The sequence below is a fragment of the Odocoileus virginianus genome, chromosome 5 (genome assembly GCF_023699985.2).
Source record: "Odocoileus virginianus isolate 20LAN1187 ecotype Illinois chromosome 5, Ovbor_1.2, whole genome shotgun sequence".
NCBI classification, from domain to species: domain Eukaryota; kingdom Metazoa; phylum Chordata; class Mammalia; order Artiodactyla; family Cervidae; genus Odocoileus; species Odocoileus virginianus.
Window position 1 is genome coordinate 35,893,258 of NC_069678.1, and position 144,179 is coordinate 36,037,436.

At 35.7% G+C, this 144,179-nt stretch overlaps 1 protein-coding gene across 20 annotated transcripts; it reads left to right on the forward strand.

Moving 5' to 3' along the window:
• The first annotated feature begins 6,423 nt into the window (after window positions 1–6,423).
• Window positions 6,424–106,303, forward strand: ZNF644 (zinc finger protein 644). Of its 20 annotated transcripts, none has more exons than XM_020907496.2 (8): window positions 6,621–6,681; window positions 7,469–8,069; window positions 40,944–41,004; window positions 84,152–87,186; window positions 87,368–87,973; window positions 89,845–89,967; window positions 103,706–103,808; window positions 104,605–106,303. In XM_020907496.2, exons 3-8 carry the CDS (start codon window positions 40,961–40,963, stop codon window positions 104,795–104,797), a joined length of 4,104 nt encoding a protein of 1,367 aa, XP_020763155.2. In that variant the 5' UTR covers window positions 6,621–6,681; window positions 7,469–8,069; window positions 40,944–40,960; the 3' UTR covers window positions 104,798–106,303. The 20 variants fall into 20 exon arrangements, with proteins under 20 accessions (XP_020763162.2, XP_070323889.1, XP_070323886.1 ...); XM_070467778.1 differs by lacking the exon at window positions 6,621–6,681 and adding an exon at window positions 6,694–6,982; XM_070467781.1 differs by lacking the exon at window positions 6,621–6,681 and adding an exon at window positions 6,694–6,982 and having other exon boundaries at window positions 7,469–7,525.
• The last annotated feature ends 37,876 nt before the right edge of the window (window positions 106,304–144,179 follow it).

The window sequence follows — 144,179 nt, forward strand, 5'->3', positions numbered from 1 at the left end:
ACTGTTCATGGGGTTCTTAAAGCACTAGGACCTAGTCACCTATAAATTCACTTTGTGTGAAATAGGAAAGAGCAGTTCAACAAAGATCCTGTCTGAGCAAAGAGATTGAAAAAGTTAATGCTCTGTGCAGAAGAATTAGGCATAGGCTGATGCAGGCCCACCTGTGCATGAATTGCTTCACAAGAAAAGGCACTTTGTGGGAAGAAAATGGCATCCTTTCCTGAAGAGCAATTTAGCCCTGTTCTAAGGAACAAGAACTGGTTAGTGGAGAACAGGCTGGAATTTAGCCTCTATGCACCTTGGCTAAGAATTTTTGTGCAGGGAAGAAACTCCACAACCGCACATAGTGTATTTTTTACTACATTCTCAGCAATGGCTAGTAAAGAGCGTGGCACACAACAGGTAAATATTAAAAAGCAGCCCATAAAAACAAACACTTAGATTAGGGCCCCTAATACTGCCTTAGTACCAGTGTATATTCCAGATGTGTATTATCAGCTAATAACTATGGAGGTGCCTGGCAAAAAATGGTTGTGTCACCTGGGAGGCACTCATGTCCAGCAGAAGGCTCACCAGTAGCTACTGAAGATACTTTGTTATATCAAGGAGTAATGAAGTAGCTGGTAGGACCTGTTCCTAGTTTATATGAGAAATTTTCAAGGAAATTTGCAGGGGTTTTAGGGTCCTGCAGCAAAAAGTGTGACAAGGCCAGTGAAGGTTTTTTCTGGGTTACTTAAGAAGGAAAGAATGCAGTTGTGTATAAACTATCCTCCAATGTTCTATATCTCTTGGGAACTTAGCTCAATTATAACAGCCTGTTCAGAGTATGAATTGAGGAGACTAAACTTTGATATAGATTTGAACTTAGACAGTAAGCTAGAATATACTGCAACAACAACTAAATTTGTGAAAGTTGATTTACCAAAACAGACAGGGGAATTTCTAAAAAAAATGTCAGGTACTTATTCTAAGATATCACTCACTGAAAAGTGTGCCATTATTTTATGTACCCCTAAGCAAGGGAAAAAATGCCAATACAAACTATGATTTTTAAAACATATCTTTTTTTTAAAAACATATCTTGATTTCAGAAATGCTACAGTAATTTTTTAAAAAATGTTACAGAGTTGGTGAAATATAGATTATAAAATCACATTTTTGTGCTTCTAATACACTGCTATATATCTTTAAGGAAAACATAAATTATTTCCTTGTGAGAGCAAAGTAACGGTTCAAGTTGCCTTGACAGGTACATCTTCACGGCAGAGTACAGTTTGCTATCAAAGTTTCATAACACCATCTGTTAAGAGCATTTTCATATAATTCCATGCTCATTGAACAAGTAATTTGGTGTTCCTGGAACGCTTCTCTACAGGGGAAAGACTATGTTGACCAATCTGGCAGAGTATTCCATTACACTTGGCAGTCACAACTTTTACTGTAAATTAATATATCACCATGTGATTTATACATTCGTTTTCATAAGTTTCATGCATCTGAGCTCAATCGATTCTATTCTAGCTGATTCTCAACCTGCAAAGCTAAGAGCTAAACTCTAGAGGAAATGACTCCACAGCACTATCACCATGTGAGGAACATGTTGAAGCTCTTTCTTTGTCAACTTTAAAACACAAATAGCACTTTGAGCATGTGACTTTTGATCTATCTGACCAGAAGATATTTGAGAGCTGAGTGTGTTCTGTTTACCTTAACATCTCCCACAGGGCCCAGTATAATGCTCAGAAACTGAAAGTACCACATGGATGTTAGAAGAGAGATGGCTCTACATTTCAGTGCATCTCAGCTGTGGCTGGAGGCCGGCCACAGTCATTCTACATTGACGGTGATGTATGGCACTCAGAAACGAACCTGAATATGAACTTGCAAGAGAGTTTTTAATGTCTTGGAATAAAAAAGTGAAGAAAAAAATGAAGATGACATTATCATGTTTCGGGGACTTTCAGGAGGCTCAGTGATAAAGAATCCACTTGCAATGCAGGAGATACGAGTTTGATCTCTGGGTCGGTAAGATCCCCTGGAGAAGTAAATGGCAACCCACTCCAGTATTCTTGCCTGGGAAATCCCATGGACAGAGGAGCCTGGCAGGCTCCAGTTCATGGGGTCGCAAAAAGTCGGACATGACTGAGCGACTGAGCGTAGCACTATCAAGTTCTATTTTCAGACCTGCATTTCTAATTTGAACTTTGTGCTTTGTAAATCAATTTTTAAAAGGCCCATTCTTTTTCTTCTTACATGTTTAGAAAATTTAAGTAAATGATACATGACAGATATGATAATGTTCATTTTGAAGATATTTAATTTCATTTACAGTTGATTAGAAATATCAAAGCCCAATTTCTATTCATTACTGTGTAGCTAAAGAAACACATTTGTATAATTACATCTCCCAGTTATTGATTACAAAAGAAATCAATACATATAACACAATACTTTGGCTTACTATTTTTTTGTTCATTTTCTTTAATAAAACATACGAGATGCCTGAAATTATGGATACCCTTTTTGCTTGGATGGATCTTAACCAAATATTCTGAAACATCTGGAATCTCTCACTCTAGAAAAAATAAACAATAAAAGCATTTCTCAAGTTTAATGTGTGTGAAAGTTCGATGCAGAGAGAGCCTTCTTAACCCGGAGAACTCTGGCAAGTTAGTTGTCAAGAATCCTTAAGCGGTGGTATCTATAGCTTGAGATTAGTCTAATCACTTCATCTTGTCAGATTTCCAGAGTTGATCAGACCGTTGCTATTTCCCCCTTTTCATTTGTTCCTGAACACACTGCAGTGGACTGAGCCTCTCCATTGACTTTGCTTTTACCAAGGTCACTAATGATCTTGGACACCCAATAAATTCCACTTACTTATGTAACCTCTCTGCTGCATTTACTCAGGATGTGTAGACCCCGCTTTGTGCTCACCAGTCCCGTTTCCTTTTCCTCCAGGGCATACAGCTCAACTATACTTCTCAGCTGCTGCCTGCAGTTAAGTGGGGCCACGTGACTAGATGCTGACTAGTGGAAAGTGAGAAGTGATGTGTGCCACTTCTGGGCTTGGCCCTTCAACTTTCTACACTCATGATTCTCCATGTGTGTTCTCTGTCTTTCCAGGGGATCTGGTAGAAGATGCTAAGACCTTAGGGGAGGGCAAAGCAAGATGACAGAATGAACCTAGGTGTTTAAATAGCTGCTTTGAGGCTTGCCCTCCTCTTCCTAATAACTTCAGTGGAGCGTGATGAGAATAAGAAATGAAACTTAACTATGTTAAGCCATTGAGATTTGAGATTATCATAGTAGTAAGCTGTTACCAACACTTCCTTGGCTTCTGCGATGCTACACTCTTGCCTAAATCTCATATCCCTTTATCCCTTCATTTCTTATTTTCTTGGACTGCTCTACTCATTCCTTAAATAATTTTTTTAATCTGCATTTCCCTAGCCCACTGTTTTCTTCCTCTATATATGTTCTGCAAACAAGTCCACATACTCTCCTGGTTTACTTCTGATATGCTAGTGAGTTAGAGTGGTAAACATGTTCCCAAATATTAGATATGATTTTTACTAAATATGTGTATACTAAATCTATTTTGTATCATTTTATGAAGTTTTGTTTTAGCGATTTTGAAATCTTTATTATCTATTTCCTCATCTCCCCCATTACCTGATAAATTGAGAGTTTATCATATCTTTTTGCTAGTTCTTTTATTGGACTATAAAAGCTCTTCATCTACTCAACTATTATTTATTGAATATGTGCAAGGAGCTGTCTTATTCATTTCTTTGCTGACAGCACCTAGTACAGTGCCTTGCATGGTGCAGGCAATTGGTGAATGTTGATTGAACTGAGTAAAATTATTTATTGCATGGGCTTCCTTGGTGGCTCAGATGGTAAAGAATCTGCCAGCAATGCAGAAGACCTGGGTTTGATCCCTGGGTTGCGAAGATACCCTGGAGAAGGACATGGTAACCCACTCCAGTATTCTTGCCTGGAGAATCCACATTGATTATTGGGGAGCTACAGTTCATGAGGGTCACAAAGAGTTGGACATGACTGAGCAGCTAAGCATGCACACGCATTTATTACATACTTGCTATGTAAAATCTCTTTGCTGGGGCTAGTGTGAGACAAAAATAAATATATGGCTTGATCTGTTTACTCTCTTCATCTCTCTCTATGTCAAACATCCTCCTACTTCCACCCCAATTAGCAAATGTTTCCTAACATTTGCAGTTCCAGAAATGAGACTGCCTTACAATTTTGGTACTAAGAGGTAGGTTCTCTTAGAGTGAGGCCCTAAGATAAATCCCAACTTTGACTTGATTTTATTACTAGGATAGCTTTTTTTTAATATTAAAGTACAGTTGGTTTACAATGTTGTGTTGATTTCTGCTGTAAATAGTAGATTAATTAATGTTTCATTCTTTTTTCTTTCTGCCTACATTTCAGAAGTATTGGAACATGGAGAATTAACTGTTTTTATCCACCATGAAAGTGCATTTTCTTTTTGCTTAGGTCATTTGAGACCATATGTATCTTTACTTTGTATCTTTTATTGGGTAATCCCATTCACTGGAATAACTAATACATTCATATATTGTGCTGATACTGTCAGGTTTTAACACTAATTATCAATAGCCAGTTTTGCTTTTCCTTTCTTCAGGTGTATTCATCTGTGCTTTGTGAATTTTCTCCTGAGATGTTTTCCACATCTTGATTTTCATTCTCAACTGCAATTTTTTTTTAATGTCTTTAAATATTTTGGCTTAGAGCCACACAACTGGTCCTTGGATTTTTTGACTTGCAATTTTCTTTTCTTTTTTGCAATACCTTATTCAAAATGTTTGCCCTTTTCAAGGTTTCTTCCACTAATAGAAAGTTTTTTGACATCTATTTTGTTTATAAAGAATTTCATCAACTATTACTACTTTTACTATTACAATTATTATGATCACTTATACTACTACTATTATTTCTATAGTATTACAGTTTAGTTGTTTAATTCTAGTATAAACAGAAAGTTTCATTAGTGAGACAAGTTTCTCATCATGGTTGAGTTCTAAGTGATTCTATTTGCTGGTTGTGTGATCTGATGCCCATCAGTCAGTCAGGGGTGTATACTCACAACAGAGTTTTATTGTTGTTGGTAACTGCTTTGGTAGTGATAAATGTTATAAGAATTTCCATAGTACATTAAAATTTTATTTATTTTAAGTCCAATAGTAAACTGAGAATGTCCAATTTTAATGGATTCTGCAAATGAAATAACTCACAAGGCAACTCCCCCAAATTGGTCAAAAATATATTTTATTGCTTACCCATTTGTGTAAACAAAGAAGAAAATACTCTTGTATTTTGAAAGAGTCCAGTCCAAGAGCTGTGTGACGCTGAGAAAATTACCTAACATCTCTTTGCCTCATTAGGTTTTAATGAAATTAAATGAGTTAGAACAATGCTTGGTAAATAGTAAGCACTCCAAAGTATTAGCTAACTAACTCAGCAAGTATAAATACCTGTCATTTGGAATCTATGTTTGCTGATAATGATGATGAAGTCACCATCCTATAGGAAAGAGAATGTCTCTCATTCTCATCAAATACCTGCAATTACAGTGTATTCCTCTGAATGCCAATAACATCTAATGAAAGCTTTTTTTTTTTCCAAGTGAGAACCCAGAGATTCAGAACAGCCAAAGAACTCAGTAGGGCAGGACTAGTAGATTCCTCAGGGACTTTTGATTCGTGTCAAACATGTTAGCAACTTTTTGTTGGCTCAGTTTAAAAGCAAAGAGAATAACTCCTCATCAGTATCAAAGTGTGGTCTATGAGGCTGTCCTCAGATTCTGAGGTGGATACTCGTTTAAAGTTTTTTAGAACTCCCTAAGCTACTAATTGTTTGAAGGTAACCAGTATATCAGGTGTTTCTTATAGAACTTTAATTTGGAGACTCACAGCACATTCAGTAAGGCAGGGAGAAAGTATCCTCACAGAATCAAATTCGACCAAAGCCAGGGCACCTTTTAGGGCAGGCCTTCCTACCCTAACTACGTTTGATGCTCTGCTTGTTCATTAAGCATCTCCCAACAGTTGGTCCCCTTAAGATCCAGAAAACTTCTTCTGCCATGCCGGTTGTGACCGGCAATCTTGGGTTCTTTAGCTGTTTTCCCCAAAAGTAGGAAAAGAAAAGGAATTGTGCCACTCTCGTGATCGTGGAACTCAAATATGGGTCTGTTCCACCTTAAAGGGCCTAGGCTTGCCTAAGTGTTTGGGTCTTGCAGAGTTTGGGCACCACCATATTTGGAGCGTGCCTACTTTGGGGCGGGAACCTCCTTGAGAGTGATTAGGTCAGCGCTGGGGGAGGTGACCTTGTTGGGTTTCTGGCACCCGAGAACAGTAGTGCACTGTTTCTGCTGCCCGGGTTGGTGTCATTGGCCCAGACGCTCCACCAGCGCGAGGCCGCCCAGGAGCTCCTCGCTGGCCGCCCCCGCGGCCCGTAGGTCGGTAAGAGGCGGGAAAGCAGCGCGCCTGCGCCTTGGGAACCGGGGCCGCAAGCGAAAAGCGGGGAGCGGAGGGGGGCCGTTGGAGCCGAGTAGCGTACAGAGCGGCGTGTGACGCGGGGACGCCGCGCGCTCCCAACGTCGCCCCGGTTTGACGCACACGGCACCAAACTGTGAGTTTCAGGGGTTATTTGGTCGGAATCGCCAGGACCCGTGTGGGTTTCGGGCCTCTGGGCTGTGGCGGCGGCGGGACTGGGGGTGGCGGAAGAAGTTGGGGGACCCGGCCTTCGGCGCTCGGGCCCGGGGAGCTACGCCCTAGGCTGGGTCCCAACCATCCAAAAGGACGCATTTTGCCGCACAGGCTAAGATGGCGGCGGCGGCCGAGGAGGCGGAGTTGGTGCTACACAAGGAGCCCGGGCCCCGGGTTCGGGGAGGCGGCGGCCGCGGCGGCCGCGGGGGGCGGCGGAACCTGAGGTGAGCGGCGGCCGCCGCCGCGGGGCGGGACTCGGCGGAGGTGGGGAGGGGGGACTTTACCACGGCGGCGTCGGAGGATCCGGTAGCGGACACAAAGGGGTTGAGCTGGGCACTAGACTTGGGGGTTTTGTTTAGTCACATGAAGCCGAGCAGCCAGTGAGCAGTAGGGGGAAGGGGGCCGAGATCAGGCGGCTTGGGGAGCCTGGCGGTCGCCATTGCAATGCACTGAGTAACGGGGCGGTCCGAGAGCAGTCACCAACCCCCTCTCCTCGGGGCTGCTCCGTCTCGGCCAGAAGCGTAGGCTCTGGCGTTACTGTACACACCCCTCCCCTAACGTGGGACCGGGACCGCATAGCCCTCCCCTCCCCGTGTTCTGCAAGATCATATGCCGCTAGGTGCCTGGGAAGTAACAGCAAGAGGTAAATCGCTCAAAGTGGGTTGCCAGGGGCTTGGTGGGTGTCCAGCTAAAGCTTTTTGCTTCTCCAGGTCTGATTCCCTGGCCTTTGTGTCCCTGGGAGCTTAATCTCTGCCAGAGGAAAGCAGGTGTGCTCCACTTCTCCCGTGAACCTGAAGATGAGTTGTCCCAGACCCTTCTCAGTGATTGGAAACTTAGGTGGTGGAACTAACGGTTTCTTGTTACGAGACTTCCACAGACGACTCTCGTGTTGGGATCCATCCATGGTTTAGCAACATTAGTGGAAAACTTTTCTTGAACTGTTTAAGTAATACTGATACAAATTAGTTGTTATAAAACTTTCATGTCTAGAGTTAAGATTTCGTGTGGTCCTTCAGAAGTCCTCAACGAGAGAAACACAGTTTGAGGTCCTTGATGGTCTTGTTTCTTATTCAAGTTAATAATATTGTCCGCAGAAATAACCAAATCACTATCATCTATTCTGGCCAGTCCTAACTAATGCCAGGCTTGTTGCATCCGGATGATAGATTAGATTTGCCTTAATAGTATATTGCCTCTCTGCAGTAGTTTAGTTACATAGTTTTGGTCCCACAAGAAAAAGAGCATTTCAAAAAATAGACAACTCAAATTTCTCAAAGAAAGGAAGCCTGCTGTTTGCCTTCAGTCGTATGTGTAAGTATCCAGGAAACTTGATGGCACCAATATTTACATCCATAGATTTTGTAAGGAAAAATGAGTGTTTATAAAGAAGTTACAGTTTAGTTTAGATATTTTAATAGGTAAAGCATGAAGCCTTGACTAGTATTAATGTACATTGCTAGTATATATTTACATTGCTGTTAAAATTGTGGTGGTGTGAGTTTTAGAATTTCTAACATAATTAAAATTATACGGCACCTACATCTACAGCATACTTTGTATGTTTGTAATCTAAATACAAAATTTGGAAACAACTAATGTTTTGGCCAGGTCACATTAACAAGTTAAATTACTCTACTAAAGGGATAGTTAAACATACTTATATAACTAACTTTAGATCTGTTTGAATTGAAATTTGAACTTTTCAGCATTTCTTAAAACTTTGATTTTACTTGTTTTATGTCGCCTCCTCTTTTAACTTATCCTAATAGAGAACAATCTTGTATTAATGAGGGATACATTATTATCAGCAAAATTATTGTTGAATCATATAGTTTTAGCTTAGAAGGAATCTTAGAGAACAATTGGTATTACCCTCTCTTACAATATTTTGAGGGCCAAAGATGATTTAAGTTAAGGGCATAATGGAAAGTCGTCTCTCAACTTCCATCTCATTGGTATTTTCATTGGTCACATTGCTGGGATAAGGAGGTGACCATCTGCAACTAATCATGGTTATAAAACAAAACAGGGTGTATGTTTGAGAGTACTTGTTATTTAGATACTGTTATACTGATGAGAAATTCTGTGACAGTAATTGAAAACGTGTATTTAACTTGATATGGTGATGTTTTAAAGTGATTTCCAAAGTGAAACAAATTCAGATACAAAATACAGACATATCAGATAATTTCAAAGCAATGTTGCTTTTGAATTTTGAGGTTTTCAAAATAATCTTGACTTAGAAACTTCACAAAACAGGTAGCTGTGAAGTAATTGCAGTTACTACCAGTTATTACATGAGAAATGAGGTAGATGCTACTGCCTTTCATTTTCTAATAGCATTTTAGTTGGATAAATGGACATGCCACTTTGACCACGTTAAAAGCAACTTAAGACTATCTAGTGTACTGTTGAACAGTGAATCTGTAAGATCTGTTAGGAAATTCAACAAGTAGTAAAATCATTTATGATGGGGTCCCACAGTTATCTTTAACATCTTTGGATATGTTTAACAACAACAGGTACATTGTCTTTACGTTTTAAAGCTTTTATGGGTCATTTAAGGCTCATTTAAATTATTGATTGTTCTAGGAAAGTTATTATATTTCTTAATTTGCAACACTATGTGAATGGATTTAAATATACTTTGGTCTTGTGATAATTAGGATTACTTCTGGATTATTTGTAATTATGAAGTGATGATTAAACTTTTTGCAGGTTTAATTTGTCATTTGAGTTATAAGAAAGGGAGCATTTTATTGTAGTTGAGTTGAGACTGTATTGGGTAACAGGAGGGGAAAATACAGACTCAAGGACAGTTACTTGAAGTGGTGGAGTTACTTGTCATTTAAACAGTTTAAAGAAATTGGTTGTTAGAAGAGATCAGGTTCATCTTCCTTTCACCCCAAATGCATTGCTGGTGTATAGGGTTACTTATTTAGGCTCTTAGAATGTGATTCTAAGGGAAAGCAGCGAGTTTCATTCTTGTGGAGATGCTTTTCTCATGACTGCTTTTCAGGCATATATTAAGGCAGCTAGCTGTAGCAAGCTGAATCCAGAAATGAATGTTGAATTACCTAGCCCTAATTTTATAGAACACTAGTTTTAGCAGTTTTTTAAGTTTTTGATTTATAGTTTATAAAACATAATGATAAAGGATGGATAGTATAATATTTTAAATATTCAAATAAGCTCTTTTTTTAAACATTTGTTATTAATCTCTCTAGTATAGTCTGCTTTGTAAATATTAAACAAAATTATGTAGCACTGACTGAAGCAGTTCTAAAAGTAAAGTCTTTTAATTCAGGTTTATTAGGTGGGAATAGCTGCTTTTGATAGTGCCATTTGCACCATTGAATTTTGAGAGAACTGAGAGTAATCAAATTGAGAATAATCAAACTGATTCTAGCACTAGCTCACCCTGCTGGTTGACTAAAGTATTTCTCTTCTTCCCCCTCTTAAAACAAAATGAAACACCAGGATAAAGATCCCTTGAAATCTCAAAGCCAGAACACTAAATTCAATTCGTGGTCTTTCTTCAGATAGATGGAGTCTACATGAAAAAGTGTATTCTTCTTTCTAGGGCCTCACTTGCTGTACTGTTTGATTTTTTTCTTAGATCTGCTGAAGCTAAACTGCTAGCTTTGAATTTACTAGGAACTCGTATGTGATTAGGAGTTAGTGTGTTTTTGTTCTGTTAAGAATAAAAGGTAGACTACTGAGAAATGTTAGCAGTCCTGTGAGATACCTTTCCAGGAGAAAAGTCCAGGAGGAATTTCCAAGAAGATTTCAAGAGGAAGAGAAGAAGAATGCTAGGGCAGCAGCAGCAGTGCTTGCTTCTGTTAGATGAGAGAAAGTGAGACTGTATTGAGATTAGTGTTTCAAAGTGATTGCCCTTGCACTCTTCCTCTACCAGTCTTTTGCCCTACCTGTCTGTAAGCTGTAACCTTCCCATTTCATTTGGAATTCTTGGAACTCTGATTTTATAAGTAACTTTGTGAAAAGTATAGATGAGTGATTTGTTCCTTGAAATTTGTTTCCTATTAGTCTAAATTGTGGTATAAGTGAAGTTGGTTAGAGTAATGAACATAAGGTTTTAGATGTTAGCCTTTTTAGTATGTATGTCATTCATTGAGTTTGAAAATGCAGTTTTATTTATTTTTTTAAATTGAAATGACATTGATGTACCTGTATTACTTTAGTTTCAGGTGTACAACATAGTGGTCAACATTTCACCACAATAAGTCTAATAACTATCAGACCACATACAAAGTTATTATAATATTATTGACCATTTTTCTTATGCTGTATACTACTTCCCCATGACTGACTTATTTTAAAACTAGAAGTTTGTGCCTTTTAATTTCCTTCACCTATTTTGCCCATGACCTTCCTCACTCTGGCAATCACTCTATTCTTTGTATCTATGGGAAAACATAGCTTTTAAAAGACTTTGTACAAAGTCAGGAAACTAAATATGTTATGAGTCAGAAGGGAAATTTAAAAGTGCCTAATAAAGTGTTGTGATTAAAGCACAGTTTTTAAAGTGTATTTACCTGTCTTATATCAATTATTTTTCTAATATTTATAAAAGATGAAAAATTTTATCCTTTTTTCCAGATTATTTACCCTTTTGCTTGAAAGCATAATATTTTTTTCATCAGTTTCTTGAGGAAGATGTTAAACATAACTAGTACTTTCAAAACACCACAATTACTGGGGAGGGGGATGAATCCTTATTATTGTTGATTAGTTTGTGCAGGGGGGGAGGATAAAGGTTTAAAAAGAGGATGTAAAACTGGTGGGGTTAAGATCTAGCTCTAGGCAGGTAGATTGAATAATAATATCTTCATAGAGGTTTCGGTTTATATTACATAATTCATGTAGTAAAGCCCTTAGCTTTCTGGTATGCAATGAATGCTGAATAAATTTTAACTATTAAAATAATAATAATAGTTATTATCACCATTGTTTAATTGTTTTCTCTACAGTAACTTGACTGGAGAAGGAAATGGCAACCCACTCCAGTATTCTTGCCTAGCAAATCCCTTGGACAGAGGAACCTGGCGGGCTACAGTCCCGCTATAGAGTGGTAAAAGAGTTGGACACAGCTTAGCAACTAAACAACAACAGAATCTTGAAATTTTCACCTGTCAGTGATCTGAAGCTGTATACTTTTTTTAGTGTTCCATTTTGAGGCTTATGTCTACAAAAGAATATAGGCACCAAAGTGTGGCACCTTCGGTTCTAGCAGCTAAAACTATAACCAGCGTTAATATTTCAGGAACACTTTTTCTTTTATGACTATCAAGTGACGAAAATAATAATGTATTTGGGAATGAGTGCATTTTAGTTCTTCCCAGCCAGTGTGTTGGTTTACTGTGTTACAACATCCTCAGTTTCTTCACTCCCCTTTAAATTTTGACCGTGAGGATGGCGGTGACCATTAGTAGAGAGAAGGGCGAGAGTGGCTATGTATATTTGTATGTGAAGTACATATAAACCCCAGATGAGAGTGAGGAGTGGCTTCAGCAGAAGCAGGATTGAGGAGAAGAATGTTAGCTTCTCACTGCTTAGTCTGACTTAGTCAGGGGAATTTCCTCAAATAGCATTTTCCTTTTGCTGTTTTCCTTTCCACACTTGTTGTTTTACACATGTCTGCTGGCTTAGTCTTAAACTTATTTCCCACTTTAAGTTTTTCTTCTACCACCTACTTCCCCCACTACGAATACAAATTTTAAACTTTAAAGAAAATTGTAAAAGGCAGGTAGTAAAAGTACTTTTTAAGTTCACATGAGGAGAGATGTGAGTATAAAATATTAGAAATTTAATATTTGTTTAAAAAATACTTTTTAGCAGTTTGGAAAAGGAAGACAGGGGAAGTCACCCATAATCTTGTCACCACTATATAATTTGTATTAAAGGAAAGGAAGATGAGACTGACATTAATTAAGCATCTATTATTATTCCTTATAATGATGCTACTTTATAATATATATATTTATATTATATATTCCCATTTCATATTTGGAGAAACAAACTCAGATTTAGGTCATATAGACAGTAAACAGTAGAGCAGCCCAGTTTGAATGTAGGTATATTTTGACTACAGATGAGACCTTTCTGTTCTGCCTTCCTATCCTTTCATTCTGTATATCTGCCATTTTACCTTATTATACAATTTGTAAGTTTTGTTTCCTGCTTATGAAACTTAACATTATGAAAGCATTTTTCTGCCTACCCTCATTTCAGTTGGTGTCTTATTGCTCACATTGTTTATTCATACCCCCAAATAAAGGTTCTTTGTCTTGGCTGCTAGACGTTGGTACAGTGATATTGGTCAAAATGGAAGCTGCTTTTTTCTTTAGTGAGTGACTAAGATGAAAAATAATCTAGCTTAATTAGAACTAATACTCTGGGATTAGAAATTCTGAGTTTAATAGTACTGTCTGTCTGGTGCGACATTTAACACAAAATGGATATGTATAAAATGTAGGCAACATTTTAGTACATAACTAGTAGTTAGTATATAATATCTAGTATATATATATAATCCTTAGTATATAAAAAGAGAATGGGCTTAATATTGAATTTCTTGCACTCATTGGGTGGATGCCAAATAAATCTATAATCTATAAATAGGTTGTATAGGTCAGTGCTGGCAGGTAGAAATATGTTGAGCCACAGTGTGATTTAAAATTTTTTTATAGCCACATTAAAAGATAAATAAGTAAAATGAACATTTTTGACTCACTTTATTTAACCCCATATATCCAAATACTGTCATTTCAACATGTACACATTATTGAGATACTTTACATTCTTTTTTTCACACCAAGTCTTCAAAATCCAGTGTGTTACCTACTTAAAGGACGTCCCGGTTCAGACCAACCAAACTCAGGCGCTCATTAGTTGTGTTTTGGACAGTGCAGATATAGATAGTAAGTTCTATACAAGTACCGAGAAAGGATAAAGTAGAAATTGAACTGTGTCTTAAGGATAGTTGAGAAAAGAGTATGCTGGGGACAGAACATTCCTGTAAAGAAGTGATGGGAATTAAAAAAGGAGACATTATTAGAAGCCAAATAATAGGGTGGCTTGAATCCAACTTAGGGAATTTGGTTTCTGTGTGTGTGTGTGTGTGTGTGTGTGTGTGTGTGTTAGATAAATGTAGGTTGCCTAATCCTGTGTTTTGCACATGAGCAGTTAGTGAATATTGAATTATTATTTAATTGAATTAAAATGAGGCAGAGTTTAAGAAAAGTGCTGGCAGAATACTAACAAAGCCTTGTGGGTCTTATAGCGGGAAAGAGTTGCATTTAGGGACTATTGATGTTCTGTGACTAGAAATATGATGGAGAATGATGGAAAAGGATGAGAATTGAGAAAAGGTTTTTAGATTTTACCATTATTGGTGACTTGTTCTTAAATGTTTTACTTATATATAATTTACATATGTTTAAGTGCACAAATCTTATGAATACAAGTAAATGAAATTCCACAAATAAATACACCCAGTAACTTCAACCTGGATCAAGGTACAAAACATTTTCTGCACTGAAAAAGGTGCCTTGTGCCCCTTTCTATTAATTCTCCCTCAAAGAAGTAACCACTTTTCTGACCCCCATCATCAGAAATAGGTTTGGCTTGTTTTCAAACTTGGTAATGGCATATTCATCCTTTCCCAGTGTAGTGAGAGTTGATGCCTGAATCTGTCTCTTTACTGTTATTGGCATTGTTGGATGAATTTGGAGATAAATTAGATGATAGGTAGTTTGTGCTGTAGGCCTTTTCCCCCCCAGTGTGATATATATCAACATCAGAGATGTTTTTTAGTTTTCATTAATAGTAACCCTTTAGAGGTTTTATAACCAGAAAATTTGTTTAGAATGCAGAGATTTGAATTGCCTCCATAGGTAACATAGTTGTCTGGCTTGCTTTCATTACAGTATCCTCTAGGCATATAGCCAAGAAGTAGGTAGAAGAGATCTTGGATTGCCTCCTTATATAGCTGCTTTTTGGAACCTCTTTATTAGTAGCTTCTAGGCATTATGTAAGTTAGCTTTCAGGCATTTCAGGTTGCTTAATAAGGTATTGAGTATTTCTGCTTGTGATTGTAGGGGTAGCAATAAATTTTTGTACCTTTGTTTACAGAGAAGTATCCAATCTCAACCAGAAAGATTTTGCCATTGAAGTGTAAAGAATGAGAATGCTACCTTAGGGAGAGTTGTACAAAAGTTTGAATGGTTAAAATCCATGAAGGACACTTTGTAAATTGATCTGCAGTGGAATTATTGATCATGGTTTTTACTTGTGCTTCAATAATTTTTTTGCAAATGGGATTAATGGTTATAGTATTGTTTTTCATGACTGTTGAGCACTGTAAACCTTATTGTAGTGTAACAATTCGTGCTGTTGAGAGAAAGATTTTTTTCTGAAACATGTATTCTTATAATAAAGTTATAAAAAGTACATAACAATGAAAACATGTATCTTCACATTCTAGTATGCTGAGCTTTGAGGAATAGATGTGTTTTGTAAATTGTGCAGATGTGGACATGAAAATGCTTTCTCATTAATGTTTGGATTATGAATGTTTTTGAGCTTATGAATGAAAGTATTTATATGAAGTTTTGTTTTTGGAATTTGTACCAAGTTTGCTTAATAATTTCTTGCTCGAAGAATTTTGTTATCTTGAAAAAATAAAACTCATCTGTGAACTTTTATTATGTAGGTTTTGTATTTGTGAAGTATAGAGGTCAAAATTGATTAGACATTGAAAAATATATTATCTTTAAAATATTAAGAGTTTATATAATAGCTTTTGGGGGCTAGATTTAGAATATTACAAACAAAATAATTAGCATGCTGTTATAGCTTTAAGACCTGACTTTTGTGTGTAGAAAAATAATATTTAAGAGAAAGTTCTTTGTTTGTGTTTTGAAAAAATGAATGTTATATTTGAATTTGGTTTTGGGAGATGTAATTTTTTTGTATTCAGAAAAACCTTTTAACTGTGATTGTATTTCTCCCAGCCTTCTCTTGTTTTAACTGGGTTAATTATTGTAGAAAATTCATTTAGTATCACACTAGGATAAGAATGCAGATATATAAAGCAAATGATGTGGTTCCTGCTCCAAAGAGGTCATTATCTAAGATACAACTTGAAGAGTGCTTAATAATGAAATATTTGAATTACTGGATTTACACAAGATAATATGAACAGTGTGTAGTAAGACTGTGAAAGCTTCCTGGGAAAAGTACTTTTTAACCTAGATTTTGAATAAGTGATATTTATAGATTAGTGGAGAGGGAAGGGAGTATCAGCTAGGGTGAAGGTTTGTTAAAAAGCACAGAGATGGGAATTGTGGAATGCAAGTATTTTCCTTGTTTGAAGTGGAGTCTGTTTTAAATGAATGTGATAAAAATAAAGCTTATAAGGTTGTGGCCTGAGCTGGAGGAATCTAAAAAAGTTTGTGTTAGAAATAAGGAGTTCTACTAAAGGCCATTGAACAGAAATACATGAAGAAAAATGAGAAAGATCAGCAGCCAGATATGATTAGAGAAGAGAAGAGATTAAAGTGAGAACGAGTTAGGGGTTATTATCTTGGTGCATGGTAGAGAGGGTATATTAAGAGTAAGAATGGATAGTTTTAAAATAAAACAGGTGAAAATATGGCTCCTAAGTTTGTAGTATAAAGTTAATATAAGAATGGAACCGTTTTGTTAATACTGTCTTTTGGTGTTGAAAATAAACTTATGTGGAGACACAGTTTACATATAAGTTGTAATACTAATTGAGAAAATCCTATTAAAAAACAGAATTTTTTTTTTTTAATTTATGAGCTTTAAAAATAAACTTTGACAACTAAGACCAAGAAAGTTATGCTATAGTGGTATTTTTTTTAATTGTTAGTACTGTCAATTTAAATATTTGAGATGAATAGTAAGAGATTTTAATTGTATTGTTGAGTTTTGAGTTATAATAGTACGTTTAAGGCATACCTTAAGGGAGATTCTAATTGGAACGGGAGTTGGTGTAAAAACAGAAGATAATAAAAATTAATAATCTGGACTACCAGTGTTTAAATGTTTTAGAAATAGATATTGTTTTAAAACTTGGAAGCAGTTGTGAACGCACTGCTGTTATTGGGGGAATCCCTAAAATGTAGTTCCTGCTGGGCAATAGTAGTTTCTGGTATTTAAGATGTGAGATGTTTGTCTTTACTGGAGTTTGTAAGAGTTTTTAAATTGAGCACATACTGTTGTTTTAGAAGAGGCATCCCCAGTTTCTCGGTGGTAAAGGATCCACCTGCCGGTGCAGGAGATGCAAGAGACGTGGGTTTGATCCCTGGGTCGGAAAGATCCTCTGGAGGAGGACGTGGCCACCCACTCCAGTATTACTGCCTAGAAAATTCCATTGTCAGAGAAGTCTCGTTGGCTACAGTCCAGGGGGTTGCAAAGAGTTGAACACAGTTGAGCATGCATGCATTATCTTACAATGAGTACGGTTATTAGAAAATACAAATTAGAATTACAAAATACAAATTAGAATTAGAAAATATGAAAAACAGAATTATAAAATATGAAAAATTATAGAAATTATATAGTTTTAAAAGTATATTTCTGCCTCTTTTAGGGTTAGTAAATAGAACAGTTTAGGAGTTAATAGAGTCTTGGAGTTTTAAGATAGTATATTAGTCTTATAACAAGTTTATATTTTAACCATTCTCATAGTTAATATAGGCTTAACTTTAGTTAATGAAGAAGTTACTGTGGTTTCTGGCACCATGGTAAAATAGGGAGGTACATTTGACTTCTTCCAATTTACCTGTTGAGACAAATCAGTTAAAGCAAAGGACAGTAGTTTGTCCCCAACTGTCAGTGGGGAAAAAACATTTTTATCTGTATGGCTGAGATGGGAGTTTCTGTGTAGACAGAGTGGTAAAGGATGACAGCAGAACTATCTACTGTTCCATGAATATTGGATGATCTAGTGGTTTGGGAATAGGAAACTTGCCTGAAAACCTTTCTCTGAACCTCATTCTTGAATAGTTCCCTATTTATACTCTTTGTGGCTGCAAATGTACTGGAAATAGACCCATCCTTACCTGTGTTCTCTGCCATAGCCCTCTGCATGCTCATAAGCAGTGAAAAATCACAACATAAACAAGGAGAGCCAGCAGTTTTAATTTAAACAAGATGGAAACTAGGAAACCAAATTGACTATTCCATATAGATTGATCCTGCTGAAACAGTTTACACAGGAGGGAGGCGGAAGAGGAGATAGAGGTATCTCTCTGGCTGTGGTGGACTCACAGTCTTATGCTTTGGCAGTGCGTGTCTTAATGGTGACATTGCCATTAGAGTGATACAGATGGCATCCTAAGTAGATGTCCTTTGGTGTGATATAGCTTGCCTAATTATCTCCTGGCTTATCTCTATCTCCATGCCTTATTTCCCAACTTTCTGTCAAGTTTGGTTGCCTAGTACCCTTCTAACAGCTTTTTCTTAACTTAATTGGAATAGATTTCTTTCCCACTCTACTTCCCTTTATAAATTGAATTAAAAATTTTTGTTATGTGGTTTTATAAGAGTTTTATCTAAGTAAAAACAGCAAATGTTTGAAATGAATGGCAAAATTAATACTAGACATTCATATCAAGCAAAGGCTAAATCTTTTCTAGTCCCAAAACCTTTGAATGAGAAAAAGACAATTTTTTTAATTAATAAAAAATTAGACCACTAAACAATAGTAGGCCTGAGGGTTTGTGTGATAAATTCAAATAGCAATGAAACATATGAAGTAGTGTTTTTAGAGAAACTGGTAACAAGAGTCTTTTTCAGGAGATTTTAATTTACCTCTCAGAATTTAATAGATCAAGTAAACAAAAATTAAGGCTATAAAGATTTGGATAGCAATATGCTTTATCTAACAGATACATGTCAAACTTTGTTCCCAATAAATACACATTTTTCCCAGTTTATGTGAATTAAAAATTTTTAATGTCTTGGGTTTCAAAGAGAATTTGAAATTTTAAATAAGAGAAATTGCATGTCAATACATTTTGACTACATTATAGAAAAACTAGTTTTTAAAGCTAAAATGATTTTAACTATTTGGGTGATTAAAACTGTGTCCTACTCAAACTTGAGCCTAAATTTCATACTATTTAAAAAGGAGCAACAGTGAAGAAGACATGCCACATCAAAACTGGTGAAATGAATATCTTTTTAAACATGGTGGATTAAATAACCATTTATTTTGACATCAACCCCCTCGTAGAATTATAATTTTTTTAAAGCATAGGATATCAAGGAAAAAACTGGAAAGTTGATCACAGAAGTAAAGCTCTGGAAGCTGGAAAGCAGCAGCTTTGTACCAGTAAGAAAACTCAACTTTCCACTTTTGGTAGAAAAGGCCTAGAATGGTCTAGAATTGTGCTGTTGAACCCTGTGATGCTTCAGGAATTAGTGGCTGCAGGTACCTTAAAAGAATTGTCTAAGAGTTAATAAATTAACAACCCTCATGGTGCCAATAAGATGTTTGTTTTATCCAGGTTTCCTCTCTGATACTCTGTTCTTGAACAGTAGGCAAGCTCAGGTTAAGAGTGGCATACTCAGAAACAGAATTGAGAAGAATTTTACATGTTGAATTAGGAATCATAGAGTTTCTTTCCTCCTGGTTCTGAAAATACTAGACATCAAGCTTTCTGCCCCCAGAGGTAAGATTGGAAGGTTCATTCTACTATAGCAAACTGATGAAGAAGAGCCCAACAGATAATAACAGATGGGGATCCACCAGGGAAATCATCAGACTGATCATCTCACATTGACACCACCTATTAACAGAGAATTTCAAGGCAACTTTTTTTTTTTAAATATTTTCCATTATAGTTTACCACAGGATATTGGCTGTAGTTCTGTGTGCTACATAGTATAGGACTCTGTTGATGCACTCCATACATAGCAACCTGCCTCTGCCAACCCCAAACTCAATCTATTCCTCCCTTCCCTGCTGCAAACTGTAAATTTTTTGTTTTTTTATGTTTCTGGGACTTTTTCTATTTTGTAAACGAGTTCATTTGTATCATATTTTAGATTCCACATATAAGTGATGATATCAACCTTTCTGTGTCAGACTTCATTTATAATAGTATGATAATCTCTGGGTTCATTTACTAGACAACTTTAAGGTTTTTCATTTTAAACCTTTTTTATTTTAAAATATGAGATTAAGGATGACTAAATAAGAGGAAGTAAGTAGAAACTTTAATAGTTTTAAAACTTAAGTTTTAAAAGAAAACTTCTTTAAAGAGTTACTGATGTTTTAGGAAATAAGGGGATAATTATCTTTGAAATGAGAAAGGATGTTATAAAGTCAATCCTTAAGAAACAGTCCTCTAAGAAAACAAGCTCTTAGACATTTATGATACGAAATACTTAACAGAAGCATTAAAAATTTAGGATGTTAAATTTCTAGTAGAAGTTTGGAAGGTAAAATTGAGAAAAGCTTTCACAAAGCAGGACCAAAGAGTTGTGAGTTGTAAGAGAAAATAAAGCTAGAGGATCACTCTTGGCACGTTCAACATGTGAAAAATCAGAATTACAGAATGGGAGGAAATGGATGGAGGAAGTTATTTAAGAATAATTCCACAAAAATCTTGAGTTTCCACATTAAAAGGATTCATAGCATCCACAGCACAGTGTCTTAAAAAAAAAACCAACATGATAGAATTTCAGGCATCAGAAACAAAGGGAAGTTCCTAAAAGCTTTTGTTTGTGGAGCATATAAAAGAGATTAGGAATCAGTATCTTTGGAAAATAATCAATAATGAAATGCCTCAGAATCCTAAAGGAAAAGTTATTTCCAAACTACTAACTCCGTACCTTCCCAAAGCTGTCAAATATGGGAGTAAATACACAGAACATATGAGGTTGTTAGAATATTTACTTCAAATGCACCATATCTCTCAGGAATTTACTAGAGAACCCTGGCTCTATCAGAATGATTGGGTGAATCAAAAAGAAGAGGGATCCAGGAAATAAGATTTAGTACAGGAAAATGATGATAGTGCAGGGAGATGCAAGGAAGGTGGCTGTGCAGCAGGTCTGAAGAATAATTAGTTCATCAGGAGGACAAAAGGATCTAGATGATATATCTTCAAGAAACACACACAAGAAAAAAAGATTTTTGTGAGTTTATTTGTAAGGGATATTTATTTGGAATTTTGTTTTCCTGTGTTTGAGAAGGATTGGTGTCAATTCTTTGAATGTTTGGTTTAAAGGTAGCTGTCACCAGAGAAGCCATCTGGTCCTTGCTTTCTTAGTGGGAAGTTTTTTTCATTACTTAATCTCTTGTTATTTGGGGTTTTCCAGTGTCTTCTTGAATCAGTTCTGGCAGTTTGCTTTTTTTACCCCCAGAAATTTGTCCATTTCATGTGGGTTACTTTATTGCTTGCCATTCAGTTGTTTGTACCCTTCCCTTATAATTGTATTTCTTATTATAAAGCCAGTATTAAAACTGGCCTTTCATTCTTGATTGTAATATAGGCATACCTTGAGATAATTAGGTTTGGTTCCAGATCACCACAATAAAGCAAGTAACATGAATTTTTTGGTTTCACATTGCATATACAAGTTATGTTTATAGTATACTGAAGTGAATTAAGTGTGTGACAGCATTATGTCTTAGGAACAGTGTGCTGCTGCTGCTGCTGAGTCGCTTCAGTCATGTCCAACTGTGTGACCCCATAGACGGCAGCCCACCAGGATCCCCCGTCTCCAAGCAGGAACACTGGAGTGGGTTGCCATTTCCTTCTCCAATGCATGAAAGTGAGAAGTGAAAGTGAAGTCGCTCAGTCGTGTCCGACTCTTAGCGACCCCATGGACTGCAGCCTGCCAGGCTCCTCTATCCACGGGATTTTCCAGGCGAGAGTACTGGAGTGGGGTGCCATTTTCTTCTCTGTAGAAACAGTATATATACTTTAAAAAACTTCATTATTACTAAGTGACAACCATTATCATTCAGCAGGTTGCAGCCCTTCTGCTGGTTGAGTGTCTTGCCTCATTGTTGATGGTCTTGCTTCAATTTGATCAGGGAGGTTGGTTGCTGAAGGCTGGAGTGGTTGTAGCAGTTTTTTTTTTTTTTTTAATATTTATTTGGTTGTGCTGGCCCTTAGTTGTGGCATGTGGGAGCTAGTTCCCTGACCAGACATTGAACCCAGGCCCCCTGCATTGGGAGCTCAGAGTCTTAGCCACTGGACCACCAGGGAAGTCCCATGCAGTTCTTAAAATAACTGTGAAGCTTGCCGAGTTGATTGACTGACTCTTCCTTTCACTTGAACACTTAGAGGCCATTGTAGGATTATTAACTGGCCTAATTTCAATATTGTTGTGTCTCAGGGAATGGAGAGACCTGAGAAGAAAGAGAGAGATACAAGAACAGTCAGTGGAGCCACCAGAATACACAAAACTAAGTTCACCATCTTACATGAGCATGGTTTCTGGTGCCCCCAGACAATTATGATAGTAACATCAAAGATGATTGATCAAAGATAGCAAAAAATAATAGTGGAAAAAGTTTGAAATGTTGCAAGAATTAACCAAAGTGTGACACAGAGACACAAAGTAAGCAAATGCTGTTGGAAAAATGGTGCTGACTTGTTTCATGCAGGGTCGCTATGAACCTTCAGCTTGTTTTAAAAGGCAGTGTCTGTGAAGCTCAATAAAATAGGGTGTGGTGGTGATGGGTTCAGTTCAGTCGCTCAGTCATGTCCAACTCTTTGCGACCCCATGAACCACAGCACTCCAGGCCTCCTTGTCCATCACCAACTCCCGGAGTTTACTCAAACTCATGTCCATCGAGTCGGTGATGCCATCCAGTCATCTCATCCTCTGTCGTCCCCTTCTCCTCCTGCCCCCAGTCCCTCCCAGCATCAGGGTCTTTTCCAATGAGTCAACTCTTCGCATGAGGTGGCCAAAGTATTGGAGTTTAAGCTTCAACATCAGTCCTTCCAATGAACACCCAGGACTGATCTCCCTTAGGATGGACTGGTTGGATCTCTTTGCAGTCCAAGGGACTCTCTCAAGAGTCTTCTCCAACACCACAGTTAAAAGCCTCAATTTTTCGTCGCTCAGCTTTCTTCATAGTCCAACTCTCACATCCATACATGACCACTGGAAAAACCATAGCCTTGACTAGATGGACCTTTGTGGACAAAGTAATGTCTCTGCTTTTTAATATGCTGTATAGGTTGGTCATAACTTTCGTTCCAAGGAGTGTCTTTTAATTTCATGGCTGCAGTCACCATCTGCAGTGATTTTGGAAATAAAGTCTGCCACTGTTTCGCCATCTATTTCCCATGAAGTGATGAGACCAGATGCCATGATCTTCATTTTCTGAATGTTGAGCTTTAAGCCAACTTTTTCACTCTCCTTTAGCTTGTTTAAGTTGTCTTTTTTTTTTTTTTTTTGATCAAGCCCTACCTGAAGGTTTGTCAGTTTTGTTGGTATTTTTAAAAATCCAACTTTTGATTTCATTGTTTTTATTTAAAAAAATTCTCTTTCAGTTCTGCTGTAATCTTTATTGTTTCCTTCTGTTTGCTTTGGGTTTAATTTGCTCTTTTTCTGGTTTCTTAAGATGGATGGTTAGATTATTGATATCTCTTTAAAGTAGATGTATATAGCTATAAATCTCCCTTTAATCACTGCTGCTACTTCATCTCATCAGTTTTAGTGTGTTTATTTTTGTTTTCATCTCAACATATTTTATAGTTTCTCATGTGATTTCTTTGACCTAAGGAATATTTAGGAATCTGTTGCTAAATTTCCACATATTTGTTAATTTTCTGAATTTTCTTCTGTTACTGATACCTAGTTTCATTCCATTGTGGTTGGAGAACATACTTTGTATGATCTGATTCCTTTTAAATGTGTTGTTTTATGGCTTAACATATGGTCTGTATACTGGAGAATGTTCCATATACGCTTGAGAAAAAAGTGTTTTCTGCTTTCTTTGAGTATTCTGTAGTTATGTGTTAAATCTGATTAGTTTATAGTGTTTAAGTCCTGTTTTCTTATTGGTCTCCTGTCTGGTTCTTTCTGTTACTGAAAGTGAGGCACAGAAGTCTCCGTCTGTTTTTGTTTTTGTCTGTTGTCTATTTCTCCTTTCAATTCTGTAAGTTTCTTCTTCATATATTTTGTGACTTTGTTAGGAGTATATATATATATTTACAGTTTATCCATAATTTTTGATGAAACTTTTTTCTTATAAAATGTTCTTTGTCTTTAGTAATGACTTTTTTCCTTTCGTGTCTTGTGTCTGAAAAATATAACCGCTAGAGGGGCTGTCTTTCGGTTACTGTTTGCACTGGATATCTTTTTCTGTCCTTTTCACTTTTGTTTCTTTGAATCTGTCTCCTTTTAAAAATTAATTTATTTTTGGCTTTACTGGGCCTTCCTTGCTTTGTGTGGGCTTTCTCTATTTGTGGAGAGTGGGGACTGCTCTTTGTTTTGTTGCAAGGGCTTCTCATTGTGGTGGCTTCTCTTGTGGAACACAGGCCCTAGGCTCATGGGCTTCAGCAGTTGCTGCATATGGGCTCAGCAGTTGTGGTGTGCGGGCTTGGTAGTTGCAGCTGGCGGGCTCTATTGGTTGTGGCACAGTGGGCTTAGTTGCTCCACAACATATGGAGTCTTCCTGGCCCAGGGATTGAACCTGTGCAGTCTGCATTGGCAGGTGGAGTCTTAGCCACTGTACCACCAGGGAAGTTCCTAAAATATGTCTCTTGTAAGCAGCATGTAGTTGGATTGTGTTCTTTTACCCATTCTACCAAATGTGTGCTTTCTGATTGGAATACCCAATTATTTTGCATTTAATTCCAATAATGTAGAATTTATGTCTTATTTTGCTATTTGTTTTCTATATGTCTTAAAATTTTTTCCTGGCTTTCTTCTTCTATTGTTGCTTTTCATTGTGCCATGCAAATTGTTTTCTCATGGCTTTTAAATCCAACAGGAGAAAAAAAGTCACAATTTTTTAAATTAGACTTTTGTATTATCAAGTTACCTTTACCATGCTTTTTTTTAAAAATCTATTTTCATTTGAAGGATAATTGCTTTACAATATTGTGTTGGTTTCTGTCACACATCAACATGAGTCAGCCATAGGTATACATGTGTCCCCTCCCTTATGAACTTCTCTCCCACCTGCCACCCCATCCCACCCCTCTAAGTTGTCACAGAGCCTTGGTTTGAGTTCCCTGTGTCAAATAGCAAGTTCCCACTGTTTATCTATTTTACATATGGTAGTGTATACATTTCCATGCTACTCTCTCCTTTTGTCCCACCCTCTCCTTCCCTGCCCCCCATGTCCATAAGTCTGTTTTCTATGTCTGCATCTCCATTGCTGCCCTGTAAATAGGTTCATCAGTACCATCTTTCTAGGTTCCATATATATGCATTAGTGTATGATATTTGTTTTTCTCTTTCTGACTTACTTCACTCTGTATAATAGGCTCTATCTACCTCATTAGCGCTCACTCAAATGCATTCCTTTTTATGGGTGAGTTATAGTCCATTTTGTGTGTGTGTGTGGGTGTATAAACCAGCTTCTTTATCCATTCATCTGTTGATGGGCATCTAGGTTGCTTCAATGCCCTAGCTATTGTGAATAATGCTGCGATGAACATTGGGTACCATGCTCATTAATTCTTCATGTGTATTCAAGTTACTCACCATTGTCCTTTGATTCCAGCCTGAAGTATACTCTTTAAGTATTTTTTTTTTTTTTTACTCTTTAGTATTTCTTGTACAACAGATTTGCTGCTGAAACCTTGTAGTGAATTTTTCACTTTCATGATTGTATTTTTTGGCTTTTATTTTGTTCTTTTTCATGATTTCTATCTCCTTATTCATATTTTCTGCTTGTGAGACATCCATCTTATATTTTTCTTTAGTTCTTTTGACATAGATTTCCTTTAGTAGTTCTTAGAACATGTTCAAAATGGCTGATTTATAGCTTTATTCACTAAGTCCAATGTTTGAGTTTCCTCAGAGACAGTTTCACTTGCCTTTGTTTCATGTGTATGAGCCATACATTTTTAAAATGTCATTTTTTGGTTGCTGTTGAAAGCTACATTTTAAATAATATGGCAGCTTTGGATGATTAGATACTCTTTCTTTCCCAGCATTTGTTTTTGTTACTGTTTGTTGCTGTTAGCTAGTTTAGTGATTTTTCAGAACTAATTCTGTAAAATATATATTCTTTGCCTTGTGTGACCACTGAAATGTCTCTACTCAGTTAGCTTAGTGGTCAGCCGATAATTGGACAGTGATTTCCTTTAGTGCCTGAGACGAGTAAGTTTCCCAGTTTTGTTTAGAGGCTCTGTGTGTGTGTATGTTGGGGCACAGCTTTAGCACTCAACCAGAAAATTTGTTATTCGCTTTGCCCTTTGTTTCCGGATGGTGCAGAGCGTCCAGGTTAGCCAGAGGTGAGCACTTCGGGCTTTCTCAGGCGCTTTGTGAGCATGTGCACAGCCTGCAGCTTGTGTGTGGCTCTGGGCATACATTTGACCATGTAGGTTGTCAGGAATATTTTAGAGCTTTTCTAAGCCCCATTTTTTCTTTTTAAACTTCTTGGTTAGTCTATTGTTGGTCTCATCTGTTATCCTCTGCCTCAGTCAGCTATAACATGGTACAATTGCTTGCACTTGTTTTTGACAAATGCCTTTGGGGAAAAGGCTTTTTTTTTTAAAAAGGCCTTTTTTTTTTTTTTTTTTTTTTGCACTGAGTACACTCTTAGGATGGTTTTGGGAGTAGGGTCTTCCAAGAAACCACCAGACGTGTCAATAATGAGCAGTCCTCTGAGGACGCAGTGGTAAAGGAGCTCTTGCCCTTTTCTGCGCCTCTTGGGTAACTGCCAGGCTGCTGGTTTTCACCAGGCTTGTGGACTGTTGGTTTTCAAGTCTACTGTGGTGGGAGGACGGGAATAGGGCGGAATCAGTGCCACAGTTTGCTGGCCTTATCAAGATTAGCCATCTTTCTTGAATAGGCTCTCCCCAGATTCCTGCAAGCCTGTGGTTAATTTCTAGTGTTAGAAAAATGTTGACTGTTTTTGTCAGTTTTCTTTCTCGTGTTATGGAGATGATTTTCGAATGTCCTTATTTTGATATTTTTACTGATGTCTTTCTGCTGAATTTTCAAGGTACTTTTATATTTTAGATATGAGTCTTTTGTCAGGTATGTGATTTGTACACATTTTCTCCAAATCTGTCACTAGCTTTTTAATCCTCTTCATAGAATCTCTCACCAACTAAAAGATTTTGTTTTGATGAAGTCCAGTTTATCAGATTTTAATTCTAAGGATCATGCATTTGTTATTTCTAAGAACACTTTTCTCTTTAGAACTCAATGATTTTTTTCTATCTTCTACAAGATTAACACTATGATATTTTACATGTAAACCTATAATCTGCTTTGAAATCAACACTGATATAGAGGGTCAGATTTGAGTCAGTATTTTTTTTTCTGTCCACATATATCCAGTTGTTCCAGCACCATTTGTTGTAAAGACTTTTTTTCTTATTGAATCACTTTTGCAATTTTGTCAAGAAATCAGTTAGCCATCTTCAAGTAGGACTGTGGTATAATTTGTGGGAGGTTACAGAGGGATGGATATAAGAAGATAAAAATCATTTTCTTATATAGGAAAATAATCAGAAAAAATCAAGATATGAATGTTTTTGGGAATTGGGGTGGGATTTAACTGGTTCTGTTTTTCGTAACATGCTTTGTTTGATTTTTAAAATATATATTTGTATATATTTGTTTAAAATAAAGACAAAATACTATAGGATAATGCTAACACCTTACTTAGGGGAACGTCCAAAGCCTTAAATGTCTATATTTTCAGTTTTGAAACATTTTTTACTGTGGAAAGAATGCTCAGAATAGTACATGGAAAAAAGGTCCAACTTTAAGTATTCAGAAATACCTATGTGCTTAATCACCCCTATCAAAAATTAAAACATTGCCAGAACTTCTACTCTCCTTGTCTGCTGGTACTCCTCCTATGTTTTCTGGTACTAACTTTTTTGCCTTACATTTTTGCCATCAAAAAACACATTTTGACATTTTTTTCTGTTAATGAAATTTATACAAATAGATTCTGGCTTTTCCAGCTTTATGAGATTTAGTCCTAATTTATTAATTAATAAATTACTTTTCATTGTTGTAATACTCCATAGTTTATTCTGTTCTTGGTGGAAATTTGACTTGTTTCCATTTTTAGACAGTTGTAAATAATACTGTGCATTTACTTGTACATGTCTCCTAGTACACACATTCACACTTGTTATGTTTAGTAAATACCTAGGAGTTTAATAGCTTGGTTTTAAGAGTGGAGAACCCTGTAGACAAAGGAGCCTGTTGGGCTGTAGTCCGTAGGGTCACGAAGTCAGACCTGACTGAAGTGATTAAGCACACAGAGTATATTTATCTTCTATTTCAGAAGCTGTTCAGCGTTTTTTTTCCTGAAGTGTTTGTAGCAGTTTATAATCATCAGCAGTTCCTTTTGTACTGTATCTTCTGCAGCACTTTATATTGTTAATATTTAATTTTAGCCATACTAGAGGGCATGTTGTACTGTCTCTTAGTGGTTTTACTTTCTATTTCCCTGACTGCAAATGTGATTGAATACCTTTTTAATATGTTTCTGACAAGATTTTGTAATTACTTTGTGTGTATTTCAAAAGAATGTGTAATCTTCAGTTTTTTTGGGTGCAGTATTTATGTGTTTGTTAAGTCACTTTGTTAATCATATTGTTCAAAACTTCTACATCCCTATCAGGTTAATTTCTGCATATTGGGTCTATTAGATGGGTCTGGAGAGATGTTAAAATCTTCTGTTGTGGTTATGGATTTGCTTTGCTCTCCATTTTCGGTTTATATATTGGAATCTTTATGGTTGGGGAACATAAATTTAGAATTGTTTCATGTTTCTGATGAATTAAAACTTTTACCATTGTTGATTCTTGTTATCTTTGGTGATACTTTTGCTTTGAAGTCTACTTTTATTGCTAATAACATAGTTACACAAACCTTCTTATAGTTAGTGTTTGTGTGGTTCGTTTTCTCCCTGCAACCATTTATTTTAAATTTTTCTGCCCCTTTATGTTTTACAACTGTTTTTGTATACACTGTATCATTGTTGTTTTACTTTCAGTCCCATCTAACACTTAGTCTTTTAATTATAAGAAAAATTCATTCATATTTCATAAATTAATGGTTATAGGGACTTGAATTGCCTTATTATGTGCTATTTATTGTGACTGTTGTATTATTTTTCTCACTCAAGAATGCTGTCTTTTTTTTGTTCATTATTTTTATTACTTGTTCCTTTCCCCATTTTTTTTTAAACTATCTTGTCTGCTAGCCACAAATCTAATTTTTGTTTATTGGAAAATACCTGTTTTTCATTTTTGAAGAATAGCATCACTGAACATGAAGATGTTCCACTATCCTTTTTTTTTCTGGTAGTAAGTCAGCCATTAGTTGCATTGTCATTTCTCATATATAACCAGTCACTTTTATCTGGCTGCACTCAAGGTATTTTTTTGGCCTTTAGTAGGTTGACTATGTATGATATATATGTAGAAGTGGTTGTTCATATTCATCATACTTGGGTTTGTTGAGATTCTTGGATCTACAAGTTAATATTTTATGCCAAATTTGAGATGTTTTTGTTCATTATTTCTTTAGGAAAAATTATTCTGTACCTTTTTTACTCTTCTTGCTCTTTTTCTGTTACATCTTATTGTACATACATGTTGAATTGAATTTCATCTATTTTGAACTGACTGATATTGTCCTACTGGTCTCTGAGACTCTAAATTTTTCTTCAGTCGTTTTACTCTGTGTTTTTTGGATTGAATAGTTTTATTGGTCTATCTTCAAGCTCACCAGTTCTTTCTTCTTCCATCTCTAATCACCTCCTTTTGGTGAATTTTTATTTTGGTTCTTTTTTTTAATCAGCTTTTTCTTTCTTATAGTTTCTGTCAACTCTTTGAATGTGTGTTCTTTTAATTCTCATAACATACTTAAAATAGCTATTTGGAGTGCTTTATATGCTAACACTTAGATTCTATATTCTGAGTCCTCAGAATTGTATCTCTTAACACCCCTTTTTTCCTGAATATGGATTGCTGTTTCCTGTTTCTTTGCAAATCATGTAGTTTTTGCCTGATCTGTTTCTTTGTAAATCATGTAGTTTTTGCCTGAAAACTGAACTTTATGTTTTAGTGACTGGACTCTTAATGTTCTGAGAATTCTTGGGTGAAGTTTTTCTAGAGATTCTGCTGATTCCCAACTGTTCTACTGGACTTGGATTCTGTCCTCTGACATTTCAACCTTGTAAGGCTTCAGCTTTTGCTGCCAAAACTGTGCACAGTGGAATGTACCCTGTTGAAAAAACATCACACTCACAATAAAGCTCTGTTCTTCAAGTGTAAGCTTTCTCTCCAGCCTCTGTCAACTTTCCCCCCTCAACTTCTTCAGTTTTCCTCTGTGCATACATAGTTTTATCAGTCATTCAGTGATTTAGGCAAATCCTGAGAATTTATCCTGAGAATTTTTGTTATATTTCTGTTTTGGTTCTCTCACTACCATGCTTTCTCCATTTAAATTTCCAATTGCTTTTCCATGCCTCGGTTCTGAGCCCTGAGATGATGTTATCTTTCTCCAGAGATAATTTTTGTTTGCTCAAGCCACTTCTGGAGTCTCTAACATTCTGGGATTACCTTAATTACATGTTAAGGATTGAGTTTTTTTTTTTTTTTTAATCTGGCTACTTAGATGTCTTCAGGTGGGGTTGCAGTGTATGCAAGAACTTTTTTTTTACTACTGGTTCACTAGAATATAATCGTTTAGGATCTCAAAGAGTAGACGACATTTAGTTTGGTTTTAACCAATTCTGAACTTTGTGATCTCCATTTGATCCCATTAGCTCTAGAGCAGTGTCAGAAATAGTGATCAGTTTTTCTCAACTGCATCATCTGGATTAGCAAATAAGTCCAAAGTAAAAGCATCCTTAGGTGCTAGGTTTGTATCTCTAGGTCTCCATCTTGTCTTGGATCTTGGCCTGATCATTCTTTACTGTTGTATTAGCTTTTTGATGGCACCAAATTGACAGTTTTTAATATTTTGCTGTTTGTTTCTAGTAGGTCTCAGTGAGTCAATTGATAAATATTACCTATTCTGCTGTTATTGCAGCTATTTGAATTGACATGTTTGAATCAATGGATGTAAATGATAGGATAATGTCTCCATCCCTTGGCTTTGATTTTTTTCTGTGGTGACTTCATTCCTAAGTGTGTTATCTCCACGAGGTGGCAAAGATGGGCACTACCTGCTGTGATCTACATCATTATCATAGCCATTATTTCTGCTGAAGAGTGTACCTTTCCCAGTAGTCCTTGCAGGTATCATAAGGATTCCAAATTTCCCATTCTGGCTATGTTGCCATCCATAATATAATAATGGTAGCTAGGAGCAAAAGGTACTCTGATCAGTCTAGGTATCATTTGTTCATCCCTTGATCCAGGGGCTTAAGATTGGTGCAGTTGTAACAGTTACATATTAATACTCTTTCCCAAAGGAAGATACCATTAGCATAAATAGGAAAAAGAATGTTAGGCAAAGAAGCAGATCGTTCTGTAACAGTTTTTATAGATTTACGGCATATCCTGAAAGATTTGATTGTATTGTTGGATCCAGTAAAGTTACCTTGCAACACAATTTCATGAGAGATAGTAGTTGACTGATAACTTGTTAAAATTATTTTGCTCAGTTTGTGTATCTCTGAGACTGACAAACTGACAGATATTTTCTAGAGTCACTGTTAGTAAAAGAATAAAAGAGACTTTTATGCCTCCTTTTCCCATTGTTTTCAGAAGTTGAGAGACCTACATCAGTTGTTAATCTGCAATGACTCCTTCTAGGGATAAGAATAATATGGTATCTTTAAAATAGGGTTGCTGTATCAGTTGGCTATTGCTGTGTAATAAATTACTCTAGAACTTGACATAAAACAAAACACTTATTATTAGAGTAAGTCTGAATCAGGCAGTATTTCTTGTCTTGGTAGAGCTCATTTAAGTCTGCATTCAGAACCAGGTCAGGAGAATGATTCTGCCACTGTTGGATGGGGGTTCTCTAGGATGGACTGCTGTAGGACATCTGGGCTTTCCTCTTGCCCTCTAGCAGATTAGATTGGGTTTATTCTCATGGTAGTGGCAGGATTGCAAGAGAACAGCAACATGCATGGCTTCTTGAAGCCTAGCTCACAACTGGCAAACTGTGACATTTGCTACATTCTATTGATCTTCCTTAAAAGGTCAAGCCTGGAGTAAACAGGTCTGTGGAAAGATCTCTTGGTAGTGTTAGTCACTCAGTCATGTCTGACTCTCTTTGTGACGCCATGGACTGTAGTCCACCAGGCTCCTCCCTCCATAGAATTCTCCAGGCAAGAATATTGGAGTGGGTAGCCATTCCCTTCTGTAGGAATTCTCCTGACCCAGGGATTGAACCCAAGTCTTCTGCACTGCAGACAGATTCTTTATAGGCAGTCTGAATGACCAAGGAAGCCCATCACTTGTTAGGGGAAACTGCAAAGTCTCATTGCCAAGTGCATGAATAATGAATGGGATGGTACAGAATTGTGGTTATTTTTGCAGACAGACTTTTGATTCATGCTGTAGAATTTTTGATGTTATTTTATTCTAGATTGATCCCCATTGTATTTCAGTAGGAATTGTGTTTAAGAATAGAAGTTGTGACAAGTGTAAATTAAATATATTGATCTGTCCAGTAGTCAAGATGACTTATACTTGTTTCATGGAATGTGTCTGATGGGGTTTTGTAAGCATTGTTCATGGACAGAGTTATCAGTTGTAGGTAATTGTAATGCCTATTGTAGTACCAGTTTTAAGTATTAATAGATGATTAGTTTATACTGTTACTCTTGATTATAAATGACAATTTTTTGTGTGTTTATTATTATCATTCTAACCTTCTTAATTTGACTTTATTTTGCCCTGCATATTATTCTTTGCATATTGTGATATTTTAACCAGATTTATTGAAGTACAATTGATATATAATAAATCACACAGGTTTAAAGTGTGCAATTTGAATAGATTTGATATCTGTATATACCCATGAAGTCATCACAAGATAATAAACATATCCTTTATCCTCCAGAGTTTCCTTGTGCCCCTTTGTAATCTTTTCCAATTTATTGCTTCTTCCCTAATGCGCAATAACTGATCTGCTTTCTGTCACTTGATACATTAGTTTGAATTTTCTAGAATTTTATGTGGATGAAGCTGTGCATTGTGAGATCTTTTTGTCTGCTTTTTTCCACTCAGCATGATTGTTTTCAGATACATCTGTGTTGCATGTGTCATTAGTTAAATTCTACTTTGTTCATTGTATATAACTTAAGGCTTTATATGTTGTTGGATATTTTCCCCTCAGCTTTTGGCTGTTATAAATAAAGATGATCATTTTTATATAAGTCTTTGTGTGAACATATGCTTTGTTTCTTTGGGTAAACACCTACTAAGTGTTTGATATTTTAAGATATGGTGATACAGTTTTTACAAAGTGATTGTACCGTTTTATCTTCCTGCATGTGTGTATTAGCATTTCAGTTGTGTAGTGATAACTCGTGGTTTTAACTTGCATTTCCATATTGACAAATGATACTCAACATGTTTTCATGTACTTATTTTTCATTCATGTATCTTTGATGAAGTACTGCTTCAAATCTTCTGCCTGTTTTATAATTGAGTTTCTTTTTGTTATTTTGAGGTTTTAAAAACAGATTTGTTTATTGGTGGATATAATGACACATTTAAAATGTATACTATGATAAGTTTATATATATATACACACACACACATAACATACACTGAGGAAGTCATCACTACAACCAGGATAATGAATATATTTATCACCCCCAAAAGTTTCCTCTTGCCACTTTGTAATTCTTTTTTTTCAGCTGCATCCCCCTTTGGGGTATGATCTAGATCTGTAGAATTTTGTATTTTGTGAAACTGAAACTCTACCATTAAAACACAATTTTTTATCTCCCTCCCCCCCCCCCCCGCCCGCCCCTATCCTTAACCCTTGGCCGCCACCTTTCTGCTCTTTTGTTCTGTTATCTTGACTATGTTAAATACCTCATATAAGTGAAATCATACAATATATATTTTGTAATTGGCTTATTTCACTTAGCATCATGTCCTCAAGTTCATCCATGATGTAGCGTGTAACAGGATTTTCTTCATTTTTAAAGACTACTTAATATTCCATTGTATGTATATGCCGCATTTCCTTTATTCATTCATCTGCTGCTGAGCATTGAGTTTGCTTCTGTCTCTTGAATAATGCTACAAGATATATGAGTATATAAATATATCTTTGAGATCCTGTTGTACTTTGAATTATTTTGGTATATACCCAAAACTAAGATTACTGGGTCATATGCTAATTCTGTTTTTAATTTTTTTGAGATACTGCTTCATTATTTTCTGTAATTGTACCACTTTACATTCCCCCCTACATTACACAAGAGTTCCAATTCTCTGTATCCTTTCCAGCACTTATTATTTTCTGTTCTTTTGGTAGTGGCCATTCTGTTGAGATATGAAATCTCTCATTGTGGTTCTGATTTGCATTTTTCTTATGATTAGCAATGTTGAACATCTTTTCATATATTCTTTGGACATTTGTATATTTGTCTATTCTGATCCTTTACCTGTTTTTAAATAGGATTGTTTTTGTATTTTTGTTGTTGAGTTGTAAATGTTACTTACATATTTTGGATATTTAACCCTTTACCAAAAATACAATTTGTAAAAATTTTTTCTCATTCTGTAGATTGCCTGTTCACTGTATTGATTGGTTCCTTTGATGAAGAAGAATTTTTAATTTTGAAGTAGTCTGCCTTGTCTATTTTTGCTTTTGTTGTCTCTGCTTTTGGTGTCATATTCAAGAAATCAATGCCTAAAACTCAGTGTCATGAAGCTTTTGGCCTTTTTCTTCTCAGGATTTTAGCTGTCATGTTTAGGTCTTTGATCTGTTTTAAGTTTATATTTTAATGTTGAGTTAGGTAAAGATCCAACTTCATTCTTTTGCATGTTTTGATCCAGTTTTCCCAGCATTATTTGTTGAAGAGACATCCTTTCCCTGTTGTGTAGTATTGACATCATTATCAAAAATCATTTGACCACACATGCATGGGTTTATTTCTGGACTCATTCTTCTCTTTTTTTGGTTTCTATGTCTGACTTTATGTCAGTCCTGCACTGTCTTGCTTACTGTTGCTTTGTAATATGTTTTGAAATGAGGAAGTGTGAGACTTAATATGTAGAAACACAACTGGTATTTGTGTGTTGTTTTTATATCCTGCAGAATTGCTGAGATCTTTTACTAGCTTTAACATTTTTAAAGAATCTTCAAGATTTTCTATGTATAAGATCATGTTATCAGTAAACGGGTGACTTTACTTCCTTATTTCTATTGTGTGCCTTTTATTTTAATTTTTTCCTGTCTAATTGCTCTGGTTTGTACTTCCAGTACTGTGTTGAATAGAAGTAGCAAGTGTGGGCATCCTTACCTTCTTTTTGCTCTCAAAGAAAAAGCTTTCAATCTTTGACTAGAGTATGATATTAATGTTGGACTTTTCTCATGTGACTTTTACTGTGTTGAAGTAAAACACAGTTTTACTTCTGTTACTAGTTTATTGCGTGTTTCTACATAAAATGATTTTGAGTTTTGTCAAATTTTTTTTTTCCATCAATTGAGATGGTCACATGGTTTCTGTCCTTCCTTCTATTAATGTGATGCATTTCATCAATTGATTTTTGTCTGTTGAACCATCCTTGCCTTCCCAGGGGTAAATCCCAATTTGGTCATGGTGAATATCATTCAGTTTGCTGGTGTTTTGTTGAGGCATTTTGCAAATACTCATATATGTCTGTAGTTTTCTTGTTGTGTCTTTGTCTTTGGTATCAGCATAATGCTGATCTCATTAACCTTAATGAGAATGAGTTTGCATATGTTCTTTTGTGTTCAGTTTTTGAGAAGAGTTTGAGGAGAATTCTTGCTTAAATAGTTGGTAGAATTACTTAGTGAAATCACCTGGTTTTTCATTGAGAGGGTTTTGATTATTGCATCCGTCTCTTTACCTAGTTATAGATCTGTTCAGATTTTTTAGTGCTTCATGATTTGGTCATCATAGATTGTGTTTTTGTTGGTATATAATTGTTCATAGTAATCTCATAATTCTTTGGCATTCATTGTAATGTCCCCTCTTTTATTTATCATTTTGTTTGAATAATCTTATTTTCTTAATAAGAATTTGATTCTAAATAAGAATTTGTCAGTTTTGTTGATTTAAAAAAAACACCTCATTTTTCCTCCTATTTCTGTTCTTTATCACTGCTTTATTATTATTTCTTTCCTTTTACTAACTTTTGGTTTAGTTCTTATTTAAGTATAAAGTTAAGCTGATGATTTAAGATCTTCTTTTTTTAATGTGAGCATATAAACTTTCCTCTTAGTACTGCTGTCACTGTATCCCATTAGTTTTGGTATGTTGTGTTTTCAAAATATTTTCTAAATTCCCTTGTGATTTCTTCTCCGACCCATTGGTTGTTTAAGAGTTAGTTGTTTTGTTTGCTGTATTTATGGATCTTCTTATTTTCCTTTTGCTGTTGATTTTTAGTTTCATTCCAGTGTGATGAGAGAAGATAGTTGGCATGAATTCAGTCTTAAATTTGGTAAGACTTGTTTTGTGGCCTACCTTACATATATTTTTGCTATTATCTGCATTCGGGGTTTCATTCTGAAGCCGTTTCTAATTTTTCAGTGTTTAATTTTCTAAAATATGTTCATGCCTTTTCTGTACACTGAAAATATTTGAAAAATGAAGACATTACTTATTAGAAATTTTAGATTTATAGAAAATTTGAATAGAAAGTATAGAGTTCCGACTCTACCCTTCCTCCCCTGTGGACACTTTGTTTTCTCTATTATTAACAACTTACTTTAATATGGTACAGTTGTTACAATTAGTGAACCAATATCATTATATCATTATTAACTAAAGATCATAGTTTATTCACATTTTCTTAGTTTTTACCTAATGTTATTTTTCTCTTCCAGGATCCCACTCAGGATACTGCATTACATTTAGTTGTCATTTCTCATTAGACTTTTTAAAACTGTATACTTTGACAGTTTTGAGGAATATTGGTTAGGTATATTATAGGATTTTCCTCTATCAAAATTTGTCTGATGTTTTTCTCATGATTAGAGTGGGATTGTGGGCTTTAGGGAGGATATATTTGACATTTTAGTTTGCAGCTTTCTCTTAAAATGTACTTTATGAGATAAAACCAGCTCTATCAGTTACTTGTTTTTTCTGTATCCCCTTCCAGTATTTGCCTAAAGAATATCCTAATTATATTATACTTTAGGTATGGATTTAAAGGGAAATTTCTGTCTAGTGTTAGTCACTCATCCCTGTCTGACTCTTTGTGACCTCATGGACTATATAGCCCACCGGGCTCCCCTGTCCATGGAATTCTCCAGGCAAGAATACTGGAGTGGGTTGCCATGACCTTGTCTAGGGGATCTTCCCAGCCCAGGGATCATATGCAGGTTTCCTGCATTGCAGGCAGATTCTTTACCATTTGAGCCATCAGGGAAGCCTACTTCCTATCAAACTTCTTTATAAGATACTCCCTTTAAACAAGATAGTGTTTGTAATGGCCTGGTTTGTCTCTTTGAGGAACAAATACAATTAAAAGTGGGTTTTTCCCAGACTGAAATTAAACTGCTAAACTGTTAAAGAATCAGCTTGCCAATGTAAGAGACCTGGGTTCAATCCCTGGGTTGGGAAGATCCCCTTGGAGAAGGGAATGGCTATCCACTCCAGTATTCTTGCCTGGATAATTGCATGGACAGAGGACCCTGGTGGGCTACAGTCCATGGGGTTGCAAAGTGTCAGACACGACTGAGTGACTAGCACACAAATTCAAAAAATTAGTTACTGTGTGTAGTATTTGTATATGCTTTTGTGCAAACATGCATATTTTTTTGTATTAGTTGGCTAGGGCTACTGCAATAAAAGACCACAGACTAGGTGGCTTAAACTACAGAAATTTATTGTCTCACAAGTCTAGAGGCTAAAAGTCCAAGATTTGAATGTTAGGTTTGGTTTCCCCTGAGGCCTCTCTCCTTGCAGATGTCAGTCTTCTCACTATGTCTTCACAGAGCCTTTCCTCTGTGCCTATACCCCTGGTATCTCTCTCTTGTTAATTAATGTAAGAACACCAGTCATGTTGGGTTAGGGCCCCATCCTTATGACCCTGTTTAACCTTTATTACCTCCTTATAGGTCCTGTCTCCAAATATAAATTATATTGGGAGTTAGAGCTTTAACATACAAATTTTATAGGGACACAGTTCAGTTTGTAACAGGTTTTATGTAGTGCTTCTGATTTATCTCCCAGAGAACTTGCCATCTTCAGTATGTTTATTTTCTAGGCTGCTCTCACAGATTACCACAAACTAGATTGCTTGAAATAACAGAAATTTAATTCTGTCAGTTCTGAATGCCAGAAGTCTGAAACCAGTATCACTGGGTAGAAGTCAAGGTGTCATCAGTGATGTTCTCTGCATAGGAGAATCTGTTCCTTTCCTTGTCCCAATTCCCGACTATGGCTGCAGTTTTCAAGGCCAGTGTTTTCTAATCTCTCTGCCCTGACTTCACCTTCTCTGTGTGTCATCAAATTTTTCCATGTCTCCCACTTTGTAAGTGATTGCATTTAGGGCCCCTGTAGATAATCCAGGATAGTCTCTCCATCTCAAAATCTTTAACGTAAATCACACCTGCAAAGACATTTTTTTTCCCTCTTGCCATATAAAATAAACTTCACAGATTTGAGGGAGTAGGATGTGGATATCTTTTACAGGACCATTTTTTAGCCTATCATACTGAGCATTTCATAGTAGACTTCTGATGTTCTCAGTTTGATTTATGATTTAGTTTGTAATGGGTCTCTAGATAGTTTTGGGTAGGTGAAGGCTGGTGGCAGAATATTTTCATCTCTTCTAAACATTATGCGAGAAACTGGAGGTCTGTGTTCTCAGTGGGTGGTCCAAGAAGTATCAGCATTAGCATGACCTTAGGAACTTCAGGAAATCCAAAATGGTCAGCTGGACTTCCCTTGTGGCTCAGCTGGTAAAGAATCTGCCAGCAATGCAGGGTTCAGTTCCTGTGTTGGGAAGATTCCCCTGGAGAAGGGAAAGGCTACCCACTCCAGTATTCTGGCCTGGAGAGTTCCTTGGACTGTATAGAGTCCATGGGGTTGCAAAGAGTTGGTTGGACAGGACTGAGTGACTTTCACTTTCACAATCTTAGACTTGCTAAATCAGAAATTCTGAGGGTAGAGCCTAGCCATATTTACATAATAAGCCTTCTGGGTGATTCCTATGTACATTGAAGTTTGAGAACCACTTTTCTAGACTGTAGACATTATTAATGTTAAAACCATATTCACCTTCCTCTTCAATATTTTTTCTGCTTAATGCTAACACTTAAATTAGTCTAGCATTATTGTCCACAAACTGTTTTCTGTAGAGATAGAAACATGTAGTGCCAAATCTTAGTACTGTTCCTCAGTGAAATTAATTCATTTATTCAATAAAAGGTTGCACTGGGCTCATTCTTGTTAGTTGTATGTTTACTTAGATGTAGTCCTTTTGTAAAGTAACGTTACTGACATCCAGAAATGATAGGAATTTTTTCTCTAGTCTTTAAACATGTGAATTAAATTCATTAGACTGAGTTTTACTTTCATATCTTCTGTATCCTATGTACATGTGGGGATACAATGTAAAATATCTAGTCTTTCATTTTGCCTACCTTACATTGTTAGGCTTTTATTATGTGCTATCCAGTGGAAGTGCTGAAGTGAGATAAATTAATTATTATGCTCAATGTGTCCACAGTGTAGCTCAGAAAACCCACAAGTAAACAGTTTATATAGAGCTATCACTAGTTGCTATTTGAGAAATCACTAGTTGTAATTGAGAAACACAGCTTTACATAGTTGAAGAAATTAAAGAAAGATCTGCCAGGGTGACTAAATATTGAAAAACTAGTATAAAGGTGTTAGCAAGGTTAAGGAGAAGTAAAAAGTAAGTATAGTTCACCATGCGAAAAGGCTGAGAGAGAGCTTAGGGGCTCTTCTGAGAGTTGAAGGGGTTTAGTAGAAACATGAAGTGAGGAAGAGAGTCAAGATTGGAGAGATAGATGAGACTGAGGTCACTGATGAGTACTGTGAAGGACTTGAGGCATAGATGTGATTTTCCAGGGTAGTCATTGGAAAATGATTACAGCGTTTGTGAAGGATAAATTCGGTGGATAGGGAGTCTAGAAACACAAGTTACAGTAATCTAGGTGAGAATAGTAGTAGTTGTGGTGGCGATGTAAGCTGATTTTCAGGAAGGGTGGAAGGCTGAAGTGTAGAATTCAGAGTAGGATATATTAAAGTTTTAGAATTTGTGAAGTGTGATAAAATTAGGGGTAGGTGGATTTTTGACAACTAAATTTTCAGTGGAGTTAGGCTGAAGGTGTCATTATACTGGATTGAAGGTTAAATTGAGGAAGCAAGAGAGTATCAATATTCACTATTCTCTACAGTAAGCTTCCCTGGCATTTAGTAAATATTTAATCAATGTTAGCCATTATTATGGCTACTGTTAATATATACTTTTATGACATCTCTTTTTTTTTAAACTTTTTGGTGTATTTTTGGCATATATGTAATACTAGATAAGCATTGACATAGAAGTGTGTGTTTTATTCAGAAATATTTTAATTTTGCTATTTGCCATACTATTAATATTAATGGAAACAAGAGCACTAAGAAGTTTGTTTCTCGTTTGAATAGATAATTATTCCTCAAGTAAAGGTAGCTGGCAATAGTTTCTTGAAAGTTACTGTAATAATTTAATTTATGGTTTTTAATTTAAAAAATAGTATATCATAGATATATTTATTCATACCTGAAGCAGAAAAACTAAATGATTGCCTTTACATGTATTCTTTCAGGTTTGATTTAATTTCGAATGAGATTGTTCTTGCAGCGAGATGTTAATAAGACAAAATCTAGGTAAGTAGAAGACGACTTTGTTAAATATTACAAATCAAAATAGGAATAATACAAAAATTTATGTTTAAAAAGCATACCTCCAAATCCAAAGCAGTGAGTCTTTAAATAAAATTTTGAAATACAAAGAAAACAACTTTTTGATACACTTGATCCATTTTATTTGATGGAAGTAAAAACATAGCTGTCAAATAGTAGAACTACATTCTTAATTTTCCTCCTTTTATGCTGTGATTAATTTAAGTATGCGGTTTCCAGTGACCCTTAAACATGTTCGAAAATCAAGTTGATATTTGGTTTAGCTGCTTGGAATCCAGCTCAATAAGAGATTTGCTTAGATTTCTTCAGTGTTCCCTTCTTAAAACTTCTTGAGTCATCTTTGCTTTTGTGAAATTTACTTTCTTGTTTCCATTAACAAAACACTTCCACAGTTACTTAAATTTGTCAAATTATGAGTTTTTACAGTAATGTAATGTTCAGAGTTAAAATGATTGTTTTAATATTTTTTGTATTTCTACTGAATGACTTCTGGTTTAGCATTCATATTTATTTTAATTTTTTAAGACTGTTGACTTCAGAAAATTGAATTACGATCAGGTACTTCTGGTCTGATATGTGAAAGATTGCTTTTTTAATAATATAAATTGAGACGTTAAAAGGATACATTTACTAATCTGTTCGTTAGTGAATATGGCTTCAGGATATAAACAGATGAAAAAGAATACTTTGATTACATTAAGATTAACTCCGGTCTTTCTGAATCTAACTAGATGTTTCAGCTGTCAAAGCCGTGCTGACCTCAGTGGTTTAAAAAAGCCTGGGATGAGAAGTACTGTTGAGTAATGTGCAGTGAGATGGTATATTCTCAAGTAGTGGTTTAGTCATAGTTGGAAGGGACGTTTCCATTTTATTGGTATTATGCTGTAATAATAGTGGTGATTTGGAGAATACTTACTATATTAGGTGCTTCTCATGCCTTATTAGTCTTTACAGTACATCTTATAAGGTAGATACTGATGTCTAGAAAATTTTTATCTTTTGGTTAATAGTGAACTATTTCCTTTTTTTTTAAAGAAACTATTTTCACAGCACTTACTATAAGGAACACTTGCTTATATATCTTTCTGAAGCTAGTTGAATACAGTGTCTATTAGGGTGTTTATTCTGATTTCTTGGAGAAGGCAGTGGCACCCCACTCCAGTACTCTTGCCTGGAAAATCCCATGGATGGAGAAGCCTGGTAGGCTGCAATCCATGGGGTTGCTAAGAGTCCAACACAACTGAGTGACTTCACTTTCACTTTTCATTTTCATGCATTGGAGAAGGAAATGGCAACCCACTCTAGTGTTCTTGCCTGGAGAGTCCCAGGGACGAGGGAGCCTGATGGGCTGTCGTCTGTGGGGTCGCACAGAGTCGGACACAACTGAAGTGACTTAGCAGCATCTGCATTCTGATTTCTTTCAAGTTAGATATTGCTCATGGGATGACACTGGTTTTAACTTACTCTGGTTTTGTGTGTGCTCAGTTGCTCAGTCATGGTGACTGTTTGTAGTTCCATAGACGGTAGCCCATCAGGCGCCTCTGTCCATGAAATTTTCCAGCAAGAACATTGGAGTAGGTTGCCATTTTCTCCTCCAGAGGATCTTCCTCACCCAGGGACTGAATCCAAGTCTCCTGTGTCTCCTGCATTGGCAGGCGGATTCTTTACCACTGCACCACCATTTTATTCCAGCACAATTACATATGCATTTTCTTTTTTGTTAAGGTATAATTTACATTTTTATTAGATTAGGTATGGTAAAATGTGGAAAATTTAAAGTGTAGAGCTAAATAAGGTTTTTACATGTATAACCACTGTGTAATTTAAGATGTAGAACACTGTCATTGTCTCAGAAAGTTCCTCATGCTCTTTCCTTTCCAATCCAGTAGCCTTTCCCCCACGGTGAGCATCTTTCTAAATTCTGTCAACATAGCCTAGTTGTGCCTGTTTTTGAACTTTATGTACATAGAATTATATAATATATACTCCTATATCTGGCTGTTTTCATTCAACACAAGTGTTTCTGAGTTTCATCCATGTTGTTGTGTTAGTAGTTTATTATGTTTATTGCTGAGTGATATTCTATTGTGTTAACACAAATTTAGGTTTTCTCTATGATTTTGTTTCTTGGGTTCTCCATGTCTCTGCCCTCACCTGCCGACTTTGTACATGGCTTTCTTTCCTCTAGTTGTCCCCTCCTTTGTCCCCCGTCACCTGCACAGTAAAGTGTGAACTCAGGCATGTTATATCATTACCTCATTGCAGCTGTTCTAGAGTTATCTGAATAAGCATGATGTTTATGTTCTTAGTTTTAGTTCCATGTATATGTTGTCTTTCTTCTCCCACCCTCTTGTCTCCCCAACTGCCAATATATTTTCTCCTGGTTGTCAGCTTATCTCTTGAAATAGTTCATCTCAAGCATCATCTTGTCCTTTGAGCCAGACCTGTCCATTCCACAATAGTCTGTTTTCTTTACTAGACTGTGAATTCTTTGAGGGTATATACCATCTATATCTTATTTATCTTAGTAGCACAGTGTCAGAATGCTATGTGAACTTAGTGATTTGTTACACACAGAACAGCCAGTAGAGTTCGCTCTCTAATAAATAGGGGTTCAGAGTACTGGCTGGAATGGGATGAGGGCATTGCATTTCAGTTGCTCTTACACTGTAAGAAGGAGCCAATGAAGGCAATCCAAAGATAGGCACTTTGGGAAGAGAAGTAAAATATCCTCCTGGTCTTCTTTCAGTCCAGTTGGAATAAAATGGCTAATAGTGTTCTTAGTCCAGATGTTAAGGAATATTGAGTGTCATCATTGATTTTGATTATTGTTTCCAAATAAAAGCATTAATCCATGTTATGGAAATTGGAGTGTTTGCTACAATATTTTCTTTGTGAGTTTCTGCTAGGTAGACTAATACAAATAGAAGATTAGAAATCCTGATCACATCTTTAAGAAGTGAAGAAAACTTTTCCTCATGTTCCTGAGGGTAAAAAACTACTGGAGAGGAGGAAAAAAATTGAATCATAGTCTGGAATTGTAATAACATTATTGATTCCTGTGACTTAGGAAGCTTGTTATTTGCTGAGAAGTATTTTTAAAGATTTTGTCTTATCAATATATTTGGTAATTTATATAAACATTTTACTTAAATAAAACTTAAAAAAAATTTAAAGCATTTTGCATTAGTTTTCTTAATTGAGGTTTGAAGTTGGGCTAGTTGGGTTGGCTATCATAGTCACCTGGGGGGTTATTATGCCTGAAGCTTTATTGCCTTCTAGCAAGTCCAAAGGAAGGAGAGGTTCTCCCCCACTGGGATCAATTTGTTGCCTTCTCTTTCTGCAGCTTCTGCCATTAAGCTTGAACACAGAGTTGGGCATTGACCCCATCTCATGCTGTTCCTTCTGTCTCCTTACCTGTAAGGATTTTTCTTAGACACAGATTCTTATTGAATGTAGAACCTTGGCTGTTTCTTTTATTTCATCCTGGATGTGAAGTATGTTTAGTTCTCTTATTGATAAAAGTTTACTCTTGAGATTGCTTAATTTATGTGTCTCTAGAGGTTTTAGACCAGCTTTTCTTCTCAGAGGCTGATAGGTCTACCTCAATTTCAGACTCTTCCTCTTCATTTTGTACTTCAATATTTGACACAGTCAGATAGTGCTAAGCTTTTTCATTTTGCATAATTCTTGAATCCAGGGATTTAAAGTTCTTTATGAACGTCTCATATTAACTTTATTTCTGTAACTAACCTTTCTGTGCTTCCTTTCTTTAGTAGCACTGTAGATGTGCTTCCCATTGTTTGTACTATGAAAAAGAAAACTTTTTAAGTAATAAAATTGTTCCTCATTCTAAATAAGATTGCACAATATACATTAGACCTTTTCCAGATATATTGTCAAGTAACATTTAGTACTTTCAGAGCTTTATTTTGTACATAAAAGCCACATTTGCTTATGTGTGTGAGCAAATAGTACAGAAATGCTTAAAATAAGAAGTTAAACTCTCCTCTCACTCAGCACCATACTCCCCATACTCAAAATGGCTAGTGTGTATTCTGCATTGTTTTCTGACTGTTTACTGATACATCGTGGACAGTTTTTCATATATGCGTTACCTGAGCTATTTTATTGAGTGTCTTACAGATCACTTTAAGGAATTTGGATTAGCAAACTCCTATTCAAGGAGTTTAAGTATGAGGAAGTGCTTTGGTCAGATCTGGGTTTTTGAAATGTGGAGAATTAAAATGGAGAACAAATTAGTGAAGAAACTAGATTGGAATCAGGATGACCAGTTTGTAGGGGGAGGCTGCTGGCGTGTCTTTAGAGTGGTGGTAATGGAAGAGATGTAATTCGATTTGAGAGAGATTTAGACGAGAGAATAGGTCAACTTTGGTGTTTAGTTGTGATGAAATTTTGGTGGTAGGAGAATAAGGAAAGAGTTGAGAATAATATCCATGTTTCTGGCCTGGCAGTAGTACAGTATTCACAGATAGGAACTGTGGAGAAGAAGCAGGTTTGTAGAGAACAAGAGTGAAATTTTAGCTATATTGAGCTTGAAGAGCATTAAGTAGCTCAAGACATTTGAGTGGAAATGTCATGTGGAAGTTAGTTACAAGTGGCCTGTAACTTAAAGGAGATCTGAGAGTCATCAGCATTAAATCTTCATAATATCTCACAAATTAATTTTTTATTTTGATATCTCTTTGTAAGATAGCTCTGCGAAGTATCTTTGTGAAATAATTCAGTTGACCTAAAATTTTTTGAAAATGACTTGCTCTTTATAAATTTATGAGCTGCTATTTTTATTAGAAATTCTGGTCTGTGCTTATTCTTACTTAAACAAGATTTAATATCATTAATGAACAATTAATCATACTGTTGATTTCCATAGTCTTACCAAAGATACTTGAACAGCCTAAGGATATATTAAACATGTTAAATCTTGGATTTCCATTAATAGTGTCTAATACATAAATGCAAATTCTGATATTTGATGATGTAAGTAGGTATTTTCCTGCCTGTGTAACAGTTTAGGTTAAAATGGTCATGAAGTCTTTAGGTTAATTGTGATTCAGCAAATTGTTAAGAAAAAAGGTATATGTCACAATAGGACTTTGCCTACTTGGTTCACCATTGTATACTCACTGTCTGGAACAGCTCTTAGCACAGAGGAACTCAATAAATGTTTGTCGAATAATCAATTAGTGTTTGTATGTAACATTCTTAGTCCAGACGTTAAGGAAGACTCCCTTTAGCATATCTCATAGGGCAGATCTAACAGTGATGAACTTTCTCAGCTTTTAATCTTGAACTATCTTACCTCCTCTTTCAATTTTGAAGTATAATTTTGCTGGGGATAGAATTCTTGATTGACAAGTATTTTCTTTCAGCACTTCGTAAATATCATGTCATTGTTTTCTGGCCTCCATAGTTTCTGATGAGGAATTACCTAATAATCTTCATATAGACCTCTTGTATATGACCCCTGCCTCTCCATTGCTTCTTTTATGATTCATTCCTTCTCTTTTGATTTTGACAGTATTATATTAATATGACTTTGTCTTGATCTCTGTATTTACCCTATTTGGATTTTGTTGAGTTTCTTGTTTCATTAAATTCATTGCTTCTCAGGTTTTGTATGTTTATGGCCATTAATTTTTGAAATATTCTTTCTGCCTCTTGTTTCATCTACTTCTTTGTCTCTCATTATAAATGTGTTGGTACACTTAGTAGTGTCCATGGGTCTCTTAACCACAGTTCATTCCTCTTTATTCTTTTTTCTACTTCTCAGACTGCATAATTTCAGTTGACCTACTTTCACAGTCACTGAATGTTTCTTCTGCTTGCTCAAATATACTTTTGAAAGCCCACTAGTGAATTTTTCAATTTAATTATTGTTTAGTCCTAGAATTTTGGTTTAGTTTCTTTTCTTTTTTCTTTTTTTTTTTTTGCTGCAAAAATCGTTATTGTTTCCATTTGGTCCAAGGCTTGAGAGAGGGCTTCAGAGTGTTAAAATGTTGCCTAATGGCTGCAGAGAGGGCCTTCAAGCAGCCCTGATATGAGGGAAGCTCCTCAGAGGCCACTGGGCTCTAAAGGCTCCTGGTCATGCTTGAGGGTGAGCCTTTCGAAGAGATATTCATCCAACCCAGCCTGGGGACCAGCCAGCCTGCAGAGGTTGGTCAAGGGGTCGCCCATCTTCTTGATGAGTTTCACCTCCTCATCTAGGAAGTGGTTCTCCAGGAAGTCACCGATGTGGGGGTTTGCGTGGGCAGAAGCCAGGCCACACAGATGCAAAAAGGCCTAGTTCAGGTTCTTTTCTATGAGAGGGGTGGCTTCCATAGCGTCCTAGGTTTTACCCCACTTATCTTGAGACGGCTTCTGCAAGTCCAAAAAGAGGGCGCAACTGCCATGCTGGTTTTACCTTTTCAAGAGATGCTCCATGCACTCCCGCTTCTCCTTGGCCAATTTGTGAAAAATGTGGCCCACACCCTTCAGAGCCATATCCTCGCAGTTGAAATAGAAGACCAGAGAGAGGTTATTTTAGGAGGCTCACAGATGCATGTTGACCAGGCAATTGAAGGCAGACTCCACCTCAGTGAAATAATTCTGATGAATCTGGGAACTCATGGTTGATTGGCAATAAGGAGTTAAGCTCAAAAAATGGTGGCTGGTCATGGTGATCGTGGACAGCTTCTGAAGGTTACGCGTGGATAAAAGGTTGGAGGGTGGTCAGAGGCTGGTGCACAGGAGCATCCCTGGGTTTGTTCTGTCCAAGCACTGTTGAAACAACTGCCAAGTACACTTTCTGTTTAGTTCCTTTTTATAAGTATTTATTTTATTTATTTCTCTTTATTGATACTCTCTATATTGACACACTGTTCTCCTGGTTTCCTTTAGTTCTTTCACCATGATTTCTTTTATCTTTTTGAGCATGTTTACAACTGCCAATTTAAAAACTTTGTCCGATAAGTTCCTTCATAAACAATTTCTATTGATTTTTTTCCCTCTGAATGGGACATACTTTCTTGTTTCTTTAATATGCCTTGTAATTTTTTTCTTGAAAGTTGGACTTTTGAAATAATATAATGTGGTAGCTCTAGAAATCAGGTTCCTTTCTCTCATGGCTTCTTGTCATTACTTAATTTGATTTATATCATTTCTTTAAAATTTTTAACTCTATTTTTGTCATGTGTCTCTGAAGTCTCTGTTCCTTTAGTTTGTGGTCACCTGCTAGCCCAAAAAATTTCCTTAAAACACCTGGAACCAAGAAAAGGGAAGAAAATAAAACAGAGAAAAAAATGTAAGAAGATAAAACTTTTTTCCAGTTATTGCAGATTGACTTTATTTTTAGATTCTTCTCCAATTCTTAGCCACATTACTTATAACTCTGCATTAGCCTTCACTTCCTGCTCCCATTGAGCTTGAAGGTTAGCTAGAGGTGTAAGCTTAGGGTTTTTTCAGGTCTTTTCCGAACTAGCATTCTGCTCTAGGCATTGGCGTGAGTTTCTGGATTCCCAGTTTTATACACAGACTTTTCACAGCCCTCTTCACCAGTGTATTTCTTTTCAGCTTTTCCTTCCAATCTTTCTAACATCCTCTGATTTGCTGCTTTTCTGTTTTGAGGCATTTTTGAGTTAGATGAAACAGATGGACATTTCTTCAGTCTTTATCCAACTTTTAGACTGGCTAAAGCAAATATACATACTTTTTTGGAACAAGGTCTGCTGTGTTCTTTGGAGAACCAGTTCCTCAGAACAGTAATGCTGAGTAATGTCTTTTTTACTTTTGCTGTGCAAGAGGTTGGAAATAAGCTAAGTTAAAATGTCACAAAGCTGTCCTACCATTTTTTTTTTAAGTTTTTAGTCATTTTTATTCTAAATTTTAAATTTATAATTGATTTTAATTTTAAATTAAAATCCTAATTTAAAAATCAATTGAACAGTTGAAACTGACTCACAAGAAATAAATATCATGAGTTTGAGGAGCCATTATTTTATCTTTGTCATCATAAAGATACATATTTGGGAGCATTATTTTTTTAATGTAATAGAATTCTGGATATGTCTCTAAGCTAGATAAGGATGTACTGCAAGTTCATAGAGCTGACCTACAGTATCAGATATGCTCCAACTGTGCTCAGTTGTGTCCAACTCTGCGACCCCATGGACTATAACCCACCAGGCTCCTCTGTCCATGGGATTTTCCAGGCAAGAATACTGGAGTGGGTTGCCATTTCCGTCTTCATCTCCTACCATTTTAAAATTGGTTTTTCTTGATTCAACATTCACTTTGTTGCTTCAATCCATTTACTGTTTTCCAGAGTTTGGAAAAAGTTGTTTCTGACAGTTTGGGCTTTTTATTTTTTATTTTTCCTTCTGATCTTTCTTTAAAAGGACAGGCCCTTGAATTTTTTTTACTGTGTTCATCAGAGTTCTCCAGAGAAGCAGAACAAGTAACAAGTAGAGAGAGAGAGAGAGAGAGAGAGAGAGAGAGAGAGAGTGTGTGTGTGTGTGTGTGTGTGTAAAGAGATTTATTTCAAGAAATTAGCTCATTTGAAAATAAGGCTGGAAGTCCAAAGTCTATAAGGTAGGCTAGCAGGCTGAACACCCAGGGAAGCGCTGATATTACGATTCAAATCTGAAGACTTTCAGGCTAAAGACTTGGGAAAGAGCAGATGTTGGAGCTCAAGTCTAAAGGCCATATGCTGTAGAATTCCCTAGTGCTCAAGGGAGTCAGTTTTTCATTCTGTCCAGGCCTTCACCTGATTAGATGAGACCCACTCACATTATGGAAGATAATCTGTTCAGAGTATAGCAATTTAAATGTGAATTTCGTATATAAAACCTTCACTGAAATTTCCTGGATGATGTTTGACCACATATTTGGATAGTATGGTCCAGCCATGTTGACATAAAATTAGCCATCACTCCATTTTAACTAACACCCTGCAATTGATTTGTGTGTGTCTTGTCTTGTATTCTGTGACCTCACTGTTCTCACTTAGTTCCACAAGTTTTTTTTTGTCTACTTCTTGGAATTTTTTGTGTAGGCATTGAGGTGTTATGTGCAAATAGGGACAGTTTTATTTTTTCCTTTCCAGTGTATATGCTTTTGTTTCCTTTTCTTGCCTTTTTGCAGTGGTTAGAACTCCAGTAGATATGTATAATTAGAGTGGTAAGATTGGACATTCTTGGGTTTAGAAGATTTTAGAAGGAAAGCCTTCAGGTTTTGTACCATTAAATGTATGTTAGCTGTAGGTGTTCGTAGATGCTCTTTTTCAAATTGAAGTAGTTTCCCTTTATTCCACATGCTGAAAATTCTTACCATGAATGAGTGTCAGGTTTTCAATTGATACCCTCATGTTATTTGAAATAAATTTCCAATTTGGAAGTCTCCAGTGAAACCTTCTTGGCCTAGAGGTTTCTTTTTGGGGAGTTTTACAATTTAAATGCACTGCCCTTAATAATTATTGGGCTACTTAAAATTAATTTCATATTGAATGAGTTATGGTATGTTGTGTTTTTCAAGATATTGGACTTATTTCATCAAATTGTTAAAGTTAGTTTTGTAAAGTTCTTCATCAATTTAGTTCAGTCACTCAGTCATGTCTGACTCTTTGCGACCCCATGAACCACAGCACTCCAGGCCTCCCTGTCCATCACCAACTCTCAGAGTCCACCCAAACCCATGTCCATTGAGTCGGTGATGCCATCCAACCATCTCATCCTCTGCATCCCCTTCTCGTCCTGCCTTCAGTCTTTCCCAGCATCAGGGTCTTTTCCAGTGAGTCAACTCTTCGCATGAGGTGGCCAAAGTATTGGAGTTTCAGCTTCAACATCAGTCCCTCCAAAGAACACCCAGGACTGATCTCCTTTAGGATGGACTGGTTGGATCTCCTTGCAGTCCAGGGGACTCTCAAGAGTCTTCTCCAACACCACAGTTCAAAAGCATCAATTCTTCAGCACTCAGCTTTCTTTATAGTCCTACTCTTATATCCGTACATGACCACTGGAAAAACCATAGCCTTGACTAGATGGACCTTTGTTGACAAAGTTATGTCTCTGCTTTTTAATATGCTGGTATGCCCTTATTCATTGTTATAGTGTCTATAGGGTATATGGTGTTATCTCCTGTTTCATTATTGATCATTTTTGTTTTTTTAAAAGTCTTTATCATTCTTGCTGGAAGTTTGTTAATTTTATTGATTTTTTTCATATAACTAGCTTTTTGTTTCAGTGATTTTTCTGTTTTCAGTTTCATTTATTTCTGCTGTTATATTTATTATTTCCTTTTTGCTTGCTTTGGATCTATATTTCTGTCCTTTTTTCTTTTAAGATTTAGCAGTTAATGGTATAAATTTAAATATCTCTGTCAGCATTGCTTTGGCTGCATCTCATATTTTGGCAAGTTCTATTTTCTTTAAGTTCTCTTTTTTAAAAATTTTTTTGAGAATTTTCGAGCCATGGATTATTTAGAAGTATTTAGTTTTCAGTTGTTAGGGATTTTTCTTTTCTTTTTCTCGACCCAGTTTCTGGTTTGGCTGCTGGTCTTTAGATCTGTTCAGGTTCACTTCCTTGCTGAAGGTGCTGTCTGTCCTCACACGTCTCAGCCGCTGGAGGAGGCGCGTCCTTGGCTGCTCGGTGGTGTTTCCAGTGTGTCACTGGGTCCTCCTGGTCGGTTGCGTTCAGAGGTTTTATTCTTGCGGATTTTCCTTACAGTGGTTGTATCAGTTGCAGGAGAAGAGAGTTAAAGTCTCTACAGCAATTATGGATTGTCTCTTTCCTCTCTATCAGTTTTTGTTAAGTGTATTTCAAGATTCTGTTGTTTGGTATATACACATTTAGGGTCATTGTCTTCCTGGTGGGTTTGATCCTTTTACTATTATTTAGTGTTTTCTTGATCACTGGTAATTTTCTTTGTTCTGATACTATTTTACCAGCTATTAATGTTTGCATGGCATATCTTTTTCCATTCTTTTATTTTCAGCCTACTTATGTCATTGAATTTGAAATGAGTTTCTTGTAAGCTGCATATGGTAGGGTTGTTGTTCTTTTAATGTGTCATTTTCTTTCTTTTGACTGATATATTTAGATTATTTACATGTGAAGTAATTTTTGATATGTTTTCTTTTCTTGCCTTATGGTTTACATAAGAACAGTTTTTTAAGGACTCCTTTTTGTTTTCCTGTGTGCAGTACATTTTTGATGTCTCTTTGTGCATCCTAATCTTTCTTTATAAAGACACCACCAGATTAAATTAGGGGCCACCCTTGTTACCTCTTTTAAACTTACTTACCTCTTTAAAGGTCTTGTCTCCACATATGGCTAAATTCTGAGATATTGGGGCTTAAGGCTTCAGTATATGGTGGAGGAAGGTGGGGTGGAGACATAATTTAGTCTATAATAGTAAGTTCCAAATGTTCTCTTTTATAACTGAATTAAAGAGTTAAGTGAAATTACTTGGATTTTTTAAATGAATTTTTAACCATTCTCTTAGAGTGTAATAACAAGATGTAAGTCATCAAGTCAGTTACCTGTGGCAGATAGATATGCATCTGTGTCATCTAAGAGGTATATTAAAGGACTTAGAACAAAGTACTTTAATCTGGGAGAGAGTTGTAGTCTTTTATATCATTTATTATATAAATTTGTTTTAAAAATGCATTGACCTATTACCATTTATGATATTGTAATAAGGAAACAGTATATGTTTGTACTATATGCCAAATTTATACAATTCAATCCAGAGATAGTTACTATTTAGGCACCTGAAAGCTAATAATAGGACAGTATATGTTGTGGAGATTTATGTTATTCATGTTTAGTTGAAATGGTAGAATTGTTAGTAGAAATATTCAGTAAGCTTATAATCTTTTGTGTACACAATGATGGCCAGGGAGAGTCTACCCAGAAACATGCAGTATGACTAGAGAAGACAAGTTAATAAAAGGAAAATTTGCTTTAATTTCCAAAATTGGTTGATTGCTGACTTTATTGTTCACTTACAGTTAGCTTGCTTTGTCTGTATCCCTTTATCAGTATTCACGCACCTTCCCATTGTTTAAAAACACAGCATGTGTAACAGAAGGCGTGATGCACATTCTCTTGCCTCAGTTCAATGGGGGCTATACCATAATCAATAGAATATTTGAAAGACGTTAGTGCTCTGAAAGGATCAGTTCTTCAAAAGCATATGATAATGGAACTTGACATAGAGTGTTTGAGGAAAACTTCCTAGAGTAACTGATATTTAGAGCTTTGATCTGAAAGAAGATTATGAGCTAAGGTTAATTAAATTTATGTGAAAGCATGCTTGGGGGAGGATAGCAGAGAATTCAAGACCAAAGAAACTGCATCTGCAGAGGTCCTGTGATGAGAAGGAAGATATTGGGAAATTTGAGAGGGCCAGTGTGGTTGAATCCCTAAGAACTGTTAGGAGAGTGTGTGACAAAACTGGAAACATAGGCAGGACCCAGTATAGCCATTTTAGCTGTTAGAGATTTGGGACTATGTCCTGGTAGAGGGGAAAATGTCATGTTTGACAGAAGAGTAATAAGCTTGAAAAGATCATTTTGCCTATATGTGTGAAGAATTGGTTAGAAATGAACCAACAAGTCCAATTAGAAGGCACAGATGCATTAATTTTGTAAAATTCTGCTTATGATAGACCACAGAGTAGTCACTTCAAGGACTGTTTTAGATGCCAGGGGTGTATCACGTGAACAAAATATTAGCCTCTGCCCTCAGTGGGGAAGAGGAAACAGTCAAATAACTATATAATCTTTCAGGTATTTGTAAGTATTGTGACGTATGTATGAAGAAGTATGAAGTGAAAGTCACTTAGTTGTGGTTGACTCTGTGACCCCATGGACTGTACAGTCCCTGGAATTCTCCAGGCCAGAATACTAGAGTGGGTAGCCTTCCCCTTCTCCAGGGGATCTTTCCAACCTAGGGGTCTCCTGCACTGCAGGCAGATTCTTTACCAACTGATCTATTGGGAAAGCCCTAAGTATTGTGAAGAAAAGTAAAATTAGAAAAGGGAATAAAGAGTGACTTAAGAGTGTTGTGTTATTAAGGATGATCTAAGAAGAACTGACGGAGAAGGCAATGGCACCCAACTCCAGTACTTTTGCCTGGAAAATCCCATGAACGGAGAAGCCTGGTAGGCTGCAGTCCATGGGGTTGCTGAGTCAGACATGACTGAGCGACTTCACTTTCGCTTTTCACTTTCATGCATTTGAGAAGGAAATGGCAACCCACTCCAGTGTTCTTGCCTGGAGAATCCCAGGGACAGCGGAGCCTGGTGGGCTGCTGTCTATGGGGTTTCACAGAGTTGGACACGACTGACCTAACTTAGCAGCAGCAGCAACAGCAAGAAGAACTGAGAAGGAGATGACTGGAACTGAAGAAATGGATTTACACATATATTTGGAGGAAGAACTTTAGGCAGAGAACATTACGTGCTAAGTGCAAAGTATGTTGGGCCTGGTCAAGGAATATCAAGAAGGCCAGTGTAGGTGAGGTACAGTGAAAAAAGGGAGAGTGTTTAGAAGATGTGGTCTAAGACTAAGTGCATTATTATTGGGTTGGACAAGAACTATGTAACACTTATCACTTTGGTATTAAACATTAACTTTATACTAAAATTTAGTCATTTCTTTTGCTAGTACTAGTTCATGAAATTAAAATAGTATTATTAAAGTTCTGGACTTAATTCCAGTGTGTGGGAAGGGGGTTTTCCCACACCACTAAGCATTTCTCCTGACACTATCTATCCAGAGATAGCATCAGATTCTACAGTAAGGGTTTAGTCCTACAGGACTACTCTCCCTCTGCGTGCGCACACACGCACGCACGCACACACACACTTCAGAGGCCAGGTGCAAGCCGAGGATGTCACTCACACACACACACTTACACACGCACTTCAGAGGCCAGGTGCAAGCCCAGGATGTCATCTGTGTTGCTGACTGGTTACAGATTGGAGGTTATCACGATTCTCTCCCTCTGCCCAGTACACACACACACACTTCAGAGGCCAGGTGCAAGCCAAGGATGTCACACACACACACTTACACACACACACACTTCAGAGGCCAGGTGCAAGCCGAGGATGTCATGTGTGTTGCTGACTGGTTACAGATTGGAGGTTATCACGATTCTGTCCTTAAACTTCAGATGCTAGTTGCACGTCCAGGTTTTTATCTCTTCTGGCCAACTGGCTCTAAATCAGAGCTTCTCATGACCCCCTCCTTGGGTTTCAATTAATTTGTTAGAGTGGCTCACACTAACTAAAAATAGGAAATATATTTACTCTCTAGATTAACAGATTACATTTCAATTTTAAAAAAGACATGGAGAGTGGGGAGGAATTCCCTGGCAGTCCAGTGGTTAAGACCTGGCACTTTCACTGAGAGGGGCTCAGAAACAACCAGATGGAAAGGATGCATAGAGTAAGGTATGTGGGAAAGGGGCACGGAGCTTCCATGCTTTCGGTGCTCTGCTCTCAGCACCTCCATGTGTTCAACAGCCCAGAAGCTCTCTTTACCTCATCCTTTTGGGTATTTATGGAATCTGTATCACATAGGCATGATTGGTTATATCATTCACCGTTATTTTGGATTCATCTTTCAGCCGCGACTCCCTTACCTGGAGGCGAGGGAGTTTGGACTGAAAGTCCAAAATCACAAGGGTAGCAGATTATGAAACCTTCAGGTCTTTTACTGTGTGTGTTTTCATTAGTTTCTAGAGCAATAAAGTCTCTTAAGAAAATATGGAATTAAAAAACAAGCAACATACACCTGAAACTAGCACAACATTGTAAATCAACTCTACTCCAATAAAAATTTTTAAGAAGCAACAACAAGGGAAGTCTGCAGCCCTATATTCATAGTTCCTTACTTTCTGTAAAAAATACATGTTTGAAAGTGTAAGACCATTGCAGTAATACATACAACTTTTTTCTTTAAAAATTGACCTGTTTTGTTTTTGAACTTTCATACTAAGGTGTTTCACAGTCTTATTTACTTTATTAAGACTGATTTTTCCATACCAGTATTTTATTCCAGTATAACATTTTCTATTGCTTCAGAGTGGTGTTTTGAAAAAAGAATTTGCTACCACTTGGTGGCACTACTTGGCTTAAAATTGAATCAAATTGTGTGCTGTATGCAGTTCCACTTAAATGATTAAATTCAGAGGGGCTCTATTTGATACTAAGTAACTTAATATTATAAATGTTTAATTCTTATTTTGTAAACAAAATAATAAGTGGTGTTGTGAATCTACGTTTTATTAAAATGTTGTATGGTATATAAAAACAACCCAAGTCTTACTTTGATGGTAAGGGAATCATGCAAATTTTTGATAGAAACCTTCTTTAGCTCAGGCATTATTTATATTCTGCTTTAAACCTCTATGTGTTATAAATGTTATAAAAATATATTTTTAATATTAGAAAAACAAATACCTTCAACTTTCCTTTAATATTAATATTTTCCAAGACATGTATTTTATTTTGTCATATGTAAAGCTAAGAAATTAGATTTTTTTAGGTCATCAAAATAAATGATACATACAGGAAAACAAATATATTTTGCCTTCCTGCAACATACTAAAAACTCATGCAGTCCTTTTTAATATATTTTGTTTTATTTAATTAGGCAAAGGATCTTGAAGTGTAAGACGTGGAAGGTTATGATGTCTCCAGACATGATTTTTACTCTTAAACAATTGATATGTAGTACTGTAATTGCTAAAATATTTGTGTAATTATTGTTTTGTGGGTTGAATGTACAGCATATAAAAGATAATGCCCCACATCTTTTATTTTTTGGCCACACTGTGCGGCTTGCTAGATCTTAGTTCCCTGACTAGGCATCAGACCCCTGCCCCTCTCAGTGAAAGTGCCAGGTCTTAACCACTGGACTGCCAGGGAATTCCTCCCCACTCTCCACATCTTTTTTAAAATTGAAATGTAATACATAAAGTAAACTGTACCAAGTTTACAGCTGAATGAATCATCATAAAGTAAACACTGTGACCACCATAGAGTCAAGAAATTGAATACTGCCAGCAGCCTCCTATGCTTCCTTTCCCGAGTACTCTCCCTTTCCTATTTCTTGGAGTAACCACTACCTGGCTTCAAAGAATATAACTTTTTTAAAACTTGTTTTTGGAGTTTTATAAAAATAGAATTATATAGTATTATTTTGTTTATGTTATGTCTGGGAGATTCATGTATGTTATCAGATATATATGGCTGTAGCTCCCTCATACTATTCAATCACCATCTTTTTGACTGTTGGACATTTGTATTAGATGGTGCTGTCATGAACATTCTTACAATGTTTCTTTACATGTGCAACATTTATGTGGGGTATGTACCAGTAGTATATACCCAGTAGAATAGCTGGGTCATTTGTGTATATATGTTCAAATTTAGAAGATAATAAAAGGATTGTTTTTCAGAGTCATTATTCCTACCTATCCCATCAACAGAATGTGAGGGTTTCTATTTCTCTGTAGTCTCACCAACCCTTAGCATTAATAGCCTCTTTAATTTTAGTTCTTTTGTAGGATACATTTCTGTGATTCTAAATGAGATTGAGTACTTTTTCTTAAATTTATTGGCTGCTTGGATATCCTTTTTATTATTTTTACTATTGAGTTTTCTACATTACTGATTTATATGAGTTACATATTCTATGAATATGAGTGCCTTTTTTTCCTATTGGAGTTTCTCTTCTTTTCCCTCTGTTTTTAGGAGGTTTTTTTTTTTTTTTTTTTAATATATGCTGGATACAAATCCTTTGTTAGAAAGATATATCCATTTTCCTGATTTTCACCCTCTTAATGTTACCCTTTAATGAAAGGAAGGTCTTAATTTTAATATAGTCCACATTTATCATTGTCTTCATGTATAGTCACTACTCCTTGTGTCTAATTAAGATGACTTTCTCTGCTCCAAGAATATGAAGATATTATCTTACGTTATCTTCTAGAACTGGTTCTCAATAGAGACAATTCTCCCCACCCTCATCCCACACCTTCCATGCCCTGGGTAGGACATTTGGCTGTGTTCAGAGACTTTAGTTTTCACAGCTGGGTGGGTGGAGTACTCCAGGCATCTAGTGGGTTGGCTACTAAACATTCTGCAATTCACAGAATGTTATATATTCTACAGTGCACAGCACAGTTAACTTATCCCCAGTGTCATTAGTCCCGAGGTTGAGGGACATTGTCCTAGAGGCTTTATTATTTTGCTTTCTACTTTCTACCTAGAACTGATTATTGTATATTATTTTGTATATTGTTTATGATGCACTTAGACTTACCTGCTACCTGGAATTTATTCTGGATATTACATGAGGTATAGAGGTCACCTTTTCTTTTTTTTTCTTATGAATATATATTTTATGCAGCACCATTTGTAGAAAAGATTGTTTCCCAGCTCCTCTGCAATACTACATTTCTCATGTATCAAATGACCATATATGTATGAGTCTGTTTCTGGGCTCTTTTTTTATTTTCCATTGGTCCACTTTATCTACCCTTGCACCAAAGCTATGCTGTTTTAAATTACATAGCATTATAACAAGTCTTTATGTTCTGTAAGGCAAGTTTTCCTACCTTGTTCTTCTTGTTCTTCTTTCCTACCTTTGTTCTTCTCTTCTTCTATGGGCTCTTTGCAGCTCCATATACATTTTTGCTGTCACATAATCAGTTTTGCAGAAATTGAATTAAGAGTTGACATCTTTATGTTATTAAATCTTCCAATCCATGAATGTCATATTATCCTTTCATTTATTTAGGTCATTGAGTGTTAAACTCTGTGTTCTTAAGATCCATTTAAACTCTAAAAAAAAATTTTTTTAGTGTGGTTGTATCAGTGTTTCTCAGCTTCAGCACAGTTAACACTTAGGGCCAGGTAATGGTTTGTTTTTGGAGAGCAAGAATGTCCCTTTAAATGCTAACATAAATAATACAATTTTGTGAAAAATATACATTCTAAAATAAAATTTAGTAAGAAAGGTACATTTTTTTAATTTCAAATTGCTTTCCTGTCTAGCTGAATGAAAGGCAGCTGGATTTTCATACCTGCTTCTGCTTTAATCTGTTGGGTTATCACAAGTTTATCATATATAGACTGGAAAACTGTTGTACACCTGTGAGAGAATGAAAGTGAAAAAGTCAAATAAGGTCTTTAGTATTATGAAAACAGTTATGATTTTGAGAATCTCCTGATAGGGATACCCAGGGGTCCATAGAGCTTGCTTTTGGGAGCTGCTGCCTTAGAGATTGCAACATGCATCCTTGACCTATAAGAGTCTAATTAAGTTACCTTATATCTTTCCAGATAATGTGAGGAATTCCATTAATCACCCTGTCACCTCTTGCTCTATTTATTTGCTATGATATTCATCTGTGTTTAACTCCATATATATTTTAAGCACATGAGACCATATCATTTTAGATTTTAGCTTTTAAATCTAGTTTAGATTTACCTGTCTGCAGTCCTTTCCCTTTTTTGAAGAACTCCCTTTAGTATATACTTTGATGTAGATTTGTGCTGGGTAATTCTCGTTTCTGTTTTCTGGTCATGTTCTGTATTTCACTTTCACTTTTTTATGATAAGGGTTTTTTTGACTGGTTAGAATGCTAGGTTCAGAGAAGGCAATGGCACCCCACTCCAGTACACTTGCCTGGAAAATCCCATGTTCGGAGGACCTTGGTAGGCTGTTGTCCATGGGGTCACTAAGAGTTGGACACGACTGAGCGACTTGACTTTCACTTTTCACTTTCATGCATTGGAGAAGGAAATGGCAACCCACTCCAGTGTTCTTGCCTGGAGAATCCCAGGGACAGTGGAGCCTGGTAGGCCGCCATCTATGGGGTCGCACAAAGTTGGACACGACTGACGCGACTTAGCAGCAGCAGCAGAGTGCTAGGTTGGTCATTATTTTCTTTTAACTAGGCTGTTATCCCTTTTGTGTTCTGGCTTCTGTTATTTCTGTTGAGAAATTAGTTGCTAGTCTCATCAATACCTTCCAACCAAAAGAACCAGCAAAGAAAACCTATAGTTGAACATGGTTTTTGTTTGCTGAAGTGAGACATTCCTCATACTAACGGGAATTTTGGGCTGTCTTTTTAAGAGGGTATTAGAAACTATTATAGGATTGGACTTTGGTTGGGTAATTTTAGAGAAGATCTAAGGAAATAGAAGTTTGCTCTAAATTAGATCTTGTCAGAACATGGGCACATATGATTGCTATCTTTTTTTAAATTGAGGTTAAATTTACATAACATACAATTAATCATTTTAAGTGGACAATTCAGTGATATTTAGTATATTCACAGTGTTATGCAATCACCAGTTATCTCATTTTAAAGGTGTTTCAACACCCTGTACCCGTTAAGTAATCATTTCCAATTCCCTCATTCCAGTATCACTACGTACTCTTTACTTTCTGTCTCGATGGATTTGCCTATTCTCACTATTTCAAGTGAAGGGAATCATAGAATGATTCTTGATGTCTGGCTTATTTCACTTAGCATATTTTCAGGGTTCATCAAAGTTGTAGCATGCCCTTTGTTTCTTTTTTCAACTGTTATGAATATGATGCTATAAACGAGCATGTACAATTTTCTGTATGTATGTAAATTTCATTTCTCCTGGATATATATCTTGAAGTTGAATAGCTGGATTATGCTGTAATTCTGTGTTACCTTTTTTAAGAACCCGGATGGTTTTCTACAACAGGTGCGCTGTTTCATTTCTCAGTGTATTTCATTTCTCATTTTTCATACCAGCAGTGTATGAGGTCTCTGTTTCTCCACATTCACATCACCACTTGTTTTCTAGTTTTGTTTTTTTTTTTTTTACTTAAGCTGTCTATTCTAATGGGTGTGTCTCTCAGTCATGTCCGACTCTTTGCAACCCCATGGTCTGTCCAGGGGATTCTTCAGGCAAGAATACTGGCGTGGGTTGCCATTCCCTTTTCCAGGGGATCTTCCCAACCCAGTGATTGGACTTGGGTCTCCTGCATTGCAGGCAGATTCTTTACCATCTGAGCTACAAGGAAAGCCCTATGGGTGTGAAGTGGTATCTTATTGTGGTTTTCATTTGTGTTCATGACCAAGATGGTGAACATAGTCTTGTTAGCCATTTGTTTATCTTCATTTGATGAATGTCTATATAAAGTCCTGTGCCCATTTTAAAAATTGTTTTTTTTCTTTTTGTTGTTGAGCTGTTTATATACTCTGGACATTAAACCCTTATCAGATATATCTTGATAATATCCATTGCACAAAAAAAGTTTTGGTGAAGTCCAGATTACCTATTTTTTTTTTCATGTGTTCATCATGCTTTTGGTGTCACATCTAAGAATCCATTGCCAAATACAACATCATAAAAATCCATACCTTATGCCTTATTCTAAGAACATAATAGTTTTAGTTCTTATGTTTATAGTTATGTTTTGATTTAGTTTTTGTTCACAAAATGAGGCAACAGTTCAGCTTCATTTTTTCTTTTTTACATGTGATCATCCAGTTTTCCCAAGACTAAATGTTGAAAGACTGTTCTTTCTCCCTGAATGGTCTTGCCACCTTTGTTAAGAATCGATTGGCCACAGAAGTTTGGGCTTATTTCTGGATTCTCAAATGTATTCCATTGGTCTGTTATGTCTACCCTTATTCCGGTACCATGCTGGTTACCTTAGCTATGTTAATAAATTTTAAAATCATTGTGAGTCCCCTTACTTTATTTCTTTTTCAATATTGTTTTTGCTCTTTAGGGCCCTTCACAGTTTAATACGAATTTTAAGATCAGCTTATCTACTTCTATTTTGAAAAGCCATTAGAATTTTTATAGAGGTTATATTAAATCTATAGATCACTTTGAAAAGTATTGCCATGTTAAAAATATTTTGTTTCCTAATCCATGAACATAGGATGGCTTTCCATTTATTTAGGCCTTCTTTAAATTTCTTTCAGCAGTACTTTGCAATTTTTCAATGTATTAAGACTTTCACCTTCTTGGTTACATTTATTCCTAGATATTTTACTTTGAATGCTTTTGTAAATAGTATTGTTTTCTTAAGTTCCTCTTTGGATCATACATTGCTGGCATAGGGAAACACAGTTGAATTATATTTATCTTATACCTGCAAGTTTGCTGAATTTCTGTAATATGTTAACTCTGGTAAGTTTGTGTGTGTGCATGTGTAATCTGAACTTTCTATACAGATATAACTCGTTTTATTACATTTTGCATTATTGTATTTACAGATACTGTGCTTTTTTATGAATTGAAGGTTTGTGGCAACCTTGTGTGAGCAAGTCTGTTGGCACCAATTTACCAAGAGCATTTGCTCATTTGATGTTTCTGTTACATTTTGGTAATTTTTGGAATATTTCAAACTATCTAATAGCGTTTGCATGCTATAGGTAAGTTGTTCATGAAAGGAAGAAATGGTTCATGAAAGGCTGAAGCTACCTCAGCCTTTAGCAGCCACCTCTCTGATCAGTCAGCTCCCATCAACACTGAGACAAGACCATCTACCAGCAAAAAGGTTACAGTTTGCTGAAGGCTGAGATGATGGTTACCTTTCTTTTTTTTAGCAATAGTGTTTTTTAATTAAGGTATATTCATTGCTTTCTTTGAGACATAATGCTGTGTTATATTTAATCGACTGTAATTAACCCTTGAAAAGCCAGGGGATTGGTGTGCTGATCATCTGCACAGTTGAAAATCAAAGTATAACTTGTGGTTGGACCTCCATAGCTGAGGTTCCTCTTCTACAGATTCAGCCAACCTTGAATTATGTAGTACTGTCGTATTTACTAGTAAATAGTAGTATTTACTATTGAAAAAAATTTGCCTGCAGGTGAATCTGGGCAGTTCAAACCCATGTTGTTTAAGGGTCAACTATATAGTGTAATGGTAACTTTTATATTTACTGGGAAACCAAAAATTTGTCTCTCTCTGTTACAACATTCCCTTTTAAGCAGTGGTCTGGAACTGAACACCAAACTTCTCCAGGGCATTTCTTTGTGTGAAATCATGTCATCTGCAGATAGGTGGTTTTACTTCTTTCCAATTAGGATGCCTTTTACTTGTTTTACTTGCACAATTGCTATGCCTAGAACTTCTAGTACAATGTTGAATAGCCATGGTAAAAGCAGGCAGCCTTGTCTTAGGAGGAAAACTTTGTCTTTCACCATTGATGAGTATGTTAGCTGTGAGTTTTTCATGGATACCTTTTACCATTTTAAGGAAATTCACTTCTAGTCTAGTTTGCTGAGTGTTTTTAATCATGAAACAGTGTTGGATTTTGTCAGGTGATCTTTCTGCATCTGTTGAGCTGATTGTTTTGTTTTATTATTTTCTTCTATTAATATATAATATTGATCACTTCACTTATATTAAACCACCTTTGCATTCATGGCATAATTCCACTCAATTATGATATACAATCATCTTCATGGTTTTTCTGGGATTTTATCTTATTCCTTCTGAGATATAATCCTCTGCCTTTGCATTCTGATTAATTTTCTATGATTGTGGTATTTGTTCTGGAGACTGCAGGATTGTAATTCTTGTTTCTTCTGTCTGCACTCTAGTGGCTAAGGCTTGTGCAAGCTTCCTGATTGGAGGTACTGGCATGGGAAAAACTGGGTCTTGCTCTTGTGGGTAGGGCCATGCTTAGTAAGACTTTAATCCAGTTGTCTGCTGAGGAGAAGGACTCCAGTTCAGTTCAGTCACTCAGTCGTGTCCAACTCTTGCGACCCCATGGACTGCAGCATGCCAGGCTTCCTTGTCCATCACCAGTTACTGGAGCCTACACAAACTCAAGTCCATCACGTTGGTGATGCCATCCAACCATCTCATCCTCCGTTGTCCCCTTCTTCTCCTGCCTTCAATCTTTCCCAGCATCAGAGTCTTTGCCAGTGAGTCACTTCTTTGCATTAGGTGGCCAGAGTATTGGAGTTTCAGCTTCAGTATCAGTCCTCCCAATGAATATTCAGGGCTAATTTCCTTTAGGATTGACTGATTTGACCTCCTTGCTGTCTAAGAGACTCTCAAGTCTTTTCCAACACCACAGTTCAAAAGCATCAATTCATCAGCACTCAGCCTTCTTTATGGTCTGACTCACATATCCATACAAGACTACTGGAAAAACCATAGCTTTGACTAGACAGACCTTTATTGGCAAAGTAATGTCTCTGCTTTTTAATACGCTCTCTAGGTTGGTCATAACTTTCCTTCCAAGGAGCAAGGATCTTTTAATTTCATGGCTGCAGTCACCATCTGCAGTGATTTTGGAGCCCAAGAAAATAAAGTCTCTCACTGTTTCCATTGTTTCCCCATCTGTTTGCCTTGAACTGATGGGACTAGATGCCATGATCTTAGTTTTCTGAATGTTGAGTTTTATGCCACTTTTTCACTCTCCTCTTTCACTTTCATCAAGAGACTCTTCAGTTCTCTTCACTTTCTGCCATAAAGGTGGTGTCATCTGCATATCTGAGGTTATTGATATTCCTCCCAGCAATCTTAATTCCAGCTTGTGCTTCATTCAGCCCAGCATTTCTTTCATGACATACTCTGCATGAGTTAACATAAGTTAAATAAGCCAGGTGACATTATACAGCCTTGGCGTACTCCTTCCCAATTTGGAACGAGTCTGTTGTTCCATGTTCAGTCAGGAGGCAGGTAAGGTAGTCTGGTATTCCCATCTCTTTAAAAATGCTCCACAGTGTGTTGTGATCCACACAGTCAAAGGCTTTAGCATAGTCAAGGAAGCAGAAGTAGATGTTTTCCTGGAATTCTCTTGTTTTTTCTATGATCCAATGAATGTTGGCAATTTGATCCCTGGTTCCTCTGCCTTTTCTAAATCCAGCTTGAACATCTGGAAGTTCTCAGTTCACCTACTGTTGAAGTCTAGCTTGGAGAATTTTGAGAATTATTTAGCTAGTGTGTGAACTGAGTACAATTGTGTGGTAGTTTGAACATTCTTTGGCATTGCCTTTCTTTGGGATTGGAGTGAAAACTGACATTTTCCAGTCCTGTGGCTATTGCTGAGTTTTCCAGATTTGCTGGCATATTGAGTACAGCAGTTTCACAGCATCATCATTTAGTATTTGAAATAGCTCAGCTAGAATTCCATCCCCTCCACTAGCTTTGTTCATAGTGATGTTTCCTAAGGCCTGCTTGACTTCACACTCCAGGATGTCTGGCTCTAGCTGAGTGATCACACCATCGTGGTTACCTGGATCATTAGGGGCTTTTTTGTATAGTTCTTCTGTTTATTCTTGCCATCTCTTCTTTTTTTTTAATTAATTAATTTTTTTATTGAAGGATAATTGCTTTACAGAATTTTGTTATTTTCTGTCAAACCTCAATGTGAATCAGCCATAGGTATACATAAATCCCTCCCCATCCCTCCCCTCTAGGTTGATACAGAGCCCCTCTTTGAGTTTCCTGAGCCATACAGCAAATTCCCATTGGCTGTCTATTTTACATATGGCAATGTAAGTTTCCAGGTTACTCTTTCCATACATCTCGCCCTCTCCTCCCCTCTCCCCATGTCCATAAATCTGTTATCTATGTCTGTTTCTCCATTGCTGCCCTGTAAATAAATTCTTCAGTACCATTTTTCTAGATTCCATATATATGTGTTTAGAATACGATATTTATCTTTCTCTTTCTGACTCACTTCACTCCATATAATAGGTTCTAGGTTCATCCACCTCATTAGAACTGGCTCAAAAGTGTTCCTTTATATAGCTGAGTAATATTCTATTGTGTCTATGTACCACAGCTTCTTTATTCATCATCTGTTGATGGACATTTAGGTTGCTTCCATGTTCTAGCTATTGTAAATAGTGCTGCAGTGGGATACATGGGTCATTTTCAATTTTTGTTTCCTTGCGGTATATGCCTAGGAGTGGGATTGCTGGGTCATATGGTGGTTTTACTCCTGGTTTTTTAAGGAATCTCCATACTGTCTTCCATAGTGGCTGTATCAGTTAACATTCCCACCAACATTGTAAGAGCATTCTCTTTTCTCTACATCCTCTCCAGCATTTATTGTTTGTAGACTTTTTGATGATGGTCATTTTGACCAGTGTGAGGTGACATCTCATTGTAGTTTTGATTTGCATTTCTCTAATAATGAACAATGTTGAGCATCATTTCATGCATTTGTTAGCCATCTGTATGTCTTTTTGAAGAAATGTCTTTTTAGGTCTTTTTCCCACTTTTTCATTCGGTTGTTTGTTTTGTGGTATTGAGTTGTATGAGCTGCTTGTATATTTTGGAAATTAATCCTATATCAGTTATTTCATTTGCTATTATTTTCTCCCATTCTGAGGGTTGTCTTTTTACCTTTCTTATGGTTCCTTTGTTGTGCAAAAGCTTTTAAGTTTAATCCAGTCCCACTAATTTACTTTTGTTTTTATTTCCGTTACTCTTGGAGGTGGTTTAATAGAGTATCTTGGTTTGATTTATGTCAAGTGTTCTGCCTGTTATTTTCCTCTAAGAGTTTTATAGTTTCTGGTCTTAAATTTAGATCTTTAATCCATTTTGAGTTTATCTTTGTGTATGGTTTTAGGAGGTGTTCTAATTTCATTCTTTTGCATGTAGCTGTCCAGTTTTCCCAGCACCATTTATTGAAGAGGCTGTCTTTGCCTCATTGTATATTCTTGCCTTCTTTTGTCAATAATAAGGTACCCATAGGTGTATGGGTTTATTTCTGGGCTTGCTACCTCTTCTTAGTATTTTCTGCTTCTGTTAGGTCCATACCATTTCTGTCCTTTATTGTGCCTGTCTTTGCATGAAATGTTCCCTTGATATCTCTAATTATATGCAGGACAGCGAAGGAGACACAGATGTATAGAACAGTCTATTGGACTCTGTGGGAGAGGGTGAGGGTGGGAAGATCTGAGAGAATAGCGTTGAAACATGTATATTATCATATGTGAAACAGACCTCCAGTTCAGATTCGATGAATGAGACAGGGTGCTCAGGGCTGGTGCGCTGGGATGACGCAGAGGTATCAGATGGAGAGGGAGGTGGGAGGGGAGTTCAGGATGGGGAAAACATGTACACCCATATTAAAAAAAAAAAAAAAAAAAAGGAAGAAAAAAAGAAATAATTTTCTTGAAGAGAGCTCTAATCTTTCCCATTCTGTTGTTTTCCTCTATTTCTTTGCATTGATCACTTAGGAAGGCTTTCTTATCTCTCCTTGCTATTCTTTGGATCTCTTCATTCAGATGGATATATCTTTTCTTTTCTCCTTTGCCTTTAGCTTCTGTTCTTTTCTCAGCTATTTGTAAGGCGTCCCCTGACAACCATTTTGCCTTTTGCATTTCTTCCCAACCCAGTGAACAAACCCAGGTCTCCTGCATTGCAGGCGGATTCTTCACGTCTGAGCCACCAGGTGTTTTTAGCCCAGTACCCTTCTAAATCTACGAAATATTCAGCTGACAAGACAAAGATCTGTGCCCTTGAAACTTAGTTCTATGGGAATGATGCACAAATAATGACCATAATTAATAAATATATTACATAGTATGTTAAAGGAGATAAATTCTGTGGGAGGAAAAATGGATGAACTAGTATAAGTGTGTTTAAGAATGTCAGGAGTAGGGAAATCAGTGAGTTTTGGATATCATGTTCACCAGAGTGGTCCACATAGGCATTATTCAAAAGAAAATAGTTTAGCAAAGACAAATTAGATGAGAAAGTTTACCATAAGAATACCTGGGATATAGAGCATTCCAACTGAGAAATAGTCAGAGCTAAGGCCTTAAGGTGAGAGAGAATGTTTTCAAGGAATAATAACAAAGCCAGTATGTCTGTAACTGGTGAGTGAGTTGGGGAGAGGAGCTAAAAATGAGGTCAAAGAGTTACTGGGAGGGTTCTTCATAAGACCTTTTACAAAGTGTTATAAAGATGTTGGGTATTTTCCTTAGAGGGGAAAACAGGGAGCAACTGACAGGTTCGAGATAACGCCCTAGATTTTAACATGGTACGTTTTGTTGCAGTGTTAAAAGTAGATGGTAGGTGGGCAAGAGTAGATTCACTAAGACCAGATTAGGAAGCTTTGGAAATAATATAGGGGAGAGATAATAGTGGACCTGGGTGTAGCAGTGGTGAGAAGTGATTGCATTCTGGATGTAATTTGAAGATGATGGATGTGAAAAATCAGGATGTGAAATGTGAATAAAAGAGAATAGGGAAGCTTACTCAAGGGCTGTAGATCTGTATGACTGACGGAGATGGAGAAGGTTGCTTATTCGTGTTTGGGAATCTTTATTTCAATAAAGTAAAAGAAAGGTGATCTTGGAAGGAGGCAATGGGTAAGGAAAACTAGAATATTCTCTTTGACCATTTGACTTCTGGGGAGAAGTTTTAAAGTGTCCATTTGTGACTGTCTGTTTATCAGTTTCTCCTAATTCTTGTAAGCTTATGATTTATATATTTTAGAGCAATTTTGTTGTGTTCATAGAAGTTCATGAGTAATATATTTTCCTGGTGGATTATACATCAATACTTTATTAATAAATAATATTCATTTTTAGGAGGTCTAGTGCTTTTGCCTTAAATTCCATTTGATTTTTCCAGTGGTAGAAACATCTATTTTCTTTTCATTAACATTTGCCTAGTTTATCTTTTCATCATCTTATCTTTCTTTTTGTAAACAACATATAGCATCCTTAAAAGAACAAAACAAATATGAATGCCTTTTTCTTAATATATGAACTTTTCACATCTGTTGTGAATGCTGTTATGTTTGGACTTCTGTTTTCTTTTTTTTATTTTTTCTTTGTTCCATTGTTTTTACTTTTTATATTGGACCAATCAAATTTTTCCATTTTTTAATTCTATAGATTTGAAATTATATACCTTAATTCACTATTTTAATTGGTTAGCCTTAACATTTTAACACATTTTGAAAGATTTTCTTTTTATCATTTTCCAGTAGGCAAAACTCCCATGTTGGAATCTTTTGGGAATCTTAATTCCTCTGTTTTTAAATAATCATGATTCTCATTTCACAGGAATCCTTTTTGAACAGTTGTCAGCAGTTGTTAGATTTAGTTGCATGCTTTTGTAGTTTAATTGCATATTAACATTTATTGAATTTTTTCTACATATTCTTTTCTATCTATGCCTGAGTATTTCTATGAGTAATTCTTTCATCTGTGGGTGGTAGACATTTGGAATCCTTGTTTGCCCAATAATGTGTATATTTTGTTATTATACTTGAATGCCAGTTTAGCTAGTTATAAAATTCTGGGTTGAAAAGTATTTTTACATTTTTTTTTTTTTTACCATGATACTGGCAAAAATTGTAAGAATATGAGGAAACAGACATTTTTATACCTGAAGGTAGATCTGTGCATTGATAAAGATTTTGGGAAATGACTTGAAAATGTGTATTAAAGTAAAATACACATGCAACTTGAAGGGATCTACATTATCAAAATAAAAACACTACCATAGAGCTTTCTATATAAGGATATTTTTTATAGCATTCTATAATATAATACATTTCTGTGAAGATAAGTGCAAAAACAAATATCTCCCATCAGTTAGTGGCAAATAAAAGGGGAAAAACTGGAAGCAGTGACAGATTTTATTTTCCTGGGTTCCAAAATCACTGTAGGTAGTGACTGCAGCCATGAAATTAAAAGACTTGCTCCTTGGAATGAAAGCTGTGATAAATCTAGATAGCATATTAGAAAGCAGAGACATCACTTTACTGACAGAGCTTTGTATAGTCAAAACTGTGGTTTTTCCAGTTGTCATTTATGGATACGAGAGTTGAACCATGAAGAAGGTTGAGTATCAAAGAATTGATGTTTTCAAATTGTGGTGCTAGAGATAACTCTTGGGAATCCCTGGTACTACAGGGAGATCAAATCAGTTAATCCTAAAGAAAATCAACCCTGAATATTCATTGAAAGGACTGTTGCTGAAGCTGAAGCTCCAATCCTTTGGCCACGTAATACGAAGAGCCAACTCACTGGAAAAGGCTGATGCTGGGAAAGATTGAAGGCAAAAGGAGAAGTGAGCAGCAGAGAATGAGGTAGTTAAATAGCATCATCAACTCAATGGATACGAATCGGAGCAAACTCTGGGAGATAGTGGAGGACAGAGGAGCCTGGTGTGCTGCAGTCCATAGGATCACAAAGAGTCAGACATGACTTAGCGGCTGAACAACAACAACAAGTGTGTGTGTGTGTGTGTGTGTGTGTGTGTGTATGAATAAGTAATACCAGACTGTTTTATTGGTAGTTGAAGTTAAGATAGAGTAGAAAAGGATGGGGGATTGCAACAGCTATGTTTTATGATACTTATATGATTTCTTCCAGTAAACTTGAGTTTTAAAAATGTTTCCTTAAAAGTCTAATGACTCTACTGATGATGTATTATGTATTCTTTTTCCCTTACAGATGGTCTTGTTAATGTTTTATTTTCTTGAAATGAGTAGAATTCTTCCTTTTATTCTTACTCGAATTCTGAAATTTCCTCCAGGACTTCTCAAGTGACATGTCTTTTTTTTTTTTAAATCCTGCTGAGCACTCATTAAATGATATTAATCTGAAGATTTCTGTGTTTCTTGAGTTTAGAAATAATTTTTTCTATTGTGTCCTTTTCCCTGTTCCCCTAGTTTGCTTTTATAGTTTATATTCATTATAAATTGTGGGCCTAGACTTTGTGTCTCTTAACTTTTCTGTTATTTTTTTCAATGCTCTTCCCACTCCCTCGTTAAAGAATAAATCTTATTTATCCTCACCTGTTGAGAGTTATTTTTATTTTGTGGGATTTTTAAAAGTAATGTATCATTTCAGAGTTCTTTGTCAGCCACCTGCTCGGAGCACATTGTGCTTCTGTATTCAGAACACAGTCGCTGCGCTTCCCCAGTGGCTCCTCCGCAAAGAATTTGCTTGCCAGTGCAGCAGACAGGAGTTTAGTCCCTGGTCGGGGAAGACCTCACACGCCACTGGGCCACTGAGCTCATGTGCCACAAGTACTGAGCCTGTGCCCTCGAGCCCAGGAGTCACAGCTACTGAGCCCAGGTGCCACAACTGCCGAAGCCTGAGCTCCCTAGCACCCAGGCCCATGCTCCACAACAAGAGAAGCCACCACAGTGAGAAGCCCTCACACTGTAACTGGAGAGTAGCCCCTGCCTGCCACAACTGGAGAAAGTCCATGTAGCAACAGAGACCCAGCGTAGATAAAAATAGATATCCAGAATAAATAAAACAGTTATTCATAGGATCTGATATTGTTGAAAGTATTTACTTTCTCTTTATTCTTCCAGTGGTTAACCTTGTAATTTTAACAAACATTTAAATTTATGTTTCAATCACTATTAACAGGTATCCATAATGCTGTTTTGTAAAATATACTTAACACATGAATTTCAGCTACTTTCAGATCCCTTCACATACATAACCTTCTGGAAAATTTTTCTGAAATGATAGATGAGTTGGGGAGGTGATGGAATTGCAGCTGATCTATTTCAAATCCTAAAAGATGATGCTGTGAAAGTGCTGCACTCGGTACACCAGCAAATTTGGAAAACAACAGTGACCACAGGACTGAAAAAGGTCAGTTTTCATTCCAACCTGAAAGAAAGGCAATGCCAAAGAACGTTCAAACTACCACACAGTTGCACTCAGTTCACACACTCAAAATTCTCCAAGCTAGGCTTCAACAGAAAGTAAACCGAGAACTTCCAGATGTTCAAACTGGATTTAGAAGAGGCAGAGGAACCAGAAATCAACTTGCCAACATTTGTTGGATCATAGGAAAAACAAGAGAATTCCAGGAAGACATCTACTTCTGCTTCAATGACTATGCTAAAACCTTTGACTGTTTGGATCACAGCAAACTGGGGCATTCTTTTGGATCACAGCAAACTGGGGCATTCTTAAGGAGATGGGAATACCAGATCACCTTACCTGCCTCCTGAGAAACCTGTATACAGGTCAAGAAGCAATGGTTAGAACCAGGCATGGATCAATGGACTGGTTCCAAATAGGGAAAGGAGTACGTCAAGGCTGTATATTGTCACCCTGCTTATTTTACTTATATGCAGAGTACATCATGCAAAATGCTGGGCTGGATGTAGCACAAGCTGGAATCAAGATTGCCGGGAGAAATATCAATAACCTCAGATTTGCAAATGACACCACCCTTATGGCAGAAACCTAAGAGGAACTAAAGAGCCTCTTGGTGAAGGTGAAAGAGGAGAGTGAAAAAAACTGGCTTAAAACTCAACATTCAGAAAACTAAGATCATGGCATCCAGTCCCATCAGTTCAAGGCAAACAGATGGGGAAACAATGGAAACAGTGAGAGACTTTATTTTCTTGGGCTCCAAAATCACTGCAGATGGTGACTGCAGCCATGAAATTAAAAGACCCTTGCTCCTTGGAAGAAAAGCTATGACCAACCTAGACAGCATATTATAAAGCGGAGAAATTGCTTTGCCAACAAAGGTCCATATAGTGCAAGCTGTGGTTTTTCCAGTAGTCTTGTATGGATATGAGAGTCAGACCATAAAGAAGGCTGAGTGCTGATGAATTGATGCTTTTGAACTGTGGTATTGGAGAAGACTCTTGAGAGTCTCTTGGACAGCAAGGTCAAATCAGTCAATCCTAAAGGAAATTAGCCCTGAATATTCATTGGAAGGACTGACACTGAAGCTGAAACTCCAATACTTTGGCCACCTGATGCAGAGAAGTGACTCACTGGAAAAGACTCTGTTGCTGGGTAAGACTGAAGGCAGGAGGAGAAGGAGATGACAGAGGATGAGATGGTTGGATGGCATCACCAACTCAATGGACATGAGTTTGAGCAAGTTCCAGGAGATGGTGAAGGACAGAGAAGACTGGCTGCTTCTGTCCATGGGGTCGCAAAGAGTCAGACATGACTGAGTGACTGAGCAACAACAAAAGTTAAACACTGTATACCCTCACCCTGAATGTTGTTTAATTTGTCTTTGAGGAGGATTGTACAGTTAAAATAATTTTCACCCAAAACTTTGAAGTTGTTACTCCTTTGATGTAATATTTAAGTCTTGATAGTGAAAAGTCTGATGATATTCATAATCTTTTGTATAAAATCTGGTTTTAGTTCTTTTGTTTATTAATATTTGTTTCTTTTCAGTTTGAGATTGTTGTCTCCATGTTTTCCAGAGTCCTTGTCTGTGACAGTTGTAGTTATAGTTTTATTTGTCTAGATATATCTCTTTCTCCTAATCTTTCTACTTTCATTTCCTTGGCATTTTATAGGAGAGGAGAGATAAATTCATGTCCTGGGTATTCTCTAAGATATCGGGAACTCTTACAAACTCTGAGATCCTTTGTGGCTACTTCACATCCTTTTTCCTTAGAGTACTGGGTCAGGCAGTGTACTTATCCTTTTTATTGCTTATTTCAAGGAATACTGAAGCCTTGCTTTATACCCCCAAAGAATGGATTTGTTTTAGCCTCAACGACTCTTAAAATATGCTTCTTCCTATCACTTTAGCTTCTGCTCATTTATCCTATTTCTTATACCGTGAAAGTGCTGTAAGGTCCCAGGTCTCTCCTCTCTCACACAAGAGTCAATTTCTGCTTGTAAGGGAGAGTTTTCATTATCGTTAGGAGCATGTATAGAAATGCAGTGTCATCGTTTCTTAAATGAAGCAGGTTAATGGCCAGGCTCATGGGGAATGAATACTTAATGAGTGGTTACTAAATACCAGGCCTTTTGCCACATGTTTTATGTACATCAGTTCAGTTCAGTTGCTCAGTCATGTCTAACTCTTTGCAACCCCATGAACGGCAGCACTCCAGGCCTCCCTGTCCATCACCAACTCTCAGAGTCCATCCAAACCTATGTCCATTGAGTCGGTGATGCCATCCAACCATCTCATCTCCTCTGTCATCCCCTTCTCCTGCCTTCAGTCTTTCCCAGCATCAGGGTCTTTTCCAATGAGTCAATTCTTCACATCAGATGGCCAAAGTATTGGAGTTTCAGCTTCAACATCAGTCCTTCCAATGAACACCCAGGACTGATTTCCTTTAGGATGGACTGGTTGGATCTCCTTGCAGTCCAAGGGACTCTCAAGAGTCCTCCAATACCACAGTTCAAAAGCATCAATTCTCGGTGCTCAACTTTCTTCACAGTCCAACTCTCACATCCATACATGACTACTGGAAAAACCATAGCCTTGACTAGACGGACCTTTGTTGACAAAGTAATGTCTCTGCTTTTTAATATGCTGTCTAGGTTGGTCATAAGTTTCCTTCCAAGGAGTAAGCATCTTTTAATTTCATGGCTGCAGTCACCATCCGCAATGATTTTGGAGCCCCAAAAAATAAAGTCAGCCACTGTTTCCACTATTTCCCCATCTGTTTGCCATGAAGTGATAGGACTGGATACCATGATCTTAGTTTTCTGAATGTTGAGCTTTAAGCCAACTTTTTCACTCTCCTTTTTCACTTTCGTCAAGAGGCTCTTTGGTTCTTCATTTTCTGCCATAATTTATATACATGGTCTTACTTAATCCTCACAATCCTACAGAAGGTTTCTTATTTTATTGATAAATCAACATGAAATTGAAGGAAAGTGGAGTAATTTTGTCTGAAGCTAAACATTGTGGAGCCGTTTCTCAAACTGAGGCACGTCTGCCTCAAAAGAGTGATTGTCTCAGCACTGCAGTATAAAATTTAGCTAAGACCCTCTCTTTTCTGTGAGGTTTTTCTTAGCCATGCTGTTTTTTTAGAACCTTCTACTTCCTTTGAACTGTAGACTGTATAATTCAAATTATGCACTGGGGAAATAATGTGTTGCTGTTTATTGTTAGCAGTTTTTTATATGTATGTGTTCCATGTAATCTTCCTCAGATAACAGTGCAGTTTAAAAAAAAAAACTATCAGCAATACTGATAGTTTTGATTAGTTAGTGTTAAGAATAATTAGAATTTTCCCTGAAATACCTCAAAATCTGTTTAAGTCACCTTTCATGAAACAGTAGTGTACTATTGATAATATTTTGGTTTAATGGTTTGGATAAATTGGAAATTATGCATTCTGTCTCTGATGGTTCAAAGTTACTACCTTGACCATGACTTAAGTCTTTTTCCATATGAGTAAACCTGATTCAGTCTTCACTAGGAACTGAATCTGGCCATGGCAGTGAAGATGCCAAATCCTAACCACTAGACCACCAGGAAATTCCCAGGAATTTCTTTTAAATCATAATTGTTTGAAAATAGTTCTGTGTTTGATCATTAATAAGTCTTACATTTTCTAAATAAGTCTTACATTTTCTAAAATGTGTTTTCTATAACATTTTGGTGAAATTTTGTGCTTGCTTAAATTCAAAGTAAATAAATGCTGCTGGTTTTATAATGAAAACTCCAGAATTGAATATGTAATAAGCAAGAACTTGTTAGCAACTCAGACACAGAATCAGAAAAAAAAACACTGGCTGGTTTGTGATTTACCTTCACAAAAATACATTCTTTTCTTTTCTTTTTTAAAGATAATGATATAAGAGAGAGAGACCAGGGCAAGTTTAAGGCATGAAGCTGGGCACTCAAAGCTGGTGCTTTGGGACAAGACAGCTCAGAGGGATAGGATGGGGGCGGGTGGGAGGGCGTTCAGGATGGGGGGGGACACATGTCTGCCTGTAGCCGATTCATGTTGATGTATGGCAAAAACCATCACAATATTGTGAGTAATTGTCCTCCAATTAAAATAATTAATTTTTTTAAATATTTGAAAAAAATAGAGGTGCATACCTTGTTTTAAGGAAAGCAAATTTTTTTTTTCCATTTATTTTTATTAGTTGGAGGCTAATTACTTTACAATATTGTAGTGGTTTTTGTCATGCATTGACATGAATCAGCCATGGATTTACATGTATTCCCCATCCCGATCCCCTCTCCCACATCCTTCTCTACCTGATCCCTCTGGGCCTAGAAGTTTTCTTATATTTGGATTTTTTACCATCCTGAATGAAGATAATTATAGAGTAGTAGTTACCTTGAAACCTTTTTCTGAGAAGATATTTGGAATCTTGAAGGCTGATTTTATTTTCTTTATTTGCCTTTGTCTGTACTGGGTCTTGCTGTGTGTAGGCTTTCTCTAGTTGTGGTGAGGGAGGGCTGCTCTCTAGATGCTTTGTATGAGCTTCTTGTTGCGGTGGCTTCTCTTGCTGCAGAGCATGGGCTCTAGGGCGCTTGGGCTTCAGTAGTTACGGCGCACTGACCTAGTTGCCCTGTGGCGTGTGGAGTCTTCCTGGATCAGGGATCAAACCTGTGTCCCCTGCATTGAAAGGCAGAACTACTGGACCACCAGAGAAGTCCCTTGAGGCTGATTTCAGAGAAAAGAAAAATGATAAGTTGATTAAATGGTAATATCAGTAATTCATGTCTAATAAAAATATTATTTTATAGAAAATAAAACTTAAAAAAAATAAAACTTCTAGTTTTGTTTCATTTTTCTAGTTCTCAATGAAAGTGTGACACTTTCCCATCTAAATATATGTAAATTTAAATTTATTTAATAGAGTTTAAATGTATTATACTATAGGTGAAAGGTTAAGTGCTTATTACATAATTATTTTATGATCTGAACTCCCCTTTCAATAAAATTAAATTGTAACTCAGGGAAATAATTTATTCTCCAAGTGTGCAAATGCTCCTGTTTACTTCCCACTAGACCTTAAATAATTTTGTGCTTCTTAAATATGATTAATTTATTATTGCCAAATGGATTAATGGAACTTTTATAATGAGAGTTTTACTTTAACCATTAAAATCCACAAATTTTTTTATATACATACATGAGTATGTGAAGCTTTGAATTTGAAAGAGTTATCAAAATTGTTTGAGTATTGCTAAGTTGCTTCAGTCACGTCTGACTCTTTGCGATCCTATGGACTGTAGCCCACCAGGCTCCTCTGTCTAAAGGATTCTCCAGGCAGGAATACTGGAGTGGGTTGCCATGCCCTTCTCCAGTTTGAGCATTAGAAATAAACTAACATAACATTTCTTGTGTTTCAGGCAGTATTTTGAGGTACAGATTATTTCTTCAACTGTTGTAAGGAATTCTTTCAAAGCCACAGTTGTTTGCATTTGCAGTCATGTCACTAACTTTAATGTGCTTACTTCAGTGGACATGAATCCTGTAGAATTGTATGTGGCTGAAGCAGAAGTTTCAACAGCAGCCCTTAGAACATTCTTTATTTATGTCTTTATTATTATTATTTTTTTTTTGGTTGCACTGGGTCTTCGTTGCTGCATGCAGACTTTCCTCTAGCAGCAGTGAGTGGGGCTACTCTTAGTTGCAGTGTTCAGGGTTCTCATTGCAGTGGCTTCTCACTGCAGAGCACAGGCTCTAGGCTCAGGAGTTTGGTAGTTGCAGCACACAGGCTCAGTAGTTGTGGAGCACTCGAGTGCACAGACTTCAGTAGTTTTGGCATGCAGGCTCAGTAGGTTGTGGGTTTTGGGCTCTAGAGCACAGCCTAAGTAGTTGTGGCACACAGGCCTACTTGTTCTGCATCATGTGGGATCTTCTTGAACCAGGGATTGAACCCATGTCCCCTGCACTGGTGGGTGGATTCTTATCCACTGTATCACCATGGAAGTCCAGAATATTCTTAATTTTTGAGTTTTTGAACAAATTCCTAGCCTTTTCTAATAATCACTAAACAAAAAGACATCTGACATTGATTATGATTCTGTCCTCAAAAATTTTCTTATATTCCTTGTCTCTTGCTGATTGTTGTCAAATGTGTAGGCACAGTAATTTTTTAATGGTAAATTTCTCTTTGCCCTTGAAGAATTCTTTTCTGAAGCATTCCATATGCATCTATAATACTAATCTTACCCTTTGGTAAGATTTTATATTTTCACTTCTTATAATTGTATGTCTGTCTTCCTAGGATTTCTAACACTTGTATTTCTTTTACACTTATTGGATATGGTAGGTTTATAAAATATCTCAAAATTAAGCAGAAATAGGAAGCTCATCATAGACTGAAGAATACTGAAATACGCAAAGAAAAATGATTTATGGCAGTTTAACACTCTTGGTGGAGGACAGAGTTGACACATTACCTAGTAGTGTGGCATTGATGCATTTTTGACTCCTGTTAACTATTAATATAAAACTGTGGTCAGAAGTTTGATTGGTTTGAAAGTCATATGAAGGAACTTATCATTCATTTTAATTTTTAAAAAGACATGACTTGTTCTTGTTGGAGCTATGTGCATGTCTGTGTCCTTTACCCTGTCAAAGCTGAGATGATCACTTACCTTGTTCTGACTATATATGAAAGCTGAAACAACATGACAGTCAGTCATTCTGTACTGAATATGACTTAATGCTCTCCTTTGGTTGCAGCTACAGTTTATTACCTTGCCTCTTCCAGTTGCAGAATTCTTCATTACAGGATTAATCTTTTATTAGTGAATGTGCATTTTTTTTCTACTACTGTTGCTTCTCATTATTATATGATTTCACCAGGTTGTTAAAGTTACACCTTTGTGGGCCCTCTTCTTTTATCCTCCTTGCATAAACCTGCTTCAATTTGCCATATAGCAGCTTCTTGAGATGTGTCAAACTATGTGTAATATTTAGTGTACTTTGCAGTAAGAATTGCTTTGTATTATTACATGTTTATGGCTTAGTATCTTACTATTTATAACATCTTCCTATTAAATAATGAGGATAATACATGGTATCAGGAACATAACTCTTCAACAAGTTCATTGTAATTTTGTGTTAGGTGGTAGAATGAGATCATTAATTTGTCATGGAAGTGCCACATAGTGCTGGCGAGAAAGCATTATGTACCCAATGATTTTTGTTTTTGGTGGTGTCAATAGAAAATACCTCTCTGAGTGGAGTTTTCATGATGTATATAGCTCTGTGACCTCAGTGTGCTAGTTATTTAATGCCATAATTCATTGTTGAAGAATCAGCTTATCAACATATTGCAAGTTAACTAAAGGATTATTTCAGGTAATTTTGAATTTAGAGAATATTTTTAAAGTTCAATAGAATATATTTAACTTTTGTTTTTAGCTCATTATTTCAAATAATGTAAAGTGTTAATAGTGTAATAACCAAACATTAAACATGCATAGTACATATAAGAAAGGAACTTAGAAAACATCTTGTCCAATCTCCAATGCCATATTTCCTTCTACAGTGTTCTGACAAATAGTCCAGGCTGCTCAGTCATTCAATTCACTCTTGTGTCAGACAGCCCCTTGAAATGCTGAATGGTTCCTGTTTCTACTTCTTCATCTTGAGATAAAACCACATCTTTATGATTCAAGCATATTGATTATATATTATTCCTTCTATATGCCAAACCTTCAAACATTTGAAGATTGTTAATTGTGTTGGCAAATTGGTTAAACATGCCAAGTTTTCTCTTCATTCATTGTTATATGCTGGATACCCTTATGAATGTTCACTATTTTTTTAAGAGTTCCCTCTCAATGTGACATCCCGCTTAGGATACCACCTGGATGATATGGTTATATACAGTACACTCTGTCTTCACTTGATTGTACACTAGGTGAGACAGGTGTGTGTGTGTGCGTATATATATAGATATTTGTATATTGTGTATAGTATATCTAGGCTTAAATATTGAAGTAATTTTAGATCTAATGTTTCAGTTAATTGAAATTTTCTTTGCAGTTAAAATGACAGTTGATCCAACCTCATGTATGTCTAACTGAAGTTGTCATGTGTTCTCAAGGATAATTTCAATGAACATGGGGTTTGTAAAAATCTGACAGATCCTAACTGTAACTCAGCTAATGGGCAGCATTGTAGTTTATTTATAGCTATGCAATATAGTTATTAATAAACTAATTAGAAATGAGGGCAAATTGTACTATATTTTGTGAGAAATCATACTTCAGGACAAAGGTTGGCATTATATAATAAGTACCCACAAAATATTAACCTACTTACAATAAATACAATTAATAATGTACATAAAAGAATGAAATTAAGCTAATTTTCTATCAAAAAAAGAATTATTCATGAACAGAAAGTGGACAGCATAGATTTGATGACAGGAAGGTTGTATCTAATCTGAATTACTGAGTGACCTAGGACGCTTGCTCAGAGGGATTACAGAATAATTATGTTAATATGCAATTATCACCTCATTTCTTCTGTAGTAACCTCAAGATGTAGTGTAGTGAGGGTGTTATAGCAAGTGCTGATAGTTTGCAAAAATACTGATGTTTGAGATTTCTGAGACAATAAGTCTAGCTTGAGGCATATAAGTGATGATCTGTCATCTTGAAGACAGATCTGACCTTTGTACTTTTTTTTTAATGCTCTTAGTAGTATATAACTACAGGCAGTTATAGCTGTAGAACTCATTATGATTTCCTAGAACCTGAAATATGTTTTATGTAGATTTAAAATTCCATTTGCAGCTTTTCATTAAGTGTGTGAATTCTTAAAATAACAGTTTACAATTCAGTTAAAAGAAAAATTCTGTAGTTATATGATTACATGGAGGAGGAAACAGTGATAGTATTTAAACATTTAATAAAAAGATTCTAATTGATACAGCAATTTCATTGAAATTTAGAGAGGTCAAACAATATAATGTTAATTTGTTTATTTTAATTTAGTAGTTTCTCTTTTTTAAACTTAATGAATAATAGCTACCTTCAGATACGTCCCTTCCTTTGTTATGTTAACATAAGCTGGTATTTATAACTCTGTTATACTTATTTAACTACATAGAGATTGTTGAAAAATCTGTTTGAGAGTGTGTAAAATTAGTTTATAGGTCAAAAAATGCTTTCTTGCCTGGGTTCTCCTCCATAAACGTCCTGAATGTAGGGAAATAATTTATGATGTCAAAATTCTGGATCAGTGCAACACATATTAATGATCCATTGTTGTTTATTGTATCTTAATGTGATAGCTTTGAGTCTTAAATGCTGTTAAGAAAAAATGTATCTTGAATGTATCTTTTCATTTATAGAAATATATTCTGAAAATTAAGCCAGGAAAATTTTTTATGGTTGCCAAAATACTAGCTTACTTATTCAGTTTCTTAACAGCATATTTTTAGACTGATGTGATAGATTTTTAATATTAATATACTAATAAAATTTTTTTCTGAGAAAGAATAACTCCTCTGTTTTTGAGTGGAGATAGTCTATTGGAGACAAAGTGCATTTCACTATGTAGATGTAAAGGAAAACTTTGATTGTTAAAGACCTCATTTTATATTTTCACAATATTTAATTTTGTCTTTTCTTTTACTACATGTCTTTTGTATGTTAAAAATTTGTTATACATATATACTCTGTTTTTGAGCAAAACACTGTGTATCTTCCAATTGATGGAAGGTCTCATAAAGCCATTCTGGTAATGAGAGTGCCTTCTCCAGGCCTACACGATGTTCTCATAGTTGTCACCCTGCTGTTCAGGGGGCACCAGTGAAGTTGCTTTAAATGGGAAGCGTCTGTTCCATCTCTGAGCCTCTAACACCAGAACAGATGGGGGAACATGGAACATGGAAGGTCTTACCTCTGAGGTGGTAACAGTGAAGCCACTCATTAACACTGAATTTACCACTTCGTTAGCAACGTTGCTTCCTGTTGAGAAAAGCTAATATAGGCTTTCAGATTGACTGAGCATATATTTGTCTACCTCTGTGATTATAATAAGTTGGGATAGAAAGTAAGTGTCTTACAGGCTAATTTTTTAAAAAAAGATGTGTTGTCCATTTCTGATTTATGTGGTTGTTCCTATTTGGGCGTTTTACTTTTTCTACTTAACTTAATAAGAAACATCATTAATGAGTAGTAGTATGGCATCATGATTTGCTTTCCTTTTCATTGACATTTGCACACTCCTTCCTAACACATGTTTATGTGCTGCCCATTTTTAACTTCTGTGTATGTGATGTAGAAACTCCTGCTGGGTGCTGCATTAGCACCATTTTGGAGTGATATCATTGAATATGATCTTATTTGAAGTCTGTTTTTATTACTGTGGAAATTTGCCAATCTCAAAACAGAATTCTAAGACCTATGAAGGTCAGAAAAATAATTGTTGGTATAAGTTATAATGCCAAAGAAAGATATTTGTAGTATTTGTTGTATTAAAGAACATATCTTGTGGAAAGTATAAGGTCATATTTATAAGAGCTGCTTTAGTTGTGAAATAAGAAAATACGTAGAAGCAGTTCTTTTATTCTTTTAACTAGATTTAATGTTTTACAAAATATATACTTGGTACCATAAAATAAATTAGAAATTATGAACTTCATTGAAAATATTTTCATTTCTAAATAGCAATTAAAGTTCCTGCTGTTCTAAATAAAATTACTTATTATACAAATAAGAATACTATAAAAGAAAAATGATAGACTTTCTTCTTTATCTGAGAGCAGGAACTTTGTTTGACATGTTTGCTCCTGAACCCCTATTACTAGAGCAGTGTGTGGCACATAGTAGGGGCTCAATAAATATTTGTAGCATTAATAAATTATACTTAATACTAGGTGCAAAAGGAAAAGAAATACAGAATATTATGCCAGCACTTCAAATAATTAAATATATGGGGTTGCCAAATAGCAGGTTTGTAAATTGCACTTGATGATGATTAGATATTTTGAAAGCCTTGCTATAACTGCTGAGTTAAGAAATCAGAAACTTGATGGAATTTCCAGTATTTGAATGAGATACCCAAATTTCATAGGAAGAAAACTAGTTTTCAGAAACTTTTGAATTGATTTTGCAGTTGTGTTTTTATTCATTCACCACATTAGTGCTTTTTATTCAACAAATATTCCTGAGCACCTATGCCAAGAATCTTGTTAGGTTCTAAGAGTTCACTATCCCTACCCTCAAAGAGCTTACATTCTTCCAAGGTAATGCCTATATAGTGTGTCCATTTCTAAGAGCAAAATAAGAACAGGGTACAAGGAAATTCTTAATAGTAGGAGCCGTATTTATAGCCATGGAATGTATGTCTTCCAAATTTTCAGAAGTCTTCTTTTAAAATATTCTGCTGTCCCCTCATAACAGTTAAATATATTATCAAAAATGTTTAGTACCTATGGCTGATTCTTGTTGATGTATGACAGAAAACCACAAAATTCTGTGAAGCAATTATCCTTAAATTAAAATTTTTTTTAAATGCCTAGAAAATATTATCTATATTTTATATGAAATAAACTGAAGAATTTACCATACATTTATGATGCTTTCAGATTAGAGTAAAAATTTTAGATCATTGCAGTAGATTGTCAGATCATAAAATGGGATAACTTCCTGTTAGGGAATGCCTTGAATTTGGGGACTCAAGTTATGAAAGTTTAAAGAAACATAAAACTTCCTTGATTTTAACTTCACAAATTTAAAATGAAGGATAATTTACCTAAGGATAGAATGAAACCCAATGAATGAAGTGTTTTTTAAATTAGTAGAATTTTAGGAGAATGTGAAATACTGAGAGCAGAACAGTCTTATTTTAAATAAAAAAATACAGTTTTATACATTAGTCATTGTTGTTGATAGCACATAAGTACATTCAAATAAAGTTCTTTACTGATTGGTGTTTTGTTACCTTCCTCTGGAAATGGAGTTTTAAGTGACAAAAGTTTTACTTTTCTTTAATATGTAACACTTGACATTATTCTCTAGTGTAGAATGTCCACAGTAAGTTTACTTAGGTAGGATAATTTTCTTTTTATTAACAATCTCACATATTAGATTTTAGATTTTTTTCAGTCTGTAGCATATTCATTTATATTGTGTGTGTCTGTGTGTGTGTTTATGTTGCTTTGCTCTACACATTTTGTATATATATAGTTTGGGGGATGTTATTGCCTAACACAAAGTAAAAATTAACCTCTACAACACTAAAAATCTTTCAGTTTTTCAAAGTGTTTCTTCATTCTTGGAAAATTATTAGGGTCTTAATACAATGAGTAGAATTAAGCTACTAAAAATGTGTACTTTCAACTCTCCATGCGTTCTAAGGAAAATCTTTCTTTCATGCAAATCTAAAATTTTTTTTTCCATTTTCTAGACTAAATGTGTTAAATGGGCTTACCAACAATATGGATGATTTGAAGATAAACACCGATGTTACTGGTGCTAAAGAAGAACTCCTAGATGATAACAGTTTTATATCAGACGAAGAGAGTGGAGTTCATAAACCAAAAGATTGTCAAGCATCATTTCAGAAAAACAATACATTCACTTTGCCTGAAGAACTGTCAAAGGACAAATCTGAAAAAGCCTTAAGTGGAGGCCAGTCTACTCTGTTTATACATGCTGGTGCTCCTACTGTTTCTAGTGAAAACTTTATCTTGCCTAAGGGAGCTGCTGTTAATGGACCAGTTTCACACTCCTCCTTAACTAAGACTTCCAGTATGAATAAAGGCAGTGTTTCATTAACCACTGGACAGCCTGTGGATCAGCCAACAACAGAATCTTGTTCAGGTTTGAATGTGGCAGCCGATCTTCAGCTCTCTACACCACAGAAAGCAAGTCAACACCAAGTTTTATTTTTATTATCAGATGTAGCACATGCTAAGAATCCAACCCATTCCATTAAAAAACTACCTACCTCTGCTTCAATTGGTTGTGACATTCAGAATTCAGTAGGGAGTGGTATAAAGTCAGATAGCACTTTAATAAATCAAGTAGAGGTGGGTGAGGATAGTGGAGATTTATTGGTAAAAAATGATTGTGTCAGTACATTAACAGGAATTTCCTCAGGTACAGATGAATTTAGATCAGACAATGATACAAACTGGGATCCCCAAAAAGAGTTCATTCAGTTTCTTATAACTAATGATGACACAGTAGATAAAGCTCCAGTTCACTCTAAAATAGGTCTGGAAAAAAAGAGAAAGCGAAAAATGGATGTAAGCAAGATAACGCGTTATACTGAAGATTGTTTTAGTGATTCTAACTGTGTACCTAATAAGTCAAAAATGCTAGAAGTAGACTTTATGGAACAGAATGAAGACGTGCAAGCAATAGACTCGCGGACATATGCATTATCACAAGTGAAACCTGAATCAGCTGATGAAGACTTGGAATCTGTGGATACTTTTCAACATCTAATTTTTAACTCAGAGAAGTGTGGAGAAGACAGTTCACCTGTTCATACTAGCACTTTTCTTTCAAATACCTTAAAAAAGAAATGTGAAGAAAGTGATTCTGAGTCACCTGCTACTTTCAGCACTGAAGAGCCATCATTCTACCCCTGTACAAAGTGCAATGTGAATTTTAGGGAGAAAAAGCATCTCCACAGGCATATGATGTATCATTTAGATGGGAATAGTCACTTTCGTCATCTTAATGTCCCAAGGCCATATGCTTGTAGAGAATGTGGACGGACATTTCGAGATCGTAACTCACTGCTAAAGCATATGATTATTCACCAAGAAAGAAGACAGAAATTGATGGAGGAAATACGTGAGTTGAAAGAACTTCAGGATGAAGGACGAAGTGCACGACTACAATGCCCTCAGTGTGTATTTGGTACCAATTGCCCTAAAACATTTGTGCAGCATGCTAAAACTCATGAAAAAGATAAAAGGTACTACTGCTGTGAAGAGTGTAACTTTATGGCAGTGACAGAAAATGAGCTGGAATGCCATAGAGGAATTGCCCATGGAGCAGTGGTAAAATGCCCTATTGTCAGTTCTGATGTAGCCCAGAGAAAGACACAAAAAAAAACATTCATGAAAGACCCCATTATAGGATCATCCAAAAAATCAGCTACCTATATATGTAAGATGTGTCCTTTTACTACTTCAGTCAGGAGTATTTTTAAAAAACACATGGAGTACTTGCATTCATCATCATGCATTGATTCATTTGGCAGTTCTCTTGGACTTGATAAAAGAAAAAGTGACATAATTGAAGAACCTATAGATACTGATAGTCCTAAACCATTAGCTAAACAACAGTCAACATTTCCAAAGAACTCTGCTTTAAAACAAGATGTAAAGCGAACATTTGGATCATCCTCACAATCAGGTAATTTTTCAAAATTCCATAAACGGCCACACAGAATACAAAAGGCTCGGAAAAGCATTGCCCAGTCAAGTGTAAATGTGTGCAATCAAAACAGTTCTCCTCACAAGCCTGTTATGATTAAAAGCAGCATTGACCAAAAACCTAAGTATTTCCATCAGACAGCAAAAGAAAAATCTAATGCCAAGGCAAATAGCAACTATTTATATAGACATAAATATGAAAACTACAGAATGATCAAAAAATCAGGTGAATCATATCCTCTACATTTCAAAAAAGAGGAAGCTAGTTCATTAAATTCTTTACATCTGTTTTCATCAAGTAATTCTCACAACAATAGTTTTATTTCAGACCCTCATAACTCTGACACCAAAAGGTCAGAGAGCTTCAAAGACCACAGACGTGTAGCTGTAAAGAGAGTAGTTAAGGAATCTAAGAAGGAAAGTTCTGTTGGAGGAGAAGACTTGGATAGCTATCCAGATTTCTTGCATAAGATGACCGTTGTTGTTTTGCAAAAACTTAATTCTGCCGAAAAGAAAGATAGCTATGAAACAGAAGATGAAAGTTCCTGGGACAATGTTGAGCTAAGTGACTACACTACACAGACTATAGAAGATGAAACCTATCATGATATTAATCAAGAACATGTAGACTTATTCCCTCTATTTAAAAGCAAGGTGGAAGGTCAACAGTCCGGAGAAAATGCTACACTTAGTTATGATCAGAATGATGGCTTTTATTTTGAATATTATGAAGATGGTGGAACTAATAACTTTTTGCATGAGATTCATGATCCTCAGCATTTAGAAAATGCAGAAAGTGCATTGTCCAAGCATAGTTCTGTTTTTCACTGGACTGATCTGTCTCTTGAGAAGAAATCGTGTCCTTACTGCCCAGCAACATTTGAAACAGGTGTTGGGTTGTCAAATCATGTCAGGGGACATCTTCACAGAGCAGGATTAAGCTATGAAGCCCGCCATGTTGTATCACCAGAACAAATAGCCACGAGTGACAAAATGCAACATTTCAAAAGAACTGGCACAGGAACACCTGTTAAGCGAGTTAGAAAAGGTAAGTTTTCACGTGGATAATTTGGGCTAGTATGTCCATATTAGAATTCAAAGGATTTGAAGGTTTTGCTCAAATTTGGCCTTCATTAGAATCACATAATTTCATATTTCGGAGTTAATTTGTTTTGAGGAGTTCAATTTATAAAAAAAATCTGATGTTACTCTTAAAAAATTTTTTTTAGCTATAGAGAAGTCTGAAAACACTTCTGAACACACTTGTCAGCTGTGTGGTGGTTGGTTTGATACTAAAATTGGATTATCAAATCATGTTAGAGGCCACCTGAAAAGACTTGGAAAGACCAAGTGGGATGCTCACAAATCTCCAATCTGTGTTCTGAATGAGATGATGCAAAATGAAGAAAAATACGAAAAAATCTTAAAGGCATTGAACAGTCGTCGTATTATTCCTCGACCATTTGTAGCTCAAAAACTTGCATCAAGTGATGACTTTCTATCTCAAAATGTTATACCTCTTGAAGCATACCGTAATGGCCTAAAGACTGAAGCTTTATCAGTGTCTGCATCAGAGGAAGAAGGGCTGAGTTTCTTAAATGAATATGATGAAACTAAGCCAGAACTGCCCAGTGGAAAAAAGAATCAGTCTCTTACACTGATAGAACTGCTTAAAAATAAAAGGATGGGAGAAGAAAAGAATTCCTCTCTTTCTCCTCAAAAGATCCATAATCAAACTGCAAGAAAGAGGTTTGTTCAGAAATGTGTTCTTCCACTAAATGAAGATAGTCCATTGATGTATCAACCACAAAAAATGGACTTCACTATGCACTCAGGTAAGAGGACATTTATGACTATCTTACATAATTTAAACACAATTATGTTTACCTTAGTGGAATATGTATAGAAAATACTTTTTCAGAATCCTTTATTTAAGCTGCTTTTTTGCAGAACAGAGATTGGTTACACTGTTATTTCTATATAAGTCATCAGTTGATGTTCATCAGCATTGAAGTCTCTGTGCCTCATTTCTTGGTCACAGTGCAAGGTGAGAACAAAAGCAAAAACAAACAACTTATCTATAAAAATAAAATTTGTCCTGGACGGGTGATGGTTCTTTGGATGGGAGGTTGACATTGTTCAGAAGCACAGTGTTACTGAAAAGGCTGTCATATTTTTGCCAGTGCTCCAGAGTGATTTTGTTTTCAAGATTTTAGTTGTCCAGGTTTTCGTCCTGTGTAGGTCAAACAAACAGAATGAATTGGTGTTTGTCGTGTGTTGCCAGTAACCCAAAGAAACTTCTTCCCTCTCTAATTCCTCATTGTATTGTGAGATAGTTTGGTTTTGGAGGACTGTTGTGGACTGTTTGGGATTTTAGATTTTACAACATGTTCTATTTGAACAGAAGAGATGGTTTAACCTAGTGGTTGTGCACCCATAGTTTTTCCTTTTCAAAGGAATATTTTGTATGAGTTGGCAAGTGATGTAGCAGATAAAATTGCCAAGCTTTATTTAGTATTGCTAAGTCTGGTTTTAGACTAGAGAAACGTTGTGTCTGTATAGGTTTCTTTTGGATGTTAAGAATGCTGAAGATTAGTTTAGATGATAACCATAATTTTAGCCCTAGGTTAAAGGTAAAAGTGACTCGTCAGTGAATTAATAATGAATAAAATTACTATAATGTTGGTTTGTTTACTTTGGGCAGACATTGGGATATTCTAAATATTTGTAATGCAGATTTGATTTGAGGAAAGATTGTTTTGTATCGTAAGTGGTCTGAAAAACAATTTATCTTGTGTGCGCTTCTGGTTAATAGGGGTCTTTCTTTTGTACAAAGAGAGTTTCAGAGCTAATATTTCAACATTTTTCAGAGGGATAAAATATAAGCAAGATGTGGCAGTTATGTTGGCCAAGGTATAGTGCACTTCAGAGAGGGGAAAGTGTGTCTGTGGCTATCACAATAATGTTGAAAAAACCAGTTGAAATGTGTTGGGGGCATGAGGGCTGTCTGAGAAGATAGGAGTTACTTATTGTTTCAACATGTTTTCTTTACTGTGATGACTGAGATGTTAGCTTGTTGATCATTTATTTAGCACAAAGATTTTAGGAAAAAACTTCAGATCATTAACTTTCATTATTGATTGCGCATTCAGAGTAATGAACATAAAATGCCATGAATAAAATGTTGTGTCTAACAGCTGTTCAGTGGTGTGTTTTACCACCTTTTCTCCCAGCCTTCATCAGAAAGCCTAATTTAGTATTGAGCCTTTTACGGTTTTGTGGGTAAAACACTTTAATTACCACTTTGTCAACTAGACTTTTTAATTTTTTTTTTTATTGATAATGTTGTAAACTTTGAAACTTCTCAACAGAACTGTGCAATTCAAATCACAGGATTGTATTTTAGGTTTAGGAAATGATCTGCGTAACACAGAAATCTGCAAGAAAGTGATAATAGGTATTAAATCCAGAGATACTCAGGGGTTCAAGACACTCCTCTTCTCCCTTTCCAAAAGAGCATGGGTTGCCTCTAAATACTAACTACAAACTAATAATAGTTAACTTAATTTCCCCTCCATATCTTAAGCTAATTCAATGAACGTTTTTTAAAACCATCTTTATTGTGGTACTTTTCTTCACGCTTTTACCTAAGAAAATTTCACTTTTTGAAGTGAGAACTGGATTATAGTTTTCTTTTGAATGATAGGTATGCCTGTGAAGCTTAGAACATGTGTGCATTGCAATACGACGTTTACAAGTGCTGTTAGCCTGTCCAACCACTTACGCGCTTATGCACGAAAGAAGAGTGCTGGACTTTTGACTGGTACAGGTATGTTTGAACAGATAACACAGCAAGTCTGTTTGATACAATACACTTTTTTTTTCCTCACCAGACTGGTGCTAGTTCAGGTGATATTTATAGCTTTCTTTTGTAAGCAGCAGTTGAGTCTGAACACACATGAAATTTCAGCAACTTGTAAACTATTGGATATAATTTTAATTAAGTTATTCTTTTTCATTTAGCTCTTATTGGCTTGATTTGAGGAAAAAAGTAACCCAATAGAGGTGTGGAAACTTTTGAGTCTACATTATTATTATTGATTTTTAAATTATACTATTTTTACATTTATTTTTGTTAGTAGATTCTAGTAAGACACCTCTCTTTGGTAAAAAAGAATTCTAGTTTAGGGAAATGCTTTATTTGGCAAGGAAATTATAGTGAAATTCCAGATACATAGCTAGATTAGAAAAATAAGCAAACCAACAAGTCTTCATTAGTCTATAGATCAACTTTTTGAAGGGGCTAGCCTTAATAATGGCCTGTGTTTATGACTAATAGATTTTTCATTTAATGCCCCTAAGCTATATTTAACATTAATAAATATAGCTATGCACATAAATGTTACCATGCACATTTCTGTGTTATTTTTGGTTGGTTAGCCCAACCTTGCAGATACCTTTTCATATGGCTAGCTTGTGAAAATTTTATGAGCTTACTCATATGTAATACTGCTTCTTAAATCCTATAGAATGCCTTGCTCATTTTGTTTGTAGCCTTTCAAGCAGCCTTGCTTTAGCAAACTCCATCTCTCTGACATCTTAAAATACTCTCTTTTCTAAATAGATTTACATAAATCCTTTTGCCTAAAAATCTCTTTCCAGTCTTTTTATTTCTCTTGCTCTTTTAGATCACTGCCTTCTGCTTTCTTCTAGTTGTTTATCCACCTTTTTTATTCTTCCTCATGTCTTCCTATGGCTTACATTCAGTATGTTCTTGCCACCAAAGAAACACTTGTAGTCGCACTAGTGTCTTCTGCTTCTTTGCTTTATCCTGACTTAATATATCACTAACTTGGGGTGACTACTGACCATTCATATTAAAAGGAGGGAAGTAGAGTGAGCTTTACTTTACTGGATTAGTCCTCCTACTGTGACATTTTAGTTACTTCTAGCTTCATCAGTCTTGAAAGGTGATTGCAGACATTAGAGGCAGGGGATAGTGAAAATAAGAGGCCGTAGAAGCAGGAAATCATTATTGTTATCATAGCCACTAACTTGTATTGAACACTTCTATGCATTAGGCACTATGCTGCATGCAACTTACATGAATAACATTTAATCTTCACAACCACCATTTTAGTTGTACATATTATAATGATCTTTATGTTATAGGAAACTAGAGCTTTAGCGAACTTAAGCAAGTTGTGCAAAACTTACTCAGCTAATAGCAGACTTGAAATTTCAATCAAGGCTGTGTTATCCCGAGGCCTTTGTTTTTAATCACTGTTACTTACCACATACAGAGTGACAGCAGTGAAAAATCCTAAAAGTGAAGTTGGGTTCAAGGTGAGGAGCATTCTGGTGGAGAGTCTAAAATTAGAAAGAGCAGGGAGAGTAGTTCCCTGACTACTAGTAGAACCCATGACTCAGGTTCAGTTCTTAGTTGAAGAACTGAGATCCTGCAAGCTGCATGGTGTGATCAAGAAAGAAAGGGAAAAAAGAAAGAAAGAGAACATGCAGTCTAATACAGGCCTAGCCCAAGAAATGGATTGGGCCTGCATTAGATTTCAGAAGACTTTAAAAAATGTTCCATTCTGACTATTTGGGCACATTACATAAATATTCACTGGGGAGGATCTCTCCAGTCTAGATTTTGTAGTCCATTAAAAAATACTTTTATCTCATCTGAAAATCCTTCAGAACATAGTATTAATTGCTAATAAATAACTGATCATAACCTTCCATTGACCGAGGGTGCATTCTCATGAATATTTTATCTCCTAAAAAATTTCATTAGTTGAGAAAAAAGTAATACAGGATGAATGGGGATACATTTTTGTGGGCATCAAGAAAGGGGATGCTATGTTTAAACGTTATTAAATACTAACCAAAATATCTATCAGAAGTGTTAAAAATATAAAAGTGTATATTAGGCAGTCCTAGGGCAAAGAGAAGGGAAATGAAAAGATGAAGAAAGGTGGTATTTTCCACAGCCCCTATCCACTTTTAAGAAATATAAAAATTGCATAGTCCCTTGGAAATTCTGAAACATTTCCCCTGCTTTTAAAAATCTTGACCAATAGAGCTACACAGAAGATATTTTTTGCTGCTTATTCATGCCAATAAGTTTTTATCAGCTTTATTAATGTTTTTTGTTTTCCAAGTGGAGAATTCTGTATTACATTTATAAACTCCACATACCTATTCTCTTCTTCCATATCAGTTTCACTGGTAAAGCAATGGCCCCAGCCTATTATCCTGGAGGGTTCCACTGAGTTATTGTAAGGGATTCATCAATTTATATGAGTAAAAGGCATTAATTTTCAAGAATACATGGATGCTGTTTTGAGGAGCAAACTACAGAATCACTTTTTTTTTTTTAATTTATCTTAATCCAGGTATATCACAAAACTGGAACAATGCAAAGGGGAAATAAGTAGAACTGAAACCTCTGTTCTCCTAGTCCAAGCAGATTTGATTGATGTGTATTTTTAATTATGTGGCCTGCTTTGGAAGAAAAACCATAGATCCTTGATGAAATGATCAAAGCATGCTTTGATTCCTGTGGTAGAATAAACTCCCGAGCCTTCTTAGAAGCCACCAGCTCCTGGCCTTGTCTCTGGGAACTGGTGACTTTTTGAGATAGAGAAATATTCCATCTATCCTGAAGAGAATGAAAAGGATGCTCCTCCGTTTCTCAAATATTTATTTACTCAAATTTATTTATTTATTTACTTTATTTACAATTCATTTATTTACTCAGATACTTCTAATGTGATAGTTCTTGGTTCTTTTGGAGGTGGTTATTGACATTTTTGAGACTTCACTATGACCCCCATCCCAGAAACATGTACTTTATCATCATCCACAGATAAAATATTTTCCATATGTAGGCTTTATATATAGATGTTAACCATTGAAGGTTCTCATCTGTGGGCCCTTTAAACTAAGAAAGAGGAGATGCCAACTAAAAATGAAGTGGAAAGAATACAGAACTGGAAATCTGGAGCCCTAAGAAATCTTTGTGTGTGTATGTGTTTGTGTGTGTGTGTAACAGTTACAAGATGCCAGAATTATGTAACATCAAACTCATTTCAGTGATCACAAATTAAAAAAATGATCACAGATATAAATCCTAATTTAAGTAAAAGGAAATAATGAAGAAGGTAGGAAAGTTTGAAAATTAAGGACATGGAAGAGGTAGGCATACTTGGAACAGAGTTCAGTTGTCAAAAAAGAGTAAACTTCACAGATTTAAGTTTTGCCTAGAACTGACCTAGTTTATCATCCATTGGGCAGGTTCAAATAAATTGTTAATGATTTCCATGTGCCTTCAGTTGTGGATAATCATCGATGAAGCTGTTTTTTAGTGGATTTTTGTCTAAAGAGGCTATTTCTAAAGGGTTAATTTATATCCTACATTACTTTAAATTCAAGATATACTTCTTATTCAAGAATTTTTTTCCAGTTAATATAGACTGTGCTATTATTGGTAGACTTCTTTTTCAGATTTTGTTCTCTATAGATTGTTTTACATGTCCATACAAATATTTTTCCTGGTTGATTCTTTATATAGTCTAATAAGAACATTATTAATTTTCATTAAAAATTAGAAATTTCATGCAATTTATTTTAATGGTTTTGGACTTTTTACTTTATGGACTTTTGTGTTTAATAATCTTTTAATTAGTTAAATGATACCTTTTTTTATACTGGCAGTATTTGAAACAGTACGTTTACTAAGCTACTAACAGAGCAACTAAGAGTGCCTCTTCCACTCTCATAAGTGTACTGGATTGCACAGTAAATTATAGGGTCACTCTGGTTATTAAAACTTTTTAATATTTGAAATTATTCAAGATAAAGTGAATTCTGTCAACTTAATCTGCATTTGGAAATAAAAAGTTTTGAGGTCAAAGTAAAAGTGAATTTTTGACAGATAAAGAAAGGAAAATAATTGGAGTTCAGGTAGAGAGAATGTTGTGAAAGGAAATATATCTAAGATGAATGCATGTTTGTGATGCTTTTCTGTGGTAACAGCAATCTGTCATCTCCTGAAAAGAAAACATAACAGTGGTATTCAGTATTTTTATTGGAATTCCATTTTACATATTGACCCTGTATATTCATACATATATACATTCATACATATATGCACTTGTTCACTTATTCACTCACCTGAATTGAGTATGATATACTCTGTTGTATTCTTTCTCATTAAAAATGAATACTGGTCATGACCCAGTGAATTGATTTCTACCCAGTGAGAAGCCACTACCCACAGATTGGAGACACTTCTTTTAAGTGTCTCATTTAGAAACTAATCCTGATTAGAATCAACAATAATAATAGTTTGGAAACCATAACACTCCTCTGTGGCAGCAAGTGAATTTTCTTTACTCATACTCAAATGTTTATCTGTAGATCATATTTTTTAATCAACTGCTCATCTTTAGCATTTAAAGTATTAATAAATTGGGAATTTCTAGATACTTAAAATTAATGCAAGAAAAATAGTTTTACATATGCAGATATTTAGGAGGAAAGCTTCATTTCATTATCTTCAGAATACTTTCCATGATAACATTTTGAAAATAAAGCGTGATCATTGTTCTACAACAACAGACTCATCATTATAATTAAAGAATCACTTTTCCAATGAGAATAAAATAACTTGAATTTACACTCAGTCCTTTCAGTCAATACCACTAATGTAATGTATCTGCATTCTTTTTTAGTAAAGTCACTGTTTTATTTTTCATACCATCCACTTTTAAGCAAACCAGTGAATCAATATGTTACTTTATGTTCTCTAGGAGTTCAAGTTCTTTAGTCTAGGCCTCCTTTCAAGGGGAGCTGGGAATTAAATTGGGTTTGTTTTTCCTTGCTGCCTTATTTGTTTCATTGTTAGATAGAGCCTCAAAAAGAAAGAAAAAGAAGAAAAGAAAAGATAGCTCATGCCGGTATATTTCTTATAATGTTTAATATGGGTAAGAAAAATAAAAACACAGTCATATTCATTCAAAAAAATTTTTAATTATTAACTGTTGTACCAGGACTGTGCTAGCTCTGAAGCTGTAAAGAACTTGCACTCCAACTGCATAAACTTAATGATGGTGATCTGGTAGGACAAGGACAAATAACACTGTTACAGAAGGCTTTGTAAGGTTTCAGCTAGACCCTGAGTATGAAGGCTGAGTATCTTGAGGAAGAAGAGATGAAGTGTAGGACATTCCAGGTAGAGAGAACAACATAGTATGGGATAAAGGGATGGAATTTGGAGTTCAGGAGTTTTCCTGTTGGGAGAATTAGTTATAGGTGTTGGGGAAGATGATAGTTCCAGAAAGGTGGGGTTTGATACTTTGAGTGCTTGCTAAAAATGTTAAGAAGTCACTAAAGACTATTTTAAATAAGGAAATGACATATTCTAATTTGTGTTTTTAAAAGGTGTTCTTCATGACACTGAAAGATGGGTTTCTGTAATTTCTTGGCTATAATTTATCTCTGTGGTACTGCTCTTCATTAAGGGTGTATATCTATATATTTGTCTGCACGGTAATGTGTGATTTCTTCAGGATTAGCCACATAGTGAATTGTTCAAGTTGAGTAATTTTCTAGGTAATGGAAGACTAGTTGATTTCATCCTAACCACTTTGCGACGGTAGTGTTTCTAAACTGTTATCCTTATTTCCGCCTGAGTATAATTTAATTATTTGAGTATTTAGAGTCACCTTAACAGATGCTAATTGTCCCATTATACCAGCAAAAATTGGGCTGTTTGCCCACAATATGAAAAAGTAATTGGCTGATTCATTCACTAATTCAATTAACATTTTCTTCAAGGTGGTTTGTGTATTATGCTAAGTACTACAGAGATAAATTGGATGTTACAGTATGGTATAAGCAAAACACATGTTAAGTGCCAAATTATAAGTGTACATGAAATACTTGAGGAAGTTCAAATGAAGAAGTTCCTTTCAACTAGACTAGGGCCAAGCAAGGCTTTTGGAAATAGCATCTGATTTGGACCTTGAAAGATTGTTAGTTGAAATGGAAATGGGAGTCGGGGAAGGGAAGGAGCATACCTCTGAAGAAGCAACTTGAAACTGGGTGAGACGTTTATTGAAAATACTAAGAAGCAGGAGAAAAGGGAATAGAGTTGGACAGGTAAAGGACATAGAATGCTATTATAGAATGCTAACCCTTGGTGTTGGAATTAGTTTTGTTGAGCAGCCAGTAAAGACTTTTTTAAGTGAATTTGTGTGAAACTTTTAAAACTCCTTTTTAAATAAAAATTAAAGGATTTGGTGGGGAAGTGGAGAAATTGTAGGTAAGTTCATTTTAAGAGTCCTGATTCAGGGTCATGGCAGTTGGAATGTAAAGGAGGAATAAAAATGCATGGATAAGATTGTGGAAGTTAATTAAGTAGAACTTGGCAGATTAAGGTAGAAGAATAAGAGGAAAGATGGAGATGGCTCAGAGTTTTAAGCTTTGTTATTGAGAAGATGGTTATACCAGTACAGTTAATGAATCTACTACTGGGGTGTTTGGTAAGAGAAGGATAGCCTTCATTACTCCTCTGGCCGTCATTTACATAGCAACACATCGTTATCTAGCTGTCTACTGTTAACAAAGCAAACAGTCACACTTAACTGAATCAGTACATTTGTTTTTAGGAGAATGGAGCCTAAGAGTTTTGTACTGTTATAGCATAAAATATTTCTATTTTATGATGCCTGCTTTTTTACTGGTCATAGGTTATATATTTTAGGAATTCTATTTGATAATCTTTTTTGATCAATATCTTGTTTTTCATAAAAGTCCTAACTAGTCTCCTAGCATTCCTATTGGTTCTGTGGCTTACTCATTTTCTGAGTTTTGATTTTTTTTAACAGTTGACTTAATCTGAATCTGACAGTTTTTATGTTTGAATTTTTTAACTTGTCTGGTATCTTTATAACCTCAGTTCTCATGTTGTGTTTGCTATGATTTCTGTTCTAACATGAATCTCTTGAATACTGTTTATGAATATGAATTAAAATGTAGTAGATTTTATAATAATACAGTATGTTCCTGGCCAGACCTAAACTGTAGATAAAATCTACTTTAAGTGGCTTTATGGAAATAGTAAAATAATACACAGATTTTCTCTTTTGGAGGTTAGAACAAGAGGATGGCTTGATGAGACTGGTGGTCCCTCACTAAAGTAAGAAGTGGAAAAGTGAGATTTACTGTATCTTTGTTGTGTCTATAGAGTTTGAGGAATAAGGTTTGATTCTTGCTGTCCAGCACTTGAAGTGTGTTTAATTGTGGCCTTATCTATAAGTTAGCTAAACCAGAAATTACCTAGTCAACACTGTGTTTGATAATTGTTCAGATTTTGGCTGGAGTGTAAAAAATACTTCAAAATGATAAAAAGCTAAAAGATCTATTGAGATTGTGGATTTGTGACATTTAGATGTACTATTATAATTATTCTGAGCTCTATGGTGAACATGATTATATTAAAGATAATTTAACAAAATTTTAAATAAGGTCATTTCCTTACTTAACTAATTTTTACAGGAACAATCACTTAATTACTTCCAATAAATATGAAATGATAATTTGGAAATACTGACACTTTTAGAGACCAGGGAATGGGATTGTATTCACGTGATTCTAAACGTGATTTAGAACAGATTTGTCATTATGTGTTTTAATGTTTATTCCAATTTTAGGTATGTCTTAGTCTTAGATTAGAAATTGATATTAATAGTTCACAATACTGAACTATTGTGTTCAGTAAAACAGCATGCAAATCCAACCTAACTTAAGGAGAAATTTTAAGGTTTTTTTCTCATCTTTTACCACAGAGAGTTAATATATTTGCTTTCCTGTTTACTCTTAACTAAACAATAAGCAGTTTGTACCTGGGGTATTATTAGCTTTTAGCTTTTTGCAACCTAGAAAGACTAGTCTGCCTCCCATTTCTGTCTATAAAAATGTGTGATAAAGTTTCATATTTATGTTTAGCTTTCCCCTTTGCACTGATAATACTCAAATATTATTTTACTAGTCATTCCCTCTACTTTGAAATAGCAGAGGTTTCTAGATACTGAATATATGTACTTTTTCTTGTCCCAAGTAGATAACTTCTCTGAACCAAGCACATAAGGCTGTTGCTGCCATTAGTATTTATACAGCCTCGTACTTTGTAGGGCAAATTCAGGCCACTTGAGTCCTCTAGACTGATACTAAGCCATACGCTTGAAGCAAAGGAAATCTATTTTTCAAATATTTTTCACTTCATCCTCTTCCATGTAAACTGTTATATCATGTAGTACTTAATTAACTTTGCCATAATTGCTCTGTGATTCTAGGTTAGTTACTGTTTTTCATTATTGAGAATAGAAACTATAAAACTTAATGGAAGTAACTTAGGGCACTAAAAATAAATCCAGTTTTAGAGTGAAAATATCAAGGGAAAATGATGGTGAAAATATACTTCTGAGGTTGCTAGTTGTGAATTATATATGTTTAATTCCAATTGAAAGGGGAACATTGCTTTCATAACAATGAACTACTTAAGCTGCTTTATATGTACATTTTGGGAATAATGACTGATTTGTTTATGGCACTGGTTTGTTTATGGTTTGTTTTTGGTAGGTAGGACCAAAGAGTTGGTGTTGGGAGTAGGGAGGTCCTTTCCATTTTTAATGGGCTACAGAGAGTGGTATTTAACAGTTTTTCTCTTAATAGGGTTTTTTTTTTTTTTTTTTTAATGGGCCAAGAGATTGAGAGGTGGAACTGAGGTCAGCCTTTCTCATTTGGGGTAGTTGCTATTCATGATCTAGAACTGGCTACATAATTTGCAAGATATAGTGCAAAATGAAATTATAGTACCTCATGTTCAGAAATTATTAGGAACATCCAGACTAACAGCAGAGCGTTGAACCATGTTTGGGATGCTGTGGGACTGCACAAGTTGTACACCCACGAAGTCTATCTTTTATAAGTACTTCTTGCAAAGAGAAAAGTATACACTGAAGAAGAAAGAATTTAGGTTCTCAACAAATGATTTCCCCAAACCCACATCCCTATTTTATACAAGCTAACATGTTTCTCTTCACCCCCTTAGTTGGGGCTGAGGGAAGGAAAATGCCGTTTGCACAGTCTTTTGTGTGCTTGGAGCTTACGGGCCTTGAAGGATAATGGCAGCAACTAGAATTGAGTTTGTTTATCCATTTCACACTTCTGCACCTCTTGGAACGTATGTATCTTCTTCCCACATCACCACTGGCATTACCTCCGTCATCAGCTTGTTAATGGTGCTAGGAATGGAATGTGGACTCATCTGTTCATGTCATTTTTACCCCTGCTGTTTTCCTGAATGAGCTCATGACTACCGTTGGCCTGCCCACCTTATGCCGGTCAACTAGATGGAGAAGAAATTTTCTCTAGAAGGGATGTGTGTGTGTGTGTGTGTGTGTATACACACACACTCTAGAATGCCTCTTATTCTGGATGTGTGTAACATGGCCCTTGTATTAGGTTTGACTTTACCCTAAATATGCCACCAATCAGGTAGGAACAAAACAGATGAAATAGGGCTTTTGACTAAATGGGTAGGGAATGATGATAGCAGATAACAATATTTTGGTGATGAATGTTAATTTAGTTACAATGTTAGTTCTTTACCGTAGAGGCTTCAGATGTTTTTAAGAAAAAAAACTTCATTCTTTGAGGTCATTTGTGTAGTGAATTAAAAAGAAAATGAAATTCACCGAAGCAATTATGTATATACTGGGCAGAAAGGTGGAAGTGGCAAAAGGACTTAGGTTAGAACCCAAAGTAAATTACTTTTCTTCTGTATATAAAGCTAATGTCTCAGAAAGGAGGCTTGAATTTATCATATTATTTATTGATTTGCTTTTCACTGGTCCAGTTTAGTTCTTTAGACACAGCTGTTGTATTTTGTAGTATAGCAGTTGAATGTTCTTTTTGAGGGCTCATAGTCTGTTGTATTTCTGTCTCATTCCTATTTATAAAAACAGTTAGCTGTTTTACTGAAAGGTGTATTCTAAAAAATATTTATATGACCTTACAGCTCAACTTAATTCATTCTTCTTACCAGTAAAATATTACTACCAGTAGCAATGTGGATCCTTTATAAGTCAGATAACTGCAAAGTTTTTTTTTTATAGTCTAATGGTTAAAATTGATCACTTCAAACATTATCTGCCACCCTAAATAGGAAGATTTGAGTGATTGGGTTTATTCATTTCTGAAGAAGCAGTTATACTCAAGGAGGAAAAAATTAAGAATTTCCAAAAGTAATTTAGTATTTTTTATAAATTTCAAGTATACAAACAATGCTAGATTTAAAATACTTTGAAACAGAAAAACGGTATATGTCTGGTTTGGTTTTTGACAGTAACAAATGAGGGCAAATAAAATTGTATTGTAAAGGAAGCCTTTGTATTAATATAACATTATCTATTGGGCAGATTATTCATATAAATAACTTCAATAAACTTTTAGTTTGTTGTCAGAAATATTGATGAGCCCCATTATACTAAAACTGACTTCTGTTAGTGATGTTGTTTTTAATGTTCTGATGATTTCTGGTACAGTCCAGAATGAAATGGCTTTTCCCTTGAGATGTAATAAAATCTGTTTTGAGAACATTTGTGTAATTGTCTTGTTTATACATCATCTTTTTCATTTAGTGCAACATTTTGTGTTAATCATCTTTTTAATGTAGAGATTACCATATATATGTCCCTTTTGTGTGCATGTTAATAATATGTTAAATATTCTTACACATTTTTCTAAAATTTTGGGTAGTATTGTAGGGGTGACAGTTGGATGTTGTTATTAGAAAAAACTATTCCTGTTAAATGTATTCATATTTTATGTTCTAACATAAATGACATTTCAGGGGATAAGAAATTTAAAAGTGATGACGGAGATATTAAGATAATAGAGATATTTAGGTGTAATTACCAGAGGCCCCTGGTTTTTAATATTTTAACTTTATGGACAAGTTTCCAAGGATTCTCAATACTTGTTATTCCCTAAACTTGCTTAGAACTCTTAAGTACTAGAGATTCTCAATCATATGCTGACAGAGTTGTCCTACTTTCCAAAGTCATAATACCTTCAAATATTAGTTACAACAAAAACTATGGTATTCTCATTTAAAATTTAGATCTGATCATTCATAAGACAGCTTAAACTTCAGAGTTTCTAGAATTCACATAACATCAAAAGTCAGAAAAATTCTTGTTTCCCTCTGTTAAAGTCAAAAACATTTCTACACCTCTGAGTAAATATTTCCAGTTCCATTTTTTTAAAGTATCACAGCATCTAAATGTAACTTAAATGTTTTATAACTGACTGGTAAATCATTCTTTTGCATACTTCCCCATCACCCTCTGTCCCTTTCCCTCAATTTGCTTTACATACCTAACATTATAGCACTCTGTGAACAAATATTTAAAGAATTGTTACAGTATATGTTATTTGTATCCTACAGTAATTTATTTACATTTTAGAAGAAATTTGAATACAATGTGGCAATTTTGACAACCCAGCAAGCTCATCAAAGATTCTATCTGTAATCTCATGATATACCAAATGGTTCCCCTGTTCCATGTAACAGAGACAGGGATTGTGTGCGGTTTACCTTATAGAGGAGCTGACGTCTAGTAGCACTTAGCCCTTTTTGAGTTCCTTAAACTCTTGTAGTGTATGAATTTCTTTGAAATTCACCTAAATTCAAATTGCTCACCAAAGCAACTGAGAAGAAGAATGTGCTGATTAGAGAGTATGTGTTACCTCATTCTTTCTACTGGTTGTGAAGAACCTAGTTTCTACATACAAGCTAGACCGGCAAGTGAAGAAAAGTGTGACTGCTAGCAACATGTTCATTTAAATAAATGATGCAGAAGTGTTCTACAGGAACTGTAGTGTATATTACACAGCAGTAGAACAAATTTCTGTTCATATGCTGTTTAAATGTCAAAGGTTAAATTACTGGGTTTTTCTTTATTTTCCATTGCAGAAGTATTCATTGAGTTCCTACCATGTGCCAGGCTCTTGAATGAGCTAACTAATGAGAACCTTGTAAGATTTTTCTGTTCCAGATTTTGGTTGTTTAGCTTTGAAGCAGCCATTCTTAAATACTTAACTTGAATTCCTGTAGTTCTTTACTTATTAGATTCTTCTTCTGAGGATAAACAGAGAAAGACTGTGAGACCTAGATTTTTCTTTTAAAGAGGCAAGTGACAGGAAGCAAAAGACAGTGGCTTGAATGAGATTTAGGTTTCTCATGGTTTTTAATTTTCTATATGACATTTCTGTTAGCATTGCCACTTGACTACTGTAAGAAACAGTAGTCTGTTTACTGGTTTTGTAATAGTAGCATCTGTTCTTTTGGAACCTGGACTTTGAAAACTCATTTCACACAGTCATTGAATAGCCAATTCCTATTCTCTCTTCCCTAGAATTTTTCCAGGGCATTTCACATGACAGGTTAACAGAAGAAAATTCATTTGGACAACTCTTCTGTTACATTTGTTTCCCTTCCCCCTTGGGCCCCTAGAGATAAATTCTTACCATCTCTTCCTGCTAATTGACCAGCAGCACCCTGGAATACTATCATCACTTTGTCCAAAGGAATGGTGTAGTTGTATTTAAAGAATAAAATGTTATGTCCCGTCTGTTCCTACCTATAAAAAAAATCTTTTTTCTTTATTAAATTAGATTTTTAAAAATAGGAGAAGTCAAGTAACAGAAATTTCAAGAACAGTTAGCACTAGAATTTTGATGCACTTTAACATAAAAATCTTTTTTTTCCCCTTTTTAATCACATTTTTTAAATAGAAAATATAAAATGAAAATGTAACAAATAGTCATCACTTAACTTGTGGTCCATTTGTTAACTTACGTGAGATAATCTGGATCTATATTTTTCTAGTAAAATAGAACATATGCTTGTGTATACAATACAGATTGAGTTTAAAAATGAAAGGTGAGCATTCTTTGTCCTTTCAAATGTAGGGCTAGCTTATAATTTTAGGAGCTATTTATTATAAAATTCAAAATAAATTGCATTGAACTTTTTACTAAGTTTTCAAAGTATGTGAAATCTGATTAATGGAGAAGTAATCAAATACAAACTTGATGATCTTATATAAGACGTTATAGTTTTCCTGGAAGTAAGATTTAACCAGATGTTAAAATAATGCATATATGATTGTAAGAGAAAAGATTGCCATTGCTGTGGTAATTGACCACTTTAGTAATTTCAAATTATTTTAGTTTTATCTTCTCAGTTCTGATTTGGTATGGTAAAGCATTATTTGAAAAATGAGTACAAGAAGAGTATATGCTGAAAATATTACTGCTGTTAGAGAACCAGCTGCAAGTTAGTGCATGCTTCAGGGAATATAAATGAATGCAGACATTTTCTAACTTGATTTAGATGGTCTGACCTCCCAAGAAGTATCTGTATGTATGTATGTATGTATGTATACTTAGAATATATAAGAAATGTTAAGTCTTTTTCTTCCCCTTTTTAGCCTTAGATTGTAAGCAAAAGAAATCAAGGTCAAGATCCGGAAGCAAGAAGAAACTTCTAACATTACCTCATGGTGCTGACGAGGTTTACATTCTCCGATGCAGGTATATGCCTATATTACCAAATCTGCTCAGTTTCTTCAGATTTTGCTTTGAGACGTACTAGTTATTTTATTTTAGATTTTTAATTTGTGACTGAAGGTGCATTCTCAAAAATCAAGTTACAAATGAACTTTCAGAGACAGACTTAAAATCTTAACATGGCTCATAATATGCTGTACTTCAACAACTAATCAAGTTTTTTATATTAGCAAAGGGCCTCTATGATACTGTGATTTGTAAAAGTGGCTTTTTTTGTTGTGTTTTATTCGTGTTCTTTGTTTGCTTTAATTTGATGTTTTTCAAATTATCTTGAATTCCTGCTTATTGGAAATATATTTTCTCTCCACTCGTACTTCTGAGTGTAGATATACAGACTCATTCACACTTCCTTCCATACTCATCCTCACGCAATTTAAGGAATTCTAAATTGAGGAGTGCATTTTTTTCTTTTGAAAAAAAAAAAAGTGCATTTTGGAATTAAGATGTGTAGGTATTGAGACCTTTTAATTAATTTTCATAGTAATGTTCCCATCTCTGCAGGTATTACTGGAGTTAGTATGAATTGGCAGTTTTGATATTACATGTTATCATTTTGACCTCACAGGTATTTAGAAACTGTTGTCAAGAACTATCTTCAGTATAAAGTTTGCCGTTTGTGTTTATGAATTTTATGGGAATTGGGTTTTTTGGGAAGGGAGAATTGGTTTTAAGTAAAGGGAATTGGTTACGTTAAGTAAGAGAACTGTTAAATAAAGGGAATTGGTCATGTTAAGAGAACTGTTATCAACTTCCTCTGTAGGTTTTGTGGCCTAGTCTTTCGTGGACCGTTGTCTGTTCAGGAAGACTGGATTAAGCACTTACAGCGACACATTGTAAACGCTAACCTTCCACGGACTGGAGCTGGCATGGTGGAAGTCACATCACTACTCAAAAAGCCTGCCTCCATTACAGAAACTTCATTTTCTCTACTAATGGCAGAAGCAGCTTCATAGAACAAGAAAACCTTTTAAATAGCAAATCTGAATTGGATGTAAATTTGAAATTCTTTGTCTTTTTTTTTCAAAGCCACATTAAATTATCCATTTATAAATACTAAAGCAGGAAAACGGGGAAAAGTGAATGACAGTGACATCAGAGCAAATTGAGTACTTCAAACAGTAAGTAGTCTCTATATTTTATATAGGATGAAAAAGGTGTTTCTAAGGTTTACTACATTTAGTCAGTTAACTGTTCACTCAATGAAAGATCAGTACATGTAAGCAGTCATTAATAAACTGTTAGACATGGATACTTAAAGATAGACTTATTGGAAAATTATGTTTTCTGCAGTGTTACCAGAATCAAGGTTCTGTTTATTCCCCACAAGACTTGCGTTGAAAAATATTATATTTTGTTTGTATATATTTAGTGTTTTGTATAATACCAGGAACTGCTAACTAAATTTACTCAACTTAGGGCATTAAATATCATGTACTTCATAGTTTGAGACTGTTCACTCAAATAGGGCAGAGTACTATTCTATCTAGACGTGTAAGTGTTTTTTTAAAATCACATGGAACGGTTTTTTTTTTTTATACTAAAAAGTGGAGGGAGATTTGTTTAAACAAGTATTTCTAAAAGAAATATGTACATAGTCCTGGAAATTATTTGTGGTAAGGAAATATTCTTTACTCCAGTTGCATTTCTCAGACAATAAAGTGGTGCATCCATGCTACCTCCTACTTTGTCAACAAAGATGCTATTTACCCTTTACATTTTTGTATCATAATAGATTTTAAAAAATCTAATATTCTTTATTGCAAGACATCCTTTTGTTAACAGATTTGTTTCTTTTTAATGTTTTACCTAAAATTTGACATGCTTACAGGACAGGTTTGCCTCTTTATTTAACATTGTAGAAATGTAATTAATAAACAATGCTCACTACACGGTTTAGAATAGGCTTTCTCATTTATAGTCTCTTCCAAATTTGATCAGTTAACAAAACTTAATACACCAATTGAAATATTTCTATATATGATGAGAATGTTTACAATTTAAATTTTAGAACTTGTTTTGGATGTGATTATATGTACGAAAATCATGTAACACTATGCTCATGCTAAGAACCGACATAATGGAATTACTGAAATAAATGTGCTGTGAGGAATGGAAAATATGGTGCAGATGTCTTGGTCATGATAAATTGTGATTCTCCTTTTAAATTCCTTCCAAAAACAGATTAGTTCTTTTAATCTGAAATCAGATTCCTTTACAAATAACAGTTTTTGTATGCAAGCACCATTTCATTTTATTTCATGTAGTATGGCTAATACTATAGTTGAAACAAGGATATGCATTGATACTTTTCTTCGTATGTAAATAAAGTTAAAAGCAGTTAAAATGAGTATTTTGGTAGAGTATATATACATACCTCACTGCCAGTGAAATTGCTTTCCTATGATATATCTCCTTACCAGAAAAATCTCTAAATAAAAAAAGACTTAAGAAAATTATAATGTCTATAGTGTGAAACATTCTTATTTTTATCACTGGTGGAAAGTGTCCACTTGAGGTTGTGTTTCATTTGATTTATGTTGTTTATGCATAGCTGGTTACTTAGTCACTCACTTGATATGTAAAATTAGGAAATTGAATTAAATGAATCATTCACAACCAATGGTCTCCTGATCTCTGGAGTATATACTAGATAGGAAAAAGTATTTGTACTTGTATAAAGTTATTTTCATTTTTCCAAAGATGTAATACAAACTGTGTATGTCTCTATAATGATGAGTCAGTCTAGCCAAAACATCAAATTTCTTAACTTCTGACTGAAAATACACCAAGTCTGGGTTTACCAGTATTCTCATGTTAGGTTTCATTGATATAAGTATATTCTATATTCAAATAGAATATAGTTTTTAAATTGGAAGTCGTACTACTGCATAGCAAATAGTGTTCAGAAATTAAGTGGTAAAAAAAAGAATCCTGGCAGGAAGACTAGCAATCACCAGAGCCCCTTTCAACTCTAATTTTTATAGTTCTTTGTTTAATTTTATTAAACCAGCTGTCAAGCTGTAAGAATACAAGTAGAATAGGTAGTTTGACCACAGATTTCATAAGCAAACTTAGATTAAATTTTTTACATTAAACTATTTTTAAAACAATGTTTCTTCAGGATGTAAGAAAGAATTAAATTATCAAATAAAGTAATTCAAATTGGAAACAGTAAGCCAGAGGGATTCCTGAAAAGTAAATTAAACAAAGAACATTTCTCATAATAAAGATACTTGGGTTACAAAAATTTTTTAATTTCTTGGGGAGCACAGTTCATCTTTCATTTGGCAACTAGAAAGTTAATGATATATTTTCATTTGCCTTCCACTAAAAAATTATAAATTGTTGTTTTAAGTTATATGGTAGACTTTCATGTTAAAACATGTGCTACTTCAGTATTCAGTATTGTCAAATTGTCTTTTACAGTTATTTTATCATTGATAGATATTTGAGCTTCTTTTTCTTTTTTTAAATAGTATTGATTTATTTAACAGCATCAAGACAAAAAAAGTTAACCTCTTCGAATTAGTATTTTCCACTATGCTTCTTTAGAATAGATTAGAACCATGGCATAGCTAATACCTCTATTTTAGATTTCAATTTAATTAAACAAGTTTTTTTATGGACATACATATAACCTCTCAGGGACTGTACAGTTGAAACATACTGATCCAAAATATAGCTTTGATTTTTTTTTTCTTCACTAGGAAAGTGTAATACCTGCTCATTTTAGAAATATTTAGAAAATGAAAAAATTAAAAATGGGTAAAATCACTTGTGGTAGTACTACTCAAACACATTTATTGGGTTGACCAAAAAGTTCATTTGGATTATTCCGTAAGATCTTACAGAAAGCCAGAACAAACTTTTTGGCCGATCTGATACTTTTAACAGCTTGTTATGTTTCTTTCTCTTGTCTTATTGTTTCAATGTAGTTATAAATGTAATTATTATAATGTATCCATCCCACTATCCCATTTTCCCAAGTTTATTTGAAATATGAGTGCTGCATTGTATAGACTAATCTTTGATACTTGAGCATTTTCTACCAACAGCAACCAGTTCTTTGATTCTCCAGACAATAGTTGGGTGTCCAACAGTTTAAGTCAATTCTGACATTAATTACATGGAGTTAATGTCAGACTCCATGGGTTAAAGGGGTCAGTCCCAGAAGACTACCCATACTTCAGATGCCAGTCACAAATATCGGGTCACCCATACTTGAGACAACTGGCTATAGATCAAAGGTTTCCATGACTGACTCTTCAGGTTTGATAATTTGCTAAAATGGCTCACAGAACTCAGAAAAGTACTTGACATTACCAGTTTATTAAAAAGAACATAACCCAGGAACAGTGAAATGGAAGAGCTGCATAGGGCAAGGTATGCTAGGAAGGAAGATGGCATGGAGCTTCTATGCACTTTCTGGGTGTTCCACCCTTCCAGCACCTTGATGTGTTCACCAACCCAGTAGCTCATCCCATAGGGGGTTATTATGGAGGTTTCATGGTATAGGCATTATTGATTCAATAATTGGCCTTTGGTGATTAACTTACTCTCCAGCTCCTTTCCTCTCCCTGGTAGTTTCGGGAGGTGGTGGGACAGAAAACTCCAGCCCTCTAATCATCATGCCTTGGTCTTTCTGGTGACCCACTCCTGTTCTGAAGCTATCTGGGGGCCTGCAGCCACCTCTGGTGTCATTACCACTTAAAAGACACTTTGATCACCCTGGAGATCTTGAGAGTTTTAGGCAATATGTGCCAGGAACCAGGGACAAAGACCAAATATTTATTTTTATGTCACACTAGATATAACACTTCTATGAGACAAAAACTAGTCAACATCAATAATATTTCAAACCATGAACTATAATTAGCATTCACCTCTGGTATGAAAGGTAGCTATCCAGTTTATTTCAACAATGGGAATTTGGTGGGGGTTTTTTTTTGAGGGCCAGTTACTGATGTTTAGTCAATAGCTCATAACTGATTTCTTGGTTCTTTAGCCTATGTTATAGACATAGGTACAACATTGTTCTTTCTTGATTACTTTGATGACAAATAATTAAAAATTTTTAATTGCTTAGGTAGACAACAATAATAAGTGAAACTTAGCTGATACCTCATTCTTAAATTAAGTCAGAAGTCAAGATAAACAGAGTAGTTATAATCTAATGTTACAGTTTTTCTTTGTTATTAAAGTTTTAGACAAAGTTTTATACATTCTCCACATTAAAAATTTGTCATATTTCTATTATAGTCTTGTTATTCTGTTTTATAGACTATTCCTTTAAAAAAAAAAACACAAGATCATGCTGTGTAGAAATTAACCATTTATTCTCTTAGCTATAGATCCATAAGCATTTTCATACCACTAAGTATTATTCTTAAGTATGCTTTAATTTTTTGCATAATGTACCATCATACCACATATTGCACCTCCATTGTTGATCATTTTATGTTGTCTCTAGGATTTTGGTATTATAAAGAATGCTTCTGATCAACATTCCTATAGTGCATTGTACACTATACACATCCAAAATTATTTTTAGGATGAACTTCTAGTAGTAGAATTGATAGATTAAAGAGTTGGATATGGCTCACACATTTGAGGTTTTATATATGAATGTTCCAAATTGTTGTACAGAAGGGCCATATAACTTGATGCTCCTGCCTGCAGCTTAAGAGTATGGCCTACAATTCCTCTTGTCCTTGCCATTGTAGTCTTTAAAAATTACTTCAACTCAGATTTTATAATAGACCAGTGGTATAATAGGGAGCATAAGCGCCCTTATACTCCATAGTCTTTCAAGAGATCTTTGATTATTATTTATTCCAAAAGCTTGTTTGTGTATCAATATGCATTCTTCTATAAGTTCCACAGCACTTCTCAGATACTCAAATTGGGCCATGACCACCACAACCACCACCACCACCACCCCCTCGTCCCACCTCCAGAAGTAAAGAATAGCTACTTTGAAAGTATTATGTGTTGCCATGTCAACTTTCAAGTGGTTTATATTTTTATTATAATTTAGGCGAATTCCCAAAAATCTTCTGACATAGGTTTTTTTAATATGGTAGAAAGAAGAGATAGTGTGAAGTTGTGCCTCTTGTGAACAAATTGGTAAAACAGATGATTATTTGTTTTTTAAAACTAGTATTTGATTTCTTAAAGATAAAACCTAGAGAATTAGTTCTTTCTTAAACTATTAAGGTCATCCTCTGAAATTTTACTTTTCTACTGATGAGTTTGGCAGATTTCAACACATACTTTAAGTAAGGAGCTTTTAGATAATGTTTAGTCCCATTTATAACTTAAAACTTAAAAAATTTTTAAATTTCATTTATGAAGTCAATATATTGGTTCTGTTTTGAGAATCTTAGTACCCTAATTTAAAACCTTCTCAAGTATATAAATATATAAATACAATAAACTTAATAAATATGCAGAACCTTAAATTCTCTTGAATATTTCAATGCCTCGTATAACTTGCAAGTCAAAGTTGACTATGCAACTACACATTTTAAGTAGAATTTGGAGAGTTGAACTATAAATCTAATAGGCCAGGTTTTCTTTTTTTTATTATAAATTTATTTATTTTAATTGGAGGCTAATTACTTTACAGTATTGTAGTGGTATTGCCATACATTGATATGTCTTGCCAGATTACTATTTGATCTAAAGTTCTAAGCATATGACCATTTAAAGAAATACAGATTCTTTACCACAGAGCCACCTGGAAAGCCATTTTAATCACTACAAGAACAGAATATAAAACATTGCCAGCACTTCCAGTTCTCCACCCCAATTAAATTCACCCCTTCCCATTCCTGTTATTCTGACTTTTCTAATATACAATTTGATCTTCTAAGAATGCAGTTTAGTTTTGCATGTTTTTTCTTTTACAGAAATGGAATTAATACCATATGTATTCTTTTGTGACTCGTTCCCTTTGGTTAATGTTATCTTTGGATTTCATCTCTATTTTTCCCATAGCTGTAGTTTATTCATTTGTTGTTGTATATTATTACATATCTATATATGACACCATTTAATTATTCATTTTATTATTGATAAACATTAAGGTTGTCTTTGCATGTTTTTTGACTTTTAAGAGCTGTGAAGCTATGAACATTCTTGTCTGTCTTTTAAACATCTGCAGGTTTCTCTAGGGTGGTATATGCCAAAGAGTAGTTTTTTGATCATAGAGTATATGCCTCTTAGACAAAGCCAGACTGTTTTCCAAGATGATTGTACACATTTATACTCTCATGTGGAATTCATAAGAGTTCTTGTTCCTCCCTGTCTTCAATGATACAGTTGTCAGACTTAAATTTTTACCAGTTGGTGAGTGTTAATAATATTTCATTGTGAATTTAATTTACATTCCCCTAATTTCTATCATATTGAATAATAACCTTTTTTATGTTTGTTTATTTTTCCTCTTTTGAGAAATAAATTGACAAATTGCCCATTTTTTTCTGTTGGAGTATCTGTATTATTTCATATTGATACTTAGGAATTCCATTCATTCTTAGATTATTATGTGTTGTAGATATCTTCTACTTTGTCAGTCTATTTTTACACTTGTAAGTATAGTGACTGTTGATGAACAGTTCTTATAATTAGATACATCCTTTTGAATTTCTCAAATGTTCCTATTTATCTAAAGATGCCTGTGTTATCTTAATTCTTGAAGGATATTTTTATTGGCTATAGCATTCTATCTAAAGTGGCAGTTATTTTCCCCCTGCATATTGAAGTTACCATCCACTATTTTCTGCCTCAGTCTTGGAAGTTCATCTGTTACTCATTTTAAAATAACCTGTCCTATATTTTTGTAGCTGCTTTCAAGATCTTTATCTTTAGCTTTCTAAAGTTTTTATTATGAAATGTCCTGTTGGGAATGCCTTTTGTTATTGTCAAGTTTGGGAACTCCGCTGGGCATCTGGAAATTTCCTAGACCTTGTCTATAAACTTATTTTTTTCTGCCTCACTTTCTTGCTCCCTGATTCTTCTGGAACTCCAGCTAATGTGTGTTAAATCCTTCTCACTGCATCCTTTGGATTTTTTTCTTCTCTTCCCTATTTTCTATCTTTATCTTTTGATGTTATATTGTAGATCTCTTCTTTTAACTTATCTTCCAGCTTACTGATTTTCTCAGTTACTGTTAAATCTCATCCACTGAGATCTTAATTTTGGTTATGATTTTTTTTCAGATGTAGAATTTCTGTCGGTTTTTTTCAGATGTGCTTTTTTATTGTTTCTAGTATCCTACTTGGATATTTTATCTTTGAATATGGTCTACATGATTGCTTTTATATTCTGCCTCTGATAATTCCAGAATATAAAATAATTATGGATCCAAGTTTATTGACAGTTGCCTTTTCTATTCCTTGTTCATGGTGTCTTGTTTTCTTGTGTGCCTTTGTGTTTAACAACATGGTGAACATTATATTTGGAAACTGTTATAGAATTATGTTGAAGTCTAGTATTGTCCCTCACAGGGTTTTCATTTACTTCTATCAGCTGCCTCAAGATACTGCCAGTTTAGAACACCTTAGTCCAGGTTCAAGGTTTGCATTTCTCTGGCCTATCCAGATGACCCAAAGTCAGATTGTAAGAGCTGTGTCATGGGAAGGTTATGGAGAGGTTTGCATACTGCTGGTTTCACCTTTTACCCTGTGAATATCGTTTAATTTTCCTAGCCCAGGGCTATTGAATGTGTGACTTAGTTTCATAACTATCTCTTCCATATAGAATGTATCTTCAGGGCAGGAATAAAAAGTTTCATTACTGGGTAATACTCTTGAGTTTCTTGTCTTCTCTTCGAGTTTGGCTTGGTAATTCTTTGTTATCTCTTCACTTCTCTAATGTTTATATGATTTTTTTTTTCAATTCATCTTTCTTAGTTGACCCCAGTGAGAGAGAATTTATCCCGATTATTTAGTCCACCATTATCAGAATCAGAATATAAGTAAGTTTTTGAGTGCAGGTATTTTATAGGTTTTGTTCACTTCTGCTTTCCTAGAAGAGTCCTAATATATATTATGCATCCAGTCAATATTCATTGAATGAATAAGTGAGTAAGCTATTATTTTAAAGAAAATTTAAATTTCTTAAGGGGTACTTTTCCCCTTTTTTCCTCTTAAAAATAAAATTTGGCTATTCTGAAGAGTTTTTCTTTTCCAGATGTATTTTAGAATTAGCTCATCAAATTCTATTTGAACCCTGAGATTTCACCTAGAGCTGCACTGAGTTTATTTTTAATTTTTATTAGAGTACAGTTGATTTACAATGTTGTGTTAGTTTCTGCTGTACAACAAAATGAATCAATTATACATATACGTGTATCTACTCATTTTTAGATTCTGTTCACATATAGGTCATTACAGAGTACTGAGTAGAGTTCAGAGTAGGTTTTTATTAGTTATCTGTTTTATATATAGTAGGGTATATATGTTAATCTCAGTCTCTCAATTTATCCTTTCTCCCCTCCTTTCCCCCTTGTAGAAAGAATTTGTGGAAATGGGAAAATATGAGACTTCCTTTTTAAGAACATGGTATACTTCTTTCATTTCATTTTCATTTCATTTTTCATTTAAAAAAAATTATCTTCATTTTTTTATGTTTTACAGTACTCTTACCATTTCTTTGTAAAGAATTGTATGTTAAAGATTTTATTTCTATATATTTGTTTTTGTTGCTACTGTGAATGGATTTTTCTTACTGAAATTGCTGATGTAAAGGGAAATTATTGATTCTGCGTACGGCAGTCTTATTCATATCTTTCCACATTGCCCAACTCTGTTATAGATCTGTAATATTTTTGTAATTAATTCTCTTGAAATTTCTAAGTTGCCAGTTGTAATATCTGCAAATTGTGACATTTATCTCTTGCTTTCAAATATTTATCCTTTGTCAAGGATTTCCAGTACAAAATGATGAACATTGATGGTGATAGCTGGCATTCCTCTCATATTCCTGATTGTAACTGGAATACTTTTTTTTATCATTAAATATAATTTTCTTGAAGTTTCTTGTAGACACAGTTTATTGAGTTAAAAACAATTTGTTTCTTACTGGATAAGAGTTTTTATGTGGTTTTGTTTATTTGTGTTTTTGACTGTGCCACATGACTTGAGGAATCTTAGTTCCCTGACCAGGATTCAACCCAGGCCAAAGCAATGAAAGCAACTGGGTCATATTTACTGGACCACCAGGGAATTCTTATGTGTGTGTTTTTTTATTTTATTTTAGAAAAAATGGACATTTGTTCTTAACAAATTGTTGCTTCTGTCTTTATTGAGATGCAGAAAATCATGTGACTTTATTTTTAATTTATTGATGTCAGTAAAATTTATTAATAGGCTTTTAAACATTGGACCATCCTTAAATTTCTCCTTAGTCATGACATGTTGCTTAATACTAGGAACTTGATTTGCTTTTATGTCACTGAAGAATTTTTTCATGTGTATTAGTGATGTTGGCCTTTACTTTTCTTCCACTGTATTTTTCTGGATTTGGTATCCAAGTTATGTTAACCTCATAAAATGAGTTGGGAAGTTTAAATTTACCTATACTCTGAAAGAGTTTTCATAACAGACAATATTGGTTTCTTAAGAATTTGATAGTACCTATTCATAAACTCATATGAGCTGTTAACTTTTGAGAGAGATTTTGACTCCTTTTATTGTTTTGTTTATAATCAAAAGTTGTTAGGTTTTTTCTCTCCCTTTGAGCCAATTTTAGTTATATTTTTCTTAGAGGTGTATACATTTCTTATAGATTTTCTAAAAATTTGGAATAGTTTGTACATAGTATATTTCTTGCAGTGCTTCCCTGGTGGCTCAGCAGTAAAGAATCTGTCTGCCAATGCAGGAAAAGCAAGTTCGATCCTTGCATCAGGAAAATACACTACAGAAGGAAATAGCCATCCACTCCAGTATTGTTTTCTAGAAAATCTCATAGACAGAGGAGCCTGGTGGGCTATATAGTTCATGGGGTCGTGAAGAGTCGGACACAACTTAGCAACTAAACAACAACAACAACAGTATTTCTTACAAGTTATTTAGTCCCCATATTTGTCATTGTTTACTCATATTCCTAACACTTACTCTTCTTTTTTGCTATGTAGTACAGCTTGTGAGCTCTTAGTTCCCTGACTAGTAAATGAAACAAGGTCACAGCAGTGAAAGCACCAAGTCCTAACACTGGACCTCCAGGGAATTTCCAATGTTTACTTCTACTTTATTGTTTTTCCTTAATTAAACTTGCTGAAGGTTTTTTATCTATCTACCTATCTCTGTATTTCTCTGTATATAAAGTTATCCCTGTTGTTTATTATTGTACATTTAAACTTTGATTTTCTTTTTAACCAATTTCTCTTGTGTCTGAAAATAATGTATAATACCTGGCTTTTGGGGTACAGAATTTTTTACATATATTATATATTTTTATCATGATTTAACTTCTTTAGGGCAGATATTACAACTTCAAAATCTGTCTTCTGTGTTTCTTCCTTTTTCTTTTGCATTATTCATCCCCTTATTTTTTACACTGTGCCCTGGGAGAATTCCTTAGTTCCTTCTTCCAACACACTGACTATAAAGCTATGTTCATTCTGCTACTTGGCCTATCTATTGAGTTGTTTTAAGGTTTGGTGTCTTGGTGTGTTTGTTTTTATACTTATTTTTTCTTTCTAGGATCTTTATTTGTTCTCAAAGGCCTATTTGTCTCATGGTTGTGATTTCCTCTTTGCCTTCTAAGCATATTAATTGTACACGTTTTTAAGACTCTTTTTGCCCTGCTGATTGTTTTCTTAGGGATTTAATTCTGTCTGTTGAGTTTGATGCCCATTTGTGGTATTGGTTTCCTTCAAATATTTGGTAATTCTTTGCTTGTTTGCTCACTTACATTTCATGTTTCTTGTTGGTCTTTCAGCTAATGTTCTATAAATTCAGCCTGTTTCTAGTGATTATAGAGAAAGACTGTGACCAGTATCAAGTCTTCTAGAAGTGTAAACTTTGTTTCTTTTTTGGTATTATAAAGCAATATCATGCCTCTCCCTTAAAAGGAGCCTAACATCTGGAGTCCTTGCCACCTTTTATAACTGTCTTCCCAGGCAGAGTCTGGTTTAAGATTTCCTGCTTCAGATTCCATTTACCTTCTGGTATTTTTTCCAGGAATTACACATCATTTATGATTAATCAAAATATACTTTCTTCTTTTCCAGTACTTAAAATTTTTTCATTATGTCAGTTTTTAGGAAATAGAGGATCCTGTAATACATATTTGATCCAAACTACAGAAGTTAATCCATAAATTATTGCATATATAACTTTCTTGATTCCCTTAGATCTCTTCCCCAGTAATTTTTTGTCACTGGTAAACTTTTCAGTATAATACAGTTTGTAAGAGAGAGTTCTACATGAAAGTCTCTTTTTGATTAATAGAACAGTTCATGTAAATTGGACTGAAATGTTACTTCCCTAAACCTTTATGAAATCATATTACAAGACATGGTACTTCTGCTTCAGAAAACTGTTCTCTTTAGCTCCCTCAAATCTTTCTCTTCTGTGTATAATGAATAAGTCCGTTCTTCCAGAATAGGGGAACAGTGCTTTCTATTCACTGCAGTCACTAGATACATATATACTTCATGAAGATAAATGGAAATAGATATGGAATGAAAACATTTTTTAGAAGTTAATGTAAGGCATAGATGATTAAAATGAGTAAATTTTTTATGTGTGATTAACATTTTGTATTCTGCTTTTTAATTTTTTATTTGATTGTTATAAGGGGGTGACATTTATTGTTATTCGTTTCTCTTTGCTCAAAGTGATCAATCTGCTAATTTGAAATACCTGTTGGGGCCATTTCAGAACTGGATCATTATTTACCAAAGGTGAAAAATATTATGTGAACATGGTTTTTCAAGACCTGTGCTATTATTTTATATAGTATTTCCAAGACCTTTGGAAGATCCATAGATCATGAGACCACTTCTCACCCAGAGGCCAATACAAAAAGGAGTTAGGGCTGTTCACTGAGAAGATGGGAAAAACTTAGGTTCTCGCATATATAATTCTGAGCATAAGTTTTCTCTATTAGACATCAGGTACTATTATATTTCCTCTTCTCACACAACAGGTGATGCTTTCTCCATGGGACTAAAGCCAGTATGGCTGTGTGAATTGGTTATTAGGAGCTCTAGCAGAGTGTACAGTCTGCTATGTGACATAGAGTACACAAATCAGTGCCTCCATCATTACTGGTAAAATCAAAGGGTTCTAAATGGTAATATTGGCACAATGGTAAGTTTTATTTTATCCTCATGACCCATTTTCTGGATGGTCTACTAAATTAAAAAACATAAACAAAATGCAGTATATACTGAAGAAGTGAATAGATTCAGTCAGGGCTCACCTTATAAAAGATCTTCCAATAAATTTCATATTTTATCTAACTCTTCAGAGGAAAGAAAGGTCTGATACTCTTTATTCTTCATTGCTACTTCTAGACTTTTCTCCCTCTCTCTCACACTCCCTAGCTGTGGAGCTCATGCTGTCAGACTGCACTACCCCCTCCTCCTCCCTGTTGCAGTCACCAGTCCCCCAGCATGCCATAGTCTTGAAGGTGTTTAGCTGCAGGTCAGTCTCTGCAACACTCATTGTCTATGAGAAGGTGACATTAGAGCAAATTGCTGAAGAAGATGAAGGAGGCAGGGAAAGTGTGTGGGCTGAGGGAGAAACAGGCGCAAAGACTGACTGAGAGCACGTCCAGTGTGCTGCAGGAACGCAGCGAGGCCAGTGATGCTTGGACAAGAGCAAGTATAAGGAGGTAACGTTAGAGAAGTAATGGCGATCTGGGGTCATGTAGGACCCTTCTGTGCCACGATTAGGCACGTAAGATCATAAGATCTCTGTAACGAGTTATCCCTTGCTATTTCAGTCTCACACTTACATGATCATGCCCTAAACTTTTCTGTGTCCATAACTGCAGCCCTATTTTTTTTTTTTTTTCTGTTTCAGTATTCCTGAAAGTGAAGAGAGTCTCTCAATTGTGTCTGACTCTTTGCAACCCCATGAGCTACACAGTCCATGGAATTCTCCAGGCCAGAATACTGGAGTGGGTAGCCTTTCCCTTCTCCAGGGGATCTTCCCAACCCAAGGATTGAACCCAGGTCTCCCACATTGCCGGCAGATTCTTTACCACCTGAGCCACAGGGGAAGCCCAAGAATATTGGAGTGGATAGCCTATCCCTTCTCCAGCATATCTTCCCAACCCAGGAATCCAATGGAGGTCTCCTACATTGCAGGTGGATTCTTTACCAACTGCCTGCAATTGGTATCAATATTCCTACTCTCTGAATTACCATTTCTTGCCTTCCAATTTATTCTCTCATGAACTCTGACTCTGTAATACCTCAACCGCACCAGGGCCTAAAATCTGCTGATTTTACCACCTTTTTATTTGATTCTCAGTCTCTCCATCTACTACCCCTCTTGTTACCCTTACTGCTTACCCAGATTTTATTCCTCAGTCCTTTATCAAGATCACTCTTGTAATCATTCATCCCTTATCCCTCTCTCACTTTGTATATTCTTTTGGCAAAATCCCAAGCCTAATTAAACCAACTTTCCACACTTCATGTTTTCTTCTCCCTATCTTTAAAAAAACCCTCTTTTGGCTACTAGCCATTTCTACTTTTCCTTTTAAAGCAAAACTCCTTGTCAGAGCCAGATATAATAAGCATGATAACATTTATAATAATAGATAACATTTATCATGCATTTGCTATGTGCCAGGCACTGTTCCAAATATTTTACATATATTAATCTTATTTTATTGTCATAGCAAGTAGAAAATGAAGTAGAGAATATCATCTTTTACAATGAAAAGAAAGCAGAAGAGCTCAGTCTCCCAACAGCTGGCAAGTAGTGAAGCTAGAATTGAGTTCCAGGCAGTCTGGCATCAGAGAGAGCCTGTGCTCTTTAACTATTAAGACCAAACCAAAGTATATTCAAAATCCCAGTTATCAGACACGTTAGCATCATACTCCACAGTTTCCAAGAATGACCACAACCTACCTTAGTCCTCATTCTTCTTCAGTGGTGGTGGTAATAGGTTGAGGCTGCCGGGCTGTGGTGTTTTAAGGTAGAGTTTTTCATGTAACCTTAAGTTTTAAAGTTAATTGTTTTTAAGCTGAGGATTCTCACTCTCTTGTGATCTTGAGGCTTTAACCCTTTTTAAAATTTCTTTTTGCTTTGCATTTCTCTTTTATACTGCACTCGAGTTTGTTGATAAAGGGTTCAAGGCTGCCTCTCTCTGGTAGAAGTTCATAGTATGCCAAACAGGAACCAGAGTTGGGTTCAGGGAAAGGGAGTTGTAGAAAAGACTTTCTGATCCTGATTTCTTTGAGTTGTCCTCTCTACAGAACTTCATGCTCAGATAATCGCTTGTAATCCATTATTTGTTAAGTCTTATGTCATCTTTGAGAGGGAAGAATTTAGGTAAGTATTTACGGATATTTTGTAAATAACTACTGATTTAGAAATTTTTAAATACTAAAGCCTCAAGAGCAGTTAAGTTTTTAAGTTAAGAGCAAAGGAACATCAGAAACACTCTATCTGACTAACCTCATTCTCCTTGACAGAAATGGCCGAGGTCACATGCCCTTTGCTAAACAGTTACTGGCAAGGGGAAGCCATTCTTATGATTGACTTTTCCCTTTTTTCCTGAGTGACACAGGTTGCGGAGTCAGCCACAGACCCTAGGGAGAAAATGCAATCATTTCCCAAGTGATGTCTATTCACTGTGGAAGTTTTATTTCTTAGAAAACATGGAGCTGAATAGTTTTGCCACACTGGCCTAAACCTGATGAACAAACCTCATTGATCCTTTAGGGATAGTATCTGAAACATTTACTTCTATAGTTCTAAAGAAAATGTATAACTTGATAGAGATGTGACTTAAAAGTTTTAAATACTGTATACTTTGGGGTGAGTTGATCTTTTATACTAGACATCTGTCTTAGAGCTTTGTCCTAATCACTTTTAGTAAAGTATTTTGGCCCAAGCTTTGACTTGATACAGCTTGATCATAGATACAACTGTGATGACTCCAGTTCTATCTATGTTGGCTGCTGCCACTTCTTAATATAAGAAAGGTCTTTCTATGTGTGTTAGATGTAAATACTAATCCTTATAACAGGTCTTTCATGTTGATGCCAATACTGTGTAGGAGGACAAAATCATATTTATACTAAGAAATACTCCAAATGAATTATGGATTGAGTAGAATCCATAGAAAAAATAATAAGAGGTTTGAGAGGCTGAACAAGCAGGTCAAAGAGTCTAATTGCTGAAAGTGAAAATCAGAGAGTAAAACTAGCATTAGGGAGTGTAACGAAGGAGACTTTGTTTAGAGCAGTTTCAAACTCAGTCCAATGGATATGCTTGAAGAGCCAACAAGAAAAAAAAACACAAACTTTGCTTCCTTACAGACTGAGGGAAAGGGAGGCATTCTGGGGCAGGATTGTTAAAACTGATGCAAGAAGAAAGAGAACTAAAGTTTTAAGAGTAACTCTGTTTCTCCACATTTCCACTAATTTTCACATAATTCTCTGATTCTGTAACACTATTAGAAACAGATGACAAATATAACTTCAGTTAATGTTTATTTTTACTGAATAAATACAGTTTTCCCCTGACCATAAAAAAGAACAATGCTGTGAAGACAGAGGACCTTTCTCCATGGCCTAAATAAAAGAAAATGGATGGTATTTTCCACTGTGGTCAGTTGATGATGGTGAAATGACGATGATGACAATGTCAAAGGCATATTTGAAGTTAGTGTGGTTGATAGGGGAAGGAAGTTGGGAGTAGTGAAAAAGTACAAATCAAGTATTGTAACTTGATTTTTAGACCTGTTTCCCTACTTTAGCAAACACAAGACCCTGAATTCATATTGTTTTTAGTCACTAGATTGGACTATATGATCTCTTGTCCTACCTCTAAAATTTTGTAGTTAAAACAGAAAGTATCCATGCTAACACTAATAAAATAGCCTGAACAGTATCAAGAATATGAAAAACAGCTTATAGAGTGTAGTGTCCTTTTAACTAACTTTATGCTGAACTGTAATAGGTTTATGTAATGGTTTTTTTCCCCTGGAACCTCTGTACCTCAGAAAGGTTTGCAGAGTTCATTTTGGCAAAGATAAAAGGCAGAACTGATAATGTATCATATCGCCACATGGAGGCTAGCAATTAGACATAAAGCCAGACAAAAATCACAAGGAGAGCCATAAATAAAAGAGAATCTTAATGTGATTTAAATACCGTGACTGAGTTGCATTCAGTGTCAGCCTGGTCACCAAGTCCAATGTGACATCATCTTCTATAGAGATGTAGTCTAGCAAAAGACTTCTGCATCCACCATCTGGCCCCTGACTCAGCGAGCACGTTTCACTGAATGACACGTAATCCAGTGGGATGCACCAAATTTACTTAAACATGAGCACATCCTCTTCTCATAACAAAGGCTGGACATGACCCTCATTTTGTATTCTGTAAACAATGTGGAAATTATTAAAACAAGTCTTCTGGGTAGGCCTATAAACATATACTGATTTTGCTTACTTTGTCAAAGCCACAATTTCATGAAATATAAATTTCAGTTTAAATAGAGAAGCCAATTAGATGTGTCTTTAAAATTCATTCTCTGTATGGTAAGATTTCAAGTGAAACTTGATTCTTATCAGTTTGTGACTAGGTAATCTGATCTTCCAATACAAGAGTTTGAGCAGAAAGTTCCAAAAATTTGAGTTTCTGTTCTCTGTCACAAGCTTCTAGGAAGTGTGCCAAATGAGTACCACTCAAGAAAAATTGCTCAAAATTTTTGACTTTTTAGTTTATATTTTCCACTTCAGTTTCAGGCATGTTCCAGAATAAAGGTAATCAGATCCAGTTTTTTCAGTTTCTGAGAGTTTACTGGGCTTCTTTTATTCTGTATTACTTTGGAAATATTTCACATTTCAGGAGAAACAGTATGATTTGCCTACAGAAAGTATTTTTCCTTTAAGTACATCTTTGGCATTCCTCAGACTGCTAAATTTTTTTTTTTTTTTTTTACTGACTGTTGGGAGGGAAGGAGACTATATTATAGCCTCTTCTATTATTTAAAAAGCACGCCAACTCTACAGATCCCTAGTTAATACTCAAGACTTTTTGATGGTCTGTGGTGTCCTCTCTGACAAAATAAATGCTAAAGCAAGAGCATTATGGGGAAATTGGAACTAAAAATAACTAAAAGTAACCATTTTTTCCTCACAAAGTTATATAAATCTATAGAGTTGGCCAAAAAGTTCACTCAAATATTTCTGTAACATCTTACAGAAAAACCCAAATACAACCCTTTGTTGGAATAATATGAGAAAACTTTACTTAGGAACTGAGATGCAATTAATAGATATAACAAGAAATAAAATAGCATTATTTAGACACAGGAAATTCAAAGAAGAAGGAAAAGCATATCTTTATAAATGAGGGGCAAAAATTTTAAATGATGTGAGAAAGAAGAAACATTAATATTAATGCAAAGTTCATGTAAACTGTTAATTAGAAACTACAGTGGAAATAGAGCATGTGACTAATAAGGTAAGAAATAATGTAAAATCCTGGGAAAGCCTACTTAAGCTAGACCTCTTCAGGGCTACAGCACTGATATTGTTTCAAGAATTGACCTGAAGGGCAGTGAGATGTTGAAGGTGGCAGAAAAGCCTCATAATGTTACATTTCAAATATCTATAGTCACTTAGACGTCCTAGTCTGGTAAACACTGAACTTAGGCTAGGGGAGAAAATCCTTAATACATAAACTCATTTAAAAGAACACCAGGCTGGGTAATAGCAGTGTTAACATTTTTAAAGAATGAAACCTATTCAGACAGTCTTAATACTGGACTGTAAGCTTCTGTCTTGAATGTAAACCACATCTGAATATTAAAGGTCACTCTAGGGAAGATAGTGATGAGCTGACTGCTCTTTTTCTCCCCTGAGTTCCAAATAATAAGAGAGGGGCATAAGCTTCAGCGTGAAGGATTTGGGCAGAGAATAAGAAAGAATATTGATCATTGAAGGTGGGGTACTGAAGGAATCTTATTCTGTGTAAGTCTATTCAAAAGTTACTAGTTGGCTTTAAAAAAAAAATGTTATTACTATATACTGTCTATCCCCAAACACTGTTTATGATGTAAGTAACCCGGTGGAAAGAGATGTGATGAATTAATGCAAGAAGTAGGAAGTCTCCGAACTGGAGACTTTCTCAATGCAAACACCAAATAACATAAGATAAAAGCATAAAAATACAAAGCCACACAAATGAGACATAGACTCCCAGGTAGTCCTAGTGGTAAAGAACCCACTTGACAATGCAGGAGATACAAGAAATGTGTTTTCGATCTCCAGGTCGGGAAGATCCCGTGGAAAAGAGAATGGCAACCCACTCCAGTATTCTTGCCTGGAGAATTTCATGGAAAGAAACCTGGCAGGCTACAGTCCATGAGGTCACAGAGTCGGACACAACTGAGCAACTAACACTTTCATAGATCTACATAATATTACAGCATTTAGCTAATTAAGCTCTCTGGAAACATTCTGCTTTTGGATAGCATAGAAGTTTGCATTTTTAGCTTTGTCATTTAACACAATTTTGAACTGAGTCAGAGTCTCATTAGCAGCTATGATCTGTATACAGTTTGTGGAACAGCCTTCTAGAGAAAGTTTTCAAACATTTGGCATCAAGAGAATATTTTTAATCAAACTGTCAGTGTTGTTCATAGTACAGCCTTTGACTTCCAAAAGATTGTCTATCTTAGAGACTCTGAGAATCCTAGGGCAGTAGACCAATGCCAGGTGAATTACACTGAGGGCTTGTGTCCTGGGCAACTAGAATCCTGAGAACTAGATTGCCTTGACTGAGATTGAACTGTTTCTGCTGGTATGCATACAGGAAGATATCTGTGGTATTTTAGATTAGAATTTTGGAACTTCATTCAAACAACTCATTAAAAATCGTATACCCCCTCTGCCTATAGAATCACAGATTCAACATAAGAATAACGTGTTCAAAAAGTTTTTAGCCTTGTGCAGTGGTGTGCTAGTTAAAATATCTGGTTTTCCTCACAAGGAGTGTGTGTGTTGCTGGGAAGGCAGGAGTACACAGGTGTCTGATTTGTAGCATTTGCCAGTTTCTATAATGTAAACGTCCCACCATAGCCAGTTGCCAGCTACCAGATTGATATCAGTGTCAGCAAAGTTGGGGAAAGATGTGCAGAATCGTTGCTCACTGCTCCTTCAGACCAATGCATGCAGAGCACAGTTCAGAAGCGTCAGTTTGTGTCCTTTAATGACAGCCATCATTGTCATGATCAAGTAGAACTTCTCCCTTCCACCTTGTGACAAATGCTTTCAAAGCAGACCTAGCATATGGCTTCTCCTCCATCTGAGAGCTGTGACTTGAGTCCTAAAGACTTTAATATTTAACAGATTTCCTCATAATACTCTTTGTAGTATATTACCCAGTTCCTTCTATGTTCTGGCTTTTATAATCAGAAAATGTTTACAAGTCAACAAAACTAATGCTTAGGAGCAGTAAGCACAACCTTCATTTCAGAAAAATAGTTTTGAGGCATGTTTTATTTTGGATTTTACTATTTTGGATGTTAAAAAGGCTGATAACACACTGAGAAACACTGCTTACCATTTGATAGAAAAACTTGACTGGAAACAAACATTTGACAGCAGTTCCACAGTGTCTCCCTTTGCTTATTTTTGAAACAGTAGAACTATATTACATCAAAGTATCAGTTCATGGCCCACCTCCTATCTTTATTCCCAGACCTGTGCATATCTTTGTAACCCCAGGATACATGTATCTCTTATCTTCAATCTCTCTGTAAAAGATTTCTTGTAAAGCAAAAGGGCATTAGCTTCCCCAGTGCCAAAATGCCCAAATGGCTTGGGTTCCTACCCATAAAATAGATTCACACTTATAAATTCTGCTCTGTGTATTTAAAAAGCAGAAACCATTTGGCAACTTGCCAAAAACTTCCCCTGAATATTAGGGGAGAAAGCAGATGGATTCTTAGGACACAGTCATTCCAATCATGATATGGTTAATATTCCTTCTAAATTAGTGATGATGTTCATAATAACACATTGCCACTTACAGTGAATGAACTTTTTGCATGTATGTACCTCCCGCTACATAATGCTGAATAACATTAGTAACACAAAATGTCATTGTCCAGTCTTAAGGCCTCTACCAGTGATTAACATGTATGTATTCAGTAAGTAGGCGATAGGTACTTTCAGTGGTGAGGCATTATGGAGTCTGTTAAAATGAATTAAGATTATTATTCTTGACTCAAGGTGGCCAAGATTTGGAAATGCTCACATATTTGGACTATATGAAATTCTTAGTTCCTCTCGTTTATCACTGGGAGAGAATTTAAGTTTAAATAAGTCATTACCATGGTCCTAATAAGACTTCTTAGGTTTGGTTGATTTGTTGTTTTTCGTTTTTGGCTGGTTGTTTTTTTAGTTTATATAATAACTCAATCCCAGTTAATCAACACATCCCTAAGTCAACAAATTTTATATACTACATGTCTAAGGTCATACTCAGGGTTTATTTCTTCACTGAATTTTTCCCCAGCAGTAACAGTTAATGACAGTATGATGCAGTCATCTTAACTGCTATGAGTTAGCACAGCTCTCCTCCATTGCTGTGGGTTAATAATGAATTAGATTCGTTGGCTGATTCTGATATAGCTGACATCACATGTCACTGACAGTGTGACATTGTAGAAAAGGGTAGGAAAAGGAGAGAGAAGAAGCTAAAGAAAAGCAAACTTCAGTCAACACATTAAGACATTCTAATGCAGTATTTCAGTCTGTGCCCAAGGAAAACGGGCCAAATGAAAAAACATAGAGCACCTCCTGATCATTAGATATTTTTTCTCCTCTGATATTAAAAAAAAATCAACGGTAGAAGTGAGTCATGAGTTACATTATTTTGAAGCTTCACAGTAAAGCTTTCTGTAAATCTTACAGTCAGACTTCCTGCTCAGTCCACTCTGGGGTACTCAAAAATAGCTAAGGTACCTTTGACATCCAGAGTTGTAAGTGCCACATGAATGAAAAGTTACTGAGGAAACCATACTACTCCTTAATCATCTTATTGGGGCTGGTGATGGAGCTCCCCGACTCAAGTGACACTGTTACCAGTGAACTTTGAAACATGATGAAGCAGTGACTCTCCTTGGTGACAAGGGATGTACTGACAACCTAGGTGTTCTTCTGGGATATCTGTACCCTCCAGATCTTCAGAGGATGTTGTTAGGAAGTGAAAAGCCCTTTAAAGGAATAAGATGTACCCAGAAATCTGCTCTGCGTCATGGTCTCACAGCCCAAAATATCCTCACTAGAGTTTTTCCAAGAAAAATCCTTTCCCTTATTTCTGGGGTACATGGTCAGGCTTGGGCCTCTGCCGGGATGTGTAGGTGTAGATACATGATTTTCAAACACGTGTTTAGTTGCTAAGTCGTATCTATCTCCATCACGACCCCATGGACTGTAGCCCCCCAGGCTCTCTCTGGCTAAATGCAGACCAGGGTAGCCCAGTCTCTAGGGAGAGCCAAGTCGAGCCCCAGTGGTGAATTTCTCCTGTGTTACAAACCGAAGCCAGAGCGAATGGCATGGTTTTATATAGAACCACCAGGTGGCAGTGTGTGGAGAATGAAAGCATTTATATCCTCTGCACGATGGATGCTAGTTTAAGTCGTCCTAGTTTCTTAAGGACTTTCTTAAACATCTCAGCCCAGTGGTCAAGAAGGAAAAGGAAAAATAACTGCTTTCAGTGGTGGAAATTACCTTTGTAAGTTTGTAGCGCTGTGGTTTGATGACATTTCTGAAACTACCAGAAACCCATTTATAATTAAATTACATGGGGTAAGGAAGAGGAAGAGACAGAGAGATCCTAATAAAAATTAAATACTAAATTGGGGTGAACCAGAAGGAAGCATCAGAAGGTAGAAATATGGAAGAAAATTGTTTCTACCAAATACTAAATGTAACTCATTTATCTAAGAAGAGAAGATCACTTCTTATTCATGGTGTAATCAGGTGGAGCCATACAAAATTATGGTACTCAGGATCTGTGACCTGCAAAAATGATCATGGTGTGTGGTTCAACTTAAAATGAAAAACTATTGGAAACAGGGTAAATTTGTAAAATATGTCAAAAACCCACTAAAATATTCCATGACTTACTAGTAGTAGGATGCTAGAAAAACAATAATCCAAAATAAATTTTTTAAAAGCACTATAGTCAGTTCCTTAATTTAAAAAAATTTTAATCCAAAATGCTATGCCCAGGGATGATTTAAGAAAACTAAAAGTTTGCGAGGACTTTTTTTTTTTTTTTTTTTCTGAGAGAGAGAGAAGACAAGTCTAGTTAGGCAAGTATTTTTTATTAACCCCAAAGAAATATAACACCAAGCAGTGTTTTTCATTTTTAAGAACATGGAGGAAGCTAGCTATAGAATAGATCAAGAATGGTCACGTGCTGGTGGGTATTAGTCTTTTTGCACTGATGGTGCAAAACCTCCTTAGCTGTGGACTTTCCCACCGACAATGTGGCCTTGACGTGTGATGCCATCCACAGGTCCTCTGCCACCTGGCAGTTCCATGGATGTCTGCAAGCATCAAGGGTTGGGCTTGGCTGTGCCAGCCTTGCCCTGGTCCATCCCTGGGTACAAGTGGCATGTGGACTCCTGTCATTTTTCATCCATGATTTCTGGGTCATTTAGACTAGCTTTTGTGTTTGCTAACAGATCATAAAAGACCACAGAAAATAATGAAGAGTACTTTTTGGTTGTAAACATAGGAAAGTAGGCTTACCATTTTAAAGGAATATTGAATAGAAGTACATAATTTTTCTCTATAAAATTTAAGGATAATCTGATGATAAAGGGAGAGGCAAAATGGTATCTTGATGGCATTTTTATGGGGTAAAAAGGAAAAAACTATATTTTTCAAAAATATGAGAAAATACTATGAAAACACACTAATTCCGTAGAACAATTCTGTTAAAGATATGTATTTATAAAGTACTTGGCAGTTTACATAACCTTCCTCATAGTGCTCCTATGACATGGAGTCATTCTCCTAATTTTATAGAGTAACAAATAGAGGTATATTCCTAGGGCTTTAGTAACTTCTCCAGTGTCATAAACAGTATGCCAAACAAACAAGTTTCAAATCCAGGTTTTGCTGAAGTTTAGTATGTGATGGAAAGCAAAAAATCTGTGCTTTGGTAATCAAACACACCTCAGTACTGTTTGTTAACTTCATTTCTTATCTTCAGATTAACTACTTCAGTTTCATCATCTGAAAAGTGGTAATTAATGATAACTCCTCCTTTAGAAAGTCATTGTGAAGATTAAAAAGAATATGTAGGAGAGTGCCTAGATCACTGTAGGTACTCAAAAAATGGTAACTACTTTTCTTGGCATCTCACTCATAGGAGTACAGAATTCTGCCAACTATTCCTTTGTAGAGCTTCCAAACTAATAAAGTGAGTGAAGGAAGTCTAACATCACAAACCTGTTAATAACAGCAGTATCAAAATATTTTAAAAACTATAGTATTTTTGGACCCAGAAAAAAAAATTGTATAATGCTGCAGTATCCAATATAATGGCCACCAGCCACATATGACAGTTGAAGCTTAAATTAGTTAAAATTAAATAAAATTTAAATCAGTTCTTCAGTCACACTAATAAAAGAAAATATAATGTTAACCCTTCATTTCCAGGTAAAGAAATTGAGTTTTACTTAATATGTCCAGTTCAATATTCTTGTCTTCTCTTACCCTCAGTCACCACCAGTTTACTTTCTATTAATATCTTTGCTACAGTGTCTTCATTAATGGTAGAAACCGTTAAATACCTGTAAGTTATCTATCATTTGTCTGGCAGTTGATAATAGGTATCAGCTGGAACCATTGCTAACCCTGTTGACCAAATACTTGGCATAAGGCCTCACCCTATAACCTGTGATTTCTTAAAATATGGCTACATTTCAAGAGCAAGCATTCCAAAAGAGAAACAGGTAGATACTGTATCATTTTCTCTAACCTAGCCTCAGAAGTGGAAGCCACACATCAGCATTTTGTCTTACTGTGTTTAGAAATGAGTCACTGAAGATGGCCCATATTCAAGGGGAGAGGATTTACACAGTGTTTCACAAGTTACTTCATTCCTACTGCTTGTAAAATATCTTCATCATTCCTTAGAACTCCCCAAAGCCTTTCATCTTATTACAATGTCAGGATGAGGTTCAGGTTCAGGATTTTATCACCTAAGTCAGATCCAGAGGTAGACAAGGCTCTGGATGTGGTTCCCTAAGTACAGCTCTGAAAACTTGTGAGCTGAAAAGTGATCTTTCCCATTCCCATCGACATTACAATGATGGGACAGGATAACTGTAGACCCTCCCATTCAAAAAGAGAAAACAGGAGGAACACAGACATTATTGTTCTGTTGTTGCTGTTCAGCTGCTAAGTTGTGTCTGACTTTGCGACCCATGGACTGCAGCACTCCAGGCTTCCCTGTCCTTCACTATCTTCAGAGTTCACTCAAACTCTTGTCCTTTGAGTCTATGATGCCATCTAATCATCTCATCCTCTGTCGTCCCCTTCTCTTGCTCTCAATCTTTCCAAGCATGAGGGTCTTTTCCAGTGAGTTGGCTCTTCACATCAGGTTGGCAAAGTGTTTGGAGCTTCAGCATCAGTCCTTCCAATGAATATTCAAGGTTGATTTCCTTTAGGATTGACTGGTTTGATCTCCCTGCTTGTCCAGCGGACTCTCAGGAGTCTTCTCTAGCACCACAGTTTGAAAGCATTAATTCTTCAGCACTCACCCTTCTTTATGGTCCAACTCTCAGATCCATACATGACTGCTGGAAAAATCATAGCTTTGACTATATACACCTTTGTCAGCAAAGTGATATCTCTGCTTTTTAATATGTTGTCTAGGTTTGCCATAGCTTTACTTCCACGGAGCAAACATTTTTATTTCATGGCTGCAGTCATGGTCCATGGTGATTTTCGAGCCCAAGAAGATAAAATCTGCCATCTTTTTCCCCATCTACTTGCCACGAAGTGATGGGACCAGATGCCATGATCTTATCTTTTGAATGTTGAGCTTTAGGCCAGCTTTTTAACCTCTCCTCTTTCACCCTCATCAAGAGGCTCTTTAGTTCCTCTTCACTTTCTGCCATTAGAGAGGTGGTATCTGCATATCTGAGGTGGTTGATATTTCTCCAGCAATCTTGATTCCAGCCTGTGATACATCCAGCCCAGCATTTCACATGGTATACTCTGCATATAAGTGAAATAAGCAGGGTGACAATGTATAGTCTTGATGAACTCCTTTCCCAATTTGGAACCAATCCCTTGTTCCATATCTGGTTCTGACTGTTGCTTCTTGACCTGCATACAGGTTTCTCAGGAGACAAGTAATGTGGTCTGGTATTCCCGTCTCTACGAATTTTCCACAGTTTGTAGTGATCCACATAGTCAAAGGCGTTAGCATAGTTGATGAAGCAGAAGTAGATGTTTTCCTGGAATTCCCTTGCTTTTTATATAATCCAACAGATGTTGGCAGTTTGATCTTTGGTTCTAAATCCAACTTGTACATCTGGAATTTTTCGGTTTATGTACTGAGGAAGCCTAGGTTGAAGGATTTTGAGAATTACCTTCTAGCATGTGAAATGAGCGCAATTGTATGGTAGTTTACACGTTCTTTGGCATTACCTTTCTTTGGAATTAGAATGAAAACTGACCTTTTCCAGTCCTTTGGCCACTGCTGAGTTTTCCAAATTTGCTGGCATATTGAGTGCAGCACTTTAACAGCATCATCTTTTAGGATTTGAAATCATTCAGCTGGAATTCCATCACCTTCACTAGCTTTGTTCATAGTAATACTTCCCAAGGTTCACTTAACTTCACACTCCAGGATATCTGGCTCTAGGTGAGTGATAACACCATCGTGGTTATGAGTCATAAGACCTTTTTTGTACAGTTCTGTGTATTCTTGCCACCTCTTCTTAATCTCTTCTGCTTCTGTTAGGTACTTACCGTCTTTATCCTTTATTGTGCTCATCTTTGCATGAAATGTTCTCATGACATCTCCAATTTTCTTGAAGAGATCCTTCCCATTCTGTTGTTTTCTTCTGTTTCTTTGCAGTGTTCACTTAAGAAGGCTTTCTTATCTCTCCTTGCTATTCTCTAGAACTATGCATTCAGTTGGGTGTATGTTTCCCTTCCTCTTTTGCCTTTTACCTCTCTTCTTTTCTCAACTATTTGTCAGGCCTCCTCAGACAACCATTTTATCTTCTTGCATTTCTTTCTTTGGGATTTGGTCACTGCATCCTGTACAATGTTAGAAACCTCCTTTCATAGTTCTTCAGGCACTGCATTTACCAGACCTAGTCCCTTGAATCTGTTGATCACCCCCAGTGTATAATTGTAAGGGATTAGATTTGGGTCATACCTGAATGGTCTGGTGATTTTCCCTACTTCCTTCAATTTAAGTCTGAATTTTGCAATAAGGAGTTCATTATCTGAGCCACAGTCAGTATCAGGCCTTGTTTTTGCTGACTATATAGAACTCCGTTTTTGGCTGCTAAGAATATAGTCAGTCTGATTTTGGTATTGACCATCTGGTGATATCCATGTGTAGAGTCATCTAGTGCTGTTGGAAAAGGATGTTTGCTATGACAAAGTTTGTTCTCTTGATAAAACTCTGTTAGCTTTTGCCCTGCTTCATTCTATACTCCAAGGCCTAACTTGCCTGTTACTCCAGGTATCTCTTGACTTCCTACTTTTGAATTCCAATCCTCTATGATGAAAAAGACATCCTTTTTTGGTGTTAGTTCTTGAAAGTCTTGCAGGTTTTCATAGAACCATTCAGCTGCTTTGGCATTAGTGATTGGGACATAGGCTTGGGTTACTGTAATGTTGAACGGTTTGCCTTGGAAACAAACCGAGATTATTCTGCCATTACTGAGATTTCCCCCATGTACCGTGTTTCGGATTCTTTTGTTGACTGTGAGGGTTTCTCCAGTTCTTCTAAGGGATTCTTGCCCACAATAATAGATATAATGGACATCTGAATTTAATTTGCCCATTCCAGTCCATTTTAGTTCACTGATTCCTAAAATGTCGATATTCACTCTTGCCATCTCCTGCTTGACCACGTCCAGTTTACCTTGATTCATGGACCTGATATTCCAGGTTCCTATGCAATATTAATCTTTACAGCATCAGACTTTACTTTTGCCACTAGACACATCCACAACTGAGCATTGTTTGTGCTCTGGCCCAGACTCTTCATTCTTTCTGGAGCTATTTCTCTGCACTTCCCCAGTAGTATATTGGACATCTGCTGATCTGGGGGGCTCATCGTCTGGTGTCATATCTTTTGCCTTTTCATACTGTTCATGGGGTTCTCAAGGCAAGAATACTGAAGTGGTTTGCCATTCTCTTCTCCAATGTATCACATTTTGTCAGAATCCACCATGACACATCCATCTTGGATGGCCCTGCACGGCATGGTTCATAGCTTCATTGAGTTACACAAGGCTGTGATCCATGTGATCATTTTGGTTAGCTTTCTGTGATTGCAGCCTCCAACCATTGCTTGGTAGCCATTCTGAAATCCAGCAGGGCACGTGTTGTTCTTTCTTGATTAGAGCTTAGGCATACTACATGGGAAAGATTCTACACAGTTCTTGAGTTGTTCCCACTGGACTTTTTTTGTGTGTGTGTATCTTCTTGAACTTAAGAGTAATCCTTCCTTGCACATAAGAAGTGATTTATAATGCAACTGGGTAGATTTCCTACCCCGCTTCCTGCTCTTAGTAGTTCAGGGGTCCACACATTTTCTTTCAAATTGTAAGGAGTCAATCCATTATACAAAAGCACCACTCACAAATCTTGTCACAAGAAGCTATTTTCTACCTTGGACTTCTTAAAAGTCTCCCATGGAACAATGACTATAAGATCCTTTAAAGACTTATTTTTTAACAGAGAGGGTCTGTGATTATGGTACATTCTTACTTGAAAGATTTTTGTTGTCTGTTTGAAACATCATTTAAGCCTTTCTGTGGTTTTATCAAAAGTCTTATAGTCATATGCTGAGCTGCATTTCTATATCATGTTTTCCTGACAGCACCCCAGGTTTAAATTCTACCCGGAAGTCACTTCTTAATTTTAGCAATATTTACATCTGGAAATTCTGAAAATGATAAGCAGATTTATTTTTTAGCAACAAGCCCTTGTTATTGTATTCAGTTCAGTTCAGTCACTCAGTCATGTCCGACTCTTTGCAACCTCATGAACTGCAGAACGCCAGGCCTCCCTGTCCATCACCAACTCCCGAAGTCTACCCAAACTCATGTCTATCGAGTCGGTGATGCCATCCAACCATCTCATCCTCTGTTGTCCCCTTCTCCTCCTGCCCTCAATCTTTCCCAGCATCAGGGTCTTTTCCAATGAGTCAGCTCTTCACATCAGGTGACCGAAGTATTGGAGTTTCAGCTTCAACATCAGTCCCTCCAATGAACACCCAGGACTGATCTCCTTTAGGATGGAATGGTTGTATCTCCTTGTAGTCCAAGGGACTCTCCGAGAGTCTTCTCCAACACCACAGTTCAAAAGCATCAATTCTTCAGCATTCAGCTTTCTTCATAGTCCACCTCTCACATCCATACATGACTACTGGAAAAACCATAGCCCTGACTAGATGGACCTTTGTTGACAGAGTAATGTCTCTGCTTTTTAATATGCTGTCTAGGCTGGTCATAACTTTCCTTCCAAGGAGTAAGTGTCTTTTAGTTTCATGGCTGCAATCACCATCTGCAGTGAATTTGGAGTCCCAAAAAATAAAGTCTGCCACTGTTTCCACTATTTCCCCATCTATTTGCCATGAAGTGATGGGACCAGATGCCATGATCTTAGTTTTCTGAATGTTGAGCTTTAAGCCAACTTTTTCACTCTCCTCTTTCACTTTCATCAAGAGGCTCTTTAGTTCTTCTCTTTCTGCCATAAGGGTGGTGTCATCTGCATATCTGAGGTTATTGATATTTTTCCTGGCAATCTTGATTCCATCTTGTGCTTCATCCAGCCCAGCGTTTCTCATGATGTACTCTGCATAGAAGTTAAATAAGCAGGGTGACAATATACAGCCTTTCCCAATTTGGAACCAGTCTGTTGTTCCATGTCCTGTTCTAACTGTTGCTTCCTGACCTGAATACAGGTTTCTCAAGAGGCAGGTCAGGTGGTCTGGTATTCCCATCTCTTTCAGAATTTTCCACAGTTTATTGTGATCCACACAGTCAAAGGCTTTGGCATAGTCAATAAAGCAGAAATAGATGTTTTTCCAGGACTCTCTTGCTTTTTCAGTGATCCAGCGGATGTTGGCAATTTGACCTCTGGTTCCTCTGCCTTAGAAATTTCTAAAACCAGCTTGAACATCTGAAAGTTCACAGTTCACGTATTGCTGAAGACTGGCTTGGAGAATTTTGAGTGTTACTTGACTAGCGTGTGAGATGAGTGCAGTTGTGCAGTAGTTTGAGCATTCTTTGGCATTTCCTTACTTAGGGATTGGAATGAAAACTGACCTTTTCCAGTCCTTTGGCCACTGCTGAGTTTTCCAAATTTGCTGACATATTGAGTGCAGCACTTTGACAGCATCATCTTTAAGGATTTGAAGTAGCTCAACTGGAATTCCATCACCTCCACTAGCTTTGTTCGTAGTGATGCTTCCTAAGGCCCACTTGATTTGGCATTCCAGGATGTCTGGCTCTAGGTGAGTGATCACAACATCATGATTAACTGGGTCATGAAGATCTGTTTTGTACAGTTCTTCTGTGTATTCTTGCCACCTCTTCATAATATCTTCTGCTTCTTTTAGGTCCATACCATTCTGTCCTTTATTGAGCCCATCTTTGTTACTGTATAGTTAAGATTGTTCTTTAGCTTTTTCCTCTCCTCTTGTATTTTACTGGAAGCAGCCAAAGAACCCAAGCAGCAACTTGAACACTTTACCTTGAAATCTTCATAGCTAGGACATCCAGTTTATTATGTGTGTTTCCTAGTTTCTGTGTTACTGAGAGGAAACTTTTAGCACTATACAGCAAATATCCCCTTTTTTTTAGTTTCCAATAACATTTTTCACTTTGTTTTAGTTCCTCACTACAGCATCCTTGAGGGTCATCAGGTTTCCACTAGGACTATCTTTGAAGCCATTTTGTCTTTTATTAACACTCCCACCCAAAGCCACTACCAAAATTTAGGTTTTTGGTTATAGCAGCATACGTCCTTTAGGTGCCTGGGTGGATCCCAAATATCTATAGTTGTATTAGCCACTAAAAGATTTAATGGTTTAAAACAAGAACACTGGTTATATATATCAATGGCAACAAACGACCTGATTAAAATGGGCAAAGAATATGAATAGATATTTCTCTAAAGAAGACATACAAATGGCCAAAAGGTACATGAAAAGGTGCTTACCATACTTATCATCAGGAAAATGCAAATAAAAACCACAATGAGATATCTGTCACCTCACACCTGATAGGATGGCTATTATCAACAGGAGTGTTGGTAAGGATGTAAAGAAAAGGGATCCTTGTACACTGTTGGTTAGAATGTAAATAGGTACAGCCATTAAAGAAAGCAATATCAGTTCATTTCAGTTCAGTTGCTCAGTCGTGTCCGACTCTTTGTGACCCCATGGAGTGCAGCACGCCAGGCTTTACTGTCCATCACCAACTCCTGAGCTTGCTCAAACTCATGTCCATCGAGTCGGCGATGCCATTGGAAAACAATATAGAGGTTCCTTTAAAAATTAACAGTAGAACTACCATATGATTTAGCAATACATCTTCTGGGCAGTATATCAAAAGGAAATAAAATCAGTGTCATAAAGAGATATCTGCACTTCCATCTTGATCACAGCATTATTCACAACAGCCAAGATATGGAAACAAAACATGAGTGTTCCTTGATGGGTGAATGGATAAAGAAGTTGTGATATATAAATGTTATTGTGATACAAAAATGTTACCATTTGCAACAGCATGGATGAAAGGAGAACATTATACTAACTGAAATAAGTCAGACACAGAAAGAAAAATGCCACATGATATCACTATGTGTAGAACCTAAAAAAGTTTTAATTCATGGAAGTGGAGTGAAGAACAGTGGTAGAGGTGGGGGAAATGGGGAGATGTTGGCCAAAGATTACAAAGTTGCAGTGATGTAGGGTGAATGAGTCTGGAGAGCTAATGTACCATATAATGACTATAGTTATTACTGTATTGAATATGTAAATTTGCCACATAAGTTGATTTCAGGTGCTCTGACCACAAAAAAAAAGTAACTATATGAAGAGATGGACATGTTAATTAGCTTGACTGTAGTAATCATTTCATTATGTATATGTATTTCAAGACACCAAATTGTACACCTTAAACATATATCATTTTTATTAAATAAATACGTAATAAAGCATTGTTTTTAGCCTTGAAATGTCACTTTGAGCAGGGCTTGGTCAGGGAACACTCCCCCCTTCTCCAGTTAGTGTTAACTGGGGCTCCTCAATGGCAAATCTACTGAAGTCTCAATTCACTCACGTGTCTGTTGGTTAATACTGGCTGGCAGCTTGGACTTTGGCTGGGGTTGCCTTGAACACCATCATGTAGTCTTTCCATATATTCTGGACGTTCTTCCAAAATGTTGGCTATCACCATTTATCACTCAGTCCAAGAATTTGTGTCTCAAGAAGGAGCCTGGTGGAAAATGCATCACTGTATCTCCCCATTCTTCAGCTCAGCAGTAGCCTTGAAAACAACAGCCCACATTCCAGGTAACTCAAGAAGAAAAACAGACTCCATTCACAAAGAACTGTCATTATTTGAACTGTCTGGTGACTTAGTGGAATAACAGATACAAGCTTCTAACTTGACTCAGAACTTGAGCAGTGCTAGATCTGCTACACAGGTGATGTTTGTTGAAATATTTATAGGCAACGGTTTTAGTTGATTCAGACAATGGTGATAACAGTTGAGACAAACAATGTGTTAATGAAAAAGCTTGGAAGAAAAGGCTGGGGAATGCCATGTCCAGAAGGGTTTTTTAAAACTCTTGACATATTTCTGGAAATCTAGAAGGCCACACATGCATAGGGCTGTGTGCATGCTCAGGAAGACCCAAGAACACCCTAGGCTATCACCTCCAGCTGATCTGGGCACTGCACAAGCAGAAAGTGAAGGCTAAGGCAGAGTTGTAAACTGCTTGATTGAGTGCTGAAGCTATCCTCAACACACAGAGCCTCTCAGCAAAGACCAATACTTTGTGGTTGCAGGCATTTAAGGAAATCTGAGTGCAATTATCATCTGATCACTAAACCAATGAAGCAGAACATAAGCGGCATCACACAACAGAGTGTACAGCTTTACTAGATTAGTTCAGACAAGTCACTAAGCAAATAACAGACCCTAAGGAGAGAGAGAGAATCTGATTACCAGACTTGCCACATTATAATATTCAACACTGCCAGTTTTCAAAAAACAAATGATGAGGCATGTTAGGAAATGAAAAAGTATAACTAACTGCCCAGGAAGAACAGTAATCAATAGAAAGTGTCCAGAAGAAGCCCAGATATTGAACTTTCTCAACAGAAACTTCAAATCAGCTTTTGAAAATGTGTTCAAAGGAAACTAAAGAACTAAAGAAAAGTATGAAAATGATGTCTCACAAATGAAGGGCATTAATGGAAATTATAAAAAAGTAACTGCAGTTGAAGGTGCAATAACAAAATTTTAGTGGAATGACTCAACAACATTCAGCTAGAAGAATGAATTGGATTCAATAGAAATCAGTGATAGGAAGAAACCTAAGAAGTTTACAAATATATGAAAATTAACATACTTCTAAGCTGCTCTGGGGGCACAGTGGCAAAGAATTCACATGCCAACACAGGAGACACAAGAGACATGGGTTCAATCCCTAGGTTGGGAAGATTCCCTGGAGTAGGAAATGGCAACCCACTCTAGTATTCTTGTCTGAAAAATTCAATGGACAGAGGACCCTGGTGAGCTACAGTCCATGGGTTTGCAAAGACTCAGACACGAGTAACTGAGCACACACACACACAAAGAACCAATGGGTCAAAGACAAAAATCATGGGGAAATTATAAAATACTTTGAGACATACAGAAATGAAACCACAAAATACAAGTGTCATGGAATGCAACAAAAGCATAAGTAGTAAAAAGTAAAGTATAGCTATTATAGCTATACATGTCTACATTAAACAATGAAGAAGGATCTCGAATCAATAACCTAACCTTCTATCTTAAGGAACTAGAAAAAGAAAACCCAAAGTAGGCATACAGAAGGAAATAATGGAAATTAGAGGGAGAATTAATGAAATAAATAATAGAAATAAAGTAGGTAAAATCAGCGTAACTAAAAGTTGTTTCTTCAAAGGAAACCAACAAAATTGACAAAACTCCAGATAAGAAAAACAAGACATATTACTAAAGTCAAAATGAAAAAGAAAGCATTACTACATACCTTATAGAAATAAAGAGGATATAGGGGAATACTATGGGCATGCCAACAAATTAGGTAACTAGATGAAATGGATAAGTTCCTAGCAACCAAAACTGATTCTGGAAGAAATAGAAATCCTGAATAGAACTGTAAAAGGTAAAGAGTCTGTAATCAAAAATTGCAACAAAGAAAAGTCCAAGACTAGATGGCCTTCTCTGTTGGATTCTTCTACATGTCTACAGAAGAATTTGCATCTATTTTAAAACTCTTCCAAAAAAAGAAAAAGGAAATACTTCATAACACATTCTATGAGGCCAGAAGTATCCCAATAGCAAGGCCAAATACATGATAAGAAAAAATTAAAAAACAAATTTCTTATAGATGTGAAAATCCTCAACAAAATACTTCCTAACCTCATCCAGCAGCATATAAAAGGATTATACATCATGACTAAGTGGCATTCCTGCTAGGAATGGAAAGTTGATTCAAAATATGAAAATTATATATTGCACAATATTAATAGAATAAAGGGGGAAAAACACATGTTCATCTTAATGGATGCAGAAAGAGCATTTGGCAAAATCCTTCTACATAAGGTAAATAGGTGTAAGATGTGATATCGAGAGCATACAGTGCAGAGAGAAAAGAAAGGCAAAAATGTAGGGGTTTGGCATGCAATTGAAGTTATCAGCTTAAAATAGACTGTATATTTTATGTAAACCCCATGGTAACCACAAAGAAAATACCTATAGACGTTAAAAGAAAAAGGAATCAAAGCCTATGAAATGCAAAACACACAAAATGAAATACAAAAGAACACAGCGAGAGAAAAAATGATAAAAATAATTACAAGACAAGAAATGTCAAAAAGTAAGTCCTTTCCTATCTATAATTACTTTAAATGTAAATGGGTTAAACTCCCCAATCAAAAGAAATAGAGTGGCTGAATGGATTTTTAAAAAAAACTAGATCCAACCATATGTTGTTTACAAGAAATTTACTTTGAGGGCACAAATAAGTGAAAGTGAAGAGATGGAAAAAGGCATTCCATGCAAGTGGTAACCAAAAGAAAGCATAAGTGACTGTGCTTGTATCAGACAGAATAAGACTTTTAAGTCAAAATCTGTCTCTAGAGACAAAGAATGTCATTATATAATGATAAAAGGGTCAATTCAAATGAAGATACAACAATTATAAGTATATCAGGGCACCCAAATAAATATTGACAGATATAAATGGAGAAATTGAGAGCAATACAATAGTTGTAAGAGACTTCAGTACCCCACTTTCTATAATGGATAGAACATCCAGACAAAATCAATTAAAAACCAGAGAAACTGAACAATACTGTAGAAAAAAATAACAGGATGTATATACATAACTTTTCTGACAATGGTAGAAGAATATGTTTTTCTCAAGTACACATGGAACATTCTCCTAGATAGATGACCCAAAAAGATCACAAAAAAGTTTTAACAAACTTAATCATACCAAGTATCATTTCCAAGCACAATGGAATAAAACTACAAGAAAATTTAGAAGTACATGGAAACTAAACAGTACATTCTTGAAGAACCTATGGTGAGATGCAGTCAAAAGGGAATTTTTAAAAATATCCATAATAAACAAAAATGAAAACATACCGAAACTTACAAAGTGCAAAAAAGCAGCACTTAGATGTTTACAGCAATGAACACTTACATTAAATAAGAAAAATCTCGACCCAAGTTTATGCCTCCAAGAACTTGAAAAAGAAGAACAAATTAAGCCCAACATTAGCAGAAAATAAGAAAGAAAAGAAGTTACAGCAGAAATTTTTAAAAAAGAATAGGAAAAAAATCAACAAAACTAAGAATTACTTTTTGAAAAGGCAAAACTGACAAACCCTTAGGTAGACTAAGAGAAAAGACTACTCAAAATCAGAAATGAAAGAGAGACATTATAATGGATGTCTCAAAAATCAAGAGATTGTTATGAGCCATCATATGTCAATAAATTGGGTAACCTAGGGAAAATGGATAAATTCCTAGAAACATAAACCTATCAAGACTGAACCAATAACAAATATGAAGATTGAATCAGTCATCAAACAAAACCACAGGTGAATTTTGCCAGCATTCAAAGAATTAATAACCAATCCTTCCTAAACTCTTCCAAAAATTAGAGAAGAGGAAACACTACCAAACTCATTTTATGAAGCCACCATCACAGTGATACCAAAGCCAGACAAAAATGTCACAAGAAAATTATACGCCAATATCCCTGATGAATATAGACGCGAAAATCTTTGACAACATACTAGAAAATAGAATTCAACATCACATTAGAAGGATTATACACCACGATCAAGTAGGATTTATCCCTGGAATATAAGGATGTTTCCACTTAGTGAAAATCAATGCTGCTGCTGCTAAGTCGCTTCAGTCATGTCCGACTCTGTGCGACCCGTAGACGGCAGCCCACCAGGCTCCCTGGGATTCTCCAGGCAAGAACACTGGAGTGGGTTGCCATTTCCCTCTCCAATGTGTGAAAGTGAAGTCGCTCAGTCGTGTCCAACTCTTAGTGGCTCCATGGACTGTAGCCTACCAGGCTCCTCCGTCCATGGGATTTTCCAGGCAAGAGTACTGGAGTGGGGTGCCATTGCCTTCTTCAAGTGAAAATCAATAAATGTGATAAAACACATTAATAGAATAAAAGGTGAAAACCACACTATCATCTCAATAGATACAGAAGAAGCAAGAAGAAAAAAGCCAGAGGTATCACATTCCTTGATATAAAAATATATTATGAAACTACAGTAATCAAAACAGTGTTGGCATAAAAACAGACATGTAAACCAACAGAAAAGGATAAAGAGCCCAGAAATAAGTGCACACATTTATGGTCAATTAATCTTCAACAAATGTGCCTAGTATACACAATGCAGAAATGACAGTCTCTTTAGTAAGTGGTGTGGAGAATAATGAATATCAACATGCAGAAGAATGAAATTGGACATCTCACATCAAATACAAAAATCAATTCAAAATGGGTTAAATACTTTAAGACCTGAAATTGTGAAACTGTTAGAAGAGGACATAGGCAAAAATGCTTCTTGACATTGATCTTGGCTACAAAATACCAAAAGTACTGGCCACAGAAACAAAAATAGACAAGTGAGATTGCATCAAACTAAAAAGCTGCTGTGGAGCAAAGGAAACAACAGAGTGAAAAAGCAACCTATGGAATAGAAAATATTTGCAACCCATGTATCTGACAAGGGGTTAATATCTAAAATATATATGGAAATTATACATCTCAATGGCAAATGAACAGCAATTTTTTTTAAGTAGGCAAAGGGCCCAAATAGACATTTCTCAAAAGAAAACATACAAATATACCAATGGCCAAAAGTACATGAAAATGTACTCATCATCACTAATCATCAAGAAATGCATACCTGTTAGAATGGGCTATTACCAAAAAACAAGAGATAACAAGTGTTAAGAAGGCTGTGAGGAGAAGGGAAGGAAACCTTGTGTACTGTTGGTACAAATGTAAGTTGGTACAGCCATTATGGAAAATAGTACTATTTTAATTTTTAAAAATTAAAAATGGAACTACTGTATGATCCAGCTTCTTCTGGATCCCTCTTCTAGGTATATGGCCAATGAAAATGAAATTGCTATCACAAAAGAGATACCTGTTACTTTCCTGTTTATTGTAGCTTTATTCACTGTATCTAAGATATGGAAACATAAATGTCTTTGAGATGAATGCATAAAGAAAATGTCACACACACCACAGTAATATTATTCAGCCTTTAAAAAGGAGGAAAACCTTCCATTTGCAGTAGCATGGATGAAGGTGGAGGGCATTATGCTATGTGAAATAAGCCAGACAGGGAAAGAAATATAGCATGATCTCACTCGTGTGGAATCTTCTAAAACTGTCAAAGTCATAGAAGAGATTAGAATCATGGTTACCAGAGGGTAGAACAGTAGTGCAGGTGGGGGAAATGGGAAATACTGGTCAAAGGGTGACAAATTTCAGTTCTGCAAGATGAATGAGTTCGAGAGTTCTAATGTACAGCATGGTGACTATAGTTACTCCAGTTAGCAATACTGTGTTGTATACTTGAAATTTGCCAAGAGGGTAAATCTTGTGCTTTCGTTCCCCACACCCACACACAAATGGCAAACATATGAGGTAATGGATACATTCATTAGCTTGATTGTGGTATCATTTTTCAAATATATACATTTCCATTGTGCTGACTGTACCTCAATAAAGGTGAAAAAATACATAACATTCTTTCATGAGTGAACACTCAACCAACAAGAAATATAAGGGAACTTCCTCAATCTGATAAAGGGCGTCTGTGAAAAATCCACAGATAACATCATACTTATTGGAAAAAGAGTGAAAGCTTTGCCCCTAACATCAGGAACAAGATAGGTATGTCTGCTCATCACTTCTATTTAATCTTGTACTGGAGGTTCTAGACCGGTCAGTTAGTAAAGAAAAAGGCACTCAGATTGGAAAAAAAGAAGTAAAATGGTCTCTTGTGACATGAATTTACATATATAGAAAATCCTAAAACTCTTGACAGGCTGCCAAGGCCATTCAATGGGGAAAGAATAGTCTTCTCAACAAATGGTGATGATACAAACAGCTATCTTCATACTGGGCCACTGCCACACACCATTTAACTCAAATGGATCAAAAATCTAAATGTTGTAAAAGTTTAAAACACTCTTGGAAGGAAATGTGTAAATCTTTTGATTAGGAAACAGTTTCTTCAATATGATGGCAAAACATAAAAACAACAACAAAAAACATAAATTGGGCTTCACTGAGATTAAAAGCTTTTGTTATCAAAGGACATTATCAAGAAAGTGAAAAGACAACCCACAGATTAGTAGAAAAGTGTTTGCAAATCATACATCTGATAAGGATCTAATATACAGAATATACGAAGAACCCTTGCACTTCAGTAATAAATAACCCAATTTGAAAATAAGCAAGGAAATTAAATAGACATTTCTCCAAAGAAGATTGACAAATGGCCAGTAAGTACACAGAAAGGTGCTCAACATTTTTTTTTTTGCATTAAGTTAGGGAGATGCAAACCAAACCCATGAGATACCACTTTATACCTGCTAAGATACTCTAATAAAAAAAAAAAGACAATAAAATGTGTTGGCGAGGATGTGGAGAAATCCTATAATGCTGGTAGGATTGTAAAATGGTGGAGCCACTTTGTAAAACAGTTTGGCAGTTCCTCGAAAAAGAATAAAACACATTTCCAAAAAATTTGCACATAAATTTTCTTAATAACATTATTTCCAGTAGCCAAAAAGTGGAAACAACCCAAATATCCATCAGTTGATGAATGGATAAACTAAATGGGTATGTTTGTACAATGAAACAGTATCTATCAGAATGAACGAAGTACTGATACATGCTAAAACATGGGTGCATTTTGAAAACATTATGCTAAATGAAAGGAACCAAACACAAACAGCCAAATTATTGCATAAGTCCATGTATGAAATTTCCAGAGTAGGCAAATCCGCAGAAACAGAAAGTAGATTGATGGTTGCCAGGGAGTTGGGCATGGAATAGGGGAGGGGGGGAGTGACTACTAACAGG

Bases quoted from the DNA above. Each gene is read 5' to 3' on its own strand.
- ZNF644 (XM_020907503.2), top strand. From the start codon at position 40,961: ATGAGATTGTTCTTGCAGCGAGATGTTAATAAGACAAAATCTAG. The intron at 41,005-84,151 runs GTAAGTAGAAGA...TCCATTTTCTAG, and splicing joins GTTAATAAGACAAAATCTAG to ACTAAATGTGTTAAATGGGC. The intron at 103,809-104,604 runs GTATATGCCTAT...CTTCCTCTGTAG, and splicing joins GTTTACATTCTCCGATGCAG to GTTTTGTGGCCTAGTCTTTC.